At 40.7% G+C, this 144,179-nt stretch overlaps 1 protein-coding gene across 1 annotated transcript; it reads right to left on the bottom strand.

Annotated features, from left to right (window-relative positions):
• Window positions 1-63,246: 63,246 nt before the first annotated feature.
• Window positions 63,247-128,405, bottom strand: apoba (apolipoprotein Ba). Its single transcript, XM_072562266.1, has 29 exons — window positions 128,282-128,405; window positions 127,614-127,646; window positions 126,299-126,414; window positions 125,147-125,292; window positions 123,664-123,820; window positions 122,956-123,111; window positions 122,718-122,839; window positions 121,686-121,771; window positions 116,340-116,565; window positions 114,586-114,813; window positions 112,834-112,951; window positions 112,594-112,740; window positions 109,628-109,839; window positions 107,891-108,128; window positions 106,136-106,315; window positions 105,848-106,036; window positions 105,257-105,412; window positions 103,433-103,638; window positions 103,114-103,296; window positions 100,788-100,909; window positions 97,305-97,515; window positions 96,006-96,184; window positions 90,418-90,617; window positions 85,328-85,437; window positions 76,963-77,351; window positions 67,687-75,420; window positions 67,242-67,356; window positions 66,097-66,280; window positions 63,247-65,136 (listed from the first exon to the last, which is right to left on the bottom strand). The coding sequence occupies exons 1-29, from the start codon at window positions 128,337-128,339 to the stop codon at window positions 63,379-63,381; spliced, it is 13,959 nt and encodes a 4,652-aa protein (XP_072418367.1). The 5' UTR covers window positions 128,340-128,405; the 3' UTR covers window positions 63,247-63,378.
• Window positions 128,406-144,179: the final 15,774 nt, after the last annotated feature.

Raw genomic sequence — 144,179 nt, 5'->3', positions numbered from 1 at the left:
TTTAGTGTTGCAGTTAGTCAGGTTAGAGTTGGAAAGAAATTCCACATGGTACTTAATTGATTTCCCTACCCCCAACTATTTATGAATTCTGAACAAGTGTGTAGTGAAATACAGGTCTTGTTTGTGTAAACTTATTGCATTTTCATTTTGTTAATTAGTTCAGCCAGCTGTTTTTACAACATGTTGAGCTCAAATTGTTAATTATTACAAAGACAGCTAACTTTTCCTTGTAACTGATGCCTTGGTGAAATGACTTAGTAGGAATTACTTTATGAAAATGGAATATTGTTTCCATGACACCCAGGCATCATTCATATCTCTATAATAACCGAGAAAATATTTGAAAGTAACAAATTAAGTGCTAGATTCTGACAAGTAGATTCACACCTAATATAAATTGCCTTTCAATCACTAAGCATCGATTAAGTTTCTTTTCCTTTCTCAATTACTTTCTTTATAGCTTATACAAGGATTGACTCAGTTGCCTTATATTTTAAGACCAATGTTTGACCCTGCTTAATTTATAGTTTGAATTCAAGTGATCCACTTGTTTCTGTGGGACCATAGCAGAGGACACATTAAAGTAGTTTCTCCTTGGAGGTCAGACTCCTTCAGTTTTCACATTCCAGTGCTGATAGGGAGGATGGTTATATAAACACCTGCTACAACACTCATAGTTCTAAAGGACCAAAACACAAGCTGCCTGTGAAATCCTAACTGCTATCAGCTACTGTGTTAACAGCAGGTGCCCTTGAATAATAGCCAAAAGAGGTATAGAATGTCCATTTTAGGAGGAGTGTGTTATGCAGTTATAAACAGTTGCAAAATAAATCAAAAGTCTTGAATGGTTTCCTTAAAGGCCGTCAAAGGCTATGCTGAATCAAGAGGCTTGAGAAAAAACTCTGAAACCTTATATTTCTCATTGTGCACATAATATATTGAAATATTACAGCTTAGGGGATTGGTGTCCACTAACAGCACCACTTCCCTTTTGTCCACACACAATCTATAATATCTGACAATAAATTTCAGAAACACATGATTTCGATAATCCACAGGTGAGGTACATTTTGGTTTAATGTTACGACTTTCGGTGAGAGTCAGGGCAAGAATCAAAGTGCAGAGAGAGTTTTGAGGTGGTCATTTCAGAGTTAGAATTAGATAACCTGTCACGCTTCACAAAATATTAACTGTGGAAAACATTCACACATTCAGAGCAATTTAAGTACAAGTAGACTGCACTTTCTAAAAGCATGCCATGTGGCATTGAATGGATATATCTTACTGAATATTGGAAATTCTAAAATAAATCTTAGATCAGTTAAATATCATGGGCTTGATTTAAAATACAGTGACTCTTTAGATGGTGTGACTGGGCAATATGATAGAAGTCCAACTTTAAGTTCCCAATCCCTTCATTATTTTTGAGTATTTCCTATCAACATGCTGACAAGTAAAAATGTTACTTGAAGGTTGTGTCCTGGGCTATGGAAACCATCATATTTATACACTTTGTGTTGTACCACCACAGTTGAATTGATAAGTCCAAGATTCGTTGGGTATTGGGCTTTGTGATTCATCTTCAATGAAGTAGCAGCCTGTAGCCACTCATTGGCATTACTGTCCAACATACTAGTGGAGATAAATCAACAATGGTGCAGCTGAGATGCAAACAGTAGTCCTCAGCTAAAATGGCAAAAGCAGATTTAGAAAGGGCAATATCTAAATGGGCAGCGAAGTAACTGGTTCAGAAAGACCTGTGAGGAGGTTGGGAAGGAAGGTGTGTTTAGAATTATAGAATCCCTACAGTGCAGAAGCAGACCATTCAGCCTGTGGAGTCCACTCAGACCTTCCAAGGAATCACCCATTCCTGCTGCCCTATTCCTGTAATCCTGCATTCCCCCTTGGCCAATCCTACTAATCTGCACATTTTGGACTGTGGGAGGAAATCTCACACAGGCAGATATCACGGCTAGAATTGAACCCAGGTCCCTGGCTTTGTGAGGAAGCAGTGCTAACCCTTGAGCCACCATGCCACCCCAGGTTATCCGTCTTTTGACAAAAGATGATTAACATATCCTTGACCAGTGGAGTGCAACAAGGATTGGTGCTGGGTCCACTACTTTTCATCATTTATATAACCTGTGCAGACTCTTTTGGGGTTAGATGTGCTGGTGATGTTTGCAGCTTCAGGCTAGGTCACTGGTTTTCTGATTGATTTGTTGATTGATTCTGATTGATTGATCTGAGCGAGGAACCCTGTGCAAATTTCAGATTCCAATCCTAAACCCTTCATCAATATGAAGGGTTTAGGAAACATACCCAAGACTTTGGGAAAACCCACAGGCCTCCAGCCATCTGATTTATAGGAAATGTTGTGTGGACATGTGGCTGGGAAATGCAGAGGGTTGTTTTTTTCAGACTGGAGGCCTGTAACCAGTGGATGCCACAAGGATCGGTGCTGGTTCTACTACTTTTCATCATTTATATAAATGATTTGGATGTGAGCATAAGACTTTAATTAGTCAGTTTGCAGATGACACCAAAATTGGAGGTGTAGTGAACAGTGAAGAAGGTTATCTCAGATTACAATGGGATCTTGACCAGATGGGCCAAGGGCTTAGGAGTGGCAGATGGAGTTTAATTCAGATAAATGCAAGATGCTGCATTTTGGGAAAGCAAATCTTAGCAGGACTTATACACTTAATGGTAAGTTCCTAAGGAGTGTTGCTGAACAAAGAGACCTTGGAGTGCAGGTTCATAGCTCCTTGAAAGTGGAGTTGCAGGTAGATAGAATAGTGAAGAAGGCATTTGGTATGCTTTCCTTTATTGATCAGAGTATTGAGTACAGGGGTTGGGAGGTCATGTTGAGGCGGTACAGGACATTGGTTAGGCCACTGTTGGAATATTGCGTGCAATTCTGGTCTCTTTCTTATCAGAAAGATGTTGTGAAACTTGAAAGGGTTCAGAAAAGATTTACAAGGATGTTGCCAGGGTTGGAGGATTTGAGCTATAAGGAGAGGTTGAATAGGCTGGGGCTGTTTTCCCTGGAAGGAGGTGACCTTATGGTGGTTTATAAAATCATGAGGGGCATGGATAGGATAAACAGACAAAGTCTTTTCCCTGGGGTAGGGGAGCCCAGAAGTAGAGGGCATAGGTTTAGGGTGAGAGGGGAAAGGTATAAAAGAGACCTAAGGGACAACTTTTTCATGCAGAAGGTGGTACATGTATGGAATGAGCTGCCAGAGGATGTGGTGGAGGCTGGTAGAATTGCAACATTTAAAAGGGCGTCTGGATGGGCATATGAATAGGAAGCATTTGGGGGTATATGGGCCAAGTGCTGGCAGGTGGGCCTAGATTGGGTTGGGATATCTGGTTGGCATGGACAAGTTGGACTGAAGGGTCTGTTTCTGTGCTGTACATCTCTATGACTCTATATAACTGGCAGGTATTGGAGTCACTACTGGTTTATATGGACTGCCCAGCAGAAGAGACAATGGTTTAGTGGTATCATCACTGGGTTGTTAATCCAGAGACTCAGGTAATGTTCTGCGGACTTGAGTTTGAATCCTGCCATGGCAGATGGTGGAAATTGAGTTCAATAAACATTGAATGATGACCATGGATCAATTCTCAGAAAAACCCATTTGGTTCACTCATTGCCGTTCAGGGAAGGAAGCGACTCCAGGTTATAGTCCAACAGGTTTGTTTGGAAGCATTAGCTTTCGATGCGCTGCCTCTTCCACCCCAGTCCAACACCAGCACCTCCAAATCTTGACCAATACAATAAATTTACAAGTTTGGAGCTCAGTGCAAGTGTATGGCAACTGGAAAAAAGTTTCCAAAGGCCACGATATTTGTTTCCACTTTTATTGTTCAGTATTATACCAGAACATGCTTATCTGAAGTGAATATCTTTAAAAACATTCAAGCATGAGTTGTGGGTGGTTCCAGGCATTATTGTCTATATCTAGTTGTGAATGAAAAGATGTTGGAGAGCAAGGCCTGTTTTGAACCACTGCAGTCCTTCAGACATTGAAAGGCACACAGTGCAGTTAGGGAAGAAGTCCTAGGAGTATGAGGCAGTGTCAGTGCTGGCACAATGGTATTGATCTAAGTCAAGATCATGTATAGCTTGGAGAGGAACATGCAGGCAGTCATTTTCCCATTCCTCTGCTGCTCTCATGCTTTTTTTAGGTCATGGAGGGCATAGGTCTGGAAGGTGTTGTAGAATGAGCCTTGGTGGGTTACTGAGTTATTTATTCAGATTCAATTGTGCCCAGTAAACGTCTACTCCAGTATTGCATCGAAGCCAAATGTTCAACCCAATTTTCTTTCCAGTGATCTTAAAATATAATTTTCACTTGGAAAAGAAACATGGAACTGGTAAAGTTAGATTGTCAACTGAGCAATAATTAGAGACAAAACTTTTTGGTTATATAATTTTGCTAATAGGTGAGATGAAGTCAAAGCTTTTCATCTCACCCTTGTCAGACCTGAAATGTTAAAAAAACCAACGTGTGAGAGGGAAGAATAATTTATACCAAAAGAGAAGAGGGTGTTAATTGGTTGGACAGTGGTTGCCAGGAAGATACAGTAGCAATTGTAAATTGTCAATTTTAATAAATTGATTAAATTCAAACCATGCAAATTGACTCTGATTGGTCGGGCATTGCCATGGTAATGCATAACAGACTGGCTGTCTCCATTTCCCTTTTCTCATTGGAAAGGGTGCAATATATGGGCATGCTAATTTTTTGCGATTATTTACAGTGTGGAAACAGGCCCTTCGGCCCAACAAGTCCACACTGACCCTCCGAAGAGCAACCCACCCAGACCTGTTCCCCTACATTTACCCCTTCACCTAACACTATGGGCAAGTTAGCATGGCCAATTCACCTAACTGGCACATTTTTGGACTGTGGGAGGAAACTGGAGAACCCGGAGGAAACCCACACAGACACGGGGAGAACGTGCAAACTCCACACACACAGTTACCTGAGGTGGCAAATGAACCCGGATCTCTAGTGCTGTGAGGCAACAGTGCTAACCACTGTGCCACCGTATTGCCCCAAATTTATGCTAATATTTGATTCTTTCATCTTAGATTCAAAATATCAACATTTGATTTGTCACAGAATAAAGACACACTGAAGTAGATTTGTGCTACTAACAGAATAAAGAAATGGTTGAGTACTTAGATAAAATCTAACAGAAAAGCAATAACAGCAATAATTAGTGTTACATGTAAAGGTCTTTTTTTTGGATTCTGATATACTTTGTGCCTTATGGTCAGGCCAATACTACAATGTAGATGCAAGGAGAGAAGGTCTGAAAAAATCCTTATTCCATTTTGCCAGATGAGTTGGTTGTCATTTTAATATTTAAAATGTGTTTTAATATCATCATGGAATGAACATAGGGAAGGTATTTTGATCTTTGCAGAATTTAATATCCATTTAGGCAGAGCAGCAAATAACTTGACATCTACATTTTCAAACGATGGCAATTTTTAAAATTAGGTTAAAGATTTGCTCTGTGCAGCTTTCTTCAAACCTGAAATATGAACTCCTATTGGCAAAAATGTATTTGATATCTCATCAATAACTAGAGAGGAGGATTTTTAATATGTGCCTTAAATCTTCAGAATGCGTATATCGGCCAGCTGTCTGTGTAATTAACATTTAGAAATAGTCCAGAATAAAATAATGTTTCAGGCATTTCTATATTCATGCACAATAGCATCATTAGCATGTGATTTAATCACCCAGTTACAGGAAGGAGATTATTAAGTTGGAGAGGGTTAAGAAGAGATTTACCAGGATGTTGCTAGGTGTGGAAAGTTTGAGTTATAAAGAAAGGCTGCATAGGTTGGGGCTTTTTTCACTGAAGCGTAGCAGGCTGAGAAGGTTATAAAATCATGAGGGGCATAAGTAGAGTTAATGCTCATTGTCTTTTCCCTAGGATGGGGGATTTCAAGACAAAGGGGCACATTTTTAAGGTGAGACAAGAGAGATTTAAAAAAGACATGGGAGGCAATTTGTTTTTTACACAGAGTGTGGTTTGTGTGTGAAATGCAAGAGAAAGTGCTGTATGCAAATACAGTTGCAACTTTCAAAAGACATTTTGATAAGTACATGAATAAGAAATGTTCTGAGGGATATGGGCCAAGTGCAGACAGCTGGGACGAGTTTAGTTTGGGAATATGGTGGGCATGGACTGGTTGAAACTAAGGATCTGTTTCTGTGCTGTATAACTGACACTTTCCAAGAATTCATTGGCAGATCTACCACTCACAGTGGCCTCGTTCAAACACTTGACTCATCAATCAATGTGACCTCTACACCGCTGAAGCCAAACGTCAACTCAAGGACACCTCTTCCTACTGCCCCCTCGACCATGACCACACCCCCCATCGCCAAACCATCATCTCCCAGACCATACAGAACCTCATCACCTCAGGAGATCTCCCACCCACAGCTTCCAACCTCATAGTCCGGGAACCCCGCACTGCCCGGTTCTACCTCCTTCCCAAGATCCACAAGCCTGACTACCCTGGCCGACCCATTGTCTCAGCATGCTCCTGCCCCACTGAACTCATCTCTACCTACCTCAACACTGTCCTATCCCCCCTAGTTCAGGAACTCCCCTCATAGGTTCGAGATACCACCCACACCCTCCACCTCCTCCAAGACTTCCGTTTCCCTGGCCACCAACGCCTCATCTTCACCATGGATATCCAATCCCTCTACACCTCCATCCGCCATGACCAGGGCCTCCAAGCCCTCCATTTTTTCCTCTCCAGACGTCCCCAAAGGTACCCTTCCACTGACACTCTCATTCGTTTGGCTGAACTGGTCCTCACCCTTAACAATTTCTCCTTTGAATCCTCCCCCTTCCTCCAGTCCAAAGGGGTAGCCATGGGCACATGTATGGGCCACAGCTATGCCTGTCTTTTTGTTGGCTACGTAGAGCAGTTGATCTTCCGTAATTACACCAGCACCACTCCCCACCTCTTCCTCCGCTACATTGATGACTGCATTGGCGCCACCTCGTGCTCCCGCGAGGAGGTTGAGCAATTCATCAACTTCGCCAACACATTCCACCCTGACCTTAAATTTACCTGGACCATCTCTGACACCTCTCTCCCCTTCCTGGACCTCTCCATCTCCATTAATGACGACCGACTTGACACCGACATTTTTTTACAAACCTACCGACTCCCACAGCTACCTGGATTACACCTCTTCCCACCCTACCTCTTGCAAAAATGCCATCCCGTATTCCCAATTCCTCCGCCTCCGCCGGATCTGTTCCCAGGAGGACCAGTTCCACCACAGAACACACCAGGTGGCCTCCTTCTTTAGCGACTGCAATTTCCCTTCCCACATGGTTAAAGATGCCCTCCAACGCATCTTGTCCACATCCCGCACCTCCGCCCTCAGACCCCACTCCTCCAACCGTAACAAGGACAGAATGCCCCTGGTGCTCACCTTCCACCCTACCAACCTTCGCATAAACCAAATCATCCGCTGACATTTCTGCCACCTCCAAACAGACCCCACTACCAGGGATATATTTCCCTCCCCACCCCTTTCCGCCTTCCGCAAAGACTGTTCCCTCCACGACTACCTGGTCAGGTCCACGCCCCCAAACAACCCACCCTCCCATCCTGGCACCTTCCCCTGCCACCGCAGGAATCGTAAAACCTGCACCCACACCTCCTCCCTCACCTCTATCTAAGGCCCTAAAGGAGCCTTCCACATCCATCAAAGTTTTACTTGCACATCCACTAATATCATTTATTGTATCCCTTGCTCCCGATGCGGTCTCCTCTACATTGGGGGGACTGGGCGCCTCCTAGCAGAGCGCTTTAGGGAACATCTCCGGGACACCCGCACCAATCAACCACACCGCCCCGTGGCCCAATATTTCAATTCCCCCTCCCACTCTGCCGAGGACATGGAAGTCCTGGGCCTCCTTCACCGCCGCTCCCTCACCACCAGACGCCTGGAGGAAGAACGCCTCATCTTCCGCCTCAGAACACTTCAACCCCAGGGCATCAATGTGGACTTCAACAGTTTCCTCATTTCCCCTTCCCCCACCTCACCCTAGTTCTAAACTTCCAGCTCAGTAACTGTCTCCATAACTTGTCCGGACTTGTCCTACCTGCCTATCTTCTTTTCCACCTATCCACTCCACCCTCTCCTCCTTGACCTATCACCCTCATCCCCTCCCCCACTCACCCATTGTACTCTATGCTACTTTCTCCCCACCCCCACCCTCCTCTAGCTTATTTCTCCATGCTTCAGGCTCACTGCCTTTATTCCTGATGAAGGGCTTTTGCCCGAAACGTCGATTTTGAAGCTACTTGGATGCTGCCTGAACTGCTGTGCTCTTCCAGCACCATAATCCAGAATCAATGCTCGGAGGCAACATGGTGTAGGGAAGTGATTGCTGAGATATTTGTATTATCGATAGTCACAGGTGAGCTGCTAGTAGACTGGAGGTTAGCTAACGTGGTGCCACTGTTTAAAAAAGGTGGTATTGAAAAGCCAGGGAACTATAGAGTGTTGAGCTATAGACGGTGTTGGGCAAGTTGTAAGAGGGAATCCTGAAGGACAGGATTTATATGTATTTGGAAAGGCAAAGACTGATTAGAGATAGTCAACATAGCTTTGTGCTTGAGAAATCATGTCTCACAAACTTTATTGAGTTTTTTGAAGAAGTAACAAAGAGGATTGATGAGGGCAGAGTGGTGGATGTGATCTCTCTGGACTTCAGTAAGATGCTTGACAAAGTTCCTCATGGTAGACTGATTAGAAAAGTTAGATCTAATGGAATACAGGGAGAACTATCCATTTGGATACAGAGCTGGCTTGAAGGTAGAAGACAGAGGGTGGTAGTGGAGGTCTGCCTCTCAGTCTGGAGGCCTGTGACCACTGTTGTGCCACAAGGATTGGTGCTGGGTCCACTTCTTTTCGTCATTGATGCGAACATAGGAGGTATAGTTAGCAAGCTTGCAGATGACACCAAAATTGATGGTGTAGTCGACATTGAAGAAGGTTACCTCAGAGTACAACAGGATCTTCATCAGATGGGTCAATGGGTTGAGGAGTGGCAGATGGAGTTTAGATAAATGTAAAATATTTCATTTTAGAAGGCAAATCTTAGCAGGACTTATATATTTAATGATAAGGAGTGTTGCTGAACAAAGAGACCTTGGAGTGCAGATTTGTAGATCCTTGAAAGTGGAGTTGCAGGTAGATAGGATAGTGAAGAAGGTGTTTGGTATGCTTTCCTTTATTCATCAGAACATTGAGTACAGGAGTTGAGAGGTCATGTTGCAGCTGTACAGGACATGAGGAGAAACTACTTCACCCAGAGAGTGGTGGCTGTGTGGAATGCTCTGCCCCAGAGGGCAGTGGAGGCCCAGTCTCTGAATTCTTTTAAGAAAGAATTGGATAGAGCTCTTAAAGATAGTGGAGTCAAGGGGTATGGAGATAAGGCTGGAACAGGATACTGATTAGGAATGATCAGCCATGATCATATTGAATGGCGGTGCAGGCTCGAAGGGCAGAATGGCCTACTCCTGCATCTATTGTCTATTGTCTATTGTCTATTGACATTGGTTAGGTCACATTTGGAATATTGTGTTCAGTTCTGGAATTCCTGCTATAGAAAAGATGTTGTGAAACTTCAAAGGCTTCAGAAAGGATTTACAAGGATGTTGCCAGGGTTGGAGGGTTTGAGCTATAGGGATAGGTTGAACAGGCTGGGACTGTTTTCCCTGGAGCATCGGAGACTGAGGGGTGACCTTATAGAGGTTTATAAAATCATGAGGGGCATGGATAGGGGAAATAGACAAGATATTTTTCCTTGGTTGGAGGAGTCCAGAACAAGAGGGCATAAGTTTAAGGTGGGAGGGGAAAGATTTAAAAGGGAACTAAGTGGCAATTTTTTCACACAGAGGGTGATGTGTATATAGAATGAGCTGACAGAGGAAGTGGTGGAGGCTAGTACAATTGTGCTATTTAAAAGACATCTCGTTATGTCTTTTGAATAGGAAGGGGTTACAGAGATATGAGTCAAGTGCTGGCAAATGGGACTAGATTAGGTTAGGGTATGTGGTCGGCATGGACGAGTTGGATCAAAGGGTCTGTTTCCATGCTGTACATCTCTATGACTTTCTGATGTTTTGGATAAATTGTGTTTCATAACTCCTGTAGACAGCACACAAAGTATTTATAGCCGAGTTAGTGACCACATGACTACGGTAAGCCAACCAGTACAATTATAAAAGTGTAATGATACTTCTCGAAATGTGCCCCTTTTCAAAAAAAAAGATTGTGCACATTATCTGATGCAGTTATAAGTTACGCCAGCAACCCAATATATATGCCCATAATGAAAGTTATCATTCATTAACAATACAGCTTGATAATGTCAGTTCCATGTTTGCACATACGTTGCAATCCTAGTCTTTAAATTTTGCAGGTCTCCTAATGGTATATGTGCACATTGTCGCTGGATCTTCCTCTGCACTGTGGTAATTTCAAAGGTGATGCTGCTTCACCAGTCAGTATCATTCACTTACTGGATTAGTGGTGCTGGAAGAGCACAGCAGTTCAGGCAGCATCCAACGAGCAGCGAAATCAACATTTCGGGCAAAAGCCCTTCATCAGGAACCTCGCTGCTCATTGGATGCTGCCTGAACTGCTGTGCTCTTCCAGCACCACTAATCCAGTATTTGCTTTCCAGCATCTGCAGTCATTGTTTTTACCTTGTATCATTCACTTGACAAGTGCTATTGCCATGGTAACTATTGTTACTGATCCATTCCTATATGAAAGGAAACTAAGGGCTTCAGGGACTGATTGTCATTTTGTACTCTTTGCAGGTGGTGAAATTGCTTCTTCCTGATCCAGTGCACGCAGTGAAAGACCCAATTCTCCATTGTGTCTGCAATCGTGATGATCCATCAGCTCATTTATGTGCATAATATAAGAGTGAGGTGCCACTGGACTACAGAAATCCCAAGTTGCCCCATGGACTGACTTATGGAGAGATTCTGGAACATTCGTACTCTCACTGGCTATCCAATACTCAGCTATTGATTGGTAGTTTTATCAAAGTGAGTTTTGGCTTTCTATTATTTCTCCTTGATGTTGTCACTCATGTCTGTTTCATCTCTATCTTCAGTTGTTGTTTTTGCAATTCTCTTCTCTTGAGCTCCAATGTTGAACAGATACTGTTATTATTGTCTTCAAAACCCGGACATTATCTCCTTCCTGGCTTTTCTGCTTTGTTATGAAATCTCGGCTGCAATACAGCTTGTGGCATTTTTTTTCCCCCCAGCACTAATAGCATAATTGCAACATTTGTATGCTTACATTCCCAAAATTATAAGGCTGACCCAGAAACATAAAATTTAGTTATGTCTATGATTGTGTTGTAATGTAACTCATTAATACTTTCAAGTTAGAATATGAATATAGTATCCAGGTCTGGTCACTTTGCTTCTGAAAGACATTGATGCAGCAGAAGATAATTGCCAGATTCCAAACCCTCTGAAATGAAGAGAATTCTCAAGCTTGAATTATGCACATTAGAGAGAGGATTAAGTGGGTAATATGATTCAAGTCTTTATTCTTAATGAAGGAAATTATCAGATACTTTGAGTTAAATTTTGGGAGGAGAATTACAGGGGAAGTATTCAAAATTAGAAAAGTCTTAAAGCAAATGAGGCACAGAAGGAATGATAAGCATCTGGAAGAGACTTGCTCCAGTGAAGTTAATACTCTGTTGGTTCTTTCCTTCTACAGAAAGTTTGGCAATTCCTTGTTAGAAATATAGACTTACACAAAGTGATATACATTTCAAAACAGAGTGGGCTTGAGTAGGAGTAGACTTATGATGGATGGTGTAATGAATGCACTGGAAAGAATTGAGACCCAACTTATTTTAATTTAAGGACGATGCCACAAAATGTAAAGGGTTGCAATAAATTGCGATCTTCATATTCTATAGCTTTTGAGACTGATTACATAGCGAAGATGGCATTTAATATTTTGATTGTCATCACTCCACCCAGAGCAAATTCAATGTCAGGAAGTCAACCTTGTGCAATGTATCTCCTTATACATTGCAATACCAGTGGGGAAGGGCTTTGGGAATGATGGTTAGGAGGAAAGGAGGAGGAAAGGATCCAGTATGGAAATTGATGCTTTAGCTTGCAGATTACTTTGTCCTCCCATTCAGCTGTTGGAAAAATCAACTGAGTGTATCTCCTCACTTTCTATATTTTTTCCACCTTTTCAACCTCTACAGTATTTTTTTATGTTTTAGTGTTAGCATTAAACATTTGGAGGGAGTGGAGTGGGTATGGGAATATTATACAACTGTCCATCAGCCCCATTTATTCTCAATGGAGAGAATGTAAATGTGATTCCTTCCTCACTTTTACTTGATAATTTAGATTCCTCAAGTATCTTTAGTATTCTCCAATCCTCCAGAATCTTGAACATTATTCTAACGTAAGAGTTTATTATCAATATCTGAGCAAAGTAAGAGCTGTGTTAATAGATGAAAATAACAAACACCTTCACTCTGTGATTTAGGAGCACTGCAAACTGGGAATTGAAATTGGGAAGGTTATAAAAGACAATTAAAATGACATTCAACCTTTTATTTATTTTAACACACTTATGCGTTGCTCAACTACTTCCATGTGTTATGTCAGGGTACATGAACTCTGTTTGTCAGGTGGGTATTGGTCCAATGGGTTGGAGTGTAGCAGAGTGAAGGTGCTGGGTCTACAAGGCAGGATGGGGTGTTGAATTGGGGAAATTAAAGATCATGCAAATGCAAATTGAAGTTTTGTCTTAAGTACGAACAGCATCCCTGACACTAGCCAAATTGAAATCTAGTAGACCATAAGGCATAGAAGGAAGAGTAGACCATTCAGCCCATTGAGTCTGCAGCACCATTCAATGAGATCATGGCTGATCTGATAATCCTCGACACTAACTTTCCTGCCTTTTTCCCTAACCTTTGATTCCCTGAATGATTAAAAAAAATCAATCTATCTCAGTCTTGAATGACCTTAACTCAGCCTCAACAGCCATCTCTGGTGAAGAATTCCAAGGGTTCGTTACACTCTGAGGTAAGATATTCCTCGTCACCTCTGCCTTAAATGAGTGACCCTCTACTCTGAGATGATACCCTCTGACCCTTGACTCTCCCACAAGTGGAAGCAAACTTTCTGCATCACCTCATCAAGTTGCCTAAGAATCTTGTACAGGTAGTTCTCCTATAATGCCGCAGTTGGGTTCCAGTGAAATTTCGCTTAAAAGAAGATTGCTTATCGGAAAAGAGGGGACTATTGGAAAAGAGGGGTTGGGGCAGACCAGCAAAAATGATTGCTCAAAAGTCTAACATAAAGCACAGCACAGCCTGAATGAAGGTTGAAATCATATTTGTTAATGAAACAAAAGTAAATTTAACAGTTAATTTAAAAAAAAGTAAGAAAGCTGCTTTTAGTACAGTACCTCTCACAGAAAGCTGCTCTGTCAGCACTGATGTTGCATGTGTGCAGAACGGCACAAAGATTTCGGTGTAGACATCGGTGCATGTGCAGGACGAAACATGTAAACTGAAGCCTGCTGGAATTGCCAACGGAGGCAAGTGTTCTCAAAAATACCGTTGACTAATTCTTCAGTGACACTATTGCCAAATCATGCTGCTGAAACGTACGTTATCCCAGAACTGCCTGCATGTTCCAATAGGGTGGCCTTCATTCTTCAAAACTCCAGTGAACACAAACCCAACCCCCCTCAACCTCTTCTTGTAAGTTAAAAATCACACAATATCAGGTTATAGTCCTTCAGGTGTAATGAGATTGTACAGAGAAGGAAGATGTAGTGATTGTAATGAGGTCAGCCACCTGGACTTCATAGAGTATGAGTTTCCTGATTGAAGCTGCTAATCTGGTCCAATCAGGGAAGCCTGGGTAGTGTCAAATGATTGAGTGTCAGGGATACTGACATAATGGTACCTGACCCTGAATGTGGCAGTCCAAAAGTCAAAAACTGTTAATGTGTAAATAAAGAGTGAGGAAATTATGGATACTGGCCGCTGTGGAATTATTTCAGAAGTGAAGCTATGGTGGGATGGAAGCAAGGTTGATAATCTTAAATTTGTTATGTTATAAGACTAGATTAGGTTCCCTACATGTGGAAACAGGCCATTTGGTCCAACAATTCCACACCAACCCTCCAGAGAGAAACCCATTTCATTCTGCCTAATGCACTTAATATAATGGGAAAATTAGCATGGCCAATTCACCTAAGCTCACATCTTCAGACTGTGGGAGGAAACCCGAGCACCCAGAAGAAACCCACGTTGACACACCTGAAAAATGTACAAACTCCACACAGACAGTTGCCCAAGGCTGGAAGTGAACCCAGGTCCCGTGAGGCAGCAGTGCTAACCACTGAGCCACATGCCACCCTAGTGGCTGCTTTAGTCAACGTAACTAAGTACAGGAGTGGGGTGAATGAGCAAGCTAGGCTACAACAGGGATGTTTGGAATGTGTTCAAGTTTTACATAGGTTAAAAGGTCAGACAGGAGTATATGATCAAATTCGGAGATAACAAAGGAAGGTATAGTATATTGGCCGAGGAATGAGCAGAGACGGAAATGGAAGTAATTACTATTTCTGCAAAGGTTGATAATGTTCAATAATAAAAGCAAGGAATAATCTTAAATAAATATGTCAGCAGGAAGCAAGATTAGATCAGCAATAAACATTAGGAAAGGAAATCTGTTGTGTATACTTGGCCTGACCCACATGGTGAGTCCAGACCTAAAGCAATGTGGTTGATTCTCACCTGCCCTCTGAAGTGGCCTAGCAAGCCACTCAGTTTTGTCAAAAATTGCTACAGAGTCAAATAAAGGATGAAAACCAGAATGCTTCGCATTGAGGATGGGTCGTCAGACCTGAAGAGTTAACTCTGATTTCTCTGCACAGATCCTGCCAGACCTGTTGAGCTTTTCCAGCAACTTCTGTTTTTGTTTCTGATTTACATCATCCACTGTTATTTCATTTCCTTTTCTTTGCCCAGCATTGACTCAGACACCAGAAACAGAATGTGCAAACCTAGCCCTGTCAACCCGGCGAAATCCCCCTTACGAGCATCTGGGGGCAAATTCCAAAACTGGGAAAACTATCCACCAATGAACAGAGCAACACCCTGACATTGTCTGCAAGGTATAAGTTCATGAGTATAACAATGTCCCAGACATCATACCACCCACTCTAGGTATGTGGTGGAATCTTGAAAAATGTCCATAATTCAGAGGAGGAAGTGCTGGATGTCCTGAAACACAAAGGTGGATGAATCCCCAGGACCTAAAACTCTGTGGGCAGCTAGCAAAGTGATTACTGGGCCTCTTGCTGAGATATTTATATAATTGATAGTCACAGGTGAGGTGCCAGAAGACTGGATGTTGGCTAACCTGGTACCATTATTTGAGAAAAGTGATAATGACAAGCCAGGGAACTATAGACCGGTGAGCCTGACACTGGTGGTGGGTAAGTTGTTAGAGGGAACCCTGAGAGACAGGATTTACATAATTTCGAAAGGCAAGGACTGATTAGGGATAGATAATGTGGTTTCGTGCTTGGGAAATCATGTCTCGTGAACTTCATTGAGTTTTTAAAAAAGTAACAAAGAGGATTGATGAGGGCAGAGTGGAAGATGTGATCTATATGGACTTCAGTAAGACGTTTGACAAGGAATCCCCATGGGAGATTGATTAGCAAGGTTAGATTTCATGGAATAAAGGGAGAACTAGCCATTTGGATACAGAACTGGCTCGGAGGGTGGTGGTGGAGGGTTGTTTTTTAGACTGGAGGCCTGTGACCAGTGGAGTGCCACAAGGATCGGTGCTGGGTCCACGACTTTTCATCATTTATATAAATGATTTGGATGTCAGGATAGGAGGTGTAGTTAGTAAGTTTGCAGATGATACCAAAAAATACCAGCTTTTTGACAAAGGGTCAGTTAAAGTTGAAACGTCAGCTTTTTTCTCTCATTACAGATGCTGCCAGACTTGCTGAGATTTTCCAGCACTTTCTCTTTTTTGGATACCAAAAATTGAGGTGTAGTGGAGAGCAAAGAAGGTTACCTCAGATTACAATAAGATCTTGATCAGGTGGGCCAATAGGCTGAGGAGTGACAGATGGAGTTTAATTTAGATAAATGTGAGGTGCTGCATTTTGGGAAAGCAAATCTTAGCAAGACTTATACACTTAATGGTAAGGTCCTAGGGAGAGTTGTTGAACAAAGAGAACTTGGAGTGCAGATTCATAGCTACTTGAAAGTGGAGTCAAAGGTAGATATGTTGAAGAAGGTGTTTGGTATGCTTTCCTTTATTGGTCAGAACACTGAATATAAGAGTTACAAGGTCGTGTTGCAGCTGTACATGACACTGGTTTGGCCATTTTTGGAATATTGTGTTCAATTCTGGTCTCCTTCATATCAGAAGATTGTTGTGAAACTTGAATGGTTCAGAAAAGATTTACAAGGATGTTACCAGGGTTGGAGAATTTGAGAGGCTGAATAGGCAGGGGTTATTTTCCCTGGTGTGTTTAAGGCTGAGGGGAGACCTCATAGAGGATTATAAAATCATGAGGAGCATGGATAGGATAAATAGATTATGTCTTTTCCCTGGGGTGGGGAAGTCTAAAACTAGAGGGCATAGGTTTAAGGCGAGAGGGGAAAGATATAAAAAGAACCTAAGGGGCAACATTTTCATGCAGAAGGTGGTGCATATATGGAATGAGCTGCCAGAGGAAATGGTGGAGGCTGATACAATTGCAGTGTTTAAAAAATATTTGGATGGGTATATGAATAGGAAGGGCTTAGAGGGATATGTGCCAAGTGCTGACAAATGGGACTAGATTAGGTTGGGAAATCTGGTTGTCATGGACAAGTGAGACCGTGCTGTTTCTGTGCTGAATATCTCTATGACCCTATGACTTGATGTTCTCTTCCTCCAGCAGGACAGTCTCCGTATATGTAGCAGCACTGTGCTACAGAGATGGGAGGCAATTGCCATGGTATCCCTCCATTGACTTCGGATCCCATAAAGTCTCCTGGCAGTAGGTCAAACATGGACAAGAAAATCTCCTGCTGACTATGAGCTACCATTCCCTCTCAGTTGATGAGTCAGCATTCCATATTGCTGAATACCATTTGGAAGATGATCTAAGGGCAGCAAAGATTTGAAATGAACTTTATTGGAGCACATCAATGTCCATCACCAAACATGATATGGAAACAGTGCTACTGACTGAGCTGATTGAACCCTAAAGGATTTATCTGCACGTCTGAGTCTGTGAAAAACAGTGAGGGGAGCAACAAGAAGGAAAACAGCTCTTGACTGAGTCCTCAACTATCTATCTGTCAGAGCTGAGTCTGCCTAACATTGTATTGGCTGTCATGCTCAAATCTTCCCTAACAGCTGATCTCCAGAGATGAGCTGAGAGTGATTATCAAGGCAGCATTTGACAGAGTAAAGCATCCAGGTGCCCTAGCAAAATTTGAGTCAATTGGAATTGGAGTAAAGCTCTACAGCAGTTGGAGTCATAGATAGCGCAAAGTTAGATGGTTGCAATTATTGCAAGTCAATAATCTCAACAGCTGGACAACTGGAGTTGCATGGGTTAGTGTCATTGGCCAAAACATTTTCAGCTGTTTCATCAGTGATCTTTCTTCCATTTTAATATCCAAAGTGGGAATACTCACAGATTATGCATGATGTTCATCACCGTTTGCGACTCTTCAGATGCAAAAAATCCTGGACCACATTCAGGTTTAGGCTGATTAGTGGCAATTCACGTAACTCAAATGCCAGGCATTGAGCACCACCAACCATTGTCATGCCGAATATAATCCCAACCTAAACTAGACCCACATTCCTGCTCCTGGCCCATATCCCTCCAAACCTTCCCTGTTCATGTACTTATCTAAGTTGTAACTGCAGCCAACACTTCCTCAGGAAGTTCATTCCATACACTCTGTGTTAAAAATTTGCTCCTCATACGTTTTTTAAAATCTCTCTCCTCTCACTTGAAAAATATGCTCCCAGTCTTGAAATCTCCCACACCAGGGAAAATACACTTATTAATTCCATCAACACACTTTTTAATTTTATAAATCTCTATAAGACTGTAACCTTATGTAACTCTATGAAAAGATGTAACTCTATAACTCGACATTCACTGAAATTACCATAACTGAATTCCAGACTATCAACATCCTGGGAGTTACCGTTATCCAGAAACTGGTCTGGACTAGTCAAACAAATACTGTGAAGAGAATAGCTGATCGGAGGCTGGGAAATCTGCAGCAAGTAACTCACCTTTAATACCTGTTCACCATCTATGGGGTAAGGCAGGAGTACGATGGAATACTCTTCACTAATCTGGACAACTGCACCTCTAATAGCACTCAAGGAACCCAGCACCATCCAAGTAAAAGCAATACACTTGCTTATCACTCCATCCACACTTTCAACATTCACTCCCTTCACCATCCAAGCACAGTGGCAACAATACTACCTGCAAGTTACGCTGCACTTAATCACCAAAATTTCTTCAACAGTACCTTCCAAATTTATGACATGTACCATTTAAGAAAACATGGACAGCAGATACATGGGAACGTCACATTTGCAAAATCCCCCTCCAAGCCACATACCTTCCTGACTTGAAACTGTATTGTTGTTCCTTCACTGTCGCTGGGTCAAGAACTTGGAACTCCATCTCATCACCGTTGAGGATATTCCTCCACCCTTCTTTCAGGGCAATTGGAGATGGGTAATTAATACTGGCCTAGTCAACAATGCCAACATTCCATGAATGAATAACAGAACTTGTAAGAGTTATACCTGGGGGAAAGGCAAATCAAATGCCATTAGGCAAGATTTAGGATGCTTAGGATGGGGAAGGAAACTTCAGGGGATGGGCACAATTGAAATGTGGAGCTTGTTCAAGGATCAGCAATTTTGGAAAGTGTGAAAATAAATAAGTGTGCTGGGCTGGATGGGATATATCCTCAGATTCTCTGGGAAGCTTGGGAGGAGATTGCAGAGCCTTTGGGTTTGATCCTTATGTCATCACTGTCTCCAGGAACAGTACCAGAAAATTGAAGGATAGCAAATGTTGTTCCCTTATTCAAGAAAGGGAGTGGAGACAATCCTGGTAATTATAGACCAGTGAGCCTTACTTCAGTTGTGGGAACAGTGTTGGAAAGGATTATAAGAGATGGGATTTACAATCATCTAGAAAAGCATAACTTGGTTAAGTATAGCCAACATGGTTTTGTGAAAGGTAGCTTGTGCCTCACAAACTTTATTGAGTTCTTTGAGAAGGTGACCAAACAAGTGGATTAGCGTAAAGCTGTTGATGTGGTGGATGTGGAATTTGGCAAAACGCTTGATGAGGTTCCCCACAACAGGCTATTGCAGAAAATACAGAGCATGGGATTGAAGGTGATTTCACAGTTTGGATCAGAAATTGGTTAGCTGAAAGAAGACAGAGGGTCGTGGTTGATGGGAGATGTTCATCCTGGAGTTCAGTTACTAGTGGTGTACCACAAGGATCTGTTTTGGGTCCACTGTTGTTTGTCATTGTTATAAATGACCTGGATGAGGGCATAGAAGGATGGATTAGTAAATTTGCAGATGGCACTAAAGTCTGTGGAGTTGTAGATTGTGCGGAAGGATGCTACAGGTTACAGTGGGACATCGATAAGCTGCTGAGCTGGGTTCAGAAGTGGTAAATGGAGCTTAATGCAGCAAAGTGTAAGGTGATTCACTTTGGAAGAAGAAACAGGAATAGAGTACTGGGCTAGTGGTAAGATTCTTGGCAGTGTTGATGAGCAGAGAAAGCTCGGTGCCCATGTACACAGATCCCTGAAGGTTGCCACCCAGATTGATAGCATTGTTAAGAATGCATATGGCGTGTTAGCTTTTATTTATAAAGGGATTGAGATTCGGAGCCACAAGGTCATGTTGCAGCTATACAAAACTCTGGCGCAGCCGCACTTGGATCATTGCGTACAATTCTGGTTGCTGCATTATAGGAAGGATGTGGAAGCTTTGGAAAGAGTGCAGAGGAGATTTACCAGGATGTTACCTGGTATGGAGGAAAGGTCTTATGAGGAAAGGCTGAGGGATTTGAGGCTATTTTAGTTAAAGAGAAGAAGATTAAGAGGTGACTTAATAGATATTTGCAAGATGATCAGATGATTAGATAGGGTGGTCTGTGAGAGCCTTTTCACAGATGGTGATGGCTAGCATGAGGGGATATAGCTTTAAATTGAGAGGTGATAGATATAGGACAGATGTCAGAGATAGGTTCTTTACTCAGAGAGTAGTAGGGGTATGGAATGTCCTGCCTGCAACAGTAGCAGACTCAACAGCTTTAAGGGCATTTAAATGATCATTGGATAGACATATAGACGAGAATGGAATAGTGTAGATTAGATGGGCTTCAGATTGGTTTTACAGGTTGGCGCCACATCGAGGGTCAAAGGGCCTGTACTGTGCTGTAATGTTCTATGTTCTTAATGTTTCAGCCATTTGGAATTCCTATTAACTATAAAGGAAAGTAAAATTTGATTGGATGAAAAATGGTTGGCTGATCTTTCACTAAACTGGTCGGCAGGTTACCAAACATTATCTTGAGTTAAAAAAAAAATTATTGTTCATGCAAGCATGTTTTGTTTTACTTTTGTATTCTGCATTTGACTATGTGGCTTACTTTTTTATTTTGGCATACCCAAATGGTTTATTCATTCTTTCATGTCTTACGTTTTTAGTATGATTTAGATTTTCTGAACACATGCAACAAATATTGTATTGCAGTCTCTGACTCAGCTGAATCTCACAGGATGTATCACTGCCATTGTGTGTCTAAAAATGACCATAACTTCAGGATGTCAGGCATGTACAGGGTATTGGAAATACTGAAATTGCAGTTTGTTAAACATCGCTCCAACACAGACTGTGTAGTCATCCCCACTCTCACTCATACCACCAGTAAGCACTGATATCAGGGAGAATTTCACCTTGAAATAAACTCAGAAATGGCTTTAGAAACTCACTAAGTCTGACAGTGTCTGTGAGGAGAAAGCAGAGTTAATATTTTGAGTCCAGTTTCTCATCAGAAGTTTCGCCTTCTCTCCACAGATGCTCCAAGACCTGCTGAGTTTCACCAGCAATTTCTGTTTTTGTTTCTACAGTTGAAATGTTTATTATCTCCATTCTTAACTTCTAAAATTCCTCCTCAATATGTTGCCAAAGCTGCCACATCATATCTTGTCCCAATTATTGATTGTCTTAATCCAGTTTTGCCAGCAGAGGTTCTGTCGCATTTTAGACATCATTTTCAAAATCCTCATCATTATTTAAATGCAACCTGCTCCAATTTTATAAGCATTTTAAAGCCCTCATTCAGTCAATTCTGATACCTTGTAAATTCTCACTTCTGTTTTCTATCATCAGTGACTTCAGTTTTGCAGGTCTTTATTCCCTGGTACATTTTTCCTAAACACCTGGTATGACTGTTCCAATTTCACTTAACAAGTCCCTATTTTTGCCTTTGGAAGTATCATGAAATGATATCCCTTGTTCAGTCAGGTGTAGCTAAGTTTATAATCACAATCTTATTAATAAAATTAGATGAGGATCAGAAACGGCCTGAAAAAAATGATTTTATTCTCATGGACAGCTGGTTGATTTTTCAAAGCTGCATGTTTGCATTTGCTCTAGGTTTTTCAGAATATTTTAGTTTTCCTTCACTTTTGTGCATATCCCAACCTTTAATTTCCTCCAAGTAAAATGTTTAAACATTATTGAATTTGAGCGCTTTTAGTTTCCTGTTTGTGTGTCTGAAAGTCCTTTGATGTAATTAGCCACTCGGACTGCCTATTGACATCATACTCCACACTGAGAATGCCTAGTTAAGAACCTGCAATTGGTTGTAAAATCACTGCATGACAAGAGCAGAAGACTCTCACCAGAGAGGCCTGTCAGTGTTCTTGATTTGTTTCCATAGAAAAATGCTAAATGTGCAACATTCATCTCTTATTTCCTAAAATACAACAGTAGTACTGACAGAACATTGGGTTCACCAAACACTTGTGCAGCGCATGTAGTCTGGTGGTCTATCCGGTGAGGATTTCTTCCTATGGTTTAGCTAGGGTCTTTGATTTTTAATTGGAAACATTTTGTGCACAAATAGCTAATTTAGTTAGCCCAACCGGTAATCTACATTATAAGAAGTGAGTGGCCTTCTTCCTTAACAAAACATATGTTTGAACATGAAACAGAATGATTCAACTGTTTGGGGGCAGATCCCTAAGCTTGGTTTCATCTTCCTTCCTCAGAATGCATACTTCTGTTGGTGGACAGTGTGTCAAGGCAAACACGCTAAATGCCATCATAAATTAAAACAGTCTTGGTGAAAAGTGGATTTAGAGCAATATTTCTCAATCTTGTAACTTCGGTCTTCTAAATCAAATTGCTGTGCTAAAACTTAATCAATGAATGTCATTCCTATGATTGAAATCTGTTGTATTAACAGTCTGTAAGAATATAAATTTCACTACTTTATCCAAGAATGAGCTTTAAGAACTTATGCCAGTACAGTTTATGTGCAGATTTACCTGAAAGGGGACCTTATCCCAATGTTCAGAGCTTAAAATCCTATTCGTTTTGGTTTTAAATAATCGAGGATTGATTTCAGGTTAGAGAACTGAGAAATTGACAGCTTCTATTGTAGTTTTTAACTGGGGTCAGAAGCAAATATGGTTTCTATCCTTGAAAGGATTATAGGACAGCTTAGGGGAAACTCAGTTAACTTGTGCAAATATTTAGCTTGTGAAACTTCCAGAACAGGACTGCCTGACTAGAAATCTGTAGGTTATTTTAAGAAAGCTGGGTAATTCTAAGCTTTCTTTTTTTTGTGAGTATTCATGTTGGAAGACTGCACAGTTTACAGGACAGAACTGAAGACGTGTAGTAGAGTCAAGCCTGAAGACTTATTGGAACACAGGAACAGGAGTAGACCATTCAGCCCCTCGAGCCTGTTCCACCATTTAATGATCATGGCTGATCTGTGGCCTAATTCCACACACCTGCCTTTGACCTATTTCTCTTAACACCTTTGCTGAACAAAAATATATTTATCTCACACTTAAAATTAACAACGGATGCAGCATCCTCTGCCATTTGAGGAAGAGAGTTCCAAACCTTTCCCACCCTTTGGTGCGTTGAAGTGCTTCCTAACATCTCTCTTGAATGGTCTGGCCCTAATTCTCAGACTATGCCTATAGTTCTCCAATCCCTAATCAGTGCAAGAAGTTTATCTTTATCTATCCTGTCTTTTCCTGTTAAAACCTTGAAGACGTCAACAAGATCACCTCGTAACCTTCTAAGTTCAAGAGAAAACAGGCTTAATTTGTATCATCTCTCCCACAACTTCATCCTTGGAGTCAAGTTCAGGTACCCTTCTTGTACCACCTCTTTGGTCAATATATCTGCCCTATGTGGTGTCCAAACCTGCTCATAGAACTCCAAGTGGGAAATTAGATATGGAAGTATCATCTCTCTGGGTTTGTGTTCTTGTAGAATAGGGATGTTGAGGAATAGATGAGACTGCAGTGTGTTCACTTTTCCCATGTTTGGCAACCATATGACTGAAAAACTCTAGAGTTATGGTTCTGCATGTCTCAATGAGCCATATTAAGGTCTGTTACATTCACCTTATGATTCTTACACTTCAGAACAATGTATTTATTTTTGCATGCCATTTCTAGATATGTTTTGGGAGTACAAAGTTGTCAGGAAGGACACCTTTATTCTCCACATTTCGTTTTACCAACAAACTAATTGTGATTAAAGTAGAATGTGGTTTTGGTGGGAAGTCCTCTTCCCTTTCTGTCATTTTTCTGAGAATTCCAAGTTCTAATTCACAGCACAAAGGACAGAAGTAAAAATGTGACAGAAAAAAGTGAATCTGAGTTCCTAATGACCTTGTTAGTGTTACTGCTGAGGCATGATGGAATCTCGAGGTGCAGGGGTAGAGTTCCTACCTCTCAACCAGGGTGATCTGGCTTCAAGTCCCACCTACTCCAGAGGTGCATGTGGCATCTCTGAGCAGGTGGTTTCAAAACTATCTGTAACATTGCGTGATCCCAGTTCAAATTGAATATTTCACTCGAGAGTCAGGGCGTTGAGGACAATGAAAAAATATTAGATTGTCACCCCATTAACAGCAAAAATGAATGACTAGGAAATTGGATATTGTTATGGTTACATTACAATGGTCAGAGCTCAAATTTTGTGACCAGAGACATTTGAAAGCTGCCAGATCTGGAGATTGGAGAAGATATCCTGGACCCTGGCTCAAACATCAATTTGATCATTAACATGTGCAAATGAAGGGTCTAACAGCTAAGACCTTTCTGTAAAATTGGGTGTAACAGAATGGAACAGAAAATTACTCTGACTTTTAGCTGGATAATATTAAAAAGACAGAAGCTTAAATTTACCCAGTCTTCTGACATGTGAATTGACCTCCTTTCAGGTGTTTTGCATTCCAAGACAAGCTCTGACCAGCTTCAGGGCCCGGTTTAGCGAGTGTATGTGAATGTAGCCATCAATGTTGTGGTTCTGTTCGCCGAGCTGGGAATTTGTCTTGCAAACATTTCGTCCCCTGTCTAGGTGACATCCTCAGTGCTTGGGAGCCTCCTGTGAAGCGCTTCTGTGCTGTTTTCTCCGGTATTTATAGTGCCACTACAAATGCCGGAGAAAACAGCACAGAAGCGCTTCACAGGAGGCTCCCAAGCACTGAGGATGTCACCTAGACAGGGGACGAAATGTTTGCAAGACAAATTCCCAGCTCGGCGAACAGAACCACAACAACGCGTACCCGAGCTACAAATCTTCTCCCAAATTTCGTAGCCATCAATGGTAGTTTAAAATAAATATGGCTAAAAGTAAGATGACACCAGGTTTTAGTCCAACAAGTTTATTTGAAATCACAAGCTTTCAGAGTGCTGCTATTTCGTCACGTGAAGTGAGAGAGAAGCACATAGCCACAGAATTTATAGGCAGAGAGATGTTTGGGCACAGAGATCAAAGGATCATACAAACTGTGTGAGTGGAGTGTTGACAGGCTGAATGATAGGTCTCTGTAGATGATTAAGAGTGTACACACACTGTCTGACACTTCACCTGATGAAGGGTCAACACTCCAAAAGCTTGAGATTTCAAATAAACCTGTTGGACTATAACCTGGGGTTGTCTGACTTCTGACGTTGTCCACCCCAGTCTAACACCGGCACCTCCTCATCATAAAATCAATACATATAAGGTCATTGAATGACAGGAGCAGGAAGAAAGGTGACTTCTCCACCTCCTGATGCTGCCAGCCTTGCTGTGTTCTTCCAGCCTCCTGCTTGTCTACCTTGGATTCCAGCGTCTGCAGTTTTTTTTTGTCTCTAAGGAGGAAAAGAAAGCTTGACAGTGCAGATCATAAGGAGGACACATATTTTATAATGGCCCTGGAAAGACACAGGCTGGGGGTTGGGTTGGTGGGGGGGAAGGGGGAGGTGGAATGGTTGGGAGAGGCAGCAATTAGAAAATTAAGTTGAAATGCAGCTATTTATAATATAGCCATGCCTTTCTTTTTCTCTGTTCATCAGACATGGGCATTGCTGTCGAGGTCCATATTTATTATTCATTGAGAACAGGGTATTGTGCTGCCTTTTTGAACGGTGTTGTCCTTGGACTCTTTGGACCCGCTTATAGGACTATCAAGATGTACGTGAAAAGGAGCAGTCCCACTATACGCAGTAGGCCCCACACTATGTTATACATCATGGTGCATGCATGGTGATACATTGGAATTGTGGACAACTGAGGTGTGGGTACAGAAAATTCAAAGCGATGCAGTAAAGCACCAATCACGCATTATTTGTACAGTTGAAGGTGTTGCATGAAGGAACAGCAGAAAGATGTTTGAACTCTTGTGGTCAGTTTCCAGTTTCTGTCCCATCTTACCATGTACTAATCCCTGAACAACTCGCCATGCATCAGGTATCCCAGAATTCGCCAGCCTCCTTTGTACTTGTGCCATCTTCAAAAGGCCACTGTTCATAGAATAGAATAACTGAATCATAGTATTCCTACAGTGTGGAAGCTGGCCATTCGGCCCACCGATTCTGTTCACCCGGCCAAGCGCTGTCAGTCAAAAGCTGCCCTCCATCGTTCCTCAGATGTGCTCTGGGCATGATAGACACAGGGAAAGCAGGGTCCTGGAGGTCTTACTGTGCATACAAACAGACCTTTTGGTTCAACTTGTGCATGCCGACCAGATATCCTAAACTAAATAGATTACCTACAGTGTGGAAACAGGCCCTTCAGCACAACAAGTCCACACTGACCCTCCCAGCCCAATGCACCTAACTCTATGGGCAATCTAGCATGACCAATTCACTTAACCTGCACATCTTTGGACTGTGGCAGGATAGCCCACAAAGAAAGTTCAAACTCCACACAGACAGTTGCCCAAGGCAGGAATTGAACTCTGGTCCCTGGCGCTGTGAGGCAGCAATGCTAACCACTGAACCACAGTGCTGCTCCATTTAGCCCCATTTCCCAGGACTTGGCCCATGTCCCTCTGAACCCTTTCTATTCATATACACATCCAGGTGCCTTTCAAATGTTGTAATTGTACCAGCCTCCACCACTTCCTCTGGCAGCTCATTCAATACACGCACCATCCTTTGCATGAGAAAAGTGCCCCTTAGGTCCCTTTTAAACTTTTCCCCTCTCACCCTACACCTAAGCTGTCTAGTTCTGGACTCCCCCCACCCCAGGAAAAAGACCTTGTCTATTTATCTTGTTCATGACCCTCATGATTTTATAATTCTTACTCCAGAATTAGCATTAGTGGGCATAACATCAAACCAGACGAACGTGAGGACTGCAGATGCTGGAGATTAGAGCCAAGATTAGAGTGATGCTGGAAATGCACAGCAGGTTTGGCAGCATCCGAGGAGCAGGAAAATCAATGAAAATCGAGCAGGAGCCCTTCATCAGGAATGTAAATATAATTCTGCAAATACAAAATCACCCCATAGACTTGTATCTATGTGCGTGTGCAGGAGACAGAGAGAGACAGAGACTGAATGTGTGCATGTGACTGTGTGCATGTGAGTGTGGGTGCACGTGAGAGTGTGTTTGCATTTGTGCCAGCTTGGTAAAGTGTGCATGTGAGTATGATGGGGCATAAGCCTGTGAGAGGGTGCGTGTGTGGGTGTGAGTGTGGGGATTGTATCTGTATGAGAGAGACTGTGTGTATAGGAGAGGGTCTGCGTGAATGTGTGAGTATGTAAAAGTGTGTGTGTATGTGTGCTTGTGAGTGTGAGAGAGTGTATAGTGCAATGGGGTCGCCTATAGTTTGACATGAATCCAAGGTCGTGGTTGAGGCCATCCCCATGGCTCTCAGCCTCTGCTCGGTCACTTTGCGCTGCTGTGTATCTCGAAGTCCGCCTTGGGGAATGGTCACCCAAAGATCCGAGGCTGAATGTCTCTGACCACTGAAGTGTTCCCCAACTGGGAGGGAACACCTTGTCTGGTGATTGTTACACAGTGTCCTTTCATCTGTTGTCATAGCGTCCACTTGGTCTTGGGGTAACCTTGCCTGCAGCGTATGAGATAGACAACGCTGGCCGAGTCACATGAGTACCTACAGCTTACACAGTGGGAGGTGTGCCCACATGTAATGGTGGTGTGCATGTCAACACTCTGACACATCTTGCAATGGTTGCCATGACAGGGTTGTATGGTATTGTGGACAATGTTGTCCTGAAGGCTGGCCAGTTTGCTGCGAACAATGGTCTGTTTAAGGTTTGGTGGTTGTTTAAAGGTGAGAAATGAAGGCGTAGGGAAGGTCTTGGTGAGGTGCTCATCTTCATCGATAATGTTTTGCAGGCTGAGAAGAACATGGTGTCATGTCTTGGCTCCTGGGAAGTACTGAACAACGAAGGGACTCTTCTACATTATGCCACTTGGTCCAAGATTCCCACCCGGGTTAAAGCAATCTCAGTCTTACAAATTAAATGATGGGAAAAGTTAACATAGAAACCAGAGTGAGTTCTTGGCATTACATTAATCATTTCATTATTTTCATTTCTAGCTCCTTTCTCATCCAGAGAGTTCCGAATTTGTTTGCCCTCCCTTTCCTTCTGCGGGAATATATCTCCACTCTCCTCAATTGATCCCCTCTTTGAAAGTAGCCCATTGTTCATTCTTGAGGTTTCCCCATCAAACTTCTGGCTCCATTCCGTCTTTGATCCATTGAAGTTGGAAAACACCGAGGGAACTGATTGGAAAACCAAAAGGCATCATACATCTACCTTTCATATACCCAAAATAAAGTCCGCAATCATAGCCGGTAATGGAAAAACTTCCAACTTTCTTCAAAAAGTCCATCTTGTGTTTGTAAGAAAAGCTGCTGTGTCGCAGAGTAATGATCATAGTAATTATTACATACTAAGTGGTGAGGCTGCTTGTTCAGGATAATTAAACTGCCTTTGATCTGTCATCTGGTAAAGTTTACTGGGAGTGCTTTCTGTCATCACTATTGATTAAAGTTATTAGTGACATGTGTCGACTTGACACAGTTGTTACCTTTTTCACTGTAAGTCCATTGTTTGCAACACAACGTCATGTAATTTAATTTACCAAGCAGGTGCTATTCTGGTTATCTGCAATCTGAATTGAAATTATATGGACTGCTTTGTTTCAAAGGCATCAACAACCATGGAACATTTGATACGGCATTCAAAATTCAAACACTTAGAAACGTATTGGTAGCTACCAGAAAACAAATAACTCATTGTGGTTACTGGCGCAGGACAACAAAGAAAAGACTATTAAAAACAAAACATGTTCGAGAGATAAATTTTAGGAAATAGTCACAAAGGTGCAAGTGATGTGTTGCACAGGAGTTTGTAACATAGGAACATAGGGTTTTGCTATGATGCACATTTCTTCAATGCAAATTGGCTATATCACGATTGAAGAATTAGACTGTTATTTATCGAACATGAACTTTCCTTACCTATATTGGCTATAATGCGATTCTGTTCCCATTGGTTTAAATGGTGCTGCTATTATGCGATTTTTTTAATAACGCGGGATTGCACGGGAACCGAACTATCATGTTATATCAGAACGGAATGTATGGCAGAGATGATGTTATTACACAATGCTGTAATGCAGCCAAAACAGTACAAATACATTTTTGAGAAACCTTCATATAAAGCAGGGAAAAAAAGACATTTGTCAATTAAGTCAGTTTTCATGTATCATGTTTTGTCAGTAAACAGATTCTGAATCACAAGGACACTCCGGCCTAGATATTGTTTCACTCTGGCCTTTGTACAACCAGTGAGGGGATGGGGTGTAAATCAGCTCCCATAGATTCAATTAAGAGCTGTGATGGTTCTGACGCTCCTACATGACTCTGAGATGTGCACTGTCTACAGCAGACACCTCTAGGCACTGGGGCAGTCCTGATGAAGGGCTCTTGCCTGAAACGTCAACTCTTCTGCTCCTCGATGCTGCCTGACCTGCTGTGCTTTTCCAGCACCACATTCTCAACTGGAGCAGTCCCACTAACACTGCCTGTGCAAGATCCCGTGAATCCGCTGGGAAGACAGACGCACCAACACCAGCATTCTTGACCAGGCCAACATTCCCAGCATTGAGGCACTGACCCCTCCTTGATCGGCTGCGATGGGGCTGGGTATCTAGTCCTCATGACCGACACGAGACTCCCCAAGCAGGTGCTCTCCTCCCAGCTCCGAAACAGCAGGCCAGCCTGCGGTTGGATAGAGGAAGTGCTTCAGAGATACCCACAAGGCCTCACTGGGGAAGTGCAGCATTCCCACTGACACCTGGGAATCACTGGACCCAGACCGTCCAAAGAGGAGGAGGAGCATCATGGGAGGAGTTTAGCACTGGTGATGGTTCTGGAAGCTGGGCGCAAACAGCGAAAGGAACACACTGTTACACCAACATCACACTCACCCGTTTCAGGACCACCACCTGCTGCAAGTGTAATAGAACATTCAGTAGCCACATCGTTCTGTACAACCACCTACAGACTCACTCTGAGAGTTAGAGAGAGAGACATCCTCATCTGCAGAGGGTTGCCGATGATGATGATTTTTCCATCTCTTTTGTTGTCCACATCAAAAAATTAATGTTCCTTCGAGCATGCAGTAATACCTCACCACAATTAGAATGCAATTAACTGTTTCACAATAAGCAAATGAGTAGAGAATTGCAAGGTATTCTGGAGTGAAAGAAGGAGTGTTGTTGTTTCTTGTTACCACTGAGAAAAATAATTAAGATGCGATATTGAAGATAGTTTCAAACATAAAAAAGTTAAAGATATGCAGTTTAATGTATTTTAGGTTGTTTCAGGTGTTAAGTTTCAATGTGAGACCAGGGCTGGTTCGAAGTGTTGATCAATAGTAACTGCAAATATTGAAATATCTTTGTAACTTCATTGCTTGATGTTTCCCTCCAATTCACATTACTCCTAGAAACTTTTTCATGAAACAGTGAGGCAATGCTGCTCCTTTAACAAGGTTAAGTTCTCCTTGTTCTTTTTCAGTGAGGTCGTAAAAGACACAGACACTGAAAAGTTTGGGGTTGAAGGGTTTTAGGGCCATTTTGATTATAGCTAACAGATACTGTCTCAGTATTCTTTAAAGTATAAAGAAAAACACATGTACAATCAAAAGGGAGTGACTAGTACTCCCAGCTCAGCTTTTCTCTGGTTTTGGTTTGATTTGAGCAGTACAGGGCGACCCCCGTATCTGTGGGTCTTGTTACTATGGTTTTAGTTACCAGTAGTTACAGTGGCCCAAACATATTACAGGGATCGTTCCATTACCAGGGGCCAGGGGGGCTGCCAGTAATGCAAATTTCCTATTTAAATAAATGGGTTCACTCCTATCCTATGTGGCTACTGAATGTTCTATTACACTTGCAGCAGGTGGTGGTCCTGAAACGGGTGAGTGTGATGTTGGTGTAACAGTGTGTTCCTTTCGCTGTTTGCGCCCAGCTTCCAGAACCATCACCAGTGCTAAACTCCTCCCATGATGCTCCTCCTCCTCTTTGGACGGTCTGGGTCCAGTGATTCCCAGGTGTCAGTGGGAATGCTGCACTTCCCCAGTGAGGCCTTGTGGGTATCTCTGAAGCACTTCCTCTATCCAACCGCAGGCTGGCCTGCTGTTTCGGAGCTGGGAGGAGAGCACCTGCTTGGGGAGTCTCGTGTCGGACTTCCGTGGTAGGCCTTAGAACCTATCTCCCATGGGTACGGGGGAGACTAGTGTAGTGTTGTAAAGCTGCTGGATCCAAAGAAGCAGGTCCATGCTGATCTCTCTCTCTGATCTCTCTCCTGTAAGACCCTGTATTTGATTTTACCTCTTGTGCCAAGGGATGTTTATGGGAATTGTTGCAAGTACTGGGGACAGCATCATTACGTTGGGATGATCTATTGGGTTTTCAGATTGGTTGGGTTATTCTGTAATGTCTTCTCTTTTGCTTGTGCTTCATTAGGTCATCTTGTAAATAAATTGTGTTTTGTTTAAAACTAACTGGTTTCACCAGCTGCACTTCTCCTGAATATCCGCGTTAGATCTGCTTAAAACAACTAGCAAAGTTAAGGTCTGCGTTACTTTCTTGAAATGTTTTGAGGAGTTTGGCCTGGTCCATAACAAAAGGCTGAAAAAATCAAAGAGAGAGAGATAGACAAAGAGATCTCCAGTTCCAATGATAAATCTATCTCATTGCTCTATCAAAGAATCAGCTCCTTGAAATACAATTATTTTGTGCATTCTAAGTTTCTTGTTTTCTAACTGATTAAGTGCAAGTAACTTTTTCAAATCTCCAATGTGAACTTTTCACAAAGGTGTAAATCAAACGGAGATACAGATCTGTTGGACTGGTCTCTCTGATAGCATGTTAGTTTCAGTTCTGATTGTCTCCTCTTTGTTGATGGTTTCATAATGTTTGGCTCAATCTGTGGTCCATTCTCACAACAAACCACAGCATCACAGAACAGTTGCTCTCAGTGCTACTTTTCACCATGTTCTTGCATACTGTTTCTATTCAAATAATCTCCGTGTTCTTGTTTGAATGCCTCAATTGAACCTATTTCTATCATACTTCTAGGCAGTGCATTCTGGTCCCGAGCCACTCAATGTGTGAAAAAGTTTTGTTCTCACATCGTGTCAGCTTCTTGTGCAAATCACTTTAAAACTGTGCATTCTTTCTGTTGATCCTTTTCCGATAGTACCCCTACAATGTGGAAGCATGTTTTTTGACCCACTGAGTCCACACTGACCCTCCGAAGAGCATTCCATCCATAACCCTATCTTGTAAGCCTGCATTCCCCATGGCTAACCAACCTAGCCTACACATGCCTAGACACTATGGACAATCTAACCAAGCCAATTGACCTAACCTGCACATTTTTGGATTATGGGAGGATACTGGAGCACCTGGAGGAAACCCACACAGACACGGGGAGAATGTGCAAACTCCACACAATCACCCAAGGGTGGAATTAAACCTGGGTCCCTGCTGCTGTGAGGCAGCAGTGCTAGCCACTGAGTCACTATACCACCCCTCCTTTTGTGAATGAGAACAGTTTCTCCATATCTATCCAATCACCTCATGGTTTTGAAAACATTCCGTCAGATTTTCCTCCAGTTCACAGTTTGATTGACAGCTACATGTGGCTTTTGGATACTTTGATGTGGGACTACCAATTCCAAAGTTTGTTGCACTGGAATTAAATATTTATTTTTGAAAGTTTAATTGAGATGAAGCAACTAAAGTATCGTAAATGTGTTTTGACAAATCTGAGTGCTTTTGTTAGATCTGTAAAACACAAACTTTCTTCATAGGACCTTTGATTTAATCTGTACATGAGTCCTGAGGTCTGACTGAACACTAGGTGAAACTGGGTAGTAAGTTGAGGGGTAAGGGGGCGTGAGGGGAATCGAGGGTTACAAGGCAAGGGTAGGAAAGTGGACTTGAAGAATGTTGGATTTGTCATGATTCTATTGAATGGGGGAGCAGCTTCAAAGGGCTAACTGGCCTACTTCTCCTAATTCTTATGATCTTATGGTCTAATGGTCTTTGTTGACTCTAAGTTCATATCAGTTCTATAAAGAGCTGGGAGGGATTCTCAACAGCCAGTGTATTGTTTGGAATGGTTGGCAATGGAGCAGCAAAGTGGAGAAAGAAGGGTCTATGTTGTAATGGAGAATGTGGGATACTATGGAGGTTGGTACAGGAGCATTGTTTGGCGTGGAAGATGTGGAGCCAATGAGAGTGCAGAATGATTTGGCATGAATTGGGCACATAAATGAGAAAAGTTAGGGAAGGAGTGATACTTTCTATTTTCATAATCACTTGCAAGTTATGAACACAGCACTGAAACTCCCAAATGGGGCTGTGTCCACCCATGTGTATGTCCAGCACCCTCTACACATCTTCCTCCATCACCTGTCCAACTTCCACCCAGCCAGCTCATCCCAACATGAAAAGATCAGGCAGCACTTTTTAAAATTGGGATCAGGAATCTGAATGTTCAACCCAGAATGAAAATCCAGATTTACCTGCTTTCCAGATATTCCCAGAGAAAGCATGAAGGGTTTGGGCATTCCCGGGAAGCTCTAGGTTAAGTGATAGGATGGAAATGGAAGGACAAGCAGATGAGTTGCTGGAAGTGACCAAGAGGGACAGTAATGATCAACAGAAGCTAGAGAAGCAGTTAGCAGGAGGGAAGTAGGGAGAGAATAGTTAGGAGGGAGGGTCCTGCACTTTTTTGGCATCGCAGTTAGGTACATACCTTTAAAAAAAAGCTTACATTTCTGGTGGTTGCTGCAATGTTTCCAACTCCAGTAAAGAATTTCCATTCCGTTTGCCATCAACAATACTCATGATATCTGTCATTCTTCAGGCTATAGCTACTACATTCAACATTCTACAGAAAAGAAAACCTCCTGAAATCCACCAGGCTTATATTTTAAATATTTACAACTGTCAGGAGATATAAAAATCACTCGGTGTTATTTTCAGCCTCTTGTGTCTGGGGGTTCCTTGTGCATTCAGCCTATTCAGATGTAAAGGAAATTCTAATATTCTGAAAGTTCTTTCTTCTTCCAAAGGTACTAACAGAACTAAGTATAATATGTTTCAGTATTCCAGTATTTTGCATATGTGTATATAAACACATACACACACACACATCCACACACGCATATGCGCGCACACACACACACAACATCCCTCTCTCTCTCTCACACACACATGCACACACATACACAATCTCTCTCCCTCTCTCTCTTGCACACACAATTGCACACATAATCTCCTTTTCTCCCACTCACACATATGCATAAGCACGCACACTTCCGCAATCTCCCTTGCTCACAAACACACTCACACAGACAATCTCTCTCCCTCACACACACAGTCACTCACACAATGTCCCTCTGTCTCTTACACACATACATATACAATCTCCCTCTCTCTCACACACACACTTACACAATGTATCTTCCCCTCCCACCCCAGACACAGAATCACAAACACACAATCTCCTTCTCTCTTACACAGTTAATACACGTGCACACACACACGTTTCCACACAATCTCATCCCCTCCCTCTTACGCACATTTACACGCACACAGAATCTCTCTCCCTCTGTTTCTCTGACACACCACAAACACATACTCACAAATACCCACACACACTCACACAAACTCATCCTTTCTCTCTCACACACACACAATCTCCCTCTTTCTCTCTCTTGCTCTCTCTCACACACACACACTCACACACACACACACACTTTAGTGTGAGTGGAAAGCGACTAATTCAACACAGTGAAGTCTTAAGGCTGGCACTTTCTTTGCCTACATGGGTCAGTACAATACTGAGTATATTTATCAAACAAGTTGATGAAGTGCACCACAATGTGTTTCCATAATGTTGATCCGGATCACTTAATAACAAGGAACATAAAGAATCAAGGATTACCAAACTTTAAATGATTGTCCCAGTATCTGCAGCAATTATGGGTTTATTTCTGCAAAATGGAGCAAGTAACCCAGGAAAATAATGATTGGTATGAGAAGACATTTTTTATTAATTAGTATTCATTCGTTCGATAATCTTAAAAGTATAGGAGATGGAGGTTCGGATCTTCTGTTCCCTGTTGTGAGCTTGGATATGCGTGAAGTATATTTAATTAAAAGAGTGCTTTCACATATAAACCCTGCTGCCATCCCATTTCCATGAGAATTATGTTCAAGATGGAAAAGACCATGCTTAACATTACTACAAAACTAAGTCTCCCCCCTCACCATATTGTTGCTGCCATCATCTTTAAGTGTAAGGATTTACAGGGTCTGCTTTGTCCACTAAGGGAAAGGAAGACCTCTTGCTGGTTAAAATAGAAGAGGCTTTCCCATTGAATAAAAAATAGCTTATTGCATGCTGGTGACTAGTTACAAGGTACATTCATACAATAGGGTTTTACACAGAGTTTACAACCCTCACTGGTATTTCATTCTTTCATCTATTTTGGTTTGGAGATGTGCCTGGTGTACTGTGAGCTGAAGATGAACTTTGGACTATAGGCAACAGCTTGTATCAAGCTGTTGCTTGTTTGAGATGCCAGGTTTGGACGTTAATTGCTGGTAGGTTCTTTATCAAATATTCTATAAACTTATTGGCACTAGGGCGAGCAGTATATTAAAGCAGGTAGCAGAAGCTTACCTATTAATAAGGTCAGTACCTGGGTATTGATGGTCACATGCTTGGAAGGGAACGTGGGTCAAATGGAAGGAGGGGCCAGAGGGTTTGAGTTGGTTTTTATACCATGTTTCTGAGAGGAGGTGAACAGTTGCTGATGCTATAACATGAAGATTTGAAAGCTCCCTACCTAACCTCCCATTCCCAGCTATTGGAAGCTCAGAGAATAGGAACTCAGTGATAAGTTGCTGAATCTTCCTCAGAAGTATCTGAAAAGGTCGCACTGATTGACATTGTCAGAAAGTCAACCAACAAAACAATCAGTACATGTGGAAACAACACATTGTGAAAACTACTTACATAACCTGGTCAGAATTGTTATTTTAGTTTTACTAATTTATCCTTTAGCTGTGATGATCTGTCTGTTGTATGTGTGAATGGGGCTGAAAACAAAGTTATTGGGTTTAAATCACAGACATTAAATTTGTTTAATTTTGTGTGCTCAAGTTGCAATATTGTTAATAAATTGCTAATTCTTTTGTTTAAGCTACAAATACAGTGTCTGGAATTGCTGATTCACAAAATCTCTAAAAGGTTGGGTGATGAACCATGCGGGTCAAGTTTGAGGATCTTTGAAAGTTTTAATTTTTCTGTGTTGTGAACACAGAGGTAGGGAGGCTGATTTGATGTGACTGACTGTCTCTGTATCATTACAGGAGATTATGAGCAGAACCTGGAGATTAACTCTTCCTCCTTCAAGATCTTAAACTGTTCTCCCCACATGACATCATCGTGATGGGAGGGTCTGATAGCTCTCCTCAGAACTAACACTTTCAGACTGATACACAACATCCACACTCAAGCTTTTTATTCACATTATATACACAAATGCATGGTAACCAATTTACCAATTACTCATTCTCCCTAAGTCTGTGACTTTATAAATTCAGATCTGGAGATTTCCCTATTGTCCTGCATTCCATTTGGATTTGGAATACTGATAGTTTACTGAATAAAAGATCACTGTTTCTTGATTTCTTTTCCTGGCAGTCTGAGCTCTATAGGTTCCTTTAAACTGGAGGACATGTAATTTCAACATAAAAGAAACATTCTCTGCTAAAACAGGCCATTTTATTTTGCATTTTCCTGAATCCTTGGGCATGATCTTTGTTTCTCTGTGGTGGTTTCCATGGATTCGCAAGCGCCACATCGTCAATGTGTTGGCAAATTTTTATTCTCAGTCTGCCTATAGATTTTTACAGAAGTATGTAAACTTTTCATTCCAAGTTGTTGATTAGTTTGGACTCTCTCCTTTACCCTAAGCAATTGCATTATTGGTGAAACTATCATGTCTACTTCCTTCATTCTTCTCCTTCAGAATTGTTTCTTCCATGACACGATCTCTGGCACATTCGCTGAAGACTGAGGTCAGGAAGATCAGAAGTCAAATATTCTGCTTGAGTGTGCCTCTTCTCAGTCCACTCAACACATGACATCAGACTTGAACATGGCATTAGCTAGTTATTTTTCAGGCTGTGTTACATCAAACTATAGATTCATGAATTAGCTCAAGTAGGATGTAATATTTGTTGGCTCTTTCACTGTTCATGTTTTCTCATAGACCTGGCAGGTTCTTGCAGGATGATTTCTCATCAGCGTTCATCTCAGGTCTTCTTTGAGAGCCAAATCTGTTCTGCTCATAATTTCATGTGACATGATCATAGTAGGTGGTGTTTATAACACTCCTCCTCATTTTTATCCTTTCAGACTCATGTAACGCACCAGGCTCACTAAAAGGATTGGAGATAGTCTCACTAAACTCATTGACTATGCTGATGGATTAATGAATAACTCATGGATTTTAATACAGAAAAAGTCTTAAGAGGTATTGCACATTGCAAAATAATTAAGTTGCATTATTTAACAGACATATCAAACAAGTAACACAGTGTTTAAATACCTCCTTTAACAGCCCATGGCAGGCTTGAAATAAATTGAGTGTGAAAGAGAGTTAGCAAATAGGTCTGATCACACTTCCCTGTAAGATAGCATTCTCAATGCATTCCAAACCACTTAAGGTGATAAAGAAACTGCCACTGTGGTATGTGAAGACAAATCCATGTTCACTGACAGAGAGAAAAAAAACACTTCCAAAGGCAGACTTTTCATTTCTGAAGCATTTGTGACTTAAATATAATCAGATGCTCATCCACATGTAGGGAAAAGAAAACTTGCAAAATTGGTCACAATTCAAACGAAGTGATTGATCAGAAAGGGCAGATCCCAGATGGTGGTAAAATGAAATTGTTCAGGTGGAAAATAATTGACTGCATTTCCTGGAATGCATTGTGAAGATGACAGCAATTATAAGAACAGGTGTACTCTATCTCTCTGTTTAAATGTGTTGAATGGTACATATTTCTAAGCTACGATTTCTCCATGTTTCGTGTACCAATGTAAGTGGACCCCAGTAAAGCGAATGGAAAATTAATAACTTTAATGATTCTGTTGATACTGTCACAATGCAAAACACATAGGAGTGAAGTAATATGGTTCTTTAGTTGTTTTTCTTAATTTCTCTTATCAGAAAGACTTCATTTTACCTACACAGTTAAACTGAGATGTTGATGAACTGAAATATGATTTTTACTGAATGGCTGGGAAAATAGAACAAGCCATAAAGTTTGCATTTGTGCCCAATAGCCAATTATACTTTATTTAACTTTACATTCTGAATCAGAAAACAGTCTGTGCTTCAACAAACACTGACCCCTGTTGGGAAACAGAAGTTTATACAATGCCTTTAACAACAGCAAAATGTCTCAACATACATACAGTTTCAATCGGTCCATTTTTGATGTGAGCAGATTCGACAAACAATAGGAGGTAAGTCAGCACAAGCCTTCCTGCTTTCTTTAAGTTCAACATTTAATTGGTTTACCTGTATATCAAAGCCATCTTTTATTGGTCAGTACATTGAGTAAAGGAGTTGGGAGGTCATGTTGTGATTGTATTAGGCCACTTTTGGAATACTGCGTGCAATTCTGTTCTCAGTCCTATAGAAAGGATGTTGCCAGGATTGGAGGGTTTGAGCAATGGGGAGAGGCTGAAAAGGCTGGGGCTGTTTTCCCTGGAGCATCGGAGGCTGAGGTGTGACCTCATTGAGGTTTGTAAAATCATGAAGGGTATGGGTAGGATAAATAGTCCAGGTCTTTTTCCCCAGGGGAGTCCAGAACTAGAGGGCATAGATTTAAAGGGACCAAAGGGGCAACATTTTCACGTAGAGGGTGGTGCATATATGGAATGAATTGCCTGAGTAAATGTGGAGATTAGTACAATTACAACATGTGAAAGACATCTGGATGGGTATCTGAATAGGAAGGGTTTAGAGGGATGTGGACCAAATGCTAGCAAATGGGACTAGATTTATTTGGGATATCTAGTCGGCACAGACAAGTTGGACCATGCTGTTCATCTCTATGGCTCAATGATTCTGGAAAATATATTGTCAAAAATCTTAGACAATCTGCGTATGCACCACATTTTTCTTTTATTTTGTTCTCACTTAGAGTCATAGAGTCATAGAGATGTACAGCATGGAAGCAGACTCTTCGGTCCAACCCGTCCATACTGACCAGATCTCCCAACCCAATCTAGTCCCATCTGCCACCACCTGGCCCATATCCCTCTAAACCCTTCCTCTTCATATACCCATCCAAATGCCTCTTTAATGTTGCAATTGTACCAGCCTTCTCCACATCCTCTGGCAGCTCATTCCATACACGTACCATCCTCTGTGTGAAAAGGTTGCCCCTTAGGTCTCTTTTATATCTTTCCCCTCTCTGCCGGGACATTAACCGCCTCAACCTGTCTACCCCCCTCATCCACTCCAACCTCTCACCCTCACAACGCGCAGCCCTCCAATCCCTCTGCTCCAATCCCAACCTCACCATCAAGCCAGCGGATAAAGGGGGTGCAGTGGTAGTCTGGCGCACTGACCTCTACACCACTGAAGTCAAATGCCAACTCGAGGACACCTCTTCCTGCTGCCGCCTCGACCATGACCCCACCCCCCATCACCAAACCATCATCTCCCAGACCATACAGAACCTTATCACCTCAGGAGATCTCCCACCCACAGCTTCCAACCTCATAGTCTGGGAACCCCGCACTGCCCGGTTCTACCTCCTTCCCAAGATCCACAAGCCTGACCACCTGGCCGACCTATTGTCTCAGCATGCTCCTGCCCCACTGAACTCATCTCTACCTACCTCGACACTGTCCTATCCCCCCTAGTCCAGGAACTCCCCACATACATTCGAGACACCACCCACGCCCTCCACCACCTCCAAGACTTCCGTTTCCCTGGCCCCCAACACCTCATCTTCACCATGGATATCCAATCCCTCTACACCTCCATCTGCCATGACCAAGGCCTCCAATCCCTGCATTTTCTCCTCTCCAGATGTCCCCAACAGTACCCTTCTACCGACACTCTCATTTGTTTGGCCGAACTGGTCCTCACCCTTAACAATTTCTCCTTTGCATCCTCCCCTTTCCTCCAGACCAAAGGGGTAGCTATGGGCACACGTATGGGCCCCAGCTATGCCTGTCGCTTTGTTGGCTACGTAGAGCAGTTGATCTTCCATAATTACACCAGCACCACTCCACATCTCTTCCTCCACTACACTGATGATTGCATTGGCGCCACCTCATGCTCCCGCGAGGAGGTTGAGCAATTCATCAACTTCACCAACACATTCCACCCTGAACTTAAATTTACCTGGACCATCTCTGACACCTCCCTTGTCTTCCTGGATCTTTCCATCTCCATTAATGACAACCGACTTGACACTGACATTTTTTACAAACCTACCGACTCCCACAGCTACCTGGATTACACCTCTTCCCACCCTACCTCTTGCAAAAATGCCATCCCGTATTCCCAATTCCTCCGCCTCTGCCGGATCTGCTCCAAGGAGGACCAGTTCCATCACAGAACACACCAGATGGCCTCCTTCTTTAGAGACCGCAATTTCCCTTCCCACGTGGTTAACGGTGTCCTCCAACGCATCTCATCCACATCCCGCACCTCCACCCTCAGACCCCACCCCTCCAACCGTAAAAAGGACAGAACGCCCCTGGTGCTCACCTTCCACCCTACAAACCTTCGCATAAACCAAATCATCCGCTGACATTTCCGCCACCTCCAAACAGATCCCACCACCAGGTATATATTTCCCTCCCCACCCCTTTCCACCTTCCACCTCCGTGACTACCTGGTCAGGTCCACGCCCCCCTACAACTCACCCTCCCATCCTGGCACTTTCCCCTGCCACCGCAGGAACTGTAAAACCTGCGCCCACACCTCCTCCCTCACCTCTATCCAAGGCCCTAAAGGAACCTTCCACATCCATCAAAGTTTTACTTGCACATCCACCAATATCATTTATTGTATCCGTTGCTCCTGATGCGGTCTCCTCTACATTGGGGAGACTGGACGCCTCCTAGCAGAGCGCTTTAGGGAACATCTCCGGGACACCCGCACAAATCAACCACACCTCCCCGTGGCCCAAAATTTCAACTCCCCCTCCCACTCTGCCGAGGACATGGAGGTCCTGGGCCTCCTTCACCGCCGCTCCCTCACCACCTGACGCCTGGAGGAAGAACGCCTCATCTTCCGACTCGGAACACTTCAACCCCAGGGCATCAATATGGACTTCAACAGTTTCCTCATTTCCCCTTCCCCCACCTCATCCTAGTTCCTAACTTCCAGCTCAGCACTGTTCCCATGACTTGTCCTACCTGCCTATCTCCTTTTCCACCTATCCACTCCACCCTCTCCTCCCTGACCTATCACCTTCATCCCCTCCCCCACTCACCCATTGTACTCTATGCTACTCTCTCCCCACCCCCACCCTCCTCTAGTTTATCTCTCCACGCTTCAGGCTCACTGCCTTTATTCCTGATGAAGGGCTTTTGCCCGAAATGTCGATTTCGAAGCTCCTTGGATGCTGTTGAGCTGCTGTGCTCTTCCAGCACCACTAATTCTAAACCTATGCCCTCTAGCTCTGGACTCTCCACAGAGACAAATAAACTTTAAGAACCAAACTCGCTGAATGAGCCAAATGGAAGAAACTGATGGACAAGATTTCACTTTAAATGACATTGTTCTTTAACTATCAAACTGAATTAATAAAAATAGACAAGAATTAACAGGAAAATCGATTCGAAATGAAACCACAAATTACATTTAAAATTGATGGCATTGCACAGACTTACTGGCAATCCCATGGCCACATGTACCACCATGTGTTGACCTAAAATCCTTCCAAGCTTGGTTTTTCTCAGGTACTGTTCAACCGTTTCTTCACACAAATTTCAGTCATCAAGTTCACTCTGATAGCAGTTGTACTTCGTTTGCATTCCATGGTCATTACTAAAATGGTACACCTTCTCTGGAGGTTTCTGAGTTCAGTTCATGACAGTCTTTGTGTTTTAAACTTTTTAGCTGTACTATCTATATACACCAATCAACAGTTTGCCTTTTCATGACTATCTGATTTCTTTTTTCAACGATAAATGAGGAACTGCAACACAGCATTGGAAGATATGAGTTACATAAAAATTATGAGGGGCATAGATTGGGTAGACAGTAAGAAGCATTCCCCCTTGATGGAAGGATCAATGGCCAGGTAGCACAGATTAAAGGGCATTCTTGATTAGTGCTGCTGGAAGAGCACAGCATCCAAGGAGCAGTAAAATTGACGTTTCGGGCAAAAGCCCTTCATCAGGAATAAAAGGGCAAGCAATCAGATCCCCACATAAAGAGTAACAGATCCACAGCACAGAAAATGGGCCTTGGTCCCATTATGGCTGTGAAATGGTGGCACAATGGTTAGCCATGCTGTCTCATAGTGCCAGGAATCCAGGTTCAATTCACCCTCAAGTGAATGACTGTGTGAGTTTTGTTGCACAGTCCAAAGATGTGCAGGTTTGATGGATTGACAATGGGAAATGGAGGTTTACAGGGAAGGGGGTGGGGGTGAATGGGTCTGAGCGGGATGCTCTTCGGAGGATCAGTGTAGACTCGATGGGCCAAAAATGGCCTGCTTCCACACTGTAGGGATTCTATCACAAACACACATAAAATATAAAACTTTGAAAGGTGAAGTAAGTGTCAGGAATGTGAATGTGCAGGTCAGCTTGCAATATTTTTCATAGACTGATTTGAATGAACTGAGAATCCTGCTGGAACTGAACTCTGTGGATGAATTCCTGGTATGTGCTCCTACTGTGCATGGCTCTACACTTGAAATGTGAATTTGTAAAATCTGCCCATATAAGTGGGGCTTATGTAAAATTAAATTTGTCATGGTGAGGATAAACTCATTCACTGATCCTAATTGATCTTGTTCTGAAAATAGTGTTCAGCTACACTGTTCACGAGCATGCTTAAGATAAATCTTTCCTGTATCACATGTCATCAGTACAAGGATCAGCTCATACCATGGTGCCATCACATAATTGCTATTGTTAAAACATATCTCTCAACAACTTACAATTGCATTGAACCTTTAACTTGGTGAAACATCACCAAGACTTTCACAATGTAGGGAAGGCTAGACACTGAGCACATTTCAGAGAAGTTATGTAACAAAGTTTAATTAAGCATTTGAAAGTCAGATGACATTAACTAAGGCAAAGAGTTCATGTAAAGAGTAGAGGAGTAATGGCTCATGGTTGAAGTCCCATTCATAAATAATTGAATATTGGGAGGGGACGAATCTCGACCTTTGGAGTCAGGTTGGACAATTTTACACAAGGTGGTGGAATGATGTTCAGGTGTGATCTGTGGATAAGGACATAGAATGGAGGAAGTACTTAGAAATATAATTGCAGCTTCACAATGCCTTGGTGAGACTACAGACTTAAATCTGGTCTCTTTGAAAATAGAAGTGGCGTTGGTCCTAAAAGCAGTAGGTACTTCTCCTCGCGGATATGATAGATGGATTGGGCACTTTGCAAAAAACAGCCATCTAACCCCTTGTGCTTATTTTACTATTCAATCAGATTATGTTTAATCTGTATCTCTGTTGCTTTATCTATTCCATGATAACTTTATACATTCACACATCGTGGATGATGCTGCTGCTGTTGGAAGATTTGAGCTCGAGGGAGAGGTTGAATACACTGGGACTATTTTCCCTGGAGCATTGGAGGTGAAGGGGTGACCTTACAGAGGTTTTTAAAATCATGACAGGCATGGATAAGATGAATAGGCAAAGTCTTTTCCCCATGGTAAGGGAGCCCAAAACTGGAGGGCATGGGTTTAAATTGAGAGGGGAAAGATTTAAAAGTGACCTCATGGCCAACTTTATCACACAGAGGGTAATGCATGTAAGGAATGAGCTGCCAGAGGAAGTGATAGAGGCTAGTACAATTTTAACATTGAAAAGCCACTGCACCTGACAAAGGAGCAGCGCTCCGAAAGCTTGTGATTTCAAATAAACCTGTTGGACTATAACCTGGTGTCATGTGACTTCCAACATTTAAAAGGCATCTGGATGGGTAAATGAATAGGAAGGGTTTAGAGGGATATGGGCCAAATGCTGGCAAATGGGACGAGATTAATTTCATAGAGGTGGTTCGTGCAGATGAGTTGAATCGAAGAGCTTGTTCCCATTCTGCACACCAGAATAACACCACGAACAAATGCTGTCATATTTAGAAAGCAAGTTGCTACTCAGTTTGGGTTGGGTTTTAACATTATGAATTTGCAAATATTTTAAAATTACAGGCAGTCCGCAGATTGCAAAAAGGTTCCGTTCTGGAGTCTGTTTGCAAGCTAATTTGTGGACAAGTTAGAACACAATACAGGACAATATAATGGATATCTTCTCAAGTATGAGCATTCATAAGTGATATTCATAAATCGGGGATTTCCTGTAATTACATTCAAAATAGTTTATGCATGTAGAACCTGATGGAGACCAGGGGAGTGTTAATCAGATGATCTCTGGCAAGTATTGTCGAGCAACAGGAATACTTGATGGCGAAATCAACATCAAAGACTTGATGCTTCTAAAGGGATAATCCTAAAACTATGGTCTGTGGTGTAAAGATTGCTACAAGGATATCCTGAACCTGTCATCTTAGATCCTGATGTATCGAAGGGAGGAGCTTATAGCAGGAAAGAAATCTTCATGATGGTTACATAAGTAGGAGTTCTGCAATCCTTCCTTAACCATTAGATTGGACATTCAGTTAATCGGTGAAATATTGGGGGAATGATAAGTAGAAATTGGCACCTCTTTGCTTTCCTTTAACATTAGTAGCAAGGATTTGAAACATTGCAGATTCAGAAACAAGTAGAGATGATAAACCATCAATTAAAATGGAAATCTGATGAACTTTGACTGAGTTGAATCAGATGTAGAAGTATTCCTGGTTCTAAATCACTTCATCCTTATCACATAGACAATTTCAAAATTGTTCATCACATTCATCAAACAAAATGCTGTAAAAATAGCATTGCAAATTTTTCATATTGATCAAAAATGTCACAGCAAGTTGATAAAATTATGTATTAGAAAATAAGGCAGAAACAGTTCTTGATGTTTTCAGGTGCCATGCACAGATGTCAGTCCAGATGAATGATAACGCCCTATTATCACTGAGTTGGGTATCATTGGAAGTGCTGTAGATGGGGTGGTGGAAAGTATAGAAACATTGCTGCAATTATATCCCAAAACTATTGGTGGCACTCAGAAAAGATGACTTTTGTTCTATGACAAGTTGTTTGGAGCTGTTGTTGATTTCAAATGAAAAGTGGATAAAGGATTTGCAAGTTTATTAATGATACACCAGGCTAAGATGTGAATACTCGTTCCAGTTGTCTTTATACCCAATGAGAAGTTAGTTAGCTCTACATGAGCAACCATAACCAGAAATAGGGAGGGACCACTGTCACCAACTGGACACAAGTATCCTATTGTATGGGAACTTAGAATTCAGAGCCTGGTTTCTGTCCTCAGCTCACGAGGACTGTACAGACCGTGCATCAAACCTCATAACTTTCAGTTTAAAGGCATTACCGCTTGCAGTAAGGCAAATGCTCACCCGATTTTTGTGATGTGATTATGTAAAAACAAGTCAGCAGTTTTTTACCCTTAGCAATAATAGCACAATGTTTCGCCATATATTTACAATGGGTCATGGCAACTTCATCGATGATACCTCTGATGAGGTACCATGAGTGCAAATCAGAAACTGGGGAACAATTTGTGCTTGTGATTTTCCAGTTGTCACTGAAAACAGGCCAGTGACCTCACCTAGGCAACATCTTGGCCAAACTATTACATACAACAGAGCAGAGCATCAACACAGTGGACTAACTTATCCTGTTTGCAACTAAATTGAGTTTCACGGTGCTTGTCTCAACATGACTTGTGGCAAACTTTCTTGTGCAATCTTCCACTTTTCACTTCATTAATTGTGCGAAAGATGGCTTTGTTTCTCAGGGAATCCCTTGGTGTCAAGGGGGAAGAGCTTACTGCTACAGGAACTTTCAGACTTTAATGCCTTTGGCTCCGTATTTAAAGCCCATCTGTGCACCACTTCTGACCCCGCAAGTCAGGAACTAGCCCTCAAACTGTGCTGCTCAACACGAATGTGTTAAAGTCTCACAGTGGAACTCCTTGCCCTGTGCTTCGAACTAAACCTGTTGGAGTATAACCTGGTGTTGTGTGATTTTTAATTTTGTACACCCCAGTCCAACACCGGCATCTCCAAATCATGAAACCCTTGCTCTGTGGACAGGGATCTGGAAGTGCCTTAGATGGGGTGGTGGAAAGTGGAGAAATACTTTTCTCTATTAATGGTCAAAAGAAACGAGGCCACCAGACACAGTCAAACTGAACAGAAATTGCAATATGCAAATGTGCTATGCCTTAAGTTAGAAGGGACGATTAACAGCTCCGGGAGAAGGTTAATGATCTTCAGCAACTCACAAGGGTAAGTAGCACCATTTTCTCCCGACGACTTCACACTCACAGGGCCACAACTCACTCGAGGTGTGCACACGCTTCTCACCAAAGAACTGCAACTCTTTCTCTTGCATACATTGTATCCTCTCAACTGATCTCACCCATCTCATCCTCCGAAACGATTGATCTTTCATGGCCTCTGTGTTTTGTACTCTCTCACTTGGGGACGTGACATCACCTCCACTGCTCCTGCAGCACCACCAACTGCGCTTCATCTAATTCTATCATACTGACTCCCAACCCTTGGTCTCACTGTCGGAAAAACTGGCCATTAACTGGGCTAAGTGGTCCAGGTCAGAGGTGGAAAGAGTGTGACAGATGTTGAGCTCCAGTAATTGGTTGTAAATATATAGTAAACAGCAGAACACTTAGAAATATTAACATACAGATGAATCAAGATGTACAGGTCCCCCATTCCTTGAAAATGTCCACACAAGTAGATAAGATGATCAGGAAAGCACACAGCATACTGCCTTCATTGGTCGGGGCATAGCGTATAAAAATTGGCAAGTTAAATTGCAGCTGTACATAAGTTTAGTCAGGCCACATTTGGAATATTGAACCTTCATAGAATCTCAACAGTGTGGAAACCGGCCATTCTGCCCAGCACTGACCCTCCGCTGTATTTGCCATGGCTAACCCATCTAGCCTGCACACTATAGCATTGCCAATCCACTTAACCTGCACACATTTGGACAGTGGGAGAAAGCTGGAGCACCAGGCAGAAAGCCACACCGATACGGGGAGAACATGCAAGTTCCATATGGACAACCACCCAAGGGTGGCCTTGAACCTGGGTCCGTAGAACCGTGAGGCATCAATGCTAGCCACTGGGCCACCCTGTAAAGTTCAGTAGCCAACATTACCAGAAGGATGTGGTTACTTCGGGGAGGGTGCAGAAACAGTTTATTGGGATATTGCCTAGCTTGGAGAATATTAGCTATGAGGAGAGATTGGACAAACCTGATTTGTTTTCACTTGAACGTTGGAGGCTGAGGGCAGACCTGATAGAAGTTTAGAAAGTTAGGAGAGGAAATAATAGAATTGATAGTTGGAGATTTTTTCGCAAGGTAGAAATATTTGTTACCAGTCGACATAGGTTTAAGGTAAAAAGGGGAAAGTTTAAAAGAGATGCAAGAGGCATTTTACACAGAGGGTGGTAAGTGCCTGGAATGAGATGCTAGAGGAGGTGGTAGAGGCAAATACAACAGCAATGTTTAAGAGGCATCTTGGTAGATATGGGAATAATGGAGGGATATGGACTGGCATGGAGGCAAATGGCTTTTAGCAGGAAAGCATTAAACATTGGCGCAGTGGTGGTGGACCAAAGGGCCTGTTCCTGTGCTGTACAGTTCTTTGATCTCCTCACTATCCATGGTGATGCACCTTAATCCATTCCAAGCATGGATCAGAAATTCACTGACATGTCAATTTTCTGATGTGCATTAGCACTGGATCAGACACATTTTCAGAGAAAATGATTTGAAAACTTATTTCAATCTGAATTAGCTTTGTCTTTGAAGTAAAGTAATTCTATCTGAAAAACAAGTCCCCATCACCAAGAACATCTTCCCCTCCCCACCCCACCCTGCCTTCAGCAAGGACTCTTCCCTTTGCCAATCCTGGGTTCTCGCCACTCTCCCCACCAAGTCCCCTGAACCCCAGGTACCTTTCCCTGCCACTGGAAAAGATGCAAAACCTGCTAGTACACAACCCCCTCACCTCCATCCATGGCCCCAAACAGTCCTTCCAGGTGAGACAGAGGTTCACCTGCCTCTCCTCCAACCTAATTTACTGTATCCAGTGCTCCTGATGTGGGCTTCTCTACATCGGTGAAACCAAACGTAAACTCGGGGCACATTTCACCCAGAATCTCAGTCAGGCCCGCAGGGGCCTTCCTGATCTCCCAGTCACTGCCCATTTGAATTCCCTTTTCCACTCCCTTTCCGACATGACCATCCTCGGCCTCCTCCATTGCTACAGCGAATCAGACCGCAAATTGCAGGAACAACAACTCATCTTCTGCCTGGGGAGCCTACAGCCTGGAGGACTGAGAGCTCGCTAATTTCAAATAACCTCCCTTCCTATCCCCTGACTCCCTTTCCAGCCCCTCCCCCTCCCTTCCATCCCGCTGACCGACCTTTCCTTCCAGCTACCAACCGGATTCATTCCTCCCATCGACCAACCAGGTGGTACCCTCCACCTGTGTTCACCTATCCCTACCTCACCACCCTGTCCCCCTCCCACCCAAAACCCCCTCCACCCCTTTATCTGCAGCTCCTCTTACCCCCACCCTCAGTCCTGAAGAAGATGTGAGAGGCAAGTTTTTACACAGAGGGTATTAAGTGCCTGGAATGTGATGCTAGAGGAGATGGTAGAGGCAAATACAATAGCATCTTGACAGATATGGGAATAATAAAGGGATATGGATCACATGGAGGAAGTGACTTTTAGTTTGGGAAGACATTATGTATCAGCACAGCCTTGGTGGGCCAAAGGGTCTCTTTCTGTGCTATATAGTTCTTTGTTCTCCTCACTATTCATGAGTGGAAATTTCCAGATTTGGCCAGGTAACAAAAGAGTCATTCACGTAAGGACAGGGTGAAATCAATAGGCAACAAATTATTCTGTATTGTGCTGTGCTTCCCAAGAAAGGTTACACCTGAAAAGTTGACTTCCCCACCTCCTGATGCTGCCTGGCTTGCTGTAATCTTCCAGCCTCCGGCCTGTCTACCTTGGATTCCAGCATCTGCAGTTTTTTTTGTCTTTAAGTTTGTCCCACTGCAAGGTCTCTACAAAGGATGTCCACTTTGAAGACATTTTCTTCCTCCCTCAGACGTGCACTCAGTGATTCCCTTTCTCGCTGCCACAGCGCCGTGACCTCTTCAGCCTTCCAGCTCTTTGACCACGAGTAGAAAATGCGCTTGTTTTATTCATTTCATAGGTTAGGATCCCAACAGCGTGGAAACAGCCATTCAGATCTTTGAGATCAAGCTGACCCTCTGAAGAACAATCCATCCAGACTGACACCCCTACCCCATCTTGTAACCCTGTACTACCCATGGCCAATCCCCCTAACCTGCACATCTTTGGATTGTGGGAGGAAACCCACGCATACACGGGGAGAATGTACAAATACTGCACAAACAGTTGCCCGAGGATAGAATTGAACCCAGGTCCCTGGTGCTGTGAGCCATCATGTCACCCCATTTGTATAAATGTCTGTCCCCTTTTGTTTAGAGTATATACATTTTTTATTAATATACTTACATTTAATAAGAGCACAGGAGCAGTTTCGAGCCTTATTCGCTTAAGTTCATTGAAAGTTAAAACTCGATGACTCTAATCTTCCAGTCTCTGGGTCAGTGCCTGGGAAGTGTAAACTTACAATGGACAATTCTCTTGCTCTCTTAGACCATTGAAAAGGTCTCCAACTCAAAATGCTAATGATAGCTACCCAGGAATTTTCAGCAGAAGAATCCGAGTCTAATTCTGGGGTAACTATACAATTGATCCAATCCCAACACTCCACCAACCTCATCTGAATCGCCATTGACCTGGCAACCCCAACTGACCTGACCTACACCCAGATCACCAACCACTCCAACAAACTGTGACCTACCACCATCCTCACATGGCCCTTTACTGCTGATTAGTGTTGTAAACCGTGGCTGAGGTTTCTCTGCTGATTTTTTTCCTCTGGCTCCTGTGTTGATTCTTGTTCTGAAGCTTCACTTGGCTGCTCTTTCAGAACTTTTGAACATAACCTATGCATGCACCATTTCCTGACCAATCAGCGTCTGATCCACAGGTTGGGATGGAAGATTTGGACCAATGTCAATAACTGTAAGCTCCTGAACATCTTTCACATATGTGGGCAAAATTACTTCATTTCACAAAAGGAAACGCGAACAGACTTCCGTCAGTAGGAATTTCTATATCATTTTTTATATCAATCCTTAAGAAAGTCCAATATTTGAGCAGTTTGGTTTTGGGAACTAGTTTAACGTCAAGCTTGTCGCAATCCTATGCATTGACATAAGGAAACTCTTGTACAAGTTAAACCCTAAACACATATGTACCATAATGTTAATAGTTAATAAATGCCTGTCATTAAGCTGGATCAGTGACATTTCTGAAGGCTGTTCTCAAAAACCAAAGGATTGATGAAAAGCATTGTCCTACATTTTTCTTTCACATGCTTGCAGGTACACTTCGCCTTTCTATTTTATTCACACAGCACATGTTTTGGCACACGGTTATCTTTTAATAGCCAGATTGAGTAAAATGATGAACTTTTGAATATTTATACAGTGATAATGAAGTCCTTCATTGAGTCGGTCATTAATACGTATAATTGAAAATCTTATACTCCAATAGAGATTGAGAAGTAATAGCTTTTATATTAACTGTCAGTGCTAATTTCCTTTAAAAGCAATTCACTGTGTCTACAGGGCTAATGTGAAATTGCAAACATACAAAGAAAGTGTGGTTCTCACTTGCTGTTTATTAATGTCCATCCTTACTCACTCTTTGTGTAGCTTTACTTAATGTGCTGCACACTGTGACCCAGCATGATCAGCTCAAAGTTTCTCCAATGATCCCAAAGTGAAACTTCAATTCTTTCTTTCTTGACCATTCCTTCAGCAGATGTCAAACACACTTTAATAACTGAAAGTACCCAGCAGTTCAAAAATTTCATTAGTTAGACAGAAATAAAAGGGGACATTTTATCAATAGCTTGATATTGGTGGGCTTTTTGTCAATTTGACCCATATCTAATTAGATTATTGTTGCAAGTGAGACAACTGTTTCTACAGCGACCTAATGTTCTGCCTATTATGTCCACATGATCTATAACCTTTTAAAATACTACTGTGGGAAAGCAGAACATTCCACTGTAGCCCCGAGTCATAGATTCCTAACAGGTGGCAGACTTTCACTTAGCAACATTTGTTACAGAATCCCAATGCTTATTGGAAATATCAGGGGGGCACTGTTTCCTACCAGGTATCCAAGGGAAATAAGTAAAGAGAATGTAAGAAGGCATAATCAACATAAATACATGCAGCTGGTGTGGGTTTATGAACTTGGAGGGGTCTACAGTACACAGGACACTCGGTTTGCAATGATTTGTTCCTACCTACAGCGCCACCTTATGACCTTCCTAAAATAAAGCAGCTGAACAAAGACTGAAAGAACACATTCAAGAAAGTAAAATCAAGTCATCATTGTCTTTGGATGTGAAACTCACTGTAGAGTTAACAAAGCTGTGTAGTTATGGGGAAAGTGTTAATTGTGATCCACGTCTTGCACTTTTCCTGAAATCTGTTTGGGAAAATTAGCCAAAGCAACAAAAATGTTCAGGACCTCGTGAAAGGCTATTATAGGGAATTCCAATAGTGTTTCTGGTATTGGGAAAGCTATGTTAATCTGCTCTTAAGTAATAAAGCAAAATCCTGTGGTATGCACAGCTTATTCTGAAGAATCCAAGATTGAATATTCAGTCTCTAAATATATAAGAATTTTAATAGAAAACACCCAGTATATTTTCATCCTCTACACTTTTCTTAAATTACCAGTTCTAAAATCATGGATATATTAAGGTTGAGAAAATTAAATTCTAACTCCTAAGTAAAGCATTGTGCAGTGAAGAATACTTATATTTTTGCACATTTGTGACTATAAAAATGGACTTCTTTAAATTAAAACTTAAATTTTGAACTGCTGCTCATATTTGAATCTGAGCACTTTCAAATCTGAAAGTAATCAGCAACTGGTGATCCATTTAAATGAGGTGTTTTATAACTAACCAGATCCTTTTTTTATGAAAAGGTAATAATTATATTTTACTTCATATTATCAACTTAGTTTATGATGATGACTTAGTTTGTGATAATTTTCTACTGAAATTGTGACTAATTCACAAAGTGGAATTAATCTTTAGATCTATACTGATTGTGCATGTTTTTAAAATTGTTTTTCAGCAAGTTTATTTGGAAAAAAGCAATCATAAGGATTTTGTCAATAACATAACAAAAATGTGTATGCAAGCAGAAGCATTCCCAATTTGGAATGTTGGCAGAAAACTGGCCTAACAGATTCCATTTCATCATGGAATCAGTGACAGAGCTGAACATTCAAATAGTCATGGAGTCATGCAGAATGGAACCAGACCCTTTGGTCCAACTCATCCATGCTGACCAGTTTTTCAAAACTGAACTATTCAAATTTACCTACATTTGGCCCATATCCCTCCAAACCTTTCCTATCCATTTACTTGTCCAAACGTCTTTCAAATGTAGCAATTGTACCCATCTCCATCACTTCCTCTGGTAGCTTGCTCCATATACGCATCACCCTCTGTGTGAAAAAGTTGCCTCACGGTTCCTTTTAAATCTTTCCCTTTTCATCTTAAACCTGTGCTCTCTAGTTTTGGAATCCCTTCCCTGGGGAAAATACTTTAGCTAGTAACCTTATTTATGCCCCTCATGATTTTATCAACCTCTATAATGTCAACTTTCAGCCTCCAATGCTCCACTGAAAAAGTCCCAGCCTATCCAAGCTCTGCTTATTACTCAAATCTTTCAGTCTTGGTAACATCCTTGCAATTCATTTTTGCACGGTTTCCAGTTTAACAACATCCTTGCCATAGTCTTTTTGATCTGTACATCTGTACATGCACACAGAAATGAACTTAATACTCTAAAATTGCCTTAACAATATCTTGTACATCCGTAACATCATGCTGTGCCAAATGCCTTCTGTGATGCCACTTTCAAGGAACTATGTACCTGCACTCCGAGGTCTCTCTGTTTGACCACACTCTCCAGGCCCTACCATTAAATGTGTCCAAATAACCACTGAGCCTGAAAGCAAAATTAATTGTTTTTTAACTGATAAGGTTAGGATGTCTGGAAGTGCTCAGTAATAGCACTGGAGAGTCTTTGCTGTTGTCTACAATGTCAGTTTTGCTATAACATGGTAGTTCCATTCTTGTGTAACTCTGTGTTATAAGAAAGTTGCGTAATAGCAGCACCCATTCAAACCAATGGAGCGCGGAATCATACAACATAGAATGTAGACCATTACAGTGTAGTACAGGCCCTTCGGCTCTCAATATGGCACCGACCGGTGGAACCAATCTGAAGCCCATCTATCCTACACTTTCCATTTTCATCCATATATCTATCCAATGTTATAACCAACACACACTTTAAAACTAGCGCTTTAGAAACAGTGTCCCTCGAATCGTGTTATAGTGAATTTGTGTTAACGAAACGCATGTTAGACAATAGACAATAGACAATAGGTGCAGGAGTAGGCCATTCTGCCCTTTGAACCTGCACCACTATTCAATATGATCATGGCTGATCATTCTTAATCAGTATCCTGTTCCTGCCTTATCACCATAACCCTTGATTCCACTATCCTTGAGAGATCTATCCAACTCTTTCTTAAATGAATCCAGAGACTGGGCCTCCACTGCCCTCTGGGGCAGAGCATTCCACACAGCCACCACTCTCTGGGTGAAGAAGTTTCTCCTCATCTCTGTCCTAAATGGTCTACCCTGTATTTTTAAGCTGTGTCCTCTGGTTCGGCACTCACCCATCAACGGAAACATGTTTCCTGCCTCCAGAGTGTCCAATCGTTTAATAATCTTATGTGTCTCAATCAGATCCCCTCTCAGTCTTCTAAACGCAAGGGTATACAAGCCCAGTCGCTCCAGTCTTTCAGCGTAAGGTAGTCCTGCCATTCCAGGAATTGACCTCATATATTAGAATGATATTTCTCTTGTCTCCTCCCAGCTGAATGGCTCCCCGCCCCTCTCCCTTGAGATCTTATGCTGTTGTGCCCACCAGTTTGCAGGATGTCATCATAGTGGCAACAAAATCAGAAATCACTGGAGAAACTCAGCAGGTTTGGCAGCATAGAGTCATAGAGATGTACAGTATGGAAACAGACCCTTTGGTCCAACTCATCCATGCTGACCAGGTATCCCAACATAATCTAGTCCCACCTGCCAGCACCCAGCCCATATTCCTCTAAACCCTTCCTGTTCATATACCCATCCAGATGCCTTTTAAATGCTACAATTGTACCAGCCTCCACCAGTTCCTCTGGCAGCCCATTCCACACTCGCACCACCCTCTGCATGAAAAAGTTGCACTTTAGGTCTCTTTTATATCTTTGCCCTCTCACCCTAAACCTTTGCCCTCTAGTTCTGGACTCCCCCACTCCAGGGAAAAGACCTTGTCTATTTATCCTATCCATGCCCCTCATGATTTTCTAAACTTCAATAAGGTCACCCCCTCAGCATCCACGTGCCAGGGAAAACAGTCCCAACCTATTCAACCTGTCCCTACAGCTCAAATCCTCCAATCCTGGCAACATCCTTGTAAATCTTTTCTGAACCCTTTGAAGTTTCACAACATTCTAAAGCAGAGTTAGCATTTTGGGTCCAGTGACCCTTCCACAAAATGTTGGACCCGAAAAGTTATTTCTTTAAGCATGACAAGTGATTTGCTGATTTCTGCTCTGAGCGTATTATGAAGGTGTACGCAGAAAGAAGATCAGGTGGATTATAGTCATCTGACTTATTTTACATTTCACTGCTGTGAACATGCTCAACATGTAGAAACTAACCTTTCATGTCTGTATAATGACCCGAGAGCACAGCAGAGAGCACGTGGCTTCCATAGCTATGCCTGCCTTTTCATGGGGTATGTGGAACAATTCTTGTTCCAGGCCTACCCAGGTCCCCTCCCACAACTGCTTTATCGGTACATTGATGACTATTTCGGTGCAGCTTCATGCTCTCGTCCTGACCTGGAAAATTTCATAAACTTCGCTTCCAGTTTCCATCCCTCCATCACCTTCACCTGGTCCATATCTGACACTTGCCTTCCTTTCCTTGAACTTTCTGTCTCCATTTCCGACAATAGTCTATCCACTAATATCCATTACAAGCCCACTGACTCCCATAGCTATCTGGACTACAGCTCTTCTCACCCTACATCCTGTAAGGACTCTATCCCTTTCTCTCAGCTCCTTCGCCTCTGCCGCATTTGTTTCGATGAGGCCACTTCAGAACTAGACGGCATAGGTTTAGGGTGAGAGGGGAAAGATATAAAAGAGACCTAAGGGGCAACTTTTTCACGCAGAGGGTGGTACGTGTATGGAATGAGCTGCCAGAGGATGTGGTGGAGGCTGGTACAATTGCAACATTTAAGAGGCATTTGGATGGGTATATGAATAGGAAGGGTTTAGAGGGATATGGGTCGGGTGCTGGCAGGTGGGGCTAGATTGGGTTGGAATATCTGGTTGGCATGGACGGGTTGGACCGAAGTGTCTGTTTCCATGCTGTACATCTCTATGACTCTATGACTATGACTAATATGTGCTCCTTCTTCTCCAACAGTGGCTTCCCACCTACAGTTGTTGACAGGGCTCTCGGCAGTGTGCGGTCCATCTCCCACGCCATGACCCTGACCCCCTCCACCCCCTCCCAGAACAAGGATAGGGTCCCTCTTGTTCTCACCTTTCACCCCACCAGCCTTCACATGCAAAGAATAATCTCCGCTATTTTTGCCAACTCCAACATGACGCCACCACTAAACACATCTTCCATTCCCTCCCCCTGTCTGCATTCCACAGAGATTGTTCCCTCCAGGACAACCTAGTCCACTCCTCCATCACACCTAACACCTCTCCCATCACACCCGGCACCTTCCCATCACACCTAACACCTCTCCCATCACACACGGCACCTTCCCATCACACCAAACACCTCTCCCATCACACATGGCACCTTCCCATCACACCTAACACCTCTCCCATCACACACGGCACCTTCCCATCACACCTAACCCCTCTCCCATCACACACGGCACCTTCCCATGCAATCGCAAAAGGTGCAACACCTGCCCCTTTACCTCTTCCACGCTCACCACCCAAGGCCCCAGACACTCATTTCAGATTTACCAGCATTTCACTTGTACCCCTTTCAATTGGGTCTATTGCATTCGTTGCTCCCAATGTGGTCTCCTCTATATCGGAGAGACAAAACGCCAACGCCAAGATTGCTTTGCTGAGCACCTTTGGTCTGTACGCAATCAGGTCCCGGACCTTCCCGTGGCTTGCCACTTCAACACACAAGGTAAAAACAATGACTGCAGATGCTGGAAACCAGATTCTGGATTAGTGGTGCCGGAAGAGCACAGCAGTTCCTGAACTGCTGTGCTCTTCCAGCACCACTAATCCAGACTTCAACACCCAATCCTGCTCCCATGCCCATATGTCTGTCCTTGGCCTGCTGCAATGTTCCAGTGAAGCTCAACGCAAACTGGAGGAACAGCATTTCATCTTCTGACTAGGCACGTTACAGCCTTCCGGACTCAACATTGAATTCAACAACTTCAGATGATTATCCCACCTCAACCTCTCTGTTTTCATTCTGCTCTGTAATTTTATTTCATTTATTTTATTTCCCTTTTTAATATATTTTTTCACTGTTCTCTACCTCTTATTTCTCGAATGTCTCTCTTTCTCTCGCTTCCCACTCTCTCATCACCTTTTTCCTCTCCTCTTCCCCCTATGCTACCCTTCTCCCATTTTTCCTTTTTGCCTCTGCTTCACCCATCCCCCCCCCCCCATCCCCCATGTATTTTGTCACATAGCACTGACTTCAGCCTTGGTCATACACAGCTCCTAATCTCCCTATAGTCTCTCTATGCACTGTCATTATCACCTCTTTATTGCTACCTTTGCTTCTGGAGCCATGACTCACCTTCTCTCAGCCTAGTATAAATACCTCCCTATTTCTCCCCATTTTGAGCTTTGACAAAGGGTCAGTTAGACTCGAAACATCAGCTCTTTTCTCTCCTTACAGATGCTGCCAGACCTGCTGAGATTTTCCAGCATTTTCTCTTTTGGCTTCCATATCAGTTGATATGCAAACTCACAGAGACTAAGAACCAACCTGGTCAGGTCCACACCCCCCTACGACCCACCCTCCCATCCTGGCACTTTCCCCTGCCACCGCAGGAACTGTAAAACCTGTGCCCACACCTCCTCCCTCACCTCTATCCAAGGCCCTAAAGGAGCCTTCCACATCTATCAAAGTTTCACCTGCACATCCACCAATATCATTTATTGTATCCGTTGCTCCCGATGTGGTCTCCTCTACATTGGGGAGACTGGGCGCCTCCTAGTAGAGCGCTTTAGGGAACATCTCAGAGACACCCGCACCAATCAACCAAACCGTCCCGTGGCCCAACATTTCAACTCCCCCTCCCACTCTGCCGAGGACATGGAGGTCCTGGGCCTCCTTCACCGCCACTCCCTCACCACCAGACGCCTGGAGGAAGAACGCCTCATCTTCCGTCTCGGAACACTTCAACCCCAGGGCATCAATGTGGACTTCAGCAGCTTCCTCATTTCCCCTTCCCCTACCTCATCTTAGTTTCAAACTTCCAGCTCAGTAACTGTCTCCTTGACTTATCCAGACTTGTCCGACCTGCCTATCTTCTTTTCCACCTATCCACTCCACCCTCTCCTCCTTGACCTATCACCTTCATCTCCTCCCCCACTCACCCATTGTACTCTATGCTACTCTCTCCCCACCCCCACCCTCCTCTAGCTTATCTCTCCACGCTTCAGGCTCACTGCCTTTATTCCTGATGAAGGGCTGTTGCCCGAAACGTCGATTTCGCTGCTCGTTGGATGCTGCCTGAACTTCTGTGCTCTTCCAGCACCACTAATCCAGTAACTGAAACATGGATACTTGACTGAGCAACATCTCTCACAATTTATGTAAGAGGCAATTCTATCCACTTGAGTTCATTGACCCTTAAATAAGCCTGCAGTCTGAGGGATCTAGCAATATGATAAAAGCAAAAAGGGTGTTCCGGTTTCCTCCCAAAGATGTGCTGACTAGGTGAATTGGCCATGCTAAAATTGCCCATTTTAGGATGTGCAGGCAAATCAGGGGTAAATATAGAGTAAAAGGGGAATGGGGCTAGGTGGGATACTCTTCAGTGGGTCAGTGTGGACTTGTTGGATCTAAAGGTCTGTTTCCACACTGTAGGGATTCTATGATTTCTAACACATTTTGCTGTTGTCTTGCATCCACTGAACCAACTATTTATATTCTTCTGAAATTTGGACTGTTAAAAAGGGTAATATTGACCTGAGTACATTAAAAAAAAAGGAGGAAGCAGCATTATCTGTGCACTCCACTGAAATTTTACCCCAGAGAACAAGTTGAGTTCCCTGAACTTTTACTGCAAACTGATGATCGGACCTTTCGACTCTCTTCTAGTAGATGACAAACATTACAGAGGAATTCCCAGTTCATGTAACTTTGCACCACAGAGAGTTCAAAACATGTTCATCTTGATCTGAAAGTCCACTCAGCTAAGATAAGGTTTGAGTCATAAAGAAAGGCTGGAATAGGCTGGGATTTTTTCACTAGGAGCATAGGAGGTCGAGAGGTGACCTGGTAGTAGTTTCGATTCTTGGCCGACATTACCTTGGGGCCGATGAGGGTTATTTAAGATGGAGCAAGATTGCTGCCAGCGGGCTCCTGGTGTTTTGAAGCTTATCAGAATTCCAAGGGTATGTATGTGAAGGGGTTGAGAGCCTACAGCCCTTATGGTACAAGTGGGACACCCCACCTCAGGAGCAGGGATGGATGCCATTTTATAGAAACTCCCAAAGGATGATGAATGCCCTTGAAGCCCAAATTCTATTTGCACCCAGTTTTGTTGAGGGCATACGCTCAGCACTGACACATGATTTGGATGCATGTGCAGCTACCTCAGATGATTTAAGATTTAGATGGTTCGGAAACATAGCACACACTATAACTGAATCCAAACCCACCTGCTCCATATATGGTTCTCAGTTCCAGAAACATCTGACAAAATGTTTTTTTGTTGATTGCAACTTAAGTTAAAGTGAAGCTATACAGCTAAAACTGGCCAAATCCTTCAAACTAACCCTTCTGTTTATTGATTATATCCTGAATATTTGTAATTACTTATTTGTTTCTGTAATGATTATACTGAAGTTAGCCAGATGGGCCTCAAACATTTGAAGACTCTGGATTGACACTCAATGGAGTTTAGAAGGATGAAGGGGGATTTCATTGAAGCTTACAGAATACCGCATGGCCTGGACAGAGTGGATGTTGGGAGATGTTTCCATTGGTAGGAAAAATAAGGACCCGAGGGCAGAGCCTTAGAGTAAAGAGAAGACCCTATAGAACAAGGATAAGGAGAATTTTTTTCAGTCAGAGGGTGGCAAATCTATGGAATTCACTGCCACAGAAGGCTGTGGAGGCCAGGTCATTGGGCATATTTAAGACTGAGAAAGATAGCTCTTGTTAAGGGTATCATAGGTTAGGGGAGAAGGTGGGAGAATGGGGTTGAGAAACATATCAGCCATGATTGAATGTCAGGGATGACTTGATGGGCCAAATGATCTAATTTCTGTTCTTTTGTTGTATGGTCTTATAATACGAGTTCCCTGACTGGAGCTATCAACCTGGTCCAATCAGGGAGCCCTGGCTGACAGATACAAAGAGGAGTGTCAGAGGTTCTGTTCACTCTGAGAGCTGGCTCTGAGGGAGCTGGATCAGTGTTGAGTACTATGCATGTATAAATAAAGGGTGACTTGGTAACAGGATGTTGGCCTCTGTGGAGCTATTTCAGTGGAGATGAGGAAAAAAATACATTTCTGAAGAAATTTGATCACAACAGTCATTGTGAGTCTAACATTTCCAGGGGTACTAGATACTAAAACCTTTCAAGCGTTGATGGATTTAGTTAAGGAATATTAACCAGAGACTCCTCCAATTCTGAGACACTATCAGTTTTACTTGGCAGTTTGAGAACAAGGGGAAGCCATTTTTGGACTTTTGATGAGGTTAAGGTGGCTGGCAGAGGTGTGTGATTTTGGTTTAACCTTTAATGCGATGCTGAGACATAGCTTGGTATGTGGGATGAATGATGTAACTGTGCACAAGCGCCAACTCGCTAAAGCCCAATTGGACTTCAAACAGATGCTACAACTGACATGATCATTAGAAAACATGGCTAGTGGAGCATATCAGTTACTGGGTATTCTGATGGAAACAGATAAACCTCGCCAGGTCAACTGAGGTTAGAGAGCACTACGTGAGTGAAGGAAATTGTGTAGCCTCATGCAAGACATGGTTGAATGGCGGAGCAGACTCAATGGACTGAATGGCCTAATTTCTGCTCTTATGTCTTATGGTTTTACATCCTGAAGAGAGGGACTCTAGATCAGTCCACAGCAAGACCCCAAAACAAAGCCCTGACCACCAGGTTAAAATATTCTTCAGGATCTGGGCCATCAGGCCATTGTAGTTGCTGCCAGTATGCAGACTTGAGACAGCAAAAGAGTCCTATGAGGCTTTAATTGAGTACGGAAACTCATTGGCCAATATGCAGGAGAGTGCACATCTTGAAAAGCCCACCACCATCTGGATTGGAAGTGTTAAATTGTTTAGTGACATCCAACTCAGAACAAACCCAAATTAATATCAGGTTAAATGGTCACCTGGTTCTAAAGGAGGTGGTCTTTGCAGCCAGGTCTGGAAGGAATCCTAACTAGCATAGGTCTCCTCCCACAGTGGCTAAAATCAACTGGCCACTTAAAGGCTGATGAACAGCTCAATGACTGTCCAATCATCTATTTAGTTGAGCTGAAGCATGTTAACAATGAAGTAGCTGACATAGTACCAGCCGGAATTTAGGTGCCCAAACCCAATGTCTTCGAAACCCAAGGAAAATGGGTGTGGAGTGCATAACCAGCCCCATCTCTCCAATTAATTCAGGTCTGTATATGACTATTATTAAACATTTCTATAACATTATATTCTCCACAATATTCTCGACCTAGTAGTGCTGTTGCACTAAAACATGTCCCATTTTCAGCGTGATACACTCTCAAATTACCAATCTCATTCCTGAATTACAATTCCATCTCAATATCAGTACACTATTCAAAAGCACATCAATGCATGCATAAGTATTGCAACAGCTGAAAATGTGTTGCTGGAAAAGCGCAGCAGGTCAGGCAGCATCCAAGGAGCAGGAGAATTGACGTTTCAGGCATCAGCCCTTCTTCAGGAATCCTGAAGAAGGGCTCATGCCCAAAACGTCGATTCTCCTGCTCCTTGGATGTTGCCTGACCTGCTGCGTTTTTCCAGCAACACATTTTCAGCTCTGATCTCCAGCATCTGCAGTCCTCACTTTCTCTTAGAAAAAGTTCATATATAACCTGGCCTCTATCCTCGCACCCTTCCATCTGCCATTGACAAAGGGTCAGCGTTGGAAATGGTCTTTATAGCCAATATGTAGCCTTTATGGAAGTGGAGAAGCAGCTATCATCATCCAAGGTGTTGGCACACTATGTGTGCCAAGTGGGCGGCACGGTGACACAGTGGTTAGCACTGCAGCCTCACAGCGCCAGAGACCCGGGTTCAATTCCTGCCTCAGGCGACTCTCTGTGTGGAGTGTGCACATTCTCCCCGTTTCTGCGTGGGTTTCCTCCGGGTGCTCCGGTTTCCTTCCACAGTCCAAAAATGTGCAGGTCAGGTGAATTGGCCATGCTAAATTGCCCGTAGTGTTAGGTGGGGTAAATGTGGGGGAATGGGTCTGGGTGAGTTGCGCTTCAGCGGGTCGGTGTGGACTTGTTGGGCCGAAGGGCCTGTTTCCACACTGTAATCTAATCTAAACTATGGTCCCAAGTGAGGTCTTGTGCTGAGATATGATGCCTCCCTATAAATTCAAGGTACTGTTGGCTCACAGATGGCCCAATGGAGAGTTAGAGGTTCTGTTCTCTCTGAGAGCTGGCTCTGACGGAGCTGGATCAGTGTTGAGTACTCTCCACATGTGAATATAGGGTGACAGGATACCGGCCTATCTGGAGATATTTCAGTTTTTTTGTTAACAGACATGAAAATGAAGTTAAAAATCACACAACACCAGGTTATATTTGGAGGCACTACTTTTGAAGTGCTGCTTCTTCATCAGGTGGTTGTGGAGCAGAAACTTACGACACGAATCTTATGATTCTGCTCCACAACTACCTGATGAAGGAGCGGCGCTCCGAAAGCTAGTGCCTCCAAATAAACCTGTTGGACTATAACCTGGTGTTCTGTGATTTTTAACTTTGTCCACCCCAGTCCAATATCGGCACCTCCAAATCATGAAAATGAAGAACTTACTAAGCCATTAAGAAGTTTATGTTTATTTTCATTAGAAAGTTGAAATAACATGTGATTGTTCAGTTTTCATTCACAAGCATGGTACATTATTCATGTTACATTGTTTGATTCACAACAACTTTAAATATTCAGACAAATTTTAAAATGTTGATTTGTTGCTCTTTGATGTTTTTCCCTTCAGCATCTTTTTATCTTTCTGATAGTTCCCCATAACACGTTCCCATGTTCTTTGAAAAGCCTGCCGTTCTTTGCTAATTGTTACATTTAAATGGTTCAATGTTCCTTCTTTCAAATGTGGCATATCATCGAATGATTTCCAGTTAAGATGGTTTGGAACATTAATTATAAGCTGTTCAGGTTGCATTTGCACATATGACTTCATTTCATCAGTCAGTTTGTTTGCAATCTGTTCCAAGAACCTAAATAGGTATTCAGTAAATTGGTTCCAGTTTTCAATAAACCAATCAACTGTGTATTTTGCTTGAGCAATTGCATTTTCATAGCTTCCATTTAAGTAAACAATAGCTTCATCTAATTTAGTTTTGATTGTCCTTTTATAGCTAACTGTGTTATTCTTGATCTCTGCAAACACATCACCCAGAACATTTTTGGCTGCTTGAAAATAGTTAGGAATTACTTTTTCACTAATTTCTTGAAAGTAAGCCTGCTTAACCTTGAAATAGTCATTGAAAAATACTGTAGAATTTGCCATGAATTTTGTAACTTCATGCTTCAAACTATTGACATGTTTAACACTGGTATCAATTATTCTTGGACCTTCATCTTTTATATACTTCATTAGTCTGTTCAACCACTCGATTAACTTATCTTCAATTTCTTTGTACTTTTCTGTATAGTTAAACAAGGATTGAGGAATATATTCATCAAAAAATGGCACCATGTGAAATCCAGCTTCCCGAATCTTTTCTGGAAGGAAGACTTCGTTTTCTTCAACAAGTTTTAGAAGGTATTCTTTCAAGTGATCTGCATTTGATTGCAACTGATCTGCATATGGAAAATTCACAGTTTCATTGTATAACTGGATTACTTGTGCTTTCACAGAGTTGAAATTTATAGTCACTAAGTCTGCCTGTGTAATGCTGTTTAGATATTGTTCAACGTCAAGACTATTCATGATACTTAAAAGTTCAAGCATGTTCATTTCAACTTCTTTAAGAAACGTTCCTATGAGAGAAAGTACTTCTGAAACTTTCACAATTGTATCATTAGAAGGGAATCTCATCTCAAACCGTTTCACGTATTTGACTGCATTTTTAAGATCTACTTTGATAAAGTTATTGAATTTGTTCATAAATTGTGTTGCCTGATCTATGGACTTATTGTAAAGCTCTTGTCCTGTAAACTGACTGCCAAGTCCAGGCAGTTGTAATTTAGTGTATTTTAGAAACTTAATTGCTTCACTAATTAAGTCCTTCAACTTAGTCTGATACTCTTTTGTTAAATTTGAAATCATGTCCAGTAATGTGGTGACCTCTTGCTCAATGTCTACATTTGTTACTTTGGCTGCTGCTCCTTTGTAAAATTTATTTGTTGTTTCTTTCAGCGACTGATATTCTGAAGAAAAACGATCAACAGTAGACTGGAGTTGACCATCTAACTCCTTAAGGTCATTGATTGCTTTTCTGTATATTTTATCGACATTCTGTTTCACCATGTCTTTAGCTTTTGAGGAGACAGCACTCATTTCAATTCCGAGATGCTCTGTGTGATACTTGTTTACACAATTATAGATGGCTTGAATCATCTTGGGTATTCTGTCCTTTAAGCCATTCGCCATATCTGAGGTAATATTATTACTCCAGTTGAACTCCACTTGAATATTTTCAGGGTTCTCCAGTGAGACTTTACTATCCAAAATAACTAAGTCAGAAGATTTCTGTGAAAAGAAAATCATTTATATTGAATGGAAAATCTACGTATAGGCTTAAAGGATTAAAACAGCTGAGAAATGATAGATCCAGACAATTCAATAATTCCTCCGAAACATTCACTGTTGTCCATTGTACATTTAAATTTTATGTCGTATATTGCATTCAGAATAAGAGTAGAACTGAGGATCTGTGATGTCTTCACTCAGAGGCTGGTGAAACTTTGGAACTCCTTACCAGAATGCATTCACTAAATATATTCACGACAGAGATTGATAGATTTCTAGATATTCAAGAAAGTAAGGGATGTGGGGATATGTGGGAAAATGGTGCTGTGGTAGAAGATCAGACGTGATCATGTTGAATGACAGAGAGTGCACAGAGAAACATAGAAAATGGGAACAGGATTAGGCCATTAGCTCCTTTGTGCCTGCTTTACTGTTCAATATGATCATAGCTGATCATCCAACTCAATAGCATGTTCCCACTTTCCCCCAATGTCCTTTGATCCCTGTAATCCCATGTACTATATCCAAATCCTTCTTGAATTTGGCTTTGACTGCTTCCAATGGTAATGATTTCCACAGGCTGGGTGCAGAAATGTCTCATTTCAGACCTATATACTTAGACTGTGACCACTGATTCAGGACTCCCCACAGTAGGGCCATCCTTCCTGCATCTACCTTGTTTAGTCCTGTTGGAATTTTATAAGTTTCCAAAATAACTCCCTCATTGTTCTGAACTGCAACATATATATATATATTCCTAGCCAATTCCACATCTCATCATACGTCAGTCACACCACTCAAGGGATCCCAGGCTCAAGGAACCAAAGGACTTACTTTCATTCCTATTTTCTATTATTCTGTGCAAGGGCTGTGAATGGGAACATTAAGATGTGTAAGTTCCAAGTTTTGATTTAAGGCATTTACTTCATATATTGCATACATAAGAATGCAGTCACTTACTGGTTTATGGACATACAGCTTTGCATACAGAACATTTGGCTTTTTCTTCTCGATTATCATTCCTAAGAATCCAGTAGATGGAGAAGAGACTGATGAAGAAATTCTACCATTATTCTCCCACATCCAAATGCTCAGGTCTGTGAATGTTGGGCTCTTGACATCTATTTTCAGATAACTTGCTAGCCTAATCAAGAAAATTTTGTAAAAAATGTATATTATTTACTGTCTAGTGATGCAGCATCATAATTCATGTTTGAAGGCACAAAAAAAAATCTTGTTTTATATTTATGCATTGGCAGAACACAATTTGCAGAAGCTGAAATTTGTAAATGACACATGACTGACTATGCCTGTTGGGTGAAGAGCAAAACGTCCATTAATAGGCAGAACTATGAGAAGTTCAAATAAACCACAATTCGATCTATTGGTGTGCAGATACCAGATCAGGACCAAATGTTATCTTAAAACCGAAAGGTTTTGTAACTGCAAATGCAAAGGTAAGCTCGGACATAGCTATATAGGGTGAGAATAAAAGAAGAAGTTACAGAACAAGACAATAATTCATAGTTCAACTAATTTGTTTCAGGTCAGCAAAAACATACACTATTGCATTTCCTGAACCCTAAACTGCTGTTTCCATTTCAATTATGATTAAAGGAAATCTTAATTTAATTGTTCAATCTAAAATATTATTACTTGATGCACCAAATCAGAACTTCCCATTTCTGCTGGAGACACTGAGCCCTTGTAATAGAACCTATTTGGTTTTCCTTTAAACCGCAGTCTATGTGGAGGGCAGTAAAATGGGAAACTAATCAATTAACAATCCATTTTATGTTCCTTTCTACCTCTGTATGTTCTGCACTAAACATGGAAATAAAACTTTTGTTTTGAATATGTTGAAACTGGTGATATGACTTTACATCTAACTCCTTCTTACAGAGCTGAGAATTCTATATAGGTAACTGACATTTCAAGTTATTATTGGTTGTCTTTCAAATGAGCATCTGGAGATAAGACTTTGCTTTTAACTTCTACCAGAGGATTTGTTCACCAAACAATTAAGGACATTTTCTTGTAATGATGCAAATTTACACTGTCAGGCAACTTATCATGCAAAATGTTAATTAAAATAGACATCTTACCCAAAATAATCAAAAATACAATTCTGTTGCCAGTCAACACTTAAGTCAGGATGGGATAATGCATACGTTTCAAGAAGATTGTAGGTATTGTTGATATTACGTAAAGTTATGTTTGCTGTAAAGAAAGTGAGAAAAAAAATCTTTCAAAATACATGCAAGGTGCTATCTATTACATATTATAGTAAAATTATTCTTCAAAATGTGCATTGAATCTTATATTTTAAACTCAATCACGTTAATAATTTAAATAAGCAAAATAAATTATTATGGATATCTTCCATAATTGTAAAAGACTGCATATTTGTATTGTTTTAATTTAACCCATGAACTAACAATAAAAAATAACAAGCTTTACAGAAAAAGACATCAAGATCAAAGCATAGTTTCTCAGGTCAATAATTAAATATTTAAATTTCTAGAAAAAAAATGACATCTTTACACTTACCACTTAAGTCATATTCCAGAAACCGTAATGTGGAACTTGATGTTGCTTCCACTAACGCAGTTAAGATATCTGCTTTATTTTGATCTGATTTGACAGTTGTAGTCCATGAAGTATTATATATCGGAGACAAAACGTTGACTTTTCCAGTGAAAGACTTGAATGATGGTAGAACAAGTGCTAGAGGTAGTGCTGACTTCAGTGCTGGAATCTCCACTGTTTTTGCTGGGATTGTTATTGTTGGTAGCTCAAAATCTGCAATTTGCTTTGTAATAAGGTCCAGATCCAGGTAATTTCCAAAGGACTTTGGTAGAGTAAACTGAGAAATTGTGATTTTGAATTTTGAGACAGTAAGGTACTGCTTAAGTTCAGTGTAAGCTGAATGAAGGCTCACATTAGATATGTTAACTGCAATCAAATGCGGCAATAATATATCAAATGGATGAACATTTATGTCTGACGGGATAACAATATTTGTCAAATTAATGGTGTATGATGGTACCTGAAGGGTAGTGTATGGGACTGTAAATTGGGGAGTGATGATTACTCTGGGCAGTTTTAGTTCTGAAAGCTGAAACTTATAGGATGGCACAATAATGTTTATCAGGGGTATTTTGATTTCTGGAACCTCAACTTCATTAGGAATGTGATTTTTTTCCATCTGTGGAAATAGATTATTGGCAATCATTTCTGGTGCATTTTTAATTGCATCGGGAACACGAAGGGTAATCTCAGGAATATTTATCTTCAGACCATCGGCTACTACCTGCACTGGCAAAGGGATAATTAAGTAGTTTTCATTCTTCATAAGGTCTATTGATGCAGATACATTTAAGTATTGTTGCTTCTCTTCACTAGTAGTCAAGTCAAATTTCAGTATGTCCCACAAACTCTTTTCATATATTGGAAGCTCAATTTCTTTCAAAAAATCCAAATATCCCTGTAGGGAACCAGTCATGCCAAGATGCATTTTTTCTTCATTGTTTAACATTTCCACTTTATCACTGAAAGCTACTGAAAAGAGGTGACCATTATTATTCCATTTCACTTCTTGGGTCGTTGGTTCGACAGTTACAGCCACATCATGTTGTATATCTGCCAAATGCAATCCATTATTGAGTTGATAAATCTCACTTTGCAACTCAGAAGCCAAACTCCAGAATGATAATTCTAATGTAATTTTAGATTTTTGATGGCCAGTTGTGTTGATTGTTGGTACATATTTTATGAAATTATCAGCAGAATGATCCAAGACGGCAATAAGATGGGCTGTGGATGCTTCCATAGTAAAGTTTTCATTTGTTGCAATCTTCCAAAAATTGCCAGAAGCAGTATCAATGGATGAACCTAATTCAAGTTTTACATTGGAATGAATATTATTTGAATCAAGATAAATACTTGAGCCACTGTTCAATCTGCCAGAAAAATTGTTTATCGATTGCACAGTTCCTTCAATATGTGCATTAGTTGAAGTTTCTAAATTCAAGGAAGATGTAATGTCGGCCAAGGTAACAGAATGGGATGCATTTCCTTGAACATTAATTTTCAAAGGCATGGACAGTCTGTAGTCAAGAGACATCTTTGATAGCAGGTTAGGCTTTGACTTTGCTTTTCCTTTCAGTTCATGTTTGAAGGTAAGATCAAGAGTGTCATGTTTAATTGATACGACTGTACTTACTGAACCTTGAACATTCCTCTTTGTTAAATTTATGGTGCTGTTATGGTTTCCACGAATAATGTCATGATCAACAGAAATAGTTGTTGCTAGTTTCAGACCTCGCCGTCTTGCCATGCTTGTTGTCCCTTCTACTTTGAAGTTTGAAGTGAAGGTTGATGAAGATGAGACACTATAGCGAGCAGTTATGTCTGTCTGGTTGAAAAGTTCAACATGAGAGTTCAGAGTCACTAGACTTGATTTGAGTGAGAAATCAGAAGTCAAATTGCCCATAGCAGGAATCTTGATGATATCTTGTACACGGGGCATTTTGATTTTTGGAAATGTCAATGTATATAAACTTTGAGGTATATGTTCTAATATTAACTCAGGAGATGGTATGACAAAAGTGTACGAAGGCATAATAAAGTTGATGATGGGAAGTCTAAACATAGACGTTATAATTCTTCTAGCAGTAACAAATCTGAATGTTGGGATTTCTAGTCTATAGGGGGATACTTCAATCTTTAGTCCTGGTATGGTATACCCTGGGACATGAAGCATTTTACCTGAAGGATTTCCTTGCAATGTACCAGACACTGCTTTCTGTAGTAAGTTCAAGCTTCTGTTTCTTGCCTGTTCAAATCTTGCATCAAAGAATAGAAGATAATCGTTAATCTGATTATAAACTGGCTTCATGTTTAGTTTGAAATTATGAAAGTCTTTGTTCTTTTTGTATTCAGTCTTTATGCTTAAACTAATTGACTGTTCAGTTGTTTTCAAGAAGGATTTCAGTCCAGTTTGTTCCCATAATGAAAAGGTAACAACAGGAGGTTTGCGGGTGATACAAGGAAGTAATGAACAAATAGGGATGGAAACAGGTAAAGCTAGGAAATCAAGACTTGCATCACCATTCAGTCTAAGATGAATATTGATACTTTCCTCACTATTACCTCCAAAAATGTCATGCATATACCTGTACTGATTGAATGAAGAATTTACTTGCCATGAGAATTGCTGTTCATTAGGATTCAGTGTCAATGCATAGTTATTCATGTATTCTATCTTGCCAGTGAGTGTGAAAGGGAAAGAAAGCTTTACATTGGCATTATTCTTTGCTCTAAAGTCAATTGCAAATGGTTCAGCTGTGAAGTGAAATGAATTTTCCACTGGACCTATTGCTAAACCATTAAGTTCAGATCTGTGAGATCCCACCAATTCCATCTTTAACATTGCTAGATCTGCTTTACCATTTGCACTGATGACACAGTGAACAAAGCGATCCAAATTTGTTTCTGCATTCAAATTGAATTTGGCATTAAATGAAGAAAAGATCTCAGTCTTGAAGGTTTCTTTCAGTGTTACGTATTTGGTGTTGGTGTCACCCAAGAATGTAATTACTAGAGCAAGTGCATTCAAATTTAACTTCAGTTCACTTTTGTGTGTTCCTTCATCAGAGAAGTTCTGAAAATTCAATTTTCCATTCCCAAACGTTGTGACAGACAAGGCTGCATTTGTTTCATCAACAGAGGTTTGAACAATGTTACGAAGAGAAATTCTGCTTGAGAATGGTTGCCGTGGAATAGTGAGCTTGTGTTTATAATGTGTCTCCATTTTAGTTCCTTTTAAAGTATTTATTAGTTCTGCATTGTAGGCTTCAGTAGTAATTGTTATATTTGTCTTTGCTGTTGAAATCACAGAGGGTGTTGTGAAAGTAAGATCACCCATGTGAGCAACATTGATAGCACTGTGGTGAAGTGTTATCCTTTCACTGAGTTCCAACTGAGTTTGCTCAGGAGATGACAGTTGGGCATTTGCTTCAAAGTCAAAGGATAAGATGTTGATACTTGACTTGCTCTTTGCTGTGATAAAAGCCAGAGCTTTGTGGCTGTTTTGAACAACCGTAGTGTTGTGAATACCAAAGCTTGTATGAAGTCCATAGATGGGACAGTTAATAGTAAATGTTCCGGTGAGTTTCCCAAATGCAGGAACTGATACTTCATAAGGAATATGAGGAAGTTGGAATTCTGGAATCTTAATGTCATCTAACATGAAGTTGTCCAAATCCACTTTTGGAATTTTTATATCTGGCATGTACAATGCACTGAGATCTATTTCAGGAAATTTCACATCTGGCAAGGTGATATTTAGGAAACTTAAGTCTGAAAACATATTGAATTCTCCAATGGAGAAATCAAAATTCCAGACATTTTTTATGAAGGTGACAGTAAGATTCTTCATCTTTTCAAAATCAATTGTGAAATCAGGGACAGTTACTAAATCCAAGATAACAAATGATGGTATAGTAATTTTAGCAGTAATGTTGATGTTATGCAAGTCCTTTAAGTTGACATGGTAGGATTGAATTCTTAGATCTGTAAGAGGCACTGTAAATGATGGAGTATCGAACTCTGCCATTCTGAAAGCGCGAATGCTTATTTCAAACTGAGGCACAGACATGAAACCTATGTCCAGTTCTGGAACAGTAAAACCTTCTTCCAGATATTTTAAGACTTGGTCCACTATTTCTGTAATTTGGAACTTTTCTGCAAAATTGCTAATTTCCTTCACTGTTTCATCGTATGTATTTGAGAGGTGAACAATAAATACATTCCAATAGTCCACAGCAACACCCCAAACTCTTTGCAGTTCCTCACTAATATTCATTCTACTCATCTGATCAAAGAGTTTCTCAATTTTGTCTCCATATATAGCTTCCACAAAACTGCGAAGTGATAGAGCTATACTTCTGAGCACATCTGTCAATGGGTTGATTAATTCATTAAAGTTTTTCTGTTTCAGTTGCACAGCGTAATTCATGAATATCAACTGAATTTCCTGTATACTCTTATTTAATGCCTTAACTTTCTGTGATAGTTCTACCTCCTCCATTTTATCCTTGACTGTATTGATTATATTTTGGATCTGGGCATTGGTTTGACTAACAAAATCATTATAATCAAACTGCCTTAAGTAAGTAATAATAGTGGTGAAGAACTCATTAACCTTGTCAACTAATGCTTGGTAATCATATAATTCTATCTGTTCAATTGCTTTATCAATGTACTGAACTGCTCTGTCAATGTGTGATTTCACAAGAATCTTTTTAAGAGTGGTAATAACTCCTTGTATTGTGTTCTTTACTTTCAGTGTTTTAATGAGGTTCATTGTTTCATTTAAAACATTCTGAGCTAAGAAGTCAATTTTATATGCAGTGATTACTTTCTGTATCTCGACATTAATACTGCTAATTTTATCATCAATTTCATAGTGCTCCACCAGCCAGGAAAGCCCCTTATGCATATTCTCAATTACCTTCTTTGTCTCATGATTTAATGCATTCAGATATTGTTCTAATTTTTCAATGATTGCATTAAAATTAATTAGCTTTCTTAATTCATTAGTGATTTCCTGAAAAGTAATATTCTTAATTTGCATTTGTAGTTCTTGTAACATATCTTGAAGCTGAGCTTTAATTTGATAATTTGCACCAAATTCATGAATCCAATCAGCAATGTCATTTTTTAGAGATTTCAGATCATATTTCTGGAGAAATTGCAGAATTGTGTTGATGGCACGGTCAGATGTTTTGGTTATTTGTTGCAGCATCTTTACAATTAGATTTATGACATTTTCAGCAGCCTCCTTCAATTCAGTTTTGTCACATTCTTTCAGATATGAAATAACTTCATACAGTGTGGTAAATGTACTGTTGTGAAACTCCATTAGAACAAACTGAAAGCGTTCAACTAATTGATTCTCTGTTACCAATGCTAATAATCTATCTCTTGCATCATTAAACGTGATGTCTAAATTCACATCCTTAATGAAATCATTCATTTGGCCTAATCCTTTCTTGCACTGCTGGACAAATTGATTCACTTTAATTTCTTTCAAGTGATTCTGAATGCTTTTCAGAAATGACTTAAGGTGAAGGGACAGGTTTTTCAGGAATGGTATGTTAATAACATGAACATTCCCATTTTTGTCATAATTCAAATTGCCTGAAATTTGAAATTTCTGAAGCTCACTTAGATCAACGGAATTTGGCATGTCAAAGGGAAGGAAATAAACCTCCTTCAAGGGGACTAGAAAACTAAAGTCAACCTCCGCAGTATTTGCAATATCTATCCCAATTTTTTCTGGATTATTGTAGGCGTCAATTGTTTGCATGTAAGTATTATTGTTTAACTGACTCTTTAGTGCCCACTTGCTTGTCTGCTCAGTTGGAATGAACAAAACATTTAAATTGCTTTCGAGAAGGGACTTTAGCAATCTTTGATCCGGCACTTTATGCTCAGAAGTTCCTTTAAAGTTATGATGAAGTGCAAGTGCTAATGGTTCAGCCTTCATTTGGATCTTGTTGTTAAGCTCTCCATTGTGGAAGCCCCAGACATTAATAAGTCCTTTAGCAGAGGTATCAGCTTCAAATGCGAACACAAATGGTATAGCTGTAGAGAGTACCTTATTGTGAAACTGCAGTGCTCCTGCTTTGAATAATGCATCACTTAAGAATTTTGCAGAAAATCCATTAATTTCCAAATTCAGCATCTGGTTAACTTTCATAGATTCCAATTTTCCAGTTGTGTTTGCACTTAATAAAGCCTTCCAATCAGCACATTTCAAAATATACCTATGATCCACATGATTTTCATCCTGTGATCCCGTCAATTCACCCTGAAATTCAAACTTTAAAGGTTCAAGTGAAAGCTGCATATTGTGAGAAGCAATTAACTGTTGATGGTTGAATCTGTTATCAAAACTGATTGAAGCCATGAAAGGTTGCATGCGCAATACAGATCTTTGCTGGTATTTGATACTAGAATCTGAAGAGCTGCCAGCCTCAACTGTGTCCAATGCAGCTAACGTCCAAGAACCAATAACAAGGTGATGTACATGGTTAAATTGAGCTTCTTTGAAAAATGCCTCTGTTTTTGTATGGAGTATCAACCCGTTCTCTTTGTTAAATTGGAGATCAATGCTATTTGTTGCATTAGTTTCCCAAGTAACACTTGAATAAAAACTGTTGGCATTTATTCCAGTACTTTTTGCTTTTCCTTCAATATTCAAATTAATTAAATTATTTGTTTGATCATTGATACCAATGGTCATGACAGCTCCGTCTTGATTAATGATTGTTTTGAATTTTTGCTTCACAATGAAAGGATATATTTCTATACTTGAGTTCACTTCAGTTGATAAACCACTGTTAGCAATTTTCAGAATTCCTACGTTTGTTACACCAGGGAAGCCAGTATTGGACTTTACCTCAAGACCGTCCTTATTAAAGGTACCAATCAAGCTGTTTTGGAACATCTTGGCATAATATTGGGCATTCCATTTATGTTCAGCTACAACATGCTTTTCTAATACTGAAAGACTCAGACTGTTGGTTGCAGCCATCTGGTTGTATTTTCCTTCTGTTTTCAACAAGAGATAAAGTTGATCATTATCATAAGTAAGTTCATCTTCTGTTTTTAAGGAAACACCAAACAGTTCAGCTATCAGATTGTTCTCCATCTTAAGCTCTGCAATATCGTGAGTCAATTTTATCTTACTGCTGACGTCCCCATTATCGGAATGACTTGAAGTATTGCAGATCAGTTCGAATTTCTCAGTGCTTGCTGTTACTCCTATGACATTTTTCAAATGTAAGCATGATCCATCAGTGGTCGATTCAAACTTGAAAATATTGTTTTTGTAGCTATTAACCATCTTGTTGTTAACTTGAATCAATGCTGAATTAAAGTTTGAAGCAGAATCGCCACTAAATTCAACAGTATTCCTATCAATCATTTGCGACATTCTGTAAGTCCAGGTAGAGTCATATGAAGAGATATTTAAAACTCCATTTGCTGTTCCATCTATCTTTACAAGTGAATATTCATTTGCAACCTTAAATGATGAATGCAAAGAGGCTTCTATTCCTAAGTTACTGACTGCATCCCATTCATAGTTCATTTCAGTTTTCGTCTGATTCATAAGATTGAACTTGATTTGAGACTCTAGTAGTTTGTGTTGAAATTTAGAAGCAACATTGAGAGTAAACGTGTCCTTGGTCTGTTGATTTAAAAGTGTTTCACCTGTGGTAAAGGATATATTTGTTATGTATATAGTATATTGAGTGCAGTAATGAAATATATCAAAGCAGTAGCATTTATAGCTGTGGAAGTTTGTAAAATGTAAAAGCTCTAATTTGGTACAAAGTAAAAATAAGCTTGCACAAAAATAACAATTTAAAACAAAGCCGAATTGCTAATTATAATCACCTATAATATTTTGTTTTCATTTGCATAACATAAGGTTTCCAGTATCTATTTTAAATGCTTGAGGGTAATTTTTTGTAATACTTTTTGTCTTACTTCTTAAAATGTCATTGCTGTTTAAGTTAGAGTTAAGGATCATGCATGTCCCACAGAATAGAATGCCATCAGTTTAAATATCAGATTTATAACTTCAGATGAACTCTTCTAAAATATATTGTATAATGGAAATTAAATACTCTTAAACAATAAGTATCAGAAATCCATAGATAAAAGACAAAGGCTGGAATATTCCAAATATAGACAACAGGCCTAAAGGAACTTTATTATATAAGACAGTGGGCTTATCAGAACTCTGCAATAGTCCCACCTCCACAGACCAAAACTCATGTCAAATAATGACCATTTAAGGACGTATACCTGCCTGAGCTGCAATTATTACCACTCCAGGATAGAGTGGTAATCCTGTATAGGTAGGGCATCGGTTGGAGGAGTCAGGGAGGTGGGGAGTCAGGGAGGTGGGGTGGTAGGAGATGGCTTTTACACTATACTGCACATAGGCCAATAAAACTGCAGCATGGAGGCTCGATGGTTAGCACTGCTGCCTCGCGGCGCCAGTGACCAGGTTCGATTCCGGCTTTGGTCGACTGTCCGTGTGGAGTTTGTACTTTCTCCCCGTGTCATGTGAGTTTCCTCTGGATGCACCGGTTTCCTCCCACAATTCAAAGATGTACAGGATAGGTGAATTGGCCATGCTAAATTGCCCATAGTGTTAGGTGCATTAGTCAGACGGAAATGGGTCTGGGTGGGTTACTCTTCGGAGGGTCGGTGTGGATTGGTTAGGCTGAAGGGCCTGTTTCCACACTGTAGGGAATCTAATCTAATCTATTGATACTAATCTGTGCAGAAACTGAGCATGGGTCAGAAAGGGTGAATGCAGAGAACCAGCCCCTGACCTCTGCTACTAATTCCAATGGCCCCATCTCTCTGCAATTTCCATGCTACAAGAGCATGTTCGCCCAAACAATGACACTCTCCTGTTCTGGGATCACTCCTACATCCTGAGAAGCTGAGTTGTTGTCATCAACAGCAGCTAGGGCCTCCTCAATGGCACTGCCATGTGTTAGAGCCGGTGGCCTGTGTTTGGCTGCAATTTTCGGCAACGGAGACTTCCTTGCTTGGGATGCTAACACCAGCGGAAAGCTTTCTGGACACCTATTAGTTGGTTGACTGCCAGAACATCCTACTAATGTATAGCATCAAAAAGGACGTAGGTTTCTCACTGTTAATTTGTATTGCTTTCATGAAGATACAGCCCAATGATTCAATTATTTTAAAAGGATTTATGAAGAAATTTCTTACCTGTCAGATGATAGGACAGAAAATCAAATGCTGAAACTGCTTGAATATCTACTTTAGTAGAATATTTCCTTCTGTCTTTCTTTGAATTGTATTCAGCCGTGAACTTAGAGGAGCAATTGTAGTAATTGCTGTTCATGTTGGTGGAAAATTGCAACCTTTTAATTAAAGGAATTTGCAGATTGTATGTTTTAGGAATGGTAATAGTTGGAGTGGAAGTTGTTGGTGGATTGTCATTTTCATTTAATTGACCTCCCAACATCTTCGTAAGCATCAGTTTTAAATCCATTAATTTGGAATAAAATGGATATTCTCTCTCTGTTCCACCAAAAGGAATTGGAACTTCAATAGTCTTCTTCTCATTGCTAAATGTGCCTGCAATAGATCCATAACTGTAGAAAGACAGATAAACAAACAAGCAAACAAAGAAATAAGATGCAGGGGAAGGACACAATCTTCGTAACATGTATCAAAAGCATACAAACATACATATTAGGAACAGGAGTAAGGCATTTGGCTACTCAAGCGTGTGCCAATATCATGGCTCATCCAGAAGAGAAAGAAATTGTTAACAGGCTAAGTGGAGACTGAAGGTTTACTTGATGGGCTCATTGCTCCCCCTGATCTGTACTCAATGTTGTAAAAGGCACTCAGCATCTTGAGCCAAGCCCTCTGCCTCTATTTTACAGCCTTTGAAAACCTGTGTAATGTGTTTTTTTTTAATTTAATCATTTTAGGCCAGCATTCATGCCCATCTCAAATTACCCAGAGGTAGTTTAGGTCAACCAGGGTCACATAGGGGCAAGACCAAGTAAGAATGGTAGCTTCCTTCCCTTAAGAATATTGGTGAACTACCATTGTCATCATCAGAATCTTAATTCCAGATTTCAAATTCCACCATCTGCCATGGCAGGATCCCTGGAATATTCTATGGGTTGCTGGATTAATAGTCCAGCCATTAAAACACTAGGGCCATCACCTATGTTTCACAGTTACTGCATCAGTATACTTTGATGGTACACTGATGTACTGACTTTGAATATATATTTGTTCTATCATTGCTGCATCTTAATATGTGACTTGAGGGTATTTCGATCTCAAATTTTATCTCATCAGGAATCACTGGAAGCATGACGTGCTACTGGGAGCATTTTGTTAATGTTGTTCTGTTATAACCAATACTTTATGATTAGTCCAGATACTTAGTATGTTTATGAGTGCAATGTTAGTACATAAAGTCTACTTATAGCAAATATTTGTTGGATTGTTCAATATCACAATATTCAATTCCTGTTTCTCTTATTTTGGGACAGGACATAAACATTGTTATATTCAGTAAAATGCCTTGTTGGAAGCAAAGCTCATATGATGTACCAGCTCTAACACTTAAAACATGTTCCTTATTACATGAGTGAACCTGATTTACATATGTTAATGAAGTGCATCTATAGTGGGTCATTTGGATGTCTGAAAACCAGTTTTCATGTGAATAGGAACACCTGATGTGAAACATGATTCAGATTTTAAACTTTTTAACACTGTGTTTGATCCTTTCCAATTTGCCACAGTGGATGTGTTGGCTGGGTGGGTGGAGCAGGGAGAATGGATGAATAATAAATTATTGATCCTAAAGTGATAACCAATATTTTTAAGAATGGAACCCACACCAGGTTGAATTTGTTTGTACATTTTATGTTATTTCCATCAACACAAGATTGATTTTGTACATGAAGTTCTGTGAAGTTCAATCTGAAGTTCACTCTAAAAGCATGGTGGCTTGGTGGTCAGCACTGCTGCCTCACTGTGCTCGGGAACTGGGTTTGATTCCAACCTCGGGCAACTGTCTGTCTCAAATTTGTGTTTTCCCTGGGTCTGCATGGGTTGCTCTGGTTTCCTCCTACAGTCAAAATATGTGCAGGGTAAGATGTTCTTCAGAGGATCAACGTGGACATTGTGGGGATTTTATGATTCTAAATATTGATGCCTCTTTTGGGAAATTCTAATGAAACATTAACTGTGACAAAAAGCAACATTCTGTCTCAATGAAAAGCTATGATTTCCAGTTACAGAATGGGGGTAATGTCACTAGCGTAATAATTTAGAATCCAATCCTGGTAACATTGATTCAAATCTTATCTGGTCATAAATGCAATTAATAAATCTGGAAATCTGGTTGCTACAGCTTGTCATAAACCCCATTTGGTTCTACAATGTCTAGACGTGACTCCAGACCAATAGCAATGAATCGTAACTGCCCTCTAACATGGTCTAGGAGAAAATAAGGATTGCAAATACTGGAGATCAGAGTCCTGATGAAGGGCTTATGTCCGAAATGTCGATACTCTTGTTCCTCGGATGCTTCCTAACTTGATGTGCTTTTCTAGCACCACACTCTCGACTCTAAAATGGTCTAGCAAGCCACTCAGTTGCATCAAACTATGACAAAGCCTAAGATACTGAATGAAACATACAGACCTCCCTGCAACAATCTAGGCAGCAGAAACACCAATAGTTGGCAATTTGTGCCAAAATGGGAAGAGCTGCCCCACAGACAAGTCAAGAAACAGTCTGACGTATCCCTCTGGATTGGTTAGGGTTGTGGTAAAAACAATGACTGCAGATGCTGGAAACCAGATTCTGGATTAGTGGTGCTGGAAAAGCACAGGTTGTAATAAGTTCCAGAACACATCTTCAGTCCTATTGCTAGAATCTTGTCAGACCCCGTAACCATTGCAGTGCCTTCCGCCATTTTTTTGATATCAGGTGGAGTGAATATAACGTGGGAAATGGGAGGTTATGCACTCTGGCTGGAACTGAATATTATTTAAATTGGAAAAGATTACAGATTGATTTGGGGATCCTCATGCTTGAGTCACAATAAGCTAACATCCAAAATCAGTGAGTAGTCTGGAAGGGAAATCAGATGTTGCCCATTGTTGTAAATGGAATGGATTATAAAACAGGGGGATCCTGCTAAAATCAAAAAACATCACTAATCAGATCATGGCTGGAATACTGTGAACAGTTTTGGGTCCCCTCTCTAAGGAAAGATACACTGGTGCTGGAGGCAGACCAGAAATGGTGCATTAGGATGATTCCAGGTATGGATGGAACTCCCTCCCCATTATGCGTCTACCTGTACCAAATGATTGCAGTGATTCCAGAAGACATCTCATTCTCAAGAACAACCAGTCGTGGACAATAAGTGCTGGCCCAGTTAGCAATGCCCACTTCCCATGAATGAGAAAGAACAAAAAAAAAAATTAGTAACATTTTGACTCCTCAAGTACTGAAACTGTCCCTGTCTGCATACACTAACACCTCAACAACATCCAGGCTTGGGCTGATAACAGGCAAGTGACATTGCCTGGTGCTTGTGTGGTGTATATGAAAAAGAGAGAATCCAACCTTTCCTCTTGGTATTCAATATTGTTCTTGTCCTTCGTCCCCACTACTAATATCCATGGGATTACCATTGATCACGAACTGATGTAGATAAGCCAACAAAGACAGCAGGACTTATACACTTAGGTAAGGTTCTGGGGCATGTTGCTGAACAAAGAGACCTTTAATACAGGTTCATAGTTCTTTGAAAGTGGAGCTGCAGGTAGACTGGGTAGTGAAGAAGGCTGGGAGAAAATGATGCTGGAGATCAGAGTCAAAATGATGCAGATGCTGGAGATCAGAGTCGAGAGTGTGTGGTGCTGGTAAAGCACAGCAGGTCATGCAGCATCCAAGGAGCAGGAGAATTGACGTTGAAAGGCTCTTGCCCGAAATGTCGATTCTCATGCTCCTCAGATGCTGCATGACGTAGTGAAGAAGGGGTTTCCAGGATTTTGACCCAGCATCAGGAAAAAAACAGCAATATAGTTCCAAGTCAGGATGGTTATGATTTGAAGGAAAACTTACAGGTCATGGTGTTCCTATTCATCTGCTGCCTTTGCCTTTTCAGATGCAGGTTTAAATGGTGGAGTTGAATGAGCTTGGGTGAGTTAATGCAGTAGACCTTGTATTGCAGCCCTGTGCAACAGTAGTGTAGGAGTGGATGTTAAAGTGGATGTGGTGTCAACCAATCGGCATGAGTGGTGTCAAGCTCTTTGAGTGTTGCTGAAGTTGCACTCAACTAAGCAAATCAAGAATACTCTATCACACTTCAGTCTTGCAGATGGTTTTGAGGATTTAGGAAGTGAGTTACTTATTGCATAATTCTTAACCTCTAAACCATTCTTGGCACCACTTTATTTATACAGACTCATGTGGTTGTCCAGCATGGAATTAGACCCTTCAGTCCAACCTGTAGATATCAACCAGATCTCCCAAATTAATCTCGTCCCATTTGCCAGCACTTAACCCATATCCCTCAAAACCTTTCCTGTCCATGCACCTATCTACATAACTTTTAAATGTTGTAATTATATCAGTGTCCACAGCTTCCTTTGGCAGCTTGTTCCATATACACACCACCCTCTGCATGGAAAGGTTGCCCCTTTTAAATCTTTCCCCTCTTCCCTTAAACCTATGCCATCTAGTTTTGGACTTCCCTTCCCTGGGAAAAAAGACCTTGGCTATTCACCCTGTCCATGGCCCTCACGATTTTTTCAGTTTCTGTAAGGTCACCCCTCAGCCTCCAATGCTCCAGGGAAAACAGCCCCACCCTATTTAGCGTCTCCCTATAGCTCAAACCCTTCAACCCTGGTAGTACTCTCTTAAATCTTTTCTGAACACTATCCAGTTTCACAATATCCTTCTAATAGAAGGGTGACCAGAATTGAATGTAGTAGTCCAAATTGGCCTAACCAATGTCCTGCACAGCCGCAAGATGACATCCCAACTCCTATATTCAGTGCACTAAGCAATAAAGGCTTCTTCATCACTACGGCATGCAGCATCTCAGTGTCCATACACCTGATGGACTGTATGGATTTAAGATGTCAGCTCACTACCACCTTCTCCATGGAACTTAAAAGGTGAATAATAAATGCTGAACTAGCCACAGAGCTCTATATCCAATGAATGAGTGTAAGTGAAGCTGAAGCTGAGGAGAAAGTGAGGACTGCAGATGCTGGAGATCAGAGCTGAAAATGTGTTGCTGGAAAAGCGCAGCAGGTGAGGCAGCATCCAAGGAGCAGGAGAATCAACGTTTTGGGCATAAGCCCTTCTTCAGTGAAGCTGACCATGGCTCAGAAAGGATTGTTTTCAATGACTTGATAGAACATGGTCAAGGGCACATGCGATGGGTAATGATCTATCCATAAGATGTAGAGTGCCATGAATGCATTCACTTCCTGTAAAAAAACTACTCCCTTCTGTCACCCCCTGTTTCCTGTCATAGTATTGTGTCACAATTAAAATTAGTTCTGAATCGATTAGATGTGTTTTCCATCTGTTTTCTAATATTTCCATCCGAGATAGGTACTGATAATTATTACTGACTTCAGAGATTGCTCAGCTCTTCCTTCAAGTTGGATGCTACAATGTCACTATTGAGGACAGCATGACTTACTATGGAGTTACCAAAATGTGAATTCTGAAAACCAGCAGTCTCCCAGCATGCAATATCAGACTGAGTCATTCCCCTGACTACATGGATTCCCCATTGATTCCACACCATAATGAGAAATGGCTCATTACATTGCTGAAGTCAAGCATCTGACTTTAAAGAAAACGGTTTAGGGATAAAAAAGGTACCAACTTGAAGTAGTTTTGAATTGGTATTCAAATTAGAAAGCTGGAGTAGCAACTTTAATTTTGTAAGACCTGGGTTTAATAATATTAATGTTATTGTTATAAGATAAAGTCAGCCAACTTCTTTCACCAAAGGAAAGCAGAGAACCAAGTGGGTTGCTAATGATAACACTTCCAGTGAAAGCAATTCCAGAATTTATTCCACAGGTTACCATTATGGGATTTGAACTCATATCTTTAGAAAATTTGCCAGGGCCTTTGAGTTATTATCATAACAACTATGCTGGCTCTCCTCTAATTCCAGACAAAGTATCCCTCCAGTGTACACGCAGGCTATTTGGCCCATGAAGTCCACACTGAACCTTGAAAGAACATTCATCCCAGACCCACCCTTCCCTCCCCCCACTCTATCCCTGTAATCCTACTTTTCCCATGGTCAGTCCACCTAACCTGCACATTTTTGGACTGTGAGAGGAAACCAGAGCACTTGGAGGAAACTCAGGTAGACACAGGGAGAACGTGCAAACTCCATACAGTTGCCTGAGGCAGTCCTAACCACTGAGCCACTGTGCCTTCCCTATGTCAGCCCAGCTAAAAAAAGGTTATTTCAGTGGGTTTCCTGATCATTCTATGTTTATTTAGTGTTGAGACTCTAACATTATAACAGAATGGTCACTGATGTTCACGTATTCCAAGTGTAAAACAGCTAATGATGGAACGCAGGGAAAACTAGCCATTTGGATACAGACTGGCTTGAAGGTAAGAGACTGAGGGTAGTGGTGGAGGGTTGTTTTTCAGACTGGAGGCCTGTGACCAGTGGAATGCCACAAGGATCGGTGCTGGGTCCACTACTTTTTGTCATTTACATAAATGATTTGGATGTGAACATAGGAGGCGTAGTTAGTAAGTTTGTAGATTACACCAAAACTGGAGGAGTAGTGGATAGTGAAGAAGGTTACCTCAGAGTACATTAGGATCTTGATCAGATGGGCCAATGGGCTGCAGAGTAGCAGATGGAGTTTAAATTAGATAAATGCAAGGTGTTATGCTTTGGAAAGGCAAATCTGAGCAGGACTTATACACTTAATGATAAGGTCCTGGGGAATGTTACTGAACAAAGAGATCTTGGAGTGCAAGCTCATTGTTCTTTGAAAGTAGAGTCGCAGGTAGATAGGTTAGTAAAGGTGGTGTTTGGTATGCTTTCTTTTATTGGTCAGAGTACTGAGTACAGGAGTTGGGAGGTCATGTTGCGGCTGTACAGGCCATTGCTAAGGCCACTTTTGGAATATTGCGTGCAATTCTGGTCTCTTTCCCATTAGAAAGATGTTGTGAAACTTGAAAGGGTTTAGAAATGATTCACAAGGATATTATCAGGGTTGGAGGGTTTGAGCTATAGGGAGAGGCTGAATCGGCTGGGGCTGTTTTCCCTGGAGCATTGGAGGCTGAGGGGTGACCCTATAGAGGTTTATAAGATCATGAGGGGCATGGATAGGATAAATAGACAAGGTCTTTTCCCTGGGTGGGTGGAGTCCAGAACTAGAGGGCATAGGTTTAGGGTGGGAGGGGAAAGATTTAAAAGGGACCTAATGGGCAACTTTTTCACACAGAGTGGTACGTATTTGGAAAGAGCTGCCAGAGGAAGTGGTGGAGTCTAGTACAATTACAGCATTTAAAAGGCATCTGGATGGATATATGAATAGGAGGGGTCAGAAGGATATGGACCAATGCTGGCAAATGGGACTAGATTAGGTTAGGATATCTGGTCGACATGGATGAGTTGGTCCGTGCTGTATATCTCTATGACTGTATGAATCAGTGATGTTTTGGAGGTTCCGGTGTTGGACTGGGGTGGATAAAGTGAAAAATCACACAACACCAGGTTATAGTCCTACAGGTTAGCACTTCCAAATAAACCTGTTGGACTACAACCTGTTGTTGTGTGATTTTTAACTTTGTATGAAGTAGAGCTTTGTGAATCAATAAACAGCACTCTGATTGGCAGAGTGAGATATGCATTTTTGAATCTTGTGTTTTGCACTTCACTATTTCCTGCTGGTATTCTGTATAATTGCAGGTTAGATTCCTTACAGTGTGGAAACAGGCCCTTCGGCCCAATAAGTCCACATCGATCCTCCGAAGAATAACCCATCTAGACCCATTTCCCTCTGACTAACGCATCTAACCTATGGGCAATTTAGCTTGGCCAATTCACCTGACCTGGACATCTTTGGACTGTGGGAGGAAACCGGAGCACCCAGATGAAACCCACGCAGACACGGGGAGAATGTGCAAACGCCACACAGATAGTCACCCAAGGCTGGAACTGAACCTGGGACCCTGGTGTTGTGAGGCAGCAGTGCTAACCACTGAGCCACTGTGCTGCCCCCATACTTAGATCATTCTTGCTCCTGAACGCACAATTAGCAATGAGTTAAGCTCATTTATTACTGCAATTATTTTGTAAATTCAGTTTATCCGAAAAGCAGAGTTACTTTTATTCTAGATTAGAGCGTATTCTGCCTCAGGTACAGACATGCAACATTGCCTGAAAAATGAACATCTTTAGGATTCATGTCAGTCAATGTGCTAGAGAAAGCAACTTTATCCACTATTGAGATAAATTACTTTGAGAAGTTTAAAAGCAACACCTTACCCCTTGAAAAAAGAAAACAAAATATCTTACCTCTTCAAATATAGATTTTCTGGAAGAGTAAGGTATGTTTCTATTTCTTTGAAATCTATTTTCTGTAGAACCTGCAGCTTGTCAGACTTTTGTAATAAATTATTGATAGCCTGCAAAAAAAAGTGTCAGAATTTTTGAGTATGCCTTGCAGAAGTATTCCCTTTGTGGCGAAAAAGACAAAGGGAGAAAAATTATAAATTTTTAGACATGTTTTTAAATTTTAACCTATTTTTCCTAACCAACCCATTCAGCAATATTATTGCACACCTCTGCAGCAGGTGAGACTCGAACACAGGCCTCTCAGTCCAGGGTAGGGACACTACCACTGTGCCACAAGAAAGCTAAAAGGTCTGACTTTCTCTTGCCTGTCCCACTGAGATATACAAACTATTCGCGCAGCCATCAAGTCAATGTTTCTCTGGCGAAATTAGTCAGTCACATTTTGCAAGTTTATTTTTCACAAAAACCCACCCTTTTGAGACTAATGATCATTGCTTTTTATACCAGCCTAGAAGCCACAACTCTCAGGTCATTATCAATTACTATGCTATTCCTTATGTATTCCAAAGCTTTTATGTAGTGATTGGAACCAGGTGGATCTTGTTGACTGTGAGATCCTTGATTGGGGTTGTTAACTTGTGCCAATCAGGAAGCCCTAGCTGACCATTATAAACAGCAGATTCTGGCCCGGGTGTCCTTGGAGAAGGAGCACGCGGGTGTCCACTGACACCCTGGAGTTGTGACTGGCCACTTGAGTGTTTCCTTCCCTGCTGGAGAGATTGGACCATTTCTGTAAAAAAGAGAAATAAAAATAAAAAAAAAACAGCAGATTCAAAATCTCCTGTTTCAGGGTCTGACTCTGAGGTGGCTGGCCATAGCCAGTATACTTTGCACATGTAAATAAAGAGTGATTTGGTGACGGGATGCCAGTCTCTGTGCAGTTATTTCAGTGTAAAACCTTAAATCTGTGTTTGTTAGTACCGTACTTGTATCATTAGCTATCATGGCCCCAATATCCCCATGCACCCTCCATGCCACCTCTATTTCTGACCTCTTCAATGACTCCATGCATCTTCCACATCCCTCTTCTAGTATTTGTCAGATTAGACATATATAGATCGTTCTGTTATAATGGGCATTTTGTCAACACAAATTTGCTGTAACATGATTGACAAATTGGGGATGTTGTTTCCAAAGCGCAAACATTTAAAACATGTTGGCTGTGTGTGATTTTAGTGCTAACACTTTAAGCACTTTCTAAAGTGCAATTTTTCTGTAACACAGGGTTTCACAAGAATGTAGCCATCATATTATAGAAGAATTGACTGTAGTACTGTAATAACAAAAATGCAGAAAATACTTCGAGATTATCTTTTAAAAAATGTGCTCCCTTATTCAATGTCATGAGCGTGTTGATTGAACACAATCATTCATAGTATTAAGTAGTAAAAACATTTTTGATTGTCCTCATATCTCCTAATCATACCAAGTAAACAAACAAACCACCTCAAAGAAAGGAAATCTCACTATAACTTCATAAAAGTGTCAATCAAACAAAGCCAGAATTTCTCTTCTCACCTGTGTCTACATTGCTCTCAGCTCTAAAGGTATCAAGTTAACCTTGCAGTTCAGTAAAGCAATCATAGTAAGACCATCTGAAAGATCAGATGTCTGACTATCTATTCAACCTGCTGGGTTTTTGCAGTTGCCAGGCATAACACTGAGAGTGGAGGAATGAAAATCAGGAGAAGTGCAAGATGGCTGCTTGGGAGAAGTAGGTGAAAGTGAGAACTGCAGATGCTGGAGGTCAGATTCTAGATTAGAGTGGTGCTGGAAAAGCATAGCAGGTCAGGCAGCGCCCAAGGAGCAGGAAAATTGACGTTTTTCCGGATGAAGGGCTTTTGCCCAAAATGTCGATTTTCCTGATGCTTGGATGTTGTATGGGAGAAGTGCAGAGAGCCTGGATAGTTGTAAGGTGGGCAAGTTACAGAGAAAATTTGGTTGAAACTTTGCTCGACCAGGGTGTAATGCTAGACAGAGAATAAGAGTTGATGGAAAAACAAAAGTTGGTGACAGATTGGAATGAAGCAGCAGAACTTTGGATGAGATCAGCTTTACGGAAGTTGAGAAGTCAAAGGTCAGGCCCAAGGGCTGTGGAATCCTCAAGGTTTGGAGGTAACAAAGGGAAGGATGAGAGTTGGAAATAGGCAGTTTCAGTGAAAACAGCTCATTGTTAAAATACTAAGGTTGCAAGTGGCTATGGAGCAGAATTTGTTGAGGAGATTGAAAGCAATGGCTTTGGATGTCCCAACACCCAACTGAATTAAATTCCTGCTCCATTTCAAATATGGTGTAGTAGGTGGGGAAGGAGAATGGTGGTGAAGCAGAACTAGGTGCTACCAGCATGCAAACAGAACTTGAAATGTTTGTGCATGACATTGTTGAGTCATTGTGCTGTTAGATGTCAGGAGTTTGACTGAGACAATGGGGAATGACAATAGCTAAAACAACAGCATTGAGGCTGGTATCCCGTCACCGAGTCACCCTTCATTTACATGTACACAGTACACTGGCTGTGACTAGCCAGCTCAGTCAGTCACTGAAGTGAGAAGATTTGGAATCTCCTGTTTATATATTTTTTCTTTTTTCCAAAAAAAAACAAATATCTTCCATAAACAAAGGGTGGTGGGGGGGGGGGGGGGGGGGGGGGGGTGAAGGCAAAGAAACTCTCCTCCTCAGTACCAGCAGGAATACACTGACTATGGCACCAGTTCAGGGCATTGACCTGAATCAATGCCCTGAACTGAGGAGACTGTAAATCGCCTGGTTGTTTTAACTTTACCCCCACACTCTGTGCTTATATTTTCCCCAATCTCCTGTCTTTTTTTTCTTTTTCTGAACCTCTGACACTGTTTTTTTCTTTGTTTAATCTCCTGTTTATTTTGTTTTTTCTTTTTATCCTTTTTTTCTTTTTCTTTTTTCTATTACCCCCCACACTACTGCCTAACTGTGGTAGTGCTTATATTTTCCCCAATCTCCTGTTTATTTTTTTTTCTTTTTCTGAACCGCTGACACTGTATTTTTTCTTTTTTTAATCTCCTGTTTATTTATTTTTTCTTTTTTTAATGCTGTGTGATCAATCACTCCTGTTTTTTTTCCTTTCTCTTTTTTAATTTTTAAAAAAATTTAACCCCCATACTACCACCTAACTGCGGTAGTGCTTATTTTACCCCGGATCTCCTGTTTATTTATTTATTATTTTTTTTTCTTTCTTTTTTTTTTAGAGTCACAATCACAAAATGGTCCAATCTCTCCAGGAGGGAAGGAAACACACAAGTGGCCAGTCACAACTCCAGGGTGTCGGTGGACACCGCATGCTCCTTCTCCAAGGACACCCGGGCTCTAACGTACTGATACTCCTTTTTTTTTCTTTTTTTTTCTTTTTTTTTTAAATTTAACCCCCACACTACCGCCTAACTGCGTGCTTATTTTTTCCCCGGATCTCCTGTTTATTTTTTTTTTTTATTTTTTTTTTCTCTACAATCCATAACACCTGACCCTTGAATCGCCTCCATGTACTGAGAATGTCTTTGGAGAAATAATTTGTAAATGGCTTCTGTTCAAAGGGAGAGATAGTATCGGTGACATTATGCTGCAATTTGGTCAAGTTTCCAAAGCGCAGACCCATTTTGTGGCCACTTTTTCAAAAGTTCTCCTCCTCTCTGATCTTGGCTCTCATTTACTTTTTTTTTCTTTTTCTTGTCTTTTTTTTTTACAACTCCAGGGTGTCAGTGGACACCCGCGTGCTCCTTCTCCAAGGACACCCGGGGGGAATCTCCTGTTTTTTTTTTTTTTCTTTTCTCTCTTTTTTTCTTTTTTTCTTTCTTTTAAGGGAAGGAAACACACAAGTGGCCAGTCACAACTCCAGGGTGTCGGTGGACACCGCATGCTCCTTCTCCAAGGACACCCGGGCTCTAACGTACTGATACTCCTTTTTTTTTCTGTTTTTTTCTTTTTTTTTTAAATTTAACCCCCACACTACCGCCTAACTGCGGTAGTGCTTATTTTTTCCCCGGATCTCCTGTTTATATATGTCACCCAGAGCTTCCTGATTGGCCCAGCATAACAACCTCAATCAAGGATCTTGTAGTCAATGCGATCCACATGGTTCCAAACGTTACAACTTCCAAGTCAGGTGGTATATGAGTTGGAGGGGAACTTGCAGCAGATGGTGTTCCCACATGTTTTCTGTCTTTTTGGTAGTACAGGCCATACAATTCGAAAGTATCTCAATGCTATTAAGATAGCATTGATGAGTTGCTGCAGTACGTACTGTGTGTTACTGGTGGAAGAAGTGAATCTATAAGTTGAAGAATGGGGTAATCTATCTTGTCCTGAAATATGTTGAGTTTATTGAATGTTATGGAAATTGCACTCATCTGAGCAAGTGGACAGTATTCAAACTTCTGATTTGTGCATCATATGATGAATAGGGGAAGACATCTCAGGGCTTAAGATAGTACCTCTTCACTCCAAATACTCACTGGTTATAAAATATTTTCAACCAGAGACATATTTTAAAAATGCCCTTCACAAAATATATTGCTGAATGTTTTCGGAAAGTAGTGACTCACACCTGTATTCTCACGATATCACAAAATAGTTGATCTGGGTATAGACCTGTGCATCTAAGTACAGATGTAAAGAGCTCCTTTGTCACTAAACGAAGTGTAAATTCTACCTTCAGACTGTTAACTGTGTATTCATTCTGCATAGATACCAGCCTGAAACCTAGTCTAACAATAATTGATCAAATACATCCTATTTGAAATAAAAATAAAAATGGATAATTATGTAAATATAAAGCAAGTCAGGGAAAAGACATGTTATATAATGTAACTTCAACATTTCTTTTCATTTTACAAGTTCTAATGAATACTTTCTAGCAGTTCCTGTTTCAATGTCAGATTTACAACAATTTATTTCTTATAGAGTGCAGTATTTGAAACTCATTTTTCAAAAATGTCTCAATGTTGAGTGTTACTGAATACAATATTACAATATTACAATATTAAAACATAACGTCTCACCTTAAATAACTTTAAAACAATGTGCCTCACTGTCATATCAGTTTGAGGAACTTTCGATTCTAGGAAGCTGTCACGATAACCATTTATAGTATGCCTGTATTCAGACATGTCAAGTGTTTTGATGTTTGTGATTTTCTCATTAATTGGTTTCAGATCAGAACTTACATCTGAGCTCCATGCAACTTGAATGTTCTTGACACCTGAAAGTGTAAGAGAGTGGAATCAAATTAAAATGGCAGTCTCCAAATCTAAACTCAAAAGTTGTTTTTATTTTAAACGTTTTGAACTGTTGAATTGAGCTTAAAGTTGGATTTCATCTAATGACCATCTCAATATCACTGTTCTCTAAATCAGTGTCTATGTACTACAACTTGTTGGTCAGCCATGTGGAGTGAATTTGAAATAGCCTCTAAATAAGGTACACAGTCAGTAAGTTATCCTATCCATTGTGTTGGAATGTACCCTGAGCCATTTTCAAGCCTGAACCTCTTAAGCATGTCAGTTGTATGCACTAAACAAGAATCTTTCTTCAGCTATCCAACTCCAAGAGAGTGGGTAATTACCTGCTCATAGATAGGGGTTGCCAACATGTTAGGTTAGGGTGTGTATGTGACTTTGAATGAAATCTTATAGCAGCCTGGAGGGACACGGTATAGAAGCAAATTACTGCAGATGCTGAAATCTGAACTGAAAACAGACAATGCTGGAGATCACAGTGGGTCAGACAGAATCCATTGAGAGTGAGCAAGTCAAAGATGACTCTTTCTCAGAGCAGACGTGAAAGTGTGGAGGGGACAGGAAAGGCCACTGTATGAGGTCCTTCTGCTAAAGCATTCAGTAATCTGACCTTCTCCAATGCCTCAGCTAAATGCCTACAGTTTACTTTTAAATTTAGAGAAAGCCAAACCCTAATGAATATCTTCTGCTCTGTAATTAAAGATAGTGTAGATCTGAACAGCTTCATGAACTGTGTATGTATATAAAGATTTCCTTCTATGAATAAAGTATACTTTTGAATTAAAAAGAAACTAAGTGCTGTACGGCAGGGGCATGGGGCTGTTTTTATAGTCCACGAGGAATAGTCTTCATCCGGTGTTCACCCAAACAAAACTATATATTTCATGGATCATCTATCATTGCCTTGTAGTGGTCCTTCCAAGTAGGCAAGTCTGAGTGCAGCACAAACTCCGCCTATTTTTACTTACATATGTATGTTGGATCCTACAACTGACATAGCAGCCTCCAGTTGTATATTGAAAAAAAACTTGCTTTTTTTTTCAGGTAGCTAGGTTGCTTGTCCATTTACAGGTCAATCTGAAAACTGCTTCAAGGTTTTATTGAATTGACCTAGGTGATTCTAGCTACTCCCCACCAACGTCCTCTGATTTTCATTTGCTTCTCTCAGGCACAAACTGAACCAATTGGCATTTTAAAAATCTTTCTTTCATGTGTTGTTTTGCCTTTCTCTCTCTCCCAGCATAGAATGCAAGGCAGTGAACATCCACAGGAGAAAGTGAGAAAAAAAAAACCTGCAGATGCTGAAGATCAGAGTCGAAGAGTGTGGTGCTGGAAAAGCACAGCCGGTCAGGCAGCATCCGAGGAGCAGGAGAATCGACGTTTTGAGCTTGAAATGTTGGTTCTCCTGCTCTATGGATGCTGCCTGATTGGCTGCGCTTTTCCAGCACCACAGACTGCGACAAGGAGCTTCCATAGAACAAATGAAGTGATACAATTAAAAAGTGCAGGCCTATAATTGGACATTTCTTTCTTTCGCTTCCAGTAGGATGTGCCAGCCTCCACTTCACAACTGTACATAGTGAAATGGTGAGATGATGAAGAGAACTGTGAGCACAACTCAATGCTTCTTTAACAAACTCAAAAGCAAATTACTGGAAATGCTCAGCAGGTCTGGCAGGATCTGTGGTGAGAAATCAGAATTAATGTTTCGAATGTTCTGAAGATGGGTCACCGCACCCAAAATGTTAACTCTGCTTTCTCTGCACAGATGCTGCCAGACCTGCTGAGTTTTCCCAGCACTTTCTTTTGCTGTTTTTGTTTCTGATTTTCAGCATCAGCAGTTCTTTCATCAATGTTTCATTACTCTGGTTTGCAGCAACACAGAGTGACCTTTCCACTGTAGGTGAGGATTACGTTATCCAAAATATTCCACATCTAAGCAACCACCTTATTTATCTCTTGACTGTATATTATATAATCCTAAATACTGTAGCAAGGGCATTAAACAAAATGGGGTTGGGGGTAAGGGTTCAGTGAAAGGGAAAATTAGAAATCCCGAACTGAAAGAGGAGGTAAGAGTGCAGAACTCAGGACAGGGTATTAAAACTTCCAGCACAGGACAAATATAGGACTATATCTGGAAAAGGGTTAGCAATCAAACTTCTAGGACACTGGACAAACAAGTGACAATGAGAAGAGGGCCAGTTATTACAGTTCTGAAGGTGTTATATCTGAATGCACGCAGTATAAGGAGTAAGGTAAATTACCATGTGGCGCAAATTGAAATTGGCAAGTATGACATGGTGGACATCACAGAGTTGTGGCTGCAAGGGGATCAGGATTGGGTGATGAATATTCAAGGATATACATCCTATTGAAAATATAGGCAGGTGGGCAGAGGGGGTGGGGTTACCTTATTAGTAAGGAATGAAATTAAATCAAGAATAAGAAATGAATTAGGGTCAGACAGTGTAGGATCTGTGTGGGTAGGATTGAGAAATTGCAAAGGTAAAAATAAATTATAGTTGGAGTTATGTGCAGGCTTCCAACAGTAGTCAGGATCTAGGGTGCAAAATACACCAGGGGATAGAAAAGTTATGTAGGAAATGCAAAGTTACAGTGATCATGGGGGATTTCGACATGCAGGTAGACTGGGAAAATCAGACTGGTAGTGGTTCTCAAGAAAAGGAATTTGTGGAATGTTTACAAGATTGCATTTTAGAGCAGCCTGTGGTGGAGCCCACGAGGGAACAGGCAATACTGGATTTAGTGTTGTGCAATGAGGCAGACTTGATAAGGGAGCTTAAGGTGAAGGAACCCTTGGGAAGCAGTGATCATAACATCATCAAATTTACTCTGCAATTTAAGGAAAATAAGACAGAATCAGTGTTAACAGTATTTCAACTGAATGAAAGCAACTACAGAGGCATGAGGGAGAAGTTGGGTAGAATTGACTGGGAGAGGAGCCAAGCAGGAAAGACTGTGGAACAGCAATAGCAGGAGTTTCTGGGAGTAATTCAGATGAATTCAGATTCATCCTGAGGAAAAAAAAGCATGGTACAGGGAGGATGAAGCAACCTTGGCTGACGAGGGAAGTCAGGAACAGAAGTAAAACAGAAAGCATATAAAGTCACAAATAACAGTGGGAAACCAGAGGATTGGGAAGCTTACAAAGACCTACAGAGGACAACAAAAAAGGAGGGAGAAGATAAAATATAAGAGTAAGCTAGCCAGTAGTATAAAGGAAGACTATAAGAGTTTCTTATAGAAAGGGCAAAAGAGGCAAAAGTGGATATTAGGTCATTGGAAAATTCCACTGGAGAAATGGTAGTGCGGAACAAGGAAGTGGCTGAGGAACTGAATGATTACTTCATGTCAGTCTTCATGGTGGAAGATACAAGTAATATCCCAAAAAAATCAAGGGAGTGAGAGGATAGAGATGAGTATGGTGGCCATCACCAAGGAGAAGATGCTAGAAAAACTGAATTGTCTGAAGGTGGATAAATCACCTGGACCATATAGAGTTCTAAGGGATATAGTTGAAGAGATAATGGAGGTGTTAGTGATAATCTTTCAGTAATCACTAGAGTCAGGGAGGATCCCAGATGCTTGGAAAATTGCTAACATGACACCTCTGATTAAAAAGGGAGTAAAGCGAAAAATCAAAAATTACACACCCATTAGCCTAACCTCAGTTGTGGGTAAGATCCTGGAATCCATCATGAAAGATGAGATTTCTGAATACTTGGAAATGTATGGTAAAATAGGACAGAGTTTCATCAAGGGGAGGTCAAGCCTGACAAATCCACTAGAATTTTTTGAGGAAATAATGAGCTGGATAGACCAAGGAGAACCAATGGATGTTATCTACCTAGACTTCAAGAAGGCCTTTGACAAGGTGCCACATAGGAGGCTACTGAGTAAGATAAGGGCCCATGGTGTCAGAGGCATGGTGACTGGCAGAAAACAGAGAGTAGGGATAAAAAGGTTCCTTTTCTGGATGGTAGCCAGTGACAAGTGGTGTTCTGTAAGAGTCAGTGTTGGGACCACAACTTTTCACTTTATACATTAACGATCTAGATAAACAAGTTGAGGGCATTCTGGCTAGGTTTGCAGCATATACAAAGATAGGTAGAGGGACAGGGTGCATTGAGGAGGCAGCTTGGCTGCAGAAAGATTTGGACAGGTTAGGACAGCGGGTAAAGAAGTGGCAGATAGAGTACAATATAGGAAAGTGCGGTGGCAGATAGAGTACAATATAGGAAAGTGCCAGGTCAAGCACCTTGGTAGGAAGGGAAAAGGCATGCATTATTTTCTAAATGGGGAGAAAATTCAGAAGTCTGAAGTGCAAAGAGACTTGAGAGTTCCAGTCCGGGATTCTTTCAATTCTTGCATATTGAGTCAGTAGTTGGGAAGGCAACTGCAATGATGGCATTTATTTCAAGAGGACTTGAGTATAAAAGCAGGGTTGTACTCCTGAGGGCTCTGTAAGACTCTGGTCAGACCACATTTGGAGTATTGTGTGCACTTTTGGGCCCCATATCTGAGGAAGGATGTACTGGCCATAGAGTGTGTTCAGAGGAGATTCATGAGAATGATCCAAGGATTGAACAGCTTAACATTTGAGGACTCTGAGTCTATACTCAATGGAGTTGAGAAAGATGAGGGAAGATCTAATTGAAACTTATAGGATATTGAATAGCCTAGACAGAGTAGATGTTGGGAAGATGTTTCCATTGGTAGGAGAGACTAGGACCCCAGGGCACAGCCTTAGAGTAAAGGGAAGACCTTTTAGAACAGAGATAAGGAGAAACTTCTTCAGCCAGAGAGTGGTGAATCTATGGAATTCATAGCAACAGAAGGCTGTAGCGGTCAGGTCATTGAGTATATTTAAGACTGAGATAGATAGATTCTTGAGTACCAAGGGGATCACAGGTTACAGGGAGAAAGCGGGAGAATGGGGTTGAGAAACTTATCAGCCATGATTGAATAACGGAGCAGACTCAAATGGGCTGAATAGTCTAATTTCTGCTCCTAATTCTTACGGTCTTACACTATTAAAATGTACATTTACTAATATATGGATTCTACTATTTCAGTTAATTAATATTAGAAATTTTGTTCATAGCTCATTATAGCTGCCAAACTTTCAAGACAAAATATGGTGTGATTGGCAATGTTAACTTGTAGATTCATAGTGACGTAATGACATATTGTGGGAAGCTAAGAACATTCAGACATGAAGAGAGAGTATGAGACACAATAATGTCAGTACCTGGTAAACCTTCAGAAAATATAACAGTTTCTTTCACAAAACAAGAGATGCAAGCTAGATATTATTATTAACATACCATATTTAAAGTTAGTTTCATGAGAAGCCTTTAAATGTGGTATTGAAGCTTCTACATTCAATGCAGTGAACCACTCATCAGATGGAAGTCGAATCTGAGTTCCAATATTTGCATTTATGTCGAAGTTGGGAATGTTGAAGAGATACTCCAGTGAAAGATCTTTCCGTTCATTATCGTAACTTTAAAAGGAAAAGAGCACAGGTAAGAATTGAAATATTCATTGCCATTATACCTGCATTGTTCTCTGTCTTTCAGCTTCTCCCAACAGTTTACCACAATGCTGGTTGATCACCAATATTCACATTGTTCGTATTAAATGTTATTTTCTGGATTGGGTGGATAGTTTTACTGAACGATGCCTTTCCCATGCTAACCCTTTCCATTTACCCAGGTTGGAGTTCTGATTGTGGTACACGCTGCATGCCCTGCACTGACACCTTTTCTGGCAAACAGGTCCTGGATTGAGACTCAAACTTGAAGCATTCTGACTTAGAGGCTGCTTGAGTTGGACATGCATTGTCAATTCTACTTTGTTTATCTCTTTGAAAGTATTTTTAAATGCTCATCAAAGCATGAAATGGCAATATTGCAGAATTAAACTTTTCTTAGGTCTTGTACTGAACTTTGAAGATCAAGCACGCTCTGCAGGCTGGTGAGGCAGGGTCTGAACAAAACGTGAAGATTCTTCTCCTTGGCTGCAAGGATATATGGGACTCACTCTCAGGAGTGCACTTTTATTGCTCACTGAATTTTTCTGGATACTTTTTTGCTTGTGGATTTGTATAAGCGAAACTGCAAACCTAGTGCCAATGTCCATTAAAATGTAGCCAATTTTGTGCTATGGGCCTAAATCCAATCAGAGCTTGGCTGAGACAGCACAAAATCATTTAACATAAGACTTTGTAGTTGAAAATTAGAGAAGGCCTTCAGTCCTCTGGGCAGCACTTAAATACAAGTAAAGGTTCTGTATCGAAAACAGTTAATCTTTCTTTTTCCTTTCAGATGTTGATAAGGCTGTAATGTAACTCAAGCATTTCTTTCCTTAATAATATAGAGCTGAAAGAAAAATCTGAATCAAATACCTCCAACAAATTTCTCCCAACTTCTTTGATTAAGAAAAACATCACTTTCAATGTTTTCAGTCTTCACACATTGCGCAAAGTTGAGTGTTTTTACAACTCTAAGATTATTATTTGACTCCTCGGATGCTTCTACAGTTTGACTACTTGTTCTTCAATCATTTCTAATATATTTCTGTTATCTGTAAGTTACTGAGCAAATGCAACACTTGACACGCACCTTGCACGGCCAACCAGGGTCACTTCAGGCACTTTTTTGTTTGTGACATCAAATTTAACAATGTATGCATTTCTTGTCGATGCAGATTTGTCTTCAGCTCCTAGTTTCACACCTACTTCCAGGTCAAATTTTGGAATCTGAACATCTCCTGTAAGTACTTGCTTATTGGCGTTGTACTTAATTTCTGCTGAAACCTCCATATTTTCAGTGCCTGTTGGATCAAAATTGATTTAAATAATCACACAACATATTTACCTCTTTAGGATACTACAATAGGCAATATACATGTTTGAAAATGTACTAAATAATGTAAAATACTTGGAAGACATTCAGGTAAGGCACTTATAACAAAGGGTTATTTTACCTGATATTCAGGCATCCTTTCACTTTCAATTTAATGTATAGGAAGCGTTGATAAACTACTTCCACTGGCTACAACTGGGAAAGGTTTTGTGCTAAAGGGATGCCTTCATAAAATTCTCCAATACAATGTATTCCGTCTGTGATAAGGCGATGTAAGTTATTTTTCATTGGAGTAGTGTGTCACAAGGATTGCTGCTGGCCCACACCTTTTTGTTATTTATATAAATAATTTATCCATGAAATAGGAGGTTTGGTTAGTAAATTAGCAGATGACAAAGAGGATTGATGAGGGCAGAGTGGTAGATGTGATCTATATGGACTTCAGTAAGGTGTTCAATAAGGTTCCTCATGGGAGACTTATTAGCAAGGTTAGACCTCATTAAATACAGGGAAAACTAGCCGTTTGGATACAGAACAGGCTCAAAGATCAAAGATAGGGTAGTGGTGGAGGGTTGTTTTTCAGACTGGAGGCCTGTAACAAGTGGAGAGCCACAAGGATCGGTGCTGGGTCCACTATTTTTCATAATTTATATAAATGATTTGGGTGTGAGCATAAGAGGTATAGTTAGTAAGTTGCAGATGACACCAAAATTGGAGGTGTAGTGGACAGTGAAGAAGGTTACCTCAGATTACGATGGGATCTTGGTCAGATGGGCCAATGGGCTGAGAATTGGCAGATGGAGTTTAATTCAGATAAATGCGAGGTGCTGCATTTTGGGAAAGCAAATCTTAGCAGGACTTATACACTTAATGGTTAGGTCTTAGGAAGTGTTGCTGAACAAAGGGACCTTGGAGTGCAGGCACATAGCTCCTTGAAAGTGGAGTCGCAGGTCGATAGGATAGTGAAGAAGGTGCTTGGTATGCTTTCCTTTATTGGTCAGAGTATTGAGTACAGGAGTTGGGAGGTCATCTTGCAGCGGTACAGGACATTGGTTAGGCCACTTTTGGAATATTGCATGCAAATCTGGTCTCCTTCTTATCAGAAGGATGTTGTGAAGCTTGAAAGAGTTCAGGAAAGATTTACAAGGATGTTACCAGGATTGGAAAATTTGAGCTATTGGGAGAGGTTGAATAGGCTAGGGCTGTTTTCCCTGAAGTATTGGAGGCTGAGGGGTGACTTTATAGAGGTTTATAAAATCATGATGGCCATGGATAGAGTAAATAGACAAAGTCTTTTCCCTGGGGTAGGGGAGCCCAGAACTAGAGAGCATAGGTTTAGGGTGAGAGGGGAAAGATATAAAAGTGACCTGAGGGGCAATGTTTTCATGCAGAAGGTGGTACGTGCATGGAATGAGCTGCCTGAGGAAGTGGTGGAGTCTGGTACAATTACAGCATTTAAAGGCATCTGGATGGGTATATGAATAGGAAGGGTCTGGAGGGATATGGGCCAGGTGCTGGCAGATGGAACTAGATTGGGTTGGGATATCTGGTCGGCATGGACGGGTTGGACCGAAGGGTCTGTTTCTGTGCTGTACATCTCTATGACTCTATGACAGCAAGATCGGTGGTGTAGTGGACAGTGAAGAAGATTATCGCAGAGTAACAAAGCGACCTTGATCAGATGGGCCAAGGGGCTGATGAGTGACAGATGGAATTTAAGTTAGATAAATGTGATTTATCTAACCTTAATTTTGGTAAGGCAAACGAGGGCAGGAATTATACATTTGATGGTAGGGCTCTGGGAGTTTTACCAAACAAAGAGATTGAGGGGCGCAGGTGCATTGTGCATTTGGTATGTTTGCCTTCATTGGTCATAACACTGAGTATCAGAGTTGGCCATGTCATGTTGTGGCTGTACAGGACATTGGTGAGGACACTTTTGGAATAGTGCATACAATTCTGGTCACTTTTCCATGGAAAGGATTTTGTTGAACTTGGAAGGGTGCAGAAAAAAATTACAAGGATGATGCTGAGACTGAAGGATTTGAGCTGCAAGGTGAGGCTGCATAGGCTGGGACTTTTCTTCCTTGGAGCAGGGGAGGCTGAGGGGTGATCTTATTGAGGTTTATAAAATCATGAGAAGCATGGATAGGGTAAATAGCCAAGGTCTTTTTCCTAGGGTGGGGGAGTCCAAAACTAGAGGGCATAGGTTGAAAGTGAGAGAAGAAAGGTTTAAAGAAGACCTGAGGACTAATGTTTTTTATGTGGAGGTTGATGTGTGTATGGAACAAGCTACCAGAAGAAGTGGTGGAGGCTGGTACAAACACAATATTTAAAAGGCATTTGAATAGGTATATGAATAGGAAGGGATTAGAGGGATATGGGCTGAATCCTGACAAATGGGTCTAGGTAGGATTGGGATGTGTGGTCAGCATGGGTAAGTTGGATCGAAGAGTCTGTTTCCATGCTGTATGGATTTATAAGTCAGCTGAGTATTTTTTCCACTCTTCTCCAAAGCAATGGAAAGCGATATCAAGTTGTTTTTAGGTTCGGAATATTGTCTTTACATTGCTGACTGTAGTGGTCTGGAACTGAGAATGATCACTTTGGATGTTGCAAAACATTCTATTGGCACATTTGCCAGGTGGTGTCAGCCAGTGACTTCCACTCCTGACAAAAACAAAGTATCAAGGATTACAGACATTACACCTTATTTTAATATGATTAACAGACAAAAGGGAAAAGTCAGCAACCAGAAAAGACAATAATTTTCTTAACTTCTTTATCCCAGGTGAACAATTGGGATCCTACCTCAGTGAATTATAAGGAAGGTATCAGGGTATTTTTAGTCTAGGACCATAATCTGGGACCCCTTTTTGGTCTAATTTCCATTTATGCGTGTAGGCATTTATCACAGCATATAGAGTACTTTTGGAAAGGAAGAAAAGTCTGAGAAATTTTCCAATGTCAGAATTCTATCCATGTGTCTTTTAGTGTGATGGGACATGTTTGAGATTTATCTGAACTAAACCCACTGGCAATGTGTAACCTGTAACCTGGCCCATTTTATCCAGATCTGAATGAAATCCCTACCTCCTTTCATGAATCCCAAGGGGAGTTCTCCTGGGATTGTACTAGTATGTCCCATGACCTTTTGACACTAATGGGTTAACATGCTACAGAGCTAAGAGAATATTGAAGTTCGATGAAATTCCCGCAAAAAAGTTAAAATACACCTACCTTCAGCCTGAACAACAAACGTAACAGAGTGTTCCAAATCTTCATTGATTGTTTGTGTTTGATAAGTTGCTGATGCAGAAAAACTCTCCACTGTACCTTTTGGTCGAACATAGACTACTAACCTAGGTTATAAAAAAAGGAACAATCCAAATTAACCAAAATTACATCATGAAGTTCATCTATTCATTGTATAAATAATAAACAAATAGAAGTGTTGTATTATGATAATTACAGAAACGATATATTTTATTAACATTTAATCTTTTTTTTCTCATTTTTGGTGACAATGCAGAATCCTAACTGAGTCAGTGCACAAAAAAAGAAATCATCTTATTTATTACATTTTTGGTAACAAAATACAATTAAAAAAAATAACTTTCAGTGATTATCTGTTTGTTTGCTTTTTTTTGCTTATGTAAATATACAAGCTTTCTATATATTTGCATAGATATTACTATGACTTCTATGACTTCTTGAATACTCGAAAAACTATTAAGAAACCTGAATTTTTTTAAAGATTCTTACAAATTCATGATTAGATTTATGGTCTTGGGATAATTTTGGGTCTATTGAGGTGAAAATATGGTGCACAATAACATATCAATATCTAAATGTCTCCTCTGGTATTTTCAAAAAGAACAAACTCGATTAAAATAAATGGATCAACATCTTCGCTAAAATACTGGATAGATTATACTGATGTGCATACCACTGCATTGCAACCATCCAGTAATCAATCAGGTAAACATAATGGAATAACTACATGCAAAATGATTTAAGAACACTCAAGAGAAATATGCCAAAGAAAATTGAGAAATAATATGCGATGTAGAAATTTACAGAACTCAGTGGAAAAAGGTAGGAGAGTGAAACTAATGGATAGCTCTTAGAAAGAACAATTACAAACATGTTGAGGAACCTAGTCTCCTTCTTCATTGTACGATTCTATAGAAAACTAGAAATGATCTATTAGGCTGTAGAACAGATAAGGAATTGGATTGAAAAATTTGAAACCACCACGTGTGCTTCAAAAAATCTGCAGCAATCTCTTGAGTAAGCATCTAAGCTGGCTAACACAATTTATTCATTGAAACTCCTCCAGACCTTCGAGCAAAACCTTTCCCTAATTCCATCCCCATTTTAAAATTGAAAACTCACCTCCCTCTAATTTGACTCCAAATTAATCTATTCTGACAAAGCTATCTTCTGCTTCTCTGAATTCAGTCTCACTAAAAACTCCTGAAAAAACAAACTCTTTAGTTTGGGTTCAAGGTCAATTAAGGAGACACAGACGTTGTCCTCCATCTTTCAAAATCCCTCCCATCAACATGCTCCTCATAAATAAAAGAAAGAACTGCAGGTGCTGAAAATCTGAAACAAAACTAGAAGTTTCTGGAAGCAGGTCTGACAGCATCTGAGGAGAGAAAGTAGTTAACATTTTGAGTCCCGTGATTCTTCATCAATTCTGCTTTCTCTCCATAGATGCTGCCAGACCTGCCCAGCTTCTTCTGTAATTGCTGTCCTTTTCAATAGTCCAACATATCATTTATCTTGAAGATTCATAAACCTATTAACACTTTTCAGACAAGTGCCAATTTCTTCTGAACTTCCTACTTGAATTTTCACAATCAAGTTTCCACTGCTTCCACATAATCAAAAATGGTTTAAATAATAAATGACTGATTGTAGCATTAACGTGTTATCCTTCCTGATCTCTCTGCAGCTTTTAAAGTAGTTGTACATTATGCATTGGCTTATACTTATACACTAGCCTGCTCTGTGCAATTACCTTTGTTTGCTTCTAGTCCTATCATTCTAAGTTTAAGGATGAAAAGCCTCCCTCTTCCTCCTTAAATAAATGACAAGTCTGTACGTTATTTATGTTTAAATCAGCATGAAATACTCTCTTGAGTATCTTGAATGTACCTGCCTCCACCATAGTTCCACACAATGCATTCCAGACCTGAATTATTCGATGTGGGAACACGTTTTCAGTTTACAAAATGTTTTGAAAGAAGTTTTTGCAATTTCAGGGTCTGGTTTGAAATCAGGCTGATCTTTTGATTCTGCATTTGCTCTGTCACAGTTCTGCCCGCTTCCATTTATTTTGCATTGTCTCCCTCCACCTAAATCATCATTTACACACCTTTATCAGACTGAAACTCAATTATTCCAATAAAGGCCCCCATTTATTCTCCCTTCTCCCATTTTCATAAAGCTAAGCTTACCCAAACCTGTGCTTATCATAAACTACCTCAAACCAGGTCACACTTCCTCATTACATACATCTTCATTGTGAACAATGATATCCAATCACAACACCAACCTTGATTCTTCCATCAGTGGATAACTGGGTGCTTTCATAAGTAAACCTGTTTCTGTGTGTCTCCTTTTACTGCAAATGTCAAACATTGGTAATAATGTCTTGCATTCTGACCACGCTTCTTCATTATTGAAGAGTGATTCAATTTTGTTAGTTTTTATATTATGTATCAGAGATCGTCTATATCTGTAAAAGGAACAAAAAAAAACTCTTGTTAAACCTATAGACAGTTTATTGCTGTAAAAAGAACATAAATGTTCTTGTTAAATGCATTCAATTTTCATGGAAATGAAAAAGTTGTAAGGATTAATTTTACACTGACCTAATATTTAAGAGTTTGGCTTGTTCTTTGGGTGCAGGAATGCTCAATTTTATCTGGTTGTTATTCATCCCAATCCGGGCCTCAAAACTAGATTCATGATACAAATTAGCATTCAACTGTATTCCATTTCTGACAAAATTAGGTACACTGACTCCCATCTGGGCCACAAGTTCAATTGCAACTTTTGGCTTGATCAGACCTTCAATCTATAATAGAAGAAATTTATTTTCATTCACAATTAATTTCTCAAATCAGTGACAAAGAAGTAATTTGAACGCAGCTGAAAGAAATGAAATGTCGAGAAACTTCACTTCTTGCACTCATCAGGAAACACTCACAAGAATATCAAATGTCAAACAATCACCATAATTCATACAACAGAAGGAAAAAAAGCTACTGATTGGTTGGGAAGTCAAATCATTTTGTCTGAGATATTGCCTTGCAGAAAGCAATGAGGAGCCATGAGCCTCTCAAACTCCTAGTAATTCAAAACAAAATTGGAAGGCTTGAACAAAGTCCTTTTATTTGCAGAGATCTTTTTATTTGAATGAATGGTACTTCTAACAAGTAAAGGTGAGGCATATTAAGAGGTTGTCTGAAATCTTGAATTGAATATTTGTCTAACTATTCATGAACAATGGGTTGTTCAACAAATGCTACATTATCACAGAATCACACCCAATAGAAGACATTTCAGTATGAGTTTTACTGTCGCCTACTTTGAACAACTGAAAGAACATGAAGTATGATTCAATCTGCAAATTGCAGGAACATATGACCTACATACATGCACTAATATTCAATATCAATATTTATTAAAAATGTTACTTATTTAATAAAAAACTTAAACATTGAAATTTTATAAAAGCAAATAGCTGCACCAATAAACAATGTAAGAAAATCAGTTGTCCTCATCACATGAAATGAAAACAAAAATTGCTCAAGAAACTTAGCAGGTTTGTCAACATCTGTGGGAGAAAACAGAGTTAACATTTCGTGTTCAGAAACTCTTAACTCTGTTTTCTCCTCACAGATTCTGCCAGATTCCCTGAGTTTCTCCAGCAATTTCTACTTTCATTTCAGACCTCCAGTATCTGGAGTTCTCTTTTTTAATATAGAACTCTTAATGTGGATTATTTACGCAACATACATGTGTAGACAGGAATGTGTTGTCTGCAGAAGAAATGAATATGTTCAAGCTTTCTGCCTTTTTGAATTACCTGGAGGCCTAAAGAACAGTTTCCTGTTCCTGTACTTTATGGAAGTGCCTCAATCAACCAGAATTGATTTGTATATCTATTAGAACCCTTTTATCAAATGGTATAAATTATGATAATTTAAAATTTGACATTCTTGGGTGTGTTCTGAAGAGTGCAACATGTAAAGTTTTGAAGACATCTTTATTTTTATCTACATCCAAGTTTAGTACCACCAAATTTACACATTAGATGCAATTTTTGATTTCATAATGTTAATGCTAAATGAATATCCATATTGTAATGAAAAAAATCAACAACAATCCCCATATATAATAATATTGAAGATTATTAAGCCATTCCTTTTACTGATTCAACTTTGTAATTATTCTATTTGTTAAGCGTGTGTAAATTCATTTCATGACTGATGTATTCACTAGTTACTCAAGAAATCATCAAAAACAATAATATTTTGGTCACAATAGCATCTCCCTGTTCCTAAGTGTTCTTAGATTTTAAATAAATTATAAATATTTGAAGATGTCAAGAGAAGAATTAGATGATTCTATAAATGATATTATCCATGAAAAATCAGGTGCTAATCTTGAGTAAATAAACTAAGTCTTACCTTCTTTCCTTCATATTTTATCCCTGCTTTTCCACCAGCTCCAATTGTACCTGACATAGACAGTTTCAGAGGAAGTCCAGCTCCAGTGGGGAGATTAAATTGAGAGTCCATGAAGATGTAGTGAGCAAACATGCCCTTTTGTAAAGCTAGGTTAAGCTACAAATGAAAACAGTAGTATGTATTAAACAGAAAGCCATGTCTTCAGACTGACCAAATATCATTCATCCATCATACGTGGTTAGTTTTAAATGAACCTTGTAAAATAGCTTCTATGCCCCGGTTATTCGTATTTCATAATAACATTTCCTTACTTTAGCAGCTTGGAAGATAAGGCTTTATATCTTTAATGTTTCTCAGTATTAAGGAGCAATTTTTGCATTTCAAGAATGCATAAAACATCATGTAATATTTATTGTTAACAATGCACATTAAGATTAGACAATAACAGCCAAAGACATATTTACTCTTGACCACATATGTTAAAATACAATAAAGAAAATGATTAAATCAGATTTTAAATGAGCTGTTTTAAATCAATTGATCATCTTTATATCTATCATATCACATGTCTTTTGAGTTGATGTATGATACCTTTGCTGGTAGACTTCGGAATAATTGGAAACTTTTCGACATCATTTGTCCCAATAGCTTGAAATCACTGCCTTTAACATATCCCAGTTCATTTCCAAATATTCTCAAGAAAGCATGCACTTCTGGGGTTTGGCTTTCAAGCTCCTTTATCATATCTTTGATATTTTGTGACAGCTCCTTCATTAGGTTCTAGTTGATAACAGGAAGGTAAAGTACAGATAAACTATTAGCCGGCATGTGCCAATGGGTATATTCTAAAGAAAATAGCTTTATATTGCAGATACGTACTTGGTTCGACTCTTCAACCTCTTTATTGATTCCAAACCAATTAAACAGTATTTGTGATACCTTCTCTGGAACTTTACCATCCACCCAGTATAGTGCCTTCATTGCACTGTTTGGAAAAATTCCTTTCGGTCCAAATAATGCCTCCAGGGACGGTTCAAATCCACTGCCGTCCAGACCAAGCTGTTTTTAAAAAAATAATAATCTTACTTCAATTTAAATGGTTAAATTAGCTTATGTAATGTTAACATAATCTGACTATATATTTGTGTTCATTTTTAATGATCAATTTTTCTATTCTGTGCCCTTCCTCCTTGCCTCTGTGAACACTTGCCCTGATACTCACAAGGAGTCAGGGAGTGCCACATTAAGAACTGTTCTCTCATCCCTGCTGCACTTGATGACCAACACTGGCTTCTGGTTGAGCAATACTTTACCTTTAAATTCCGCTGTTATGAGTTCAAAATCCTCCATGTACTCAACCCTCCTGACCTCTCATATTTTTCAGTTCTACAGCTCTATAATAATATCATTCTGGTCTCATGAGCGTCTTAAATTTAGATTGATCCTGTCGTGATGGTCACGTGTTCAGTTGCTGAGGTGCTAAGCTCTGGAATCTCTTGCACAAACCTCTCCATATCCTTTTCCTCCTTTAAAATGTTGCCCAAAACCTACCTTTTTTGGCCAGTCTTTTGATAACCTGCACTAATATTGTCTTTCTTGGCTCAGTGCCAGATGTTAGTTTATTATGCTTTTGTGAAATGTCTTGGGGATATTTTAAATGTAAGTACATTATATAAGGTTTTGATTTTGTTGCTATGGGCATGGGAGAAACATTGAGACAGAGAGGTCTGAGACACAGAGTCTCATACCAAATGTCAAATCCCAGTCGTATCAAGAGATCAGAGTGTTTGTGGGTGAAGGAAGTGTTGTACATTAAGGACTACAGAATGAGAAGACTCTTTGATTGTCAGAAAGGCATCATTGAAAGTCTGGGAGAAATGGTTTATCTCCATTTGCTCTACAAGAGGTAATCTGAAAAGTACTACCCCAGTGGAGAGCTGGCAGCTCTTCCCACTGTTTCACTGTTGGGTCTCCTGAGTCTTTGGCAGTAGTTATTAAATTTAAATGAGGCTCCCAATTGCAAACATTCTCATGAAGTGCTCGACCTTTCCAAATCAGAATGTGTACGTGACCTCCACTGGTTGCAGTAAAGATGGAGGCAAAGTGCGAATGTAATGGACCGGGGACACATTGGTCGACCTCATTGTTTAACAGGCTAGCCCTGCCCTTAGTTGTCTGCTGCCAGTCATGAGTTTAAAGGTTAACACTGAGTCCACTGTGTAAACTGGCACCACAATCTTCTGAAGGCAACACTTAAAAAAGCATTTGTTAGTTATTTACCAATTGGTTATTTAGTTCTCACAATCTCAATGCTGTCTTTAGGCTTCTTCTCTATCTCATAGCAGGAATCTTGGCTCTTTTCCCCCAAACCATTTTTTATTCCCTTATCTTCAAACTGCTTGAGATCAACTAATAACATGCACTCTAGGCGTGAAACCTGAAACCTTTTCGTTCTGTATTTTGGAATTTCACAGTAGCACAGGATTAACCAACTAAGCCATTGAGATGAGCTACTTTAATTACTATTTTTTTAAATTTCAAAGTTGAGAATTTATTGGCTTTTGTCTAGGCCAGATTTTAATTTGATATAGATTACAGGAAATCATGTTTATATTGTACTATACATGCACGTACCTCAAAAAAATCAATGGATTGACCAAAAATATTTAAAGTGGTTTCCAGCATTACTGCACTTGGCATATCTTTTTCTGGCTCAAAAATTACATTGCTTTGTAATCCAGCTTCCAAAGGATTCTTTACTCTTGGAATTTTAAACTTTTTATACAGATCATAGTTTCTAGAAAGCCCCTTAACATTCCTTGGTGGTCTGATCTTATTATCTTCTAGAGAATCTGATAATTTCTTTTGTAGCCTGTGTAAAAAAAACAAAGAATTTGTTTTACACATACATGATTAGTGTTGCTACACTCAGTTGTTCCTTAAAATATACCAGCAATACATGTAACAGACATGCATGGTCATAAATGTTTTCCAAAAATTCTAGGTCCTATTATTAATTACAAGTAAAGTTGTCATAATCCCAAAGTACCAGTCAGTTGCTCCTTCATTAGACAGATGCTTGATGGTGGTTTAACCGGAGGATCAGCATGCCTCAGATAAGGAGAGAGGTTGAGAAGGAGAGTCTTTCATGGTAACCTCAGCCAATGCAGGAATTCATTAGTGGGCGGCACGGTGACACAGTGGTTCGCACTGCTGCCTCACAGTGCCAGAGACCTGGGTTCAATTCCCGCCTCAGGCGACTGATTGTGTGGAGTTTGCACGTTCTCCCCGTGTCTGCATGGGTTTCCTCCGGGTGCTCTGGTTTCCTCCCACAGTCCAAAGATGTGCAGGTCAAGTAAATTGGCAATGCTAAATTGCCCAAGTGTTAGGTAAGGGGTAAATGTAGGGGTATGGGTGGGTTGCGCTTCGGCGGGTCGGTGTGGACTTATTGGGCCGAACGGCTTGTTCCCACACTGTAATATAATCTAATCCAATAATGTGAAGGTGCTAGTGTTGGACTACTATGGAAAAAGTCAGAAATCACACAATAGTAGGATATAGTCGAAGAGGTTTATCTGAAACCACAAGCTTTCGGAGCACTGCTCCTTCATCAGGTGAAGTCCTGTTGGTTTATAATTGGATGTCGCGTGATTTCTGACTTTGATGCAGGAATTGAACGCAGACCAGCCATTTAGCTAACTGAGCCTCATATTAATAATTAGGTCAAAGGAGATGCAATAAAACCACTCATTCTCATCAACAAACCAAGTCCATAATTGATGAAGATGGAAGTTGAAATTATGTAGATAATGGATAATTCTGGAATCCACATTATTGGAGAGATGTGACAGCAATGGAGAAGGTGCAGAGGGTGGGAGAGTTTCAGTTATGAAGAGAGATTGGGCAGACTGGATTGACTTCCTTAGAAGAGAGATGAAAGGAGGCATGGCTGAGGTATATAAAATTATGAGCATGGATTAGATTGGATTAGATTGTATTGGATTGGCAGGAAGGACTCAATGATCAAGGGTAGGGGCAGGAGATTTAGAGGGGATGGGAGGAAAAACCTTTTTATCCAGAGGGTGGTAGGAATCTGAAAGTCACTATCTATGAGGATGGTAGAGACAGAAGCCCTCACAACCTTTAAGAAGTATTTATATGTGCACTCGCATTCAAGGCTCTGGAAAAACAATGACTGCAGAGGCGATGTGTCAAGTGCTGGAAGATGAGAATAGAATAGTTAGATGGGTTTTTTTTGACCAGTGCAAACACAATAGGCCAGAGGGTATTTGTCTGTGCTGTAGATCTCTATGACTTTATGATAATGCAATTGATTTGATTCTAAGATTTATAATGTAGTATTTCACTCACACTTGGACAGCAGGAGACTCAGATTTGAGAATATTTCTCAAATAGGTGGAAACAAAGCTTTCAACTTGTTCATTTTTAATCTCTTTTAGATTTCTGATGATTCTTCTTAGATTAGCTGATGATGGATCTTTCATTACAATAAGATATGCTCCTAGTCTCTTCAGCACAGAGGATTTTTCATCTGTGTATATTCGAAGAAGCGCATTGCGACTCTGAAAGCAAAATTATTGAATATGGTGTCACACCAAAGTATTGTTCAGTAGCTCTTCCAAAAGTGATTGTAAAAATGATAATTAAGCAACACCAACCGAGCAAAACTGATAAAATTCACGATCCACTCAATCATGAGTTAGCTTCTCTCAACTTGCACAACAACTGGTACTGCAACTCGCCTTAAGTTTTTCTATTCACTCTCTGGCCAGGCCAGCATTTATCCTCGCAGAGCGCTTCAGAGAACATCTCCGGGACAATTGCACCAATCAACCCCACCGCCCCGTGGCCCAACATTTCAACTCCCTCTCCCACTCTGCCGAGGACATGCAGGTCCTGGGCCTTCTCCACTGCCGCTCCCTCACCACCCGATGCCTGGAGGAAGAACGCCTCATCTTCCACCTTGGAACACTTCAACCCCAGGGCATCAATGTGGACTTCATCAGTTTCCTCATTTCCCCTCTCCCCACCTTATCCCAGTTCCAACCTTCCAGCTCAGCACTGTCCCCATGACCTGTCCTACCTGCCAATCTCCCTTCCCACCTATCCACTCCACCCTCCCCTCTGACCTATCACCTCCATCCCCACCCCATTCACCTATTGTACTCTTTGCTACCTTCTCCCCAGCCCCCTCCCCCATTTATCTCTGCATCCTGGAGGCTCCTTGCCTCTATTCCTGATCAAGGGCTTTTGCCCGAAACATTGATTTTCCTGCTCCTCTGATGCTGCCTGACCTGCTGTGCTTTTCCAGCACCACATTGATCTAAACTCTGGTTTCCAGCATCTACAGTCCTCACCTTTGCCCAGCATTTATTGCCCAGTCAAGAGTCAATGACATTGCTGACAGCCTGGATTCATGTGCAGCCAGACTAGGTAAGGATGACAGACCTCCTTCCGTAAAGGACATTAGCCAACAGATGAGTTTTCTTCCAAAAATTGGGGATGGCTTCATGGTCATCATTAGACTTGCAATTCCAGGTACTTATTGAATTCAAATTCCACCAATTCTGTGGCAGGATTGAAACCCGGGTCCCCAGAACTTGAGCTGAATTTCTGGATTAATAGTCTGGTGATAGTACCACTAAGCCTTTGCCTCCCCCTTAATCAACATTTTTAATACTCAGAGTTGGGGATCAGTAATCAAGATGCTGTCCAGTTCCATTAACTAACTAGTAGGCTGAATGGTCAAAACCCACAATGTGTATTGATTTTAAGTGAATAAATGATTGGTGTCAGAAAAGCCAGGCCAAAGACCCACCTGTTCCAGAGGGATGTAATAACATCTCTGAACTAGTTGATTAGAAAATATTTTAAAGAGATTTCCCCAGGTTTGAGTACCACCTGCCATGTAAGATGTCCAAACACACTGATTAAAAAAAACTTTAAAGAGATTTACGTTCCACTGTCTAGTGCACAATTAAAAAATTGTCACTTGGGAAAGGTACAAGAAATTAACCAAAACCCTTCAAATCATGACCTGGATTTTTTTTAGAGCTATACCAGCTATACTAACATTATTTTGTCAGAAGGTAAGTCCTCATTGTCTTGCATTGATTTTCAGATGAGGACGAAACAATAAAGTAAGAATATACTCTGTTTGCACCCAGAGACACAAATAATTAGAGTGTGAAACAAATACCTAGTCTTAAAAATTGAGGAAATGTCCAAATTTCCTATTTTTACATCAATCTGCTGAATGTTTCCCTGATTGGGTTGAATCTTCAGAAAGTATCAAAACAGCAAGATCAATGTTGCACTGTTGCTAACTTGCAAATGTGACATTAAAACATAAATGTTAGCCAAACAATCAATTTCTTTAATTCCCTCGGATCTTGTGATGTGGAGTCTAAATGTGACAGAGTGAAATAAAGCCTTGATTATACACGGCTGTGGTTTCTACGTCTGGTTAGGTATCTAGAGAAATGCAAAACCTTAGTCCTCTTTCTGAGACATCTATGCCCACAAGTAACTTTTAGGCTAACAGGATTAGCCACCGATATATCCCCACTACTCTTCAGTAGCTATTTTTGTTATTCATTCATGGGATATGGGTCACTGGATAACCAACGTTTGTTGACCATTCTTAATTGACTTAATGGCAATTAGGAGTTAATCACATTGTTGTGGGACAGGAGTCACATGTTGGCCAGATCAAGTAAGGACAGCCAGTTGCTCCTGTAAAGGACATTAATGAACCAGGTGGGTTTTTCTGACAATTGGAAATTGTTTCATGCTCATCATTAGACTCTTAATTCCAGATTTTTATTGAGTTCAACTTTCAACATCTGCCATGGTTGGATTTGAACCCAGGTCCCCAGAAAATTGCCTGGATTTATGGATCAAAAGTCCACCAATAATTCCATCAGATCATCGCCTCTCTAAATTACTGGTTTTGCAAAGAAGGGTAGGAACCTATAAGAGATGGATTCAGTCTCAAGTGCTAACCTATCTACTCCTGGAATGCCTGATGTCCACTCTTAAAGCAGTCAGAAGTTCGAGGCCCATCAACTGCAATTAATAGATTTCAAATTTCAAAAAGGTATTGCAATGACATATTTTTGGAGAAACTAGAGTCAGTTACTGACATGTTCTCCAAATTACTTTTCTCTTTCTGTCTCTCATTCTGTCTTCAATTTCCAGGTTTATCACGAATTGAAACCTATTTCGTGATTGTTTCATGGTAATAACCAGTTTCATCAGTTTCTGAATAAAAACAACATATGTAGACATCTTCACACTATCAAGAATGACATTACCTCATCAGCCAAGTTCATTTTTCTGAAAGCTTGAACTGCAGCTTGTTGAATATTGGAGGAGACTTTAGCGTTGTTAGCACACCTTATAAGAGTTTTCTGAATTTCCGGATTTGCATTCTCCATTGCCTGTCCCATGTTTCCCAGTGCCTGCAGAATGAAAACATAAATTACAATTAGACCTGTATTCAATACATTTCTAATTGTAAAATAAATTAGATATCACAAATTCTGTACTGTTACCTTTAGAGTCAGGTAGATCATGTCTGCATCACCAGAGCAGTCACTTCCAAGTATGGACATCAGGTAATTCGCAACTGCCTTCAGTTCTGGTACTACAGACTGTGTTTCCTCATAAAATCTAACAGGATTGTTAAAGGATTAACTGTTGGATTATGAACTTGATGGCATCGATTAGCACATATCATGATATCAAAGTCTTTCAGCATTACTTCATAGCACAATATAACTGCTTCTATTATGAAATGTTTATAAAGGAATAAGTTATAATGTAATAATGCTGCACAATTAATTTGCCATTTTTATTATTGATTCATCTTCAGTTATTAAAAAGTCTTTGCAACTAACAAAGATATAAAATAAGCAAAGGACTCTCAATTTTTTGGGGATACTAAAGGATTTGGGGAACAATGAGAGTCGTGGTGAGAAACTAGAGATGAGTCAGACGATTGGGGGATATACTGTTGACAAGTGGACCAGAGCGAAAGGATCAAGTGGCCTAGTCCTATTCCTATTTGTGTTTTCCAAATGTCCAGAAATTATTCATTAAAATTTTGAATAGTGTCATTATATACTGTAATTATATATATATTTTTGCATCAATCCACAATATCTCCCTATACGTTGTACAGATATTAACTTAAAATTTGCAGGCTTAGCTGAAATGAAGTTAAATGAAATGAGGAGAAAGCATTTGAAGTCTAGTGATGACTTACTAATTAAAAAGGTCACTAGGTTAAAGTGTTCCTGTATTTTGCTGAAGGATTGTGCACATGTTTACATCAATCACTGGAATTCAGCAATAATGGACTGTACTGTCACAGCAACTCTGAAAAAACTGAGGTTTTGCTTAAAACAGACACTAAATCAGATGGATCATGTAATTATTTATTAGCTGAGTTTGTGATTGCTGTAGAATTGTGCTTTGTAAATACCATACGACTTACTGGAAGACAGAAAAGTGGCGAACAGCCAGAGCAAGCTAAAATTTTATGGCAAACTTAATTAAAATGAGAAATAAGTCTCTTTCCAAGGAGATACAGGCAAGTCCTAAAGGGTTAATTGATCAAATCATCGTTGAAAACATGATACATTTGTGATGAATGCTAGTAGCCAAAACTGATCTTTTGCTGGAGACTGGATAGTGTCAAAATGTGGGTGCACTGCTTCTTTGTTTAGAAAGAATATGATAAAAACCTTGCCTCGCAATAAAGTTAGCTGGCTGAGGAAGTTGTCTGATCAATGACTGGAAGTTCAGACAGAACAGACTGATCAGACTGATCACCTGTCCTGGTCTGGTGTTAGGACACACCTATATAATGGGTGTGAATGTAAGCATTGCACAGGTAAGGTTTTTGCAGGTTTTTTTTGTTGTGTACTTTGCTTAACTAAAGAAGTATTCTGATGTTAGCACTGCCTTCATTCATTGATATCCAGAGTAAGTTTGATAGATCAGGGAAGTAGGAATAAATAGTCTACAATAGCAAACTAATATTTCTGACATTTCAATTCTTATGCAAGGTCATTTGGACCCTCATGTTATTTATTTTACAATCTTCCTGAATATTGTACAACATAATCTGTCATACACATCATTTGCATTAACTTACTAATACTAAAAAAGCTAAACATCAGCACATGTGAGTGCATACAAAATACATTATGTTATGTTTGGCTAAACAATTGTTGTTTGAGAAGAAAAACTGAAGAGATTGCATTATATATCACAGAGATTTTTGTTGGCTATTGACTTACTTCCTTACTACGTGGCTCAAGGCATAAAATGTACCCCGTGTTTGCCGGACCTTTGCCTGATCAAGGACATCACTTATCCGACTTTCAGATGGTGAAGCCATAAGTGCTATGGCATAGGTAACTGCATCTGCCACCAATGGAGGGACTGGTTCATTTTGTAGTAGTTTCAGAATTGCAGAAAAACACTCCGGAGTGCCACATTGCAGAAGTGCTTGGGTAGTAACAGGCCTGTTAAAGTAAAGTTTAGGTACAGTTACTCAGGGGATTGTTACATACCAAAGTTGGCAAGTAATGAAATAATAAACTTTGATTATTAAATTCTTAACTAGGCAGCAATTTGCCCTTTTAATCATCCATCTCAGGTTATCAGTGCTCATCATTATTATAGTTTTAATTAAGCAGTAATTTGTGACATCTGCAATTAAACAAAATACTCTAAGCTACTACCCCAAGGTACCCGGCTTTTCTACAAGGTGCACTGTTGCAACCTTCGCCAAAGGTGTCGGTTCTGAAATTCAATATATTCGAACCGCATTTCCCCAGTACAGATGGCAGAAAGGTTAGGGCATTCAGGAGTCAGCACACTTTTAATACTGTGACAATGAAGTACCTGGTCCTGAAAAATTACTTTAATACTCTCAGAGGAAAATTAATGTTTGAGATTTTATATGAAAATTAAGATTGGCAGGTAATGAAATAATAAACTTTGATTATTAACCTCTGAACTAGGTAGCACTTTTAATACTGTGACAATAATAACCACTTCTGATAAATCTCTCTGGTCCTGAAAAATTAGTTTAATACTCTCAGACGAAAATTAATGTTTGAGATTTTATATGAAAACTAAGATTTTGCCCTTTCTACCTGTCTGTTTCCTAATTATGTTTTTCATGTTTTTCTGTTCATTCCATTTTTAACATTCACGCCACACAAATATGAAACAATTACCATTTCCAATGAGAGAATCTAACAATCTTCCCTTGACATTTATGGCATTACCATTGCTAAATCTCCAATGATGAATATCCTTGCAACTACTGGTAACCAGCAATTGAACTGAATTAATCATAAAAATACTGTGACTACAACAGTAGGTCAGAGACTAGGAATTCTGTGGCAAGTAATTTACTTCCTAACTTTCTAATGGCTATCCACAATTTACAAGGCATAGGCCAGAAATGTGATGGAATGCTCACCACTTGCCTGGGTAAATACTGCTACAACAACACTCAAGAAGTTTGAGACCATCCAGGGCTGATCAAGGATAACAGAGAGAACTTGTGCATGGAGTCTGAGCAGATAGAGGAAGCCCTAAGTGCGTTTTGTTTTGCTTCAGATTTCACTAAGGAAAGGGACCTTGTTGTGAATGAGAACTGGGCGGCACGGTGGCACAGTGGTTAGCACTGCTGCCTCAGAGCGCCAGAGACCCGGGTTCAATTCCCGCTTCAGGCGACTGACTGTGTGGAGTTTGCACGTTCTCCCCGTGTCTGCGTGGGTTTCCTCCGGGTGCTCCGGTTTCCTCCCACAGTCCAAAGATGTGCAGGTCAGGTGAATTGGCCATGCTAAATTGCCCGTAGTGTTAGGTAAGGGGTAGATATAGATGTAGGGGTAGGGGTATGGGTGGGTTGCGCTTCGGCAGGGCGGTGTGGACTTGTTGGGCCGAAGGGCCTGTTTCCACACTGTACGTAATCTAATCTAATCTAATCTCTTCTACGAATAGGATTATAGAACATATAGCAAATTATCGTGATTACCTGGGCACTTCTATTTTGTAGAATGTAGGTAAAGCAGCCTCAAGTGCATCTTTCTCCAACTTCCTCAATTCAACAACAAATGTTTGGAACAGACTGGCTCTTTCTTCATCCTGACCACTCTCAGATAGACTGACCAGATTCTGTAAAGCCAATGTTGCAGAGTCTGCATTCTTTACCCTACTCTCAGTGTGCTCCAAAGCCAATTCTTTCCTGATTATCGATTCATCTACAAAAGATCAATTCAAAAAAAAAGTTAGTGTCCATCCTGAAATAAATGTATTACCCGTAATAACGTTGTAGTTCAAAATGATCTATATTTCATATTCATAATTCAACATATTCTTGTCATTTAATCTGTGGTGGACATTAGAGGGGGAATTGAACTGGAAGTGGATTTTGGGAGGTGTGAAATGGAGCAATGAAGTCCACCGAATGTCACAAGTATCAGAAACAGACTTAAATGAGCTTCATAGAACAATTGGCCGTATGTATCACTTGGCAGTATAAGGCCAGTGATTCAGTCAGATTATGGTTGATTTTCTACCTTAGCTTGGTTTTCCTGTAATATCCCAAAGTATCAAAAAATCCATCAGGTTCTGCCACGAAGATTCACTAAATGTCTGAGTATCCACAATTTTCCGTGGTAGAGATTTTTGAAGATTCACAATCATTTGGATGAATAAAGTTGTCCTGATATCAGTTGGAACTAACCCTTATTCTAAGATTATGACACTTAGTTCTAGAGTCTACACCAGAGGAAATACCTGCCCAGCATCTACCTTGTCCATTCCTGTAAGAATTATGTGTGTTTTAATTAAATCACCTAAATTTGAGGTAACAAGGCCTTGTTGACTCAATCCTACTGATAGGAGCCACCTCCTCATCCCAAGAAATCTGTTACATGATCCTTAGCTGCATTTCCTCTAAGACAAGGCTTAAATGGCAGGTCATGACCCCAGGATTTGGTTTTGTAATCACCAATGTAGCAATGGCAACTGTGCAGCCTACTCTGTTTTCAGAGGCCCTTTAGAACCTTGTGTTTTGTTTTATTGGTAGGTGTGACCTAATGGATTGCTCCCAGAATCACCGGGCAGTCACAACAACCTTTGGAACACCTGCTCACAAATGCAGTGAATAGTATCTATTTCCCTGACTGTACCATCTTACATCATTGCTTTCTGCTTTCCGCACTTGAATGGCTTTCCACATAATGGCGTCATATCATTTAGCTCACCCACCCTTCAGACTTTAACCTCACCCATGCTGACAGTGTGAACATTGAAATTGTTGTGTCAGGACGAAGGTTGAAGTGCTTCCACAATCCAAAGTGACTTACAGTCACACCTTCCTGCCTGTGACCATTAACCAAACTGATACTAGCAATAAAAAAAGGAATGAGTGGAGAAACTGGCTATATCTGTAGAGAGACACTGAGCTAACATTTCGAATCCAATGATGCATCTGTTTGCTTTTATTTCAGATTTCCAACATCTGCGGTAGTTTAGTCTCATTTGGAGCCATTATCAAACCTGAGTGTATGTCTGTTTCCTGGGCCAAACTGCCCATGTCACACACCATTCCTTGATAAGATACAATGTCTGTGCCTCAGACACTTGGATTCCAGCTAACAAATCTTTGAGTGGGCATTCCTCAAGATGCAAATTACACAAACAGTTACCCAGGATCATAACACTTTCCTCAAACTCCCAAATGCTTCAGTTACATACAGCACCTCTACTACCATCTCCATGTAACCTTGTTTGTTGATTGGACAAATTAAGTTCATGTATTTAATCAACTTAGTTTATTTTACTTTGAACTCCTTGTTACCCAGCTCAACACTTAGATAATTGGAAATGAGAGGTTATCAGCTCTGGGGAAGTCTCAACTAATTGCAAATTGTTTGAAGGAAGTGTTGAAGAGACACCTTGACCATTTTGTGAGTTAGAGGAAGAGAATTCCAGGTCAGGGGAGGGCAAACATTTTTAGGGAATCTGGAGAAACACTTCTGCATGGTCTGAACACACAAAGGAAAAGATATGACCTCTCGTAGAATGCTTCCTTTTCTTTGCTGCCAGGTTTTACTAATGATGGGATAAATCTGACAGAAATGATTAGATCTCCATCACATAGTCTGCTTTCAAGTGAAATTACAGAGTGGAAGGTTGGATGGAATGCATTTTAATGAATAAAAAAACACTTCTCTCGCACCTTCCATGACAACTGGATATATCTAAGCAATTTAAAGCAAATTAATATAGAGTTGTAGTTACTGTTACAGGATACATAGCAGTCCTTCAAAACCCCACAAACACAAAGTGATAATGACCAGATAATCTCTGTTTCTGATATTGAATCAGAGATAAATACAGCCAGCACTATAGGGAAATACCATTGCTTCTTGATTTTTTTTAAATATCGACCCACATAGGCACATAAAACATGCACAGTGCTAGGGTCCTGGGTTCAATCCCAGCCTCGGGTGTCTGTCTGTATGGAATTTGCACATTCTCCCCATATCTGACTGGGTTTCCTCCCACAATCCAAAGATGTGCAAGTCAGGTGAACTGGCCATGTTAAATTGCCCAGTGTTAGGTGCATTAGTCAGAGGTAAATATAGAGTAGGGAAATGGGTCTGGGTTGCTTAGTCTTCAGAGAGTCGGTGTGGACTTGCTGGGCTGATGGCCCTGTTTCCAGACTGTAGGGAATCTAATCTTAGTGACTCATTCAAAAGACTATGCTGGATCTTAGCATTGATGTTAATGTTCAATGCCAGGCACATGATTTGCATCTTATCTATATGATTCAGACTGTTGGTTATTGATCAGATATTTCCTACTTAGCACCGGTGGCAAAAATTAAAATGATACTTAACCAGAAAACAAATGTTAATGTAATTTTCATGCACATTAACAATTCTACTGGTTGGGGACAGTTTTTTTTTGTTGAGCAGGGCACACCGGTGATTTTCGTGTTTGGGTTTTGTTTATATCTTATGCGCAGGGAAAGTTGCTGCAGTTTGTCAGTTCTGGTCCAGCCAATGTTGGCCAGCTGTTATTCACAGATAGGGCGTGGTGAGAGAGTTAGAGAGATGTACAGCGTGAAAACAGACTTTTCATTCCAACTTTTCCATGCTGACCAGATACCCTGACCTAATCTAATCCCATTTGCCAAACCCTTTCTATTCATATACCCATCCAGATGCCTTTTAAATGCTATAATTGTACCAGCCTCCATCACTTCCTCTGGCAGCTTATTCTACACATGTACCACCCTCTGCACGAAAAGGTTTTCTCTTAGGTCCCTTTTAAATCTTTCTCCTCTCATCCTAAACCTGGTTCTGGACTCCCCCACCCCAGGGAAAAGACCTTGTCTATTTACCCTATCCATGCCTCTCATGATTTTATAAATCTCTAATACGTCACCCCTCAGCCTCTGACACTCCAGAGAAAACATCCCCAGCTTGCTCAGCCTCTCCCGATGGCTCAAATCCTCCAACCGTGGCAACATCCTTATAAATCTTCTCTAAACCTTCTCAAGTTTCACAATATCTTTCCGATAGGAAGAAACCAGAATTACACACAATATTACAAAAATGGCCTAACCAAAGTCTTGTACAGATGCAACATGACCTCCCAACTCTTGTACTCAAAACTCTGACCAATAAAGGGAAGCATACCAAATGCCTTATTCACTATCCTATCTACCTGCGACTCTACTTTCAAGGAACTATGAACCTGCACTCCAAGGCCTAACTTCACATGTTTCTTTTTCATAAGAATGAGAGTAGGCTATTTAACCCCTTGAGCCTGTTCCACTATTCAATAAGATAATGGTTGATCTGTGACCTTACTGCATCTGCCTGTCTTGGGACCACATCCTTGATACCCTTGCTTAATACAAACATGTCTATCTCAGATTTAAATTTAACAAGTTAATTAGCATCGATCAGCATTTGATGAAGAGGATTCCAAACTGTCACTCTTTGACTCAGAAGTGTGTAGAAGTTCTTTCTAACATCTCTCCTGAATGGCCTGGTCCTAATTCTTAGACTATGCCCCATGTTCTAGAATCATCCGCCAGTGGAAATAGTTTACCTTTATCTACCCTGTCTTTTCCTGTTAATATCCTGAAGACCTCTATTAGGTCAGCCCATAACCTTCTAAATTTTAGAGAATAAAGGATTAATTTGTCAAATCATTTGTCATAACTTAACTCCTGAAGTCCAGATATCAGCCCGGTAAACCTGTGATGCACTCCCTCCAGGGCTAAAACATCCCTCTTAAGGTGGGGTGCCCAAAGTACAGTAAGTAGGGTCTAACTAGGGTTTTGTATAACTGAAGCATAACATTTGCATCTCAATTCCAGCCCTTTATATATGAAGCTCAGCATTCCATCCACCTGCTTGACTATTTTCTGTGTCTGTTTGTGACATTTTAAAGAGCTCGGAACCTGAACACCCAGACCTTCTTGGACATCTACTGTATTTAACTTTGTGTCTTTTGAACAAAATGCCATGTTCCCTCCTTTGTTGGTCACACACTTGCTTAATAAAATCCACCTACTACAGTTTTGTCCAATCACCTATCAACACCCAAGTAACTTTAATGTTCCCCACCAGGCATATTGGCAACTCCCCATGCTCCTGTTGAGCTAAAAATGGTGTTGAACCCTTCAACATTCCTTTTTGAAAACAATAATGAAATTGCCATCCATTTCCTGGACTGCTGACCACTAAAACTAAGGCTCAACTGAAAAAGCATAACCATTAGGATTACAGGAGGATATCAGCAGTTTCTTGTGATTTTCACCCCAGTACCACCTCATGTAGGCCAGGAACTGAGATAAAAGAGAAATGAGAATAGCTTCCATCTAATCTTACCATGAATGGTACAGTCTGCACTCTACTAAAAATCTTACTTTCTTATGAAACATATCAGCTGTGGTTGAATGGTGCTCGATGGGCTGAATGACCTGAAACTGCTCCTATGATCTTACGTCCTGAATATTGAGTGCTATGCTACATGATCTTCCATTTATTTAAGTTAAGGAGAGAACTCATCAAATTTTCCAATATTAATTTTCATTGGGCTGGGAAGGTAAACAAAGTAAATTACACCTGTTGTTTCTTTCATTATATAAAAAAGGTAAGTTTAAGCATATTCCAAATATGCTATCCTTGCAATCGCACAGTATTTTCTGGACTTCAAAAGAAAAGTATAAAGCTAGAGATTGATTTCTTTCTCATTACCACGAGAAACAAGTTCAAGCTGTAAGTCAGGAGAGAAGAAATTTAAACAAAACAAACTGTAAACAAAATCGAGGAAACTGTCAAGTAAATCTCACCTTTAGTAAAGTGTCTGTTATTAGTTGCGATTAAATTTTCTAGTTTAAGTGTTTGCTTTACGTATGACACAGCTCCGTATTGTTCTCTAACAAGAGAAAAATACATCTTTAATCAGATATACATCAAGCACTTTTCAATAGTTTTATTGATAAAGGCAGCTTCAGGCTTCTGTCATCATAAAGTATCTTAGGTACAAAAACTAAATTGAAAATTAAGCAAAAATTTAACATGCTATTGGACATGAGGATTGCCTCCTTATTTTGATTTTAGTTCCTAAAAATGTTTTATATTACTCTGTGAGCCTTCTCAAAGAAAGGTATTATGTTTGAAAACAAAAAATGCTGGAAATCACAGCAGGTCAGGCAGCATCCATGGAGAGAGGGCAAGTTAACGTTTCAAGTCTAGATAACTCTTCGACAGAGCTGGGGTTTTTTGAAATATATTAACCAATAGGTTGGTGGCAATACCAAAATGTAACTGGCACTCTGTAGTGGTCAAGAACTGGTGTAATTTGTTTCAAGCCCTGCTATTATAAATTAAAGCAACAACGGTGATAAAATTGGCCTTAATTTCAGGAATTCAAAAGAAACAAGGGAGAGATTTTTCTGTGTGATCATTTCCATTTGGAAGGAGAAACCTGTCAATTCAACTCCCCACTCCCCACTCCTCACAAATTCTCAGTAACTACTGTGAACATTTAAATAAGTAATTGCCACAACAGCTGAAAGAACTTTAAACTTTAAGACGACATCTGACTGCTTTTCTCAGTAGAAACATTAAACCAATTGGATTGGTGAAAAACTCGCTTTTACTGAACCAATTGAATGAGTAATGAATCAACATGCAAAACAAAAAAAGTGTATGGTATAGATTAATGCAGAGGATTCATATAAGGAACAATGATAAACCAAAAATAAACTAAAGGACATTATAACAGCTAAAACACAAATGGTTTATTTATCTTAAATTGCCATCAGTGAATGTGTTGACTTGTGAAGAAACGCTATTGTTATTTTAGTGAAACAACTTACCCCGGTGTTAGAGGTGATAACATATGCTTTTCGTTGCAGGTAGCTTCTTTTATATGCTTCTTCGTATCAAGCGAATAGCTGCAAGATTGATAACTGCTCAACAAGTTTACCACAGGTACATGCTGTGTAAGGGATAAAGGGATAAAGAGGAATTGGCAAATAATTAAACTTAAATTTCTTATATTTGGAACAAAAAGATATGGTAATGTTCGTATTGTAAGTATTTTTGTTTTCTTACCAGCCCTGTAATCAGTGCCAAAGGACTCCTGTGCTCTGCAATTGGTGTGAATCTATTACAAGCAGTAAGATCTCTTCCAGTTGTAATATGAGTAGCAACACTCCCTGCTCTGCTGTTCACTGTGACTTCACTTGTGCAATTTCCATAAACAGTAGGCTGAGTCACAAAACAAAATATAAATGTACATTTTTAATAAATATGTGTTTATTTTTAATTATGTCAAAACAAATGAAAATGCAAATGCCGAACACTCCCAAATAAGTCAGCAGTGTTCCAAGCATTCTTTTTCTCCAACTCTGAGTCTTCCCTTAGCTTTACAGAAAGTTAACAAAACTAATCAAAGCTTTTGATTGAAAGCTTTTTCTCACTAGTTTGACAGAAGTGTTTTGGAAATGATCTGATCTACTAATTTCCAAGCTGGAGAGATTATCTTCAAAGGAGTTTTAAAAACTGATTCAATTTTGAACATTTTCAAGGAATCAATTCATAGAAAAATATTTTGTTTCCTTAAGTTTAAATGCCAAAATTGGCTAGTTTCAGTCCCAGATGGAACAAGTTGTAGGTTTGCTGTGCTTAATATTGCAGATTTGGCCAAATAATTTTATTGCAAAAACTGCTGCAGAAATGACTATTAAAAGCTAAGCATCTATTTAGAATTTATATTAAATCCATTTGGGCTGTGAAAATTAATTAGAAAAAAAAACTTACTGTGTTAAATGTCTGTACATCTTCATCAGATTCCACTGGCACCAGAAGAGTAGAAATGATTCCTCTCTTGATGTTGAGAATGTTGGTTGGTTCACTTTTATTTGGGTAGAGGTTGACATCCAAATGTCCATGTACTGTTGTGAATTTCAGCTCATATCTATGGAAGAAAATATTTTACAGAACTTTCAAGCAAATCACTTCACCCATAATGGTGTTAATGTTAACTCATCAAATGTGGGCTGTTTAATTTCTTTTTCATTTCTATTTCATCATCATTTCCCACATGTCAAAATTATTACTGATAAGGAGAATTATTTGAACCATTTTATGGTTCTATATATCCAGAAAATTATTTAAGCATTCAGTGGTATCTCACGCTATTGTAGGATTTTAAAGTTCCTTTGTGAAGTCTCAGTCTAAATGGCTTAGAGTAAAGTGAGGCTGTGACTACTTAACGTGAAAACTGTGCAGATCTACAACTAACATTGAGGAGCAAAATGCCACAATGCATATAAACATAATTACCAATGGATGCTGAAAAATATATATCTGAAATTGGGCTCGACAACTACAAAAGCAAGCATTAGATTCTTACATACAGGACTGAGAGTTTAATACCTATTGACAACTTCTTCTTTGAAATTGGACATTGCAAAGTTGAGTAGGAGCCAGGCTTGTCCTGATCCTTTTTGCTGCAGTTTTTCAGCAGCTATGAATCCCACAAATTAACAGATTATAATTAATTGATGAGAAAATGCCTTCTACTAATGCAGTCCTATTCATCAAATTATTTTGTAAGATAAGGGACACCCACAGGGAGTAATATACAAAGAAAATAGTATATGCAGGGACACCTCATTCTACAAAATCTAATTTATTTTAAACAGCTAAAATCTTAGTAAAATCAAGAGAAGAGGGATGTCTTATGAGTGAATTAAGTATACAGTTGCCTGTATCACAAGCAATCACTTATTTCACTCGATCTTACAAATTGTGTGACTAACATTCTCTTGTTGTGGAGATGCTGGTGATGGACTGGAGTGGACAAGTCAAAAATCAGATAACACTGGGTTATAGTCCATCAGGTTTATTTGAAAACATTAGCTTTCAGAGCACTGCTCCTTCATCAGGTGTTAGTGAGAGTAAAAGACCTTTTCCTTATAAATTCTGAGTTTGAAGTCTTCCTCTCTCATGAGCACCTGATGAAGAAGCAGCACTTCGAAAGCTAGCGCATTCAAATAAACCTATAGGTCTGCAGTATACTGCAGTTTTTAGCTTTCTCTTGTGTGTGTGCCTGGCATGATTTCAGGGGCTGTATTCTGAAATCCCCCTAACCTCAATCCCACCTAAGCCCTGTTCCGAGAATGCCGTTTACTCCACTTTACTAGGGTTTCTGGGATTGTTTTAACACAATAGCAGATGACAGGAGGAGTGCCACAAAAATTAGCATTTTAAGATTCATATATATATCAACGTTCCTTACTTGGACATAGCTTGCTGAAACTCTTCAGAGTTCCTGGAAAGCTCAAAGACAGGCTTGCCATCAGGACTGATGCTTTGCACTTCCCTCAGGTTGCATGCATTTACCCGCAAGGTGTAAGCACAGTACTGAGGAACCTCAAGTTCCACCTGTGGGAAAGCAACCAAGTTAAACACATTGTTGTAACTTTCTTTTCAATTGCAGTTTATTTTCCTAATCGAATACACAGACTAGAGACTCACTTGCCACCTTAAAAAATGACTCTAAATTGATTTTTACTTTTTAAAATGTATTGAAATAGTATTTTCCTATGATTTTATCATGTGCAGTCAGGGAGTGAGGAAATGATAGGTTGTACAATCCTAAAATACGTAAATAAACACACAGAAAAAAGGTATCAATTTGACTTCAGGATTTCAAAATGTTATTTTAGTGGGAGTTTGTGAGCTCTGACGTTGACAGAATAAGCAACTAAATTAGCCAAGAGGTTAAGAAATACAATGTAGAAGTTCGTTATCTAACTTGTGTAAAAATATTTTTAAAACAATAACTATAACAGTAACTTTGTTGTGATTTGGAGGTGCCGGTGTTGGCCTGGGATGAACAACGTTAAAAATCACACAACACTAGGTTACAGTCCAACAAGTTTATTTGGAAGCACTAGCTTTTGAAGCACTGCTTCTTCGTCAGGTGGTCATGGAGCAGAATTCCCAACCACCTTATGAAGAAGCAGTGCCTCAGAAACTAGTGTTTCTAAATAAACCTGTTGGACTAATATCTGGTGTTGTGTGATTTTTAACTTTATTGTGTAAGTTTTAAGGAATCAACATTTACAAACTTATTTCATTTACTGGCTGATAATCAGAAACTTGTAAAATACATTACTTTAAATCCATTTGATAAATCGAGGATACCTTTTGCATTCAGGGTGACGCATATCAATGTGCTAGATCCATCTGAACAACTTAAGAATGTTGAAGTCACCCCAAATTAAATTGGTGAGACATATACTATGCTAATTGATCCCTGTAATCCTTACAGTCTGCTAGTCATTTGAAAATGTGTCTCGTGATTTGTGAGCCATTCAGATATCTCTCATGGAAATCAGGGTTGAAGTATTGAGTTCTTGTATATTGAAAGCAACCTTTAACTTACTCTGCAAGATATTCTGACACCAGAGCGAGAGTATTCAGTCCCATCTATTCCATTGGAGGTCTCAGCTTCATAGTTGTAAATATACGTCTTAAGATTTTTGAAGCGGGTTTTCTGCTCTGTAATTGGGTAAAATAAATATACGTTGTAATTATTAAGTCAGATAATTTGTTTAGTAGAAGGCCTGGCTGAGAGTGACTGGCATTTGGGGTGACATGATGGCTCAGTGGTTAGCATTGCTGCCTTACAGTTGCAGGGACCCTGGTTCAATCCCATCCTCAGGTGACTGTCTGTGGAGTTTGTACATTATCCCTGTGATTGTGTGGGTTTCCTCCCACAGTCTAAAGATGTGTAGGTTAGCTGGATGGGTCTTGCTAAACTTTTCACAGTGTCTAAGGATGTGGAGGCTAGGTGGGTTAAGTAAAATACAGTATTATAATGTTAATCTTGCTTTGTGCATGGCATGTACAGCATAACCTTGTATGTGTTGCTCCTTGTTTGCTATGAACTGCCTGCACTGCTCACAAAACAAAACTTTTCACTGTACTTAGGTTCATGTATTGTACTTAGGTACAATAAGTAAATAAATCAAATCAAATACAGGAATAGGGTGGGGGATTGGATGCAATGCTCTTCGGAGGGTCAGTGCAGACTTGATGGGACAAATGGTCTCTTTGTGCACTTTAGGGAGTCCACAATAAAGGGATCAAGGGAGAAGGCATGAGGATTAGAAACATTTCAGCCATGATCGAATGATGGAGCAGACTCGATGAGCTGAATGGCCTTATGCTGCTCCTTTATCTTAGGGGCCTAATGTTTGCATCACGAGGTTGATCATCAATCGGATCCAGATACGATTTGACAGACTGCAGTGTCTTCTCAGTATTTCCTTGGAAGGTGCACCATTCCGGTAGCCCAACAGATGGTGCTATTCCACCAACCGAGAGCAGAGTGGTCTTTCAGCTGTTTAACAGGGAATGCCATACTTGCACAACAAAATTCTTGACAGAAATGCATTCGTCTTAGACATCTTTAAGGCTGGCAGCCACCAGGAGTTAGGGAGGCTGTGGATCCCCACTTTTTTTGCGTGTGTGGCATGGGAATGTGTTCCAAATCCCCAGCTCCAAATTACAGAACTGCTCCCATAACTCTCAGAGCAGATTTGTGTCTCAAAATGTTCAGTTTTTGGTTCGATGTAATTCAGGAAGTTTCGTTGTCTGCATTAATAACGACGTATTTTTGATCTACTCTGCTGTGTAGAAAGTGGTCTCAGACACTTAACATTTGAGACTAGTACGGTGAACACAATGCTACTTACTTGAACACGTTCTTCTGTCTTCAGATTTTCCTTCTGAAAAGTGAAGAAATATTTATGGATGGTGATTTATAAATGTATATATGTATATACATTATAGACTTATAGATGTAGTATTCCAAAAACTACCAAAAATCTCTACCGCAATTCTTGATGCAAACATTTTCAGCAAATTTCTCTTGTTACTCCATTAATTAAATCGCGTTAATCAAACAACATGAAACTACTGCAGTTTCTGTCTCAGACCGTTCCAAAAATCAGTCAAATATTTATGAAGTTCAGGGGTAGAAATAAGATAACGTCGTTTTCAATATGGTTCGAACAATTTGGGAGCTAAAAAGTTGGATAGAATTGAATATTGTTTTCAAAATCAAGCATTTTTTAAATTTAACATTTTAGGCTCTGGATTGTAGGTAAAGGTTTTGTGTTTATTAAAAAGATTACTTTCGTTCAATTAATTTGGAAACTCATTTTAATTCTTTATATTCGAAAGATGATCGTATTGCATATAACTCACTAAAAGGCATGAATGTAGGTTACAATTTAAATGAACGATGAATTCATAATTGCAAATAGAACATCCCAAGTAAAACATGGTACGGAATACGTTACATTTTGCAGCACATTTAATGGCTCGTAATGTGCGAGAATAAATGTTAATGAAAACTTACGTGTTAAAACCACACACCCGAACAGCAGCAGAAAACAGAGCTTCATGATGAAGCTCATGTTGAGCTGATAGGATAGTCTCCTCCTGCTGAAGTGACTGTTCCTGGCGCAGTATTTATATAGTCTCTGCAGCTGAGCCAATCTGTTTATGAAGTTCACTGCAGTTACAAAAGGTATCAGAGAGTCCAAAGGTTACCCTGGGTTTTTTTTTTGAGGCAGTTGGGACAAAGGGAGCTAAACTTTCTTTCATACTAACTTCAGGATTTCTGTCCTTGCTTAACCTTTTCTAAGTATATTTAAACCACAATTTCGGGAAGAACTCAGCACCATTGCTAACAAGACAGGTAACGTGACATAAATGATCCACTCAAACTGTAAGTTAGTTCGAACTGGATTCACACAGACGGGCAAAGGTGACATCGCTAAACTTAAGGTCGAAATGTAAGCGGTTCAGCAAGATAATTTTCACTTCAAATATGATGGGGTCTGTGAACATATTCTAATGAACATGGGCGGAGTTTGCAGAAGGGTTGGGTGGAGCTACATGTTCTCAGAGCACTTTTTGAAATCATTTTAGCAGCAAATCCTGACTTGCCAAGGTTTGATGAAATTATTTTCTACTGCGTGATTCCACACAGTTAAAAGGGAGAAAAAAAAAGGGATATACCCTTACATGTGTCTTTCTGGATCTCAGGAGGTACCAAAACAGGTCAGCCAAAATACTTGTGTAGTGCAGTTACTCTTTGTAATATTGGGAAAGGGGCATCCAATTTATATGTAGCAATCTCCAATAATCCACATTGTGATAATAACTAGATCATTTGTTTTTATGTCTGATGGTGAATGAAGATAACTATTGGCCAGCACGCCAGAGATAGATGTTCCTTCACAGTCATATCGTGGGAGATCAGGTGCCCACCTGAATGGCAGAAAGGAGATAGAGGCATAGAGATGTCCAGCACGGAAGCAGACTCCAACTCGTCCATGCTGACCAGATATACGAAATTAATCTAGTCCCATTTGCCAGCATTTGGCCCATATTCCTCTCAACCCTTCTCATTCATGTCCCCATCCAGATGCCTTTTAAATGTTGAAATTGTACCAGTCTTTACCACTTCCTCTGGCAGCTCATTCAATATATGCAACACCCTCTGCATGAAAAAGTTACCCCTTACCTCCCTTTTAAATCTTTCTCCTCCCACCTTCAACCTGTGCTGTCTAGTTTTGGACTTCCTATCCTGGGAGAAACGACCTTGGCTGTTCACCCTATCCATGCCCCTCATGATTTTATTCACCTCCATAAGATCACCTCTCAGCCTCCAACACTCCAAAGAGACTAACCCCAGCCTATTCAGCTTCTCCCTATAGCTCAAACCCTCCAACCCTGTCAAAATGCTTGTAAATCTTTTCTGAACCCTTTCAAGTTTCACAATATAGCAGGGGGACCAGAATTGAATGTAATATTCCATGGTTCAGCTGAAAGAGAGCACCCCCAGCAGAGCTACACTCCCATTGTGAGGCAGAAATGATACTCACCCCCTGCCTTCTGAATTAGTGATGGGAGTGCTACAAATTGTGCTACAGTTGACACATACAATTATGTAACTGGAAAGTATTAGAGATCAACATAAGTATTTATGAACACAATGATTGTTTCTTGTATGGAGTGGTATGTGTTTGTACAGAGCTGATGTTTCAGTCTTCCTCCAGTGCTTCGCCTCTGTGACCTAATACTCTGGTACTGCCCTTTCCTGGTTCCTTTCCACTCTAAGAATTATCTACAACAGCTTTGCTTCCCATTCTCTCAGTTTATCTCTAGAATCTGCCAATAATCTATGCTTACAACATCCAACTCGCCTCCCCCATTTCTCATCCATATGCTGAAAGTCACTTACAGCACCTAAAAACCCATCAGTGCCTACTTTCTCATCCCAAAAATGGCAAACTCTGAAAGGTTGGCCACCATTGAGGGCTACAATTCTGGGAGCCAGTATACCTGTACAATGCAGTGTGCTTGAAAGGTCTTTGGAATAGCCCTTGCTGATGGCTTAACTGTGATGTATTAGTGGGAAACCTGGACCAATTGGCCAGTACTGACATCAGATTTTGCCTTTCAGTTGCTCCTAGAAGGTTTAATGTCAATGTAAAGATGCCATTGCCCTATTAGCTATCAATAAAGAAGGCAAATGTGTTTTGTCTTCATTACATGGGGATTTGTCTATAGTAGTAAACACACCTTGTTGCAATTGTACTGACTTCTGATGAGATCAAACTGTAGTATTGTGTACAGTTTTGGTCTCCTAATCTAAGGAAAGATTTAGTTGCTGTAGAAAAAGTTCAATGAATGTTCACCAGATTAATTTGTGGGAAGCGAGATGGCATTGTGCTGAGAAACCTGGGCTTTTGCCCGAAACGTCGATTTTCTTGCTCCTCAGATGCTGCCTGACCTGCTGTGCTTTTCCAGCACCATTCTAATCTATGACCTGAATGATCCTATCGTAATGATTTATTTGTGTAACATGAATAAGTCTATTCATACAACATTTCAGTGCTGGTAAATTCTGAATTAACATGAGAAATACAGTACTTTTGTATAAAAGCTGAACGAATATTACACCTAACCAAAAATAAAAATCTATGTGTATCATGTCCAATACTTAGTCCTAATTTTCTTTTTCTTTATTTAGCCAAACATTAATTTCCTTTTCGGATTTTTTACATATACTCTTATCTTTATATTTTTAATTGAACGTTAAAATTAAATTTTCACTTAACCTTTTCAAATGCCTTTTGAAAATCCGAGAATATTACATATACATGCCACCCCTAATCTACCCTAACAATGACATTCTTAAAAAACTTTAATTATTTGAAGTTACAATAAGATATAAGATACAATTTCCTTCTTGTAGCCAAGAAACATCTGGATGGGTACATGAATAGGAAGGGTTTGGAGAGATATGAGCGAGCTGCTGGCAGGTGGGACTAGATTGGGTTGGGATATCTGGTCAGCATGGACGGGTTGGACCGAAGGGTCTGTTTCTGTGCTGTACATCTCTATGACTCTATGTTGACTCTTATGATCATATTACGATTTTCTAAGTGCATTGTTAGCACTTCCTTAAAAATGAGTTATAACCTTTTATTGATGACTTATTCATATACTCAATCAGATGTCGTTTAAATATTAAAAAATCACACAACACCAGGTTATAGTCCAACAGGTTTATTTGTAAGTACAAGCTTTCAGAGCGCTGCTCCTTTGTCAGGTAGCTAGTGGTAGCTACCTGATGAAGGAGCAGCACTCTGAAAACTTGTACTTTCAAATAAACCTATTGGACGATATTCTGGATTAGTGGTGCTGGAAGAGCACAGCAGTTCAGGTAGCATCCAAAGAGCTTTGAAATCGACGTTTCGGGCAAAAGCCCTTCATCAGGAATAAAGGCAGTGAGCCTGAAGCGTGGAGAGATAAGCTAGAGGAGGGTGGGGGTGGGGAGAAAGTAGCATAGAGTACAATGGGTGAGTGGGGGAGGGGATGAAGGTGATAGGTCAGGGAGGAGAGGGTGGAGTGGATAGGTGGAAAAGGAGATAGGCAGGTAGGACAAGTCCAGACAAGTCATGGGGACAATGCTGAGCTGGAAGTTTAGAACTTGGGTGAGGTGGGAGAAGGGGAAATGAGGAAACTGTTGAAGTCCACATTGATGCCCTGGGGTTGAAGTGTTCCGAGGTGGAAGATGAGGCATTCTTCCTCCAGGCGTCTGATGGTGAGGGAGCACCCAACTCCAGCTCCTCGAAAACCATGTTAGGGAACTGGAGCTGGAGCTGGATGAACTTCGGATCATTCGGGAGGCAGAGGGAGTTATTGAGAGGAGATACAGGGAGGTAGTCACTCCTGGGTACAAGAAAAAGGCAGATTGGTTACAGTCAGGTGATGGAAAGGGAACTGGCAGGCAGTGCAGGGATCCCCTGTGGCCATTCCCCTCAACAATAAGTGTACCGTTTTGGATACTGTTGGAGGGGACGACTTACCAGGGGAAAGCAGTGGGGCACAGGGCTCTGGCACAGAGTCTGTCCCTGCTGCTCAGAAGGGAAGGGGGAAGTGGAGCAGAGCAGGAGTCATTGGGGACTCCACAGTTAGGGGGACAGATAGGAGGTTCTGTGAGGATGAGAGAGACTCACAGTTGGTGTGTTGCCTCCCAGGTGCCAGGGTTCGTCATGTCTCTGATCGTGTTTTTGGGATCCTTAAGGGGGAGGGGAGCAGCCCCAAGTCATGGTCCACATAGGCACCAATGACATAGTTAGGAAGAGAAATGGGGATTTAAGGCAGAAATTCAGGGAGCTAGGATGGAAGCTTAGAGCTATGATGAACAGAGTTGTTGTCTCTGGTTTGTTGCCCATGCCACATGCTAGTGAGGCAAGGAGTAGGGAGAGAGAGGATTGAACACGTGGCTACAGGGATGGTGCAGGAGGGAGGGTTTTGGATTCTTGGATAATTGGGGCTCTTTCTGGGGTAGGTGGGATCTCTACAAGCAGGATGCTCTTCATCTGAACTAGAGAGGTACCAATATCCTGGGGGGGAAATTCGCTAAGGCTATTTGGGTGGGTTTAAACTAATCCAGCAGGGGGATGGGAACCAAAATTGTAGTTCGAGTATAGAAAAGGTTGAGAGTAGGGAGGTCTGAAATCAAGTTTCAGGGACGCAAGATGGCACCGACAAGCAAGAAGTTGGTTTGAAGTGTGTTTACTTCAACGCCAGGAGCATCCCAATAAGCTGGGTGAACTTGCAGCATTGGTTGGTACCTGGGACTTCGATGTTGTGGCCATTTCAGAGACATGGATAGAGTAGGGGCAGGAATGGTTGTTGCAGGTTTCAGGATTTAGATATTTCAGTAAGAACAGAGAAGATGGTAAAAGGAGGGGGCAGGGGTGTGGCATTGTTGGTCAAGGACAGTATTACAGTTGCAGAAAGGATGTTTGGGGACTCGTCAACTTAGGTAGTATGGGCTGAAGTTAGAAACAGGAAAGGAGAGGTCACCCTGTTGGGAGTTTTCTATAGGCCTCTGAATAGTTCCAGAGATGTAGAGGGAAGGATAGCAAAGATGATTCTCGATAGGCGTGAGAGAGACAGGGTAGTTGTCATGGGGGACTTCAACTTTCCAAATATTGACTGGGATCACTACAGTACGAAGACTATAGATGGGTCAGTTTTTGTCCAGTGTGTGCAGGAGGGCTTCCTGACACAGTATGTAGACAGGCCTACAAGGGGCGAAGCCACATTCGAGTTGGTACTGGGAAGTGTGCCCGGCCAGGTTTTGACTTGGAAGTAGGTGAACACTTTGGTGATAGTGATCACAATTCTGTTATGTTTACTTTAGTGATTGAAAGGGATAGGTGTATACCACTGGCAAGAGTTACAGCTGGGGGAAAGGCAATTACGATTCGATTAGGCAAGATTTAGGAAGCATAGGATGGGGAAGGAAACTGCAGGGGATGAGCACATTAGAAATGTGGAGCTTATTCAAGGAAAAGCTCCTGAGTGTCCTAGATAAGTATGTACCTGTCAGGCAGGGAGGAAGCTGTAGAGCACGGGAGCCATGGTTTACGAAGGAAGTGGAATCTCTGGTCAAGAGGAAGAAGAAGGCTTATATTAGGATGAGATGTGAAGGCTCAGTTAGGGCGCTTGAGGGTTACAAGGTAGCCAGGAAAGACCGAAAGACAGAGCTCAGAAAAGCCAGGAGGAGACATGAGAGATTGTTGGCGTATACATTCAGGGCAAACCCTAAGGCTTTCTATAGGTATTTAAGGAATAAAAGAATGATGAGAGTAAGATTAGGGCCAATCAAGAATAGTAGTGGGAAGTTGTGTGTGGAATCAGAGGAGATAGGGGAGGCACTTAATGAATATTTTTCAACAGTATTCACTCTAGAAAATGACAATGTTGTCGAGGGGAATATTGAGGTACAGGCTACTAGACTAGGTGGGATTGAGGTTCACAAGGAAGAGGTATTAGAAATCCTGCAGAATGTGAAAATAGATAAGTCCCCTGGGCCGGATGGGATTTATCCTAGGATCCTCTGGGAAGCCAGGGAGGAGATTGCAGAGCCTTTGGCATTGATCTTTAAATCGTCATTGTCTACAGGAATAGTGCCAGAAGACTGGAGGATAGCAAATGTGGTTCCCCTGTTTAAGAAGGGGAGTAGAGGCAACCCAGGTAATTTTCGACCAGTGAGCCTTACTGCAGTTTTTGGTAAAGTGTTGGAAAAGGTTATAAAAGATAGGATTTACAATCATCTAGAAAAGAATAATTTGATTAGAGATAGTCAGCACGGTTTTGTGAATGGTAGGTCATGCCTCATAAACCTTATTGAGTTCTTTGAGAAGGTGACCAAACAGGGGGATGAGAGTAAATCAGTTGATGTGATGCATATGGATTTCACCAAGGCGTTCGATAAGGTTCCCCACAGTAGGCCATTGTACAAAATGTAGAAGAATGGGATTGTGGGAGATATAGCAGTTTAGATCAGTAATTGGCTAGCTGAAAGAAGACAGAGGGTGGTGGTTGATGGGAAATGTTCATCCTGGAGTCCAGTTACCAGTGGTGTACCGCAAGCGTCGGTGTTGGGTCCACTGCTGTTCGTCATTTTTATAAATGACCTGGATGAGGGCTTAGAAGGGTGGTTTAGTAAATTTGCAGACGACACTAAGGTTGGTGGAGTTGTGGATAGTGACAAAGGATGTTGTAGGTTACAAAGAGACATAGATAAGCTGCAGAGCTGGGCTGAGAGGTGGCAAATGGAGTTTAATGCAGACAAGTGTGAGGTGATTCACTTTGGTCGGAGTAACCGGAATGCAAAGTACTGGGCTAGTGTAGATGAGCAGAGGGATCTCGGTGTCCAGGTACACAGATCCTTGAAAGTTGCCACCCAGGTTGACAAGTTGTTAAGAAGGCAGACAGTGTTTTAGCTTTTATTAATAAAGGGATCGAGTTCCGGAACCATGAGGTTATGCTACAGCTGTACAAAACTCTAGTGCGGCCGCACCTGGAGTATTGTGTACAGTTCTGGTCACCGCATTACAAGAAGGATGTGGAAGCTTTGGAAAAGGTGCAGAGGAGATTTACTAGGATGTTGCCTGGTATGGAGGGAAGGTCTTACGAGGAAAGGCTGAGGGACTTGAGGCTGTTTTCGTTAGAGAGAAGAAAGTTGAGAGGTGACTTAATAGAGATATATCAGATAATCAGAGGGTTAGATAGGGTGGACAGGGAGAGCCTTTTTCCAAGTATGGTGACGGTGAGCACGAGGGGGCGTAGTTTTAAATTGAGGGGTCGATAGATATAGGACAGATGTCAGAGGTAGTTTCTTTACTCAGAGAGTAGTAAGTGTATGGAATGCTTTGCCTGCAACGGTAGTAGATTCACCAACTTTAAGTCATCATTGGACAAGCATATGGACGTACATGAAATAGTGCAGGTTAGATGGGCTTCAGATTGGTATGACAGGTCGATGCAACATCCAGGCCGAAGAGCCTGTACTGCGCTATAATGTTCTATGTTCTATGTTCAGCCTCCAACATTCCAGGGAAAATAGCCCCCAGTCTTTTCACCTTCTCCCTGTAGGTCAAACCGTCCAACCCCGGCAACATCCTTGTAAAGCTTTTCTGGACCCTTTCAAATTTCACAGTGTCTTTTCTATAGCAGGGAGACTAGAAGTGAATGCAATATTCCAGAAGTGGCCTATCCAATGTCCTGTACAACCACAATATGGCTTCCCAACTCCTATCTTCATCCACCATAATGAGAGTTTGACTCATTTACAATAGGCATCTGGATTACAAAAATATGGACACAACCACAATGATACCTTTACCTGTGCCAATTAATGCTTTCACACTCCTTTGTGTGGAGCTGCAGAAAATGGGGGAGATAGTAAATGAGTATTTTGGATCAGTACTTACTGTGGAAAAGGACATGGAAGATACAGAATGTAGGGAATTAGATGATAACACCTTGCAAAATGTCCAGAGGAGGAAGTGCTGGATGTCTTGAAACGCAGAAAGGTGGATAAATCCCCAGGATCTGATCAGGTGTACCTGAGAACTCTGTGGGAAGCTAGAGAAGCGATTGCTGGGCCTCTTGCTGAGATATTTGTATCATTGATAGTCACAGGTGAGGTGCCGAAAGACTGGAGGTTGGCTAATGTGGTACCACTGTTGAAGAAGGATAAACCAGGGAACTATAGACCAGTGAGCCTGACATCGGTGGTGGGCAAGTTGTTGGAGGGAATCCTGAGGGACAGGATGTACATGTATTTGGAAAGGAAAGGACTGATTAGGGATCGTCAACTTGCCTTTTGTGTGGGCAATCATGTCTCACAAACTTGATTGAGTTTTTTGAAGAAGTAACATACAGGATTGACGAAGGCAGAGTGGAAGATATGATCTATATGGACTTCAGTAAGGCGTTCAACAAGGTTCCCCATGAGAGACTGGTTAGCAAGGTTAGATCTCATGGAATACAGGGATAACTAGTCATTTGGATACAGAACTGGCTCAAAGGTAGAAAACAGAGGGTGGTGGTGGAGGGTTGTGACCAGTGGAGTGCCACAAGGATCGGTGCTGGGTCCACTACTCTTCATCAATTATATAAATGCTTTGGATGTGAGCTTAACAGGTATAGTTAGTAAATTTGCAGATGACACCAAAATTGGAGGTGTAATGGACAGTGAAGAAGGTTACGTCAGATTACAACAGGATCTTGACAAGATTGACCAATGGGCTGAGAGGTGGCAGATGGAGTTTAATTCAGATAAATGCAAGGTGCTGCATTTTGGGAAAGCAAATCTTAGCAGGACTTATAAACTTAATGGTAAGGTTCTAGGGAATGTTGCTGTACAAAAAGACCTTGGGGTGCATGTTCATAGCTCCTTGAAAGTGGAGTCGCAGGTAGATAGGATAGTGAAGAAGGTGTTTGGTATGCTTTCCTTTATTGGTCAGAGTATTGAGTACAGGAGTTGGGAGGCCATGTTGCGGCTGTACAGGATATTCGTTAGACCACTGTTGGAATATTGTATGCAATTCTGGTCCCCTTCCTATTGGAAAGATGTTGTGAAACTTGAAAGGGTTCAGAAAAGACTTACAAGGATGTTGCCAGGGTTGGAGGATTTGAGTTATAGAGAGAGGCTGCGGCTGTTTTCCCTGGAGCGTCGGAGGCTGAGGGGTAACCTTATAGAGGTTTACAAAATTATGAGGGGCATGGATAGGATATATAGGCAAAGTATTTTCCCTTGGGTCAGGGAGTCCAGAACTAGAGGGCATAGGTTTAGGGTGAGAGGGGAAAGATGTAAAAGAGACCTAAGGGGCAACTTTTTCACACAGAGGGTGGTAAGTGTATGGAATGAGCAGCCAGAGGAAGTGGTGGAGACTGGTACAACTGCAACATTTAAAAGGCATTTGGATGGGTATATGAATAGGAAGGACTTGGAGGGATATGGGCCAGATGCTGGTAGGGAGAATAGATTGGATTGGGATATCTGGTCAGCATGGACAGGTTGGACTGAAGGGTCTGTTTCTGTGCTGTTCATCTCTGTGATTCTATGACTCTAAATATTGCATCAGTGAGAATGTAGTATGCACGAACAAATGCATATTTCCTCCCTCTCACCTCCACAACTGACGTCTGGGATTTTATATATGGAGGAGCAACTGATAGCCTGAGCATAGTGCATTAGTGTTTCAGTGAGCTGTGTCACTACATGGTGATAACCATACAACCTTAATCCAACACTGTTGCATTCTCATCCCATAGTTACGAAACAAAGTCTGATAAGTGGCATCAGACTAACGTCTTGATTCAAAGGCCACATTTCAGGTAGTTGAATCACTGTGTTACTAAGAGAGGCCTACATGCTTAAATGTCAAAATAAATTTGTTGTTCTCAAAGCAGGAAAACCCCCCCACTATCAACAGAGTCAAAAGAATCAGGAGAAAACCTATGCGTCACAGATCATAATTGTCTCACTGGTTTGTTTGCACTTTGCCCCAAGTCTTGAGTTAAAGACAACAGCTTGATACCTGTAGTTTTTTGGGCTCTTTATGAGTCATATAATTCCTGTGTTTGCAGTTCTTCAGATTTGCAGATTTAAATTAAGAGCTGTACAACCTGGAGAGAAGTGTCTATTTACACAGGAGTAGAATTTTCAGAAGAATCTCTCCAATCTTCAATCGTACTTTTGATGGAGATTGGTGCAAAGTTCTGAGTAACAGTCCGAATGATCTCTGGAGTTTCTGCTGGTCTTTGGCCAAAGCAATGACAGGAAATTTGGAGACCCGCACAGAAATTCTATTCCTTGATTCATGTTCCATTGAAAATCATTGTGACAAAATGGACAGAGCCCCCAAAGTTCCAGTGAGATGATAGGGTGGAAGTAACATGGTAAACTGTTCATGGTTGGACTTTCGGGAAAACCTCTTGCTTCAGAATGAACTGCCTGGAAAATGGAAATGTGATGGAGGCAGGATCAATTGAGACATTCAAGATGCTATTGGATGATACTTTCCAGAGCAATGGTGCTCAGGGGTAAGGAGAAAAGACAGGAGGTTGGCACAAGGTAATAGGACCACTGCAGGTGTAATGGGCCAAATGGCCTCCTTTTATCCCTTAATAATTCTGTGATTTTGAAGCATTTCAGAATAATCCACTTACATGGTTTACTTTAGAGAAATATTACCCAATGAATTCCATTTAACCATCCCTTCCTATGTTGAAGGAAGACATGAGGAGCAAGGCACTGGCATAGAAGCCTGGTAAATCCGGGAGTACTGGAAAGAGCCAGGCTCTCAAGGAGGTGCAAGACAAGTAGAATCTGCAGAAAGCAACACAATGCTTCTTTATCTTTTGTTCTTCATGTTTATTTTTGTTCCTATTGGTTTCTGGATCTTTGCTTTTCTTCCACAACCTTGGAAAATTTATCCACAAGGAAAATTGAAATGGTGTTCACAGTACAAGTGAAAGTAATCGAGTCTTTTCAGCACAACTGGATCATTCCTGGAAAATAACAGTGACTTTTCCCATGTTAGACAATTTACTGTGCATTGTTTCCTGAAGTAAATAGCACATGCCGTGTGTGTGAAGGGCAAATCCGTTAATCTTACTTGGCAGTGTTGTTGGAAAGTTGAGTGGGTTGGTTGCCAATGTTTTGCAGAATATCAGATTTCACAATATTACTGAGACAATTTGCTATGTAAATATACCCCTCCTGTCAACACTCAACATTTCATTAATTGCAAGAAACTGCATTCTTTTAATATGGAACTACAGGAAAAGCTCCTTTATGATAACACTAGGTGTATGCCAGGAAGCTGACCTATATCTTGAGGTTGTGCAGTGTCATTGGTCTCCCATGATCTACTGTACAGATTATAAAGGATGTTCCCCAGTACTGCCGTGCACATATGACCAGTGCAATCACAAAGTGCCGCAATGAGGTTTTTACCCAGATTTGAGTTATAATAAAGCATACTATCTATAGTTATTTTTATTCACTCATGGGATGTGGGCATCTCTGGCTAGGCCAGCATTTATTGCCATCTCTTATTGCTTAGAGAGTAGTTAAGAGTCAACCATAATGCTGTAGTTCTGGAGTTGCATGTAGACCAGACCAGGTAAGGATGACAGCTTTCCTTTCCTAAACGACATTAGTGAACCAGCTTGATTTTTCCAACAACCAGCTATGGTTTCATGGTCATCAGTAGGCCCATAACTCTTTATTGAATCCAAATTCCACCATCTGCCATGGCAGGTTTTGAACACAGGTCCCCAGAGCATTAGTTGAGTTTCTGGATTAACGTCGATTCTCCTGCTCCTTGGATGCTGCCTGACCTGCTGCGCTTTTCCAGCAACACATTTTCAGCTTCGTTTCTGGATTAATAATCTAGCAAAAATACCATTAGGCCATTGCCTACCAATGGTTAGGAAAGGATGATAAGAAAATGCCTGTAAGGATTTTCACTTTTGTTCCAACCACTCTCCAGAACTATAATAGCTTGTTTAAAGCAAAATGCTGCAGATGCTGGAAATCTGAAATATAAACAGAATGTGCGGGAGAAACTCATCAGCTCTAATGACATGTATGGAGAGAGAAACAAAGGTAAAGTTTATGAATCTTCTTCAGAGCCGGTTTCAGTGTAAGAGTTTGCTGTAAGCTGCACAGCCATGCTCTTGAGAAAAAAGGTTTTCAATCGAAAACCCTAAGGAGAAAGATAATATGGGAGCCAAATCCACTGAGGCAAAAGAGATAGAGTACAAAGAAGCAAACATAGGTGCACCACATTCAACTACAGTCCAAAAACAGCATTTATCTGGGCAGTTGGGAATCCATTGAATAGTTTTAATCCACTTTTTCCAACTCAGTAAAATCAAAATGTTCAATATCTAACTCTCACAAGCCTCTACAGCTCTCCCCTAATATTAACCTGTATAAATGTCTGAAATAATCAAACAAATATTTATTAGCACTATCAGCTTATGTTATTAAATTCTGGTCTCTATATATCTTTATGATTCTGGAACAAGTTAAAAATCACTGATACGTTGGTCACTTCTTTCGTTTGGCCTTTTCTTAATTATCATCAGTGAATGGTCAGTTAATGCCCAGTTGAGTTTCTTAAAGCCTGCAGGTGATTAGTGAATATTTGAAAATGCATGTGTTTACAGTCAGGTGAATGGTTTGACATATTTGTTCCACAGTGGTTCGCTCCAGGACTAGGCTGTTTTCCTGTTTGACCCATCCTCCCCTGGACCAATCCTCTAGATCAGTCCCAACTCCTGCCTTTCAGATTGCAACTCCCCCATCCTTGTGCAGTCTTACCTGGCCCTCTGGTCTTTCACAAACAGTCCACTGTCTGTCACACAAGCTAGCTGCTAGATTAAGAGCTGCTCAATGGCACCGCATGCACATCGTGGAATTAAATCTCAGTTTCAGAATTGAATTTAATCATTCACAGGATGTGGGTGTTGCTGATTAGGCCACTCTTTCTTGCCCATCCTTAATTGCCTAGATGCCCATAAGTGTCAGCCACTGTGGGTCTGGAGTCACATATAGGTCAGACCAGGTAAGGATGGCAATTCCTTTCCCTGAATTTCAGGATTTTCCACAAGTATCAGATTCACCTGCTGCTGATAATTCAGGTAAGTAAAAATTAGACTTGATGTCGTTGGCTTTCCTTGATTCTGTGCATTTGATGGATGCGTGCTGTGAGGTCTTGTTTTTAAGTTGTGAACATGCAGAGGTAAGAAAACAAAAAGACTTTGGCAATCAGTCAGAAGCCTATGAGGGCAAATTACTGACAATCTCAGCAGGAGAATGTAGGTAGTTAGAATGTACTCAGGGCAGTTTTGGCTCAGAAACACAGTTTCCAAGTGCTAATTAAATCTCTTAATAGTGGCAGCAAAGATGCGTGTGCCAATATTTAACAAATAATGTGTCAAGTGCCATCTTGTCAGGAGCAATTGCCTTTGTTCATCTAATGACAGTGGGAAGTGCCAGAGCAGGTAGATAATGATTACCAAGATATAATATTCATATGATGTTGTCATTTTTGAGTGCCACATTCTAGTTTATGTCTTGCCTGAACACAAAGTTAAATGATAGGAAGTGCCTTGCCCTATAAGGAAAATGCCATCCTTACCTGGTTTGACCTATACGTGACTCCGGACCCACAGTGGTTGACTCTTAATGGCCATCTCGGCAACTAGGGACTGGCAAGAAATACTGGCCGAGTCAGCAACATCCACAACACCCACCCTGACCAGTCCTCTTTGGAGGGATCAAGAACTACTTACGGCAACATCATATGAATATTATATCTTGGCAATCATTATCTACCTGCCCTGGCATTTCCTGCTGTCATTAGATGAGCAAAGGCAATTGCTTCTGACAAGACAGCACTTGACACATTATCAGCCTACTTAGAAATTCATTGCCAAGTTATTTCATCAGGTGACCATTGGAATTGTATCCATTTTTGAGCTTTCATACACTTGCTGAAAGCTTCAATTGTTCGCAATGGGTTATATGGCTGGTGCTGAGCTATGTTTTAATCATTCAATAGCTTGCGCTGAAATAAACTGCAACCACACATCGGTGATCAAGTAGATCGTCTTCTTAGAAATTGAACACGACTGGGAGAATAGTCAGGGTAATTGAATTATTTGGAAGAAGCAGAAGGAATAGCGACAGAATGGCTGTAAGCCAGATGATTGTTTTAGGAGCAAGTCTGTTCTTGAACATCAGTGAGAACCAATCCCAGTGAACTCCCTGCTTCATGAAGTGATTGTGGTTAAAATCTGACAAAAGTTGCAGCTATCACTGCAACCTCAAGGCAGGGCACGGAAGGCAGTGCCAGTTTCCCAACATTTTACTAAGTTTTCAATAGTTAGGAGGTGGGAAGTTTCAAAACATTTCATGAATGTGGACTCGCGGGTAGATAGGATAGTGAAGAAGACGTTTGGTATGCTTTCCTTTATTAGTCAGAGTATTGAGTACAGGAGTTGGGAGGCCATGTTGCTGCTGTAGAGGACATTGGCTAGGCCACTATTGCGTGCAATTCTGGTCTCCTTCCTATTGGAAAGATGTTGTGAAACTTGAAAGGGTTCAGAAAAGATTTACAAGGATGTTGCCAAGGTTGGAGGATTTGAGCTTTCGGGAGAGGCTGAATAGGCTGGGGCTGTTTTCCCTGGAGCATCGGAGGCTGAGGGGTGACCTTATAGAGCTTTACAAAATCCTGAGGGGCATGGATAGGGTAAATAGACAAAGTATTTTCCCTGGGGTTGCGGAGTCCAGAACTAGAGGGCATGTGTTTAGGGTGAGAGGGGAAAGATATAAAAGAGACCTAAGGGGCAACATTTTGATGCAGAGGGTGGTATGTGTATGGAATGAGCTGCCAGAGGAAGTGGTGGAAGCTGGTACAACTGCAACATTTAAAAGGCATTTGGATGGGTTTATGAATATGAAGGATTTGGAGGGATATAGGCCATGTGCTGGAAGGTGGGACTAGATTGGGTTGGGATATCTGATCGGCATGGACGGGTTGGACTGAAGGGTCTGTTTCCATGCTGTACATCTCTATGACTCTATGACTCTCTGACTCTATGTGCTTGTGGGACTGGGGGTTGGTGGCGACCTGGGGTAAGGTGGGGTGGTGACATGTAGCTGTTATTCCTTGCCTTTTGCCTTTTGCCAATGTGCCATTTTTCCTGTGGAAGAACAGGTGGCAGAATGGTCAGCTGTCTGGAGCCTAACTGAGCCACTGAGGCAGCCAATGAATGATTATTCCCATTTGCTCAAGTCATTTGACAGTAAAGGGAATTTCTGCTACATGGGAGTATCATCCAGCAGACACCAATATCAGACTCTTTCCTTTTTCTACTCTGTGGTTCATGGTAGAGCTGTTTATACTTCCATTAAGTCATCTATCAGTCTCCAATGCTCTTGTGAAAACAATCCAAGATTGTCCGACCTCTCTTTATAGTTTATAGACTCCAATTCAAGCAACATCCTGGTAGTATCCTCTTTTGCACCCTACTATAGCATGGTAATCCGAACTGCACATAATCCTCCGAATGTGGCCTAACTAAAGTTTTGTACAGCTACAACATGACTTACCATCTTTTATACTCAATGCCCTGAGCAATGAAGACAGCATGCCACATGCCTTCATTACCACTTGATCCACTTGTGTTGCCACTTTAATGGAGCTTTGGACTTGCACCTCAAGATCCCCCTCTATATCAATAATCCTAAGGGTCTTGCCATTTACTGTGTACTTTTCTCTTGCATTTAACTTCCCAAAGTACATCACTTCACACTTGTCCAAATTAAACTCCATCTATTATTTCTCCCCTCA

Source organism: Chiloscyllium punctatum, chromosome 3, assembly GCF_047496795.1.
Source record: "Chiloscyllium punctatum isolate Juve2018m chromosome 3, sChiPun1.3, whole genome shotgun sequence".
Taxonomy (NCBI): domain Eukaryota; kingdom Metazoa; phylum Chordata; class Chondrichthyes; order Orectolobiformes; family Hemiscylliidae; genus Chiloscyllium; species Chiloscyllium punctatum.
Note: the sequence above shows the minus strand (reverse complement) of the source record. Positions and strands in the feature narration are given on the sequence as shown.

Excerpts from the sequence above, each read along its gene's own strand:
- apoba (XM_072562266.1), bottom strand. The coding sequence starts at position 128,339 with ATGAGCTTCATCATGAAGCTCTGTTTTCTGCTGCTGTTCGGGTGTGTG. Across the intron at positions 126,415-127,613 it reads AGACAGAAGAACGTGTTCAA|AGCAGAAAACCCGCTTCAAA; the intron begins GTAAGTAGCATT and ends ACCCAATTACAG. Across the intron at positions 108,129-109,627 it reads GAGTCTCCTGCTGTCCAAGT|GCTACAAAAGAAATTATCAG; the intron begins GTGAGTGAAATA and ends TTTTTTACACAG.